The sequence below is a fragment of the Protopterus annectens genome, chromosome 12.part0 (assembly GCF_019279795.1).
Source record: "Protopterus annectens isolate FY-2018-M chromosome 12.part0, PAN1.0, whole genome shotgun sequence".
Lineage (NCBI taxonomy): Eukaryota > Metazoa > Chordata > Ceratodontiformes > Protopteridae > Protopterus > Protopterus annectens.
The window spans coordinates 1,565,967,990-1,566,112,168 of NC_056746.1; positions in this window are offsets into that span (position 1 = coordinate 1,565,967,990).

Sequence of the window (144,179 nt, forward strand, 5' to 3'; positions counted from 1 at the left end):
ACCTGTAACCCCCCTGTGTGGCACTTAATTCTCACAATGACTATGAGAATATGCAATAAGCTGTGCGACCAGACCAACCGCACTACCCCTGATCATCTGTGTCACCCTCAACCTGTCCTATATCATAGGTCTTCGTGGTATGGGCATGCATAGGCATTATCACACATAGGTGTTTTCGGCACTATAGTGCAATCTCGGAGTTGGTATATTTACGTAGGTGGGTGTGGGGGCACAGTCCCCACTTTATGCAATGTTTTAAAGTTTTTTTTTTATTTTTTTGAAACAGCAATTTTTTTTCCCTTGGAAAAAAAAATCGTTGTTCTGAAGTTTTGACATTGTAAGCTTTCGCTTACATGGGGTTGATTAATCATCATTTGCTTTTTTAAGCGTTCAATGGTGTAATATATATATATATATATATATATATATATATATATATATATATATATATATATATATACACACACACCCACCTAACCTCCCACTACCACACCAGAAATATTCCCTTCATGCATTGTATATACTTACAATCCTGTGAATCCATAGTTACACCACTGAACACTCTTAAAAACTAAACTTTCCTCCCAACTTTGCCCCCCTATTTTACTACTTATTTCCCTGGCCACCTCAACTCTTTCCTCCTCATTTCCTTCTCCCTACTCTATCTAGCTTTACCACCTCTCCTTCCTCTCCGCCCACTATAACTGACACAACTGCCATTCTTTGTTATTCTCTGTCTCTTCACTTATCTGTCACTCTTCTCTACACTACACTTACTATTCTTCTTTTTGTTCCACCAGCTCGACCTCTGTCATTTTGTTGTTGTACATGCACAAAATGCATATGTTTAATGATTTCTACAAGGCATTAATATTGTTACTCACCTGTCTCTTTATCTTGCCCTTTTTAATGTTTTTAAACTTGCACTGTAACTTGGCAGTGTTATGATATATGAGTAATGTGTTTGTCAAGCTTTGTCAACATATTTAATGATTATCTACAAGGCATTGATGTTACTCACATGTCTTTTTATCTTGCTCTTTTTTATGTTTTTAAACTTGCAATGTAATTTGGTTTTGTTATGATATATGTATATAATTTTTTGGCATCATCTTTTTTATCATGTGTTTGTGGAGCTCTTCTCCTCTGATCTTCACTGAAAATGGGTGCCCAGCCCAGTATACTAACCCGGTTAACAAAGGAAAAATAAATAAATAAATAAGTGTGCGTGTGTGTGTGTGTGTGTGTGTGTGTGTGTGTGTGTGTGTGTGTATATATATATATATATATATAAAACACACACACACACACACCCACACACATATATATATATATATATATATATATATATATATATATATATATATATATATATATATATATATATTTTATATATATATATACTATATATATATATATATATATATATATATATATAAACACATTCTTGTGTAGAGGCACAATAATTTCCCAGCTGCTGGCTGAGAATCCTAAACAAAAAAGAAAAAAAAAATCAGGAGAAAAGAACCATGCACTGTAGACAAGCTCAGTAGCTCAGTTGAAAGTTCAGAGTAATCAAGCAATTATAACCTGTTTAGAAATCAAAACTTCTGTATTGAAAAACAAATAGATGCGTATTTAAAAAACTATACATCTTTATTAATTTTCCTCAAGTTTGCTGTCTTGCAACATGAATATATACTCCTTAAACATCACTATGTTCTTAAAAACAGCACCCTCTCTGAATTTGAACCCTCAAAGCAGAGTGTTAAATGAGCTTCATTAGAATGGTAAATGATTAGTCTGACTGCAGGAACAATCAAGTGGTTCACATTTTTTCCTCTCTGATGTACATGTAACACGGGTATGTCAGGGAAAAGAGAGTTACCAAAAAACTGGGATTACATTGATTGACTCTTAGCATACAAACATTCATAACATTTTTGTGAAGTGGTTATGACCACAATGTTGTGCCTCTGAGTAAAAATGTGTCTGCAATTCTAAGGCAAACCTCTTAATCTTCTAGTGCAAAACATCTGGCAAAGCCTAAAATAATGGAGGGGCAAAGGCTCAGAATTGGGTTTAGATTTTAAATGCTGCTCTTATTAACTTAGTAAGTTACTAGAATGACAGGTTTGTATTAGCATGTTTTTTTTAAAGGATATGAAGTCTGAAACTCAACTATATATAATTATTTAGTGAATTCATTCCTCAGTGATTTGCCAGAAACCATACATTTTATGAGGAACAGACCAAAAAGTATGAGGCAAAAATCTGGACATTCTGAAAAAATCTGGTCAGTTGACAGGTATGTATTACTCACTGAAACAGGTATTGCATTCATGTTAGAAGGGCATAAATAAGGAAATGGCGCTCACAAAATAAAGAGAAGAAAACATGTGCTGTGTTGCAAGTATTTGTTTAATACTGTGGGAGAACATATTAGTTTAACAGTTGCCAGTATACCATTATTCCACACAACTTTCAGAACTTGTAGTCAGAAACAAATGGACAGAGCATGCTGTTCATTGTGCTTAATCCTTCTTGTCTCCCAGAGTTTTACTTCTCATTTTGGTTGGTTATTTAATTTTCAGAACTTGGTGTTGTTGCACCTTTAATGTGAATTGATACAATGTCACATCTTGAGTACAGGTAATCTACTTTTTCTTCTTTCTAATATATGTATGAGTCTGTGGTAAATAGTGAAAGTAATCTCAAGTATGTGCAGTTAGCACCCTAGTTTGAGGGTTCAAATCCAGAGAGGGTGCTGTTTCTGTGAACGTGCTAATGTTTAAGGAGTATATATTCATATCATAAGCCATCAAAATTGAGGAAACATCATAAAAATGCATTTTAAATACTTGTTTCATAATCCTTCCTCTTTTCAATCCCTCTCTCTCTCTCTCTCTTCCTCATCACTTATGCACGGTTTTGCATTGTACAACACTGACAGTCAGTAGTGGGTTTCAGTTCACTTTATAAAGGAAAAGCTCACAACTTTAATTTGGAATGCCATCAGTAGTGCAATTGAAACTGGTGCCAATGTGCTACCATCAGTCTATGGATAGCACTGAGTAAAGACATTTCACCTACAACTATCTCTGTGTTAAAGCGTTTACATGAAGTGAGCTTAGAGAAGGAGGACACATAATTCAGGGTTTGAATCCCATGTACAGACCTTTATTTGACTGGTTTCAGAAGAAATATTGACGCACAATCTTATAAATGAAATGTGCAGGCTAAAGTCTGTGTGATATTTGATAAAACTCTTACCTGCAACCCATGTGAATTGTTGGTACAAATCTGTTGCTGTAAACCCACCTCTTCTCATTATTAATAACAATATATGCTATGGATATTGTAACATATGACACTTTGTAATGTAATAGCAAAAAAAGTAGTAAAATCAGTAATGTGGACATATGTGTCATATCTGCTGAAGGACTTATCCATATCTCACATTTTTTCATCATTGACATCAATACATTTTAAATATTTATGTGTTGAAAATGGCCTCCTGTAATTTTATGTATGCCCCTTTCTTACCAAGTGCCATTACATGAAATCCTGATTAAGTGCAATACAAATGCTACTTCTGATGTGGCAACCAAACATAAAACATAGGAATGTGTCATGTTAATGCTATAAGTGCTTTCTGTTACTTTTTAGATATATCATTTAATTGTGTGAGTTTGAAATATAATTTCTTTGTGTGTATATATATATATATATATATATATATATATATATATATATATATATTTTTTTCCTTTTCATTTGTATGCCACTCAGCAGCAAACAACCACAGTTCATGCTGAAGACAAAAAATGAAAAATGTATTGTGTCTTTCTTCTGTAGGACAAATGAGTGAGGCCCTGGTATGCAGCCATCAGTGCTCTTAACAGTACGGAGTGAAGAAAATGCATCTGTTAGCTATGTACCTCAGTGACACAAGGTGTAAGTGCAGTGCATTTAAAGAAACAGGATGGGTAACAAAGGGTTTAAATCCAATTTACAGAACATTTTTTTTCTGAGGAGGTTAGAATAAATATTGACACACATTTTGGTATATGAATGTGTTGCTGGAAACTCAACTCTTCTCAGCATTACTCACACCATGTTATATGCATGAGGTGAAATATGAAATTTTCTAAATTGTGATAACACAAAAGCAGTATTGTGACTTGTGGAAAATTGTATTAGATATGATGGATTACATCAGCTTATCTCCCAAGTAGTAATTTTGACAGATGGAAATTTCCTTTGAAATGATATCAGTATTAAGTGTATCTGCTATGCCAAAAATGATCTAATGCCATCTACTATCTGTCCCCTTTCCCATTACTTAGCATTACCTAATGTCATGATAGAAATAAAAGTTCTGATGTGACAAGGAGATGTGAAAAGGATGACTGTATCAGTATAATGCACTACGTGCTCTGGTCATTGCTAAGTATACTCTTTGATAGTTTTAATTTTCCTTTAATTTTTTTTCAAAGTATTTTTTTTTTTTATTATTTGTTTGCCTTTTGCATTAGTGAGCCACTTAGCACTGCACAGGCATGTTTCGTGGCTGAAGGCAAAAATGAAAAATTTAATTTGGGCTGCATTCTCTAGCACAAATAAGCTTGCTGCTGCTACACTGCTGTCAACACTGTATATAGTACTGAATGAAAAAAATGCAGGACAGGTAATACTGGGTTCAAATCCATTTAACAGATAATTTTACTGAGAGGGTCAGAATGGCATTTGTCACAAACATTTGATTAGGAATTTACCACTAAATAAAATGAGTATTATCAATATGCCTGCTATATAAGTCCAGTATAATGTGTGTAAAGTATGTTAAACATGGCAATGACAATAGTTAATTTAGAATGCACTTGCATAGGTATAATGTGCATAATAGTTTTATTATCATTCTTATGATTCGTCACATAACTATGTGTTTAGGACAGTATGTCATCAGCTGCAGCAGAAGCCCACTTTTTCCTGTTTTCTACATGGGGTTGGGGTATCATATTAACTGTTGCCAGTTCTCTTGATTCAATGCCACACTCCTGCCTTCTTCAACACTCATGCCTGACTGTTGCAGATCTTCATTCACACAGTCCATTGACCTCTTTGCTGGATATTCTCATTTCCTCTTACCTTCTTCCTGCCTGTCCCAAATCTTCTTCACTGTATTGTCTTTTTGTTTTCTGCACGTGTCCATAGCACAATAATCTGTTCTCTTTGATTTTTTTCTGCAATTGGTATTACTTTGGCTTCTGCTCTTATGTCCTCATTTCTTCATCTGTCCCACAATGTGCATCCTACCACCCTTCTCAGGCATTTCATTCCTGTTACCTCTAACTTTTTCATCTCATATGCCTTTACAGCCCAGATTTCTGTACCATACAGTAGTACTTGTCACACCACTGTCTTATACACCTATATTTTCAGCTTCTAAGGCATTCTTCTGTCATACACTACACCTGAGACTCTATCCCAGCTGGCTGCAGCCCCTCTGATTTTAGTTTTGACTTCTTCATTCAGATCAACCACCTTTCCCAGATACTTGATGCTATTTACCTGTTCCACTATTTTTCCTTCTGTGATACCCCAGCTCTGGGCTAGTAATCAGAGAGCCTCAGTCCTCACCAGCGACACCAGTGGGGGACATTCACTGAGAGGATAACAAGTATACACACAGTATCTCCAGATGCAGCTCTCTGCATCAAGTGCAATCAAGCACCATTTCCCTTAAGAGCATACGGGGAACACAGTCAGTCAGTCTGGGATGGTTTCTACCTCTTTCTTCAGATCCCCAGGAAGACTCCCTACTGTTACAGCTGTAGAGTTGAGATCTCAGCTGAGTGTCAAAGCCAAGACCTCCAGCACTCTCTCTGTCAAACCAGTGCTTTGTGTCTCTGCCCAAGAAGCTGACACATGCACAGTCTTTGAGGTTTGATTTACACACAGACACACACACACACACACACACACACACACACACACACACACACACACACACACACACACACACACACACCTGGGAAAGGCTGGCATGGGTTGACTAGCTATGCCCCCTTCTGCCCAGACTATAAGGTAGTTATGACTGCCACCAGACACTCCTGCCAGCTACCTTATGGCTCTTCCAAGGGTATCTAATATACTGAATGAAATTAATATTAATACAAATGGTAGTTTGACCAAGAGCAAGGCTATCAGGAGTGACCCACACAGTGTCACCAAATAACTATGCAAATAATCTCAAAACTTAAATATCTGTACAAAGATCAGCCACAATGAATGGTTTAAATATATTTAATAATAAATCGTAAAAGAACAAGAAAATACAAGTATATGTTCACAATGACATCAGAGTTTAAAATCACAGGAAATATTTAAAATAACATTGAAGGGCAGGCTCAGACGAATAAAGAAAAACAATATCTAAGCTAAGCTTCACTATATTCCTGACTCAACTTAAGAGAATTATACTGTTCCTTACTTAATAGAGCAAGGCAGATGATGTGGTGAAGGGTTCTTTTTGTTGTCATACCCAAGACAGGATACAGAATGGTCAGTCTCACTAATTCTCAAAATAATATATAAAATATTACTTCTGGAATAGCTTGCAGAATGACATAACTCCTGGTCATCTGACTTCTAGTTCTCATGCAAATCTGCATTGCTGGAAGCTGGCAGGATTTAGCACCTACCTGTAAAAATACACACACACAAAGCCTTTTGCTCAGATCTGTGGCAGGTGCTGGAAGTCAAAAAACAATTTAATATCTCCATGCTTCCAGAGTAGTAATTAGTTCACCCCAAAGACAGTACAGAAATCTTCCTAGTACAGCCTTTGTGTCTCTGGCTGCACTGAAACCTAGGAGATAGCATATTTATGGTCTAGCCCGTAAAGTGATTTAATTTCAGATATATTTTAAAGTTTGTTGGACTGAGGTTACCCTTCGAATTTCCTCTGTTAAAATGTATATAGTTAAACAGTTACAATAGTGCATGTACATTTATGTTCTCTCCAGTAGGGCACACTGTGGATACATTTCAAACACAAGCATTTTACAAATACCTTTTCAACACAAACATCTAACATATAGGAATAATTGTATAAGTTTAATTGCATAGTTTGCCTGTTTTGTCTGCTTAATTCTATTTTACTGTTTTACTTTGCCATGAGTCAAACAATTGTTTCATAAGTTCTGAGCCATATAATTGTATAATGTTCCAAGTTAGTTTTATGTTTTTCACTCTTATAAAATCTTGTTTAACTGATGTCTATCATCTTGTGTTTTGTTTGTGGAGCTTTTCTCCCCAGGACACCACTGAAAATGGGCTCATTTCAGCGCATGGTCAACATAAGCAAATGAATGAATGAATGATCATTCAATCAATCAATCAATCAATCAATAAATAAATAAATAATCTGTACAAATCAGTTTGATATACACATGACATACAGTTCTAATACATTTGCATCACAAGCATCTTGTATGAATCAGTTTGATATTCACAAATGACATATAATTATTTACAAAATTCCAGCTAGCTGTGTTGGCAGTACCTCCTATCATCACACCTTCTATCTCATTTCTCAGCTTCTTCTGATTCCCCAGTTTGCTGCCATTACCACTGTCTTATCTGTGCTTAGTTTCATCCTATGTGCCTTCAGTTTTGCATTCCTTTCTCCTATCCTTTGATGAAGTTCGTGCTCAATGTCTGCCTGTAATGCCACACCATCTGCATACAGCAACTTTGTTGATCTGTCCCCTTCAACCTGTTTGCTCATATAGTCTATCAACAGTATGAACAGCAGTGGGCATACAGTTGAACCGTGGTGCACACACACTCCCACTGGGAACCCCTCTGTGAGGCCAACCACTGTTCGTACTTGAGTCATTAGGTCCTCGTACATAACCTACACAAATTCTACAAATGTTTCTAGGACTTTGAACCACCACAATATTGCCCAAATCAGCTTTCTTTGGACTTCATAATATGCTTTCTCCAAGTCATGTGATGTATGTATGTAACATACTCCAACATATCTTACTCAAGTCATGAAACTCTGTGCATCTGCTATGTATTTACAACCTGAAATACTGCCTTTTACACAGAAATGCAGTACCATGACTGTGAAAGTCACACACATACAAGCATTGCTTAAGTACAGCTCCATTCATTTGAGAGGTAGTATATCCCCCCCAAAAAGTAACATTCTCCTGTGGTAAAGACAGTTAGTAAGCAATGGGTAAAGTCTTATCCTTTTTCTCGGGTTTAAGTCCAAGATGGTACAGTCCAATGTGCCACAATTCATTTTACTATCCACAGTGATTATAACAAACATCTTTAAAGCATTTCAGTGTTTAACACTGGAACATGAACAGGTGTAAATAGCTGGATCATTACATGTGGAAAAATCTCACTGACATTTTTCACACCTTCATTCACACCTCTCAAATGCCCAGATTTTTGCCTCATATTTTTGGTCTATTCTTCACAAAATTTGTGGTTTTCTGGTAAATCACTAGGATGATCAGAGGATGAAATCACTAAATAATGACATACATTTGAGTTTCAGACTTCAAATCATTCAGAAAATGTATGGTGATGCAAATCCTGTTACTGTAGCAACTTTCTAAGATTATAAGAGCAATATTTAAAATCTGTCCCTATTTTTGGGCCTTTGTCCCCCGGTTTTGTCATGCTTTGACCATATTTTTTCAACTGAGAGGTTGAAAGGTATGCCTTCATTGATTTTAGAATTAATTATTGTCAATGTGTCAGCCAAGCCATATTTGTTCTTTCAGTTGTGTAAATGCAGCTGATAAGGCTGTGTGTCTTTGTGTACTGGCTGTTACATGGGAAATCTGAATTGGGTGCCAATTCAGACATATAGCTCTAGATTGACTTCTGTAGACAAGGTCATCAAAAGTAAGGATGGTATTCCATTTAGAACACAAAGATGGGGTGTTGAGGAGTCCAGGATTTTTGTGGTCCTCCTTGTCTATTGTTACAGCCATAAGCTGCAGCAGGGAGTTTATACTGGATGTCATTGTAAGGTTGAGGCTTGGAATAGCTTGGCCAAGGCTGTACCCAGTGTAACTGACACTCCACATAGTGGGGAACAATTTTGTCACCATTATAGTGACATGAAGTGGAGCAAGCAGGGCCACCAAAGCTGATGGGAGGATGAATTTAAGACTGCAAACAGCTCTTATTTGTGGAAGTATAGTGACCCATTACCAGTCAATGATATAGTGTGGAATATCCAGTCAATGTAGAAGAGATAGCACGGAACCATGAGGCATATCAAGACAGAATTGCTCTTCTCAGGGAGGCATGTGATAAGTATGCATCAGGTATGAACTTAAATCAGATAACACTTTTCAGGGCTTAAATCTGTATCAGTTTGAGAAGGCATATCTAATCTTTTAATCAAGTATACATGCCTTCTCCGGTAGCTCTTGATATTTGCATTAGGCAATGAGTACATGAACTTAATTGTATGGGGGTTCAATTCCACAAATAGAAATTAGCTTTTATTGCTGGACAATATTTTATTTCTTTATTATTACTTATTTGTCTTCATTTACCAGGAAAATCTGACTGGGTAATAGTCATTTTCAGTGGACGCCTGGAGAGAAAAGCTTCATTTGCTAATATGACATTATACTAAGTTCCAGTCAAACACAGAGTAGTTACATTTCTATTTATATTTATATACAAACAGTAGGTATATTTATACATTTTAAGATTTTACACAGGTGGAAGTTACTAAAGAGAAAGCCCATGTGCAACTTAGTGGATTGTACATGCAGCAGTTATGCATAAAAATTGTTTTGTCATTTCAGTGAGAGGTTGAGAGTATTCTGTTTAAGGAGAGTATTTGTATAGTATTATATGGTAAGGATAAACTCTTTCCTGGTAATGATCATATGCAGGACCAGGATTGCTTAAGATGTTGTTTAAGCAGTGGCTTAAAGCTATTGAGTTTGTCAGGGAGCTTTATTTGTGTGGGGATACTATTCCACAGTTTAGCAATGCACTGGGAGTACAGCAAGTCTCCTGCAACATTATCTGACTTACTTGTAAGTAGTAAGAATTTGTTACTAGAACAGAAGTCCCTTGCTGGAGAGTAGGTCAATAATAAGTTTTGTAGTGCAGGGCATTTTTCTGGATGATGAATGAGTTTGTGTGCTGTAGTTAGTCGAGAGTATGTTAGCTAGTTGTGTAGTTCAAGCCAGTTTAATTGCCTTCAGATATGGCAATGGTGAGTCCTACAAGAGAGATTGGTGACAAATTCATTTTATTGCAGTACAAGGCACGTTTCTTTCTTTGAGTATTGTTTAAGTTTACTAGAATAGGAGCAGCATATAAGAAAGTTGGGAATAAGAAGATAGTGGCTAGTTTTTCTTGCAGTATCTGTAAAGAATCTGTTAATCTTATAAAGGTAGCCTAGTTTCTGGTGTGTAGATTTAATGGTATAAGCTGGTCATATTTGAGATTGGCATCTATTGTAATCCTTTATTGTGAGTTAGAGTTTCAATGACAACATTATTTGCTGACTTTATGGTAAAAGGTTGCTTTTGATTTTGGCAATGTTTTGAACTAAAAATAACATTAATTTAGTTTATCTGGGGTTGAATAGGTTTGATTCCTTGAGCTTATTTCCTGTTGTGGCCGCACATGTTAATGTTGAGTCATCTGCATACTGCACTAAACTAGCATGGCGAGTGGAGGTGGAGAGGTCATTAACAAATATATTAAATAGGAGAGGATCCAGGAAAAAGTCCTGAAGAACTCCTGTAGTAACTGGTTGAAAGGATGAGTAGGTTTGTTGGCATTTAATGACTTGTTGTTTTTCAGATAAGTAACTAAGAAACTACAACAAGGAGTACTGTGAAAGTCCTATTGAGGATAGTCAAGTAAGCAATTGCTGGTGCAAGACAGTATTCAATGCCTTTGACAAGTTTAATACCATGGTGGATACAAGCAGACCATTGTTTCTATGTTGGTTTATTACATCAGTAAAACGTAGTAGAGCAGTAATGGTGCTGTGCTGAGGCCTAAAGCCATGTTATGTTTCTGAGAACAGGTTATTTGAGGTTACAATAAGTATTGCATCAGCTGCTATGGATGCATTTCTCTAATATTTTGGAGAGGTGGAGAGAATCACTATCGGTGTGTAGTTATTAAACTCTGTAGATGTGCCACCTTTGTGCAGTGGTATGATTTAGGAATTTTTTCACAGTGATAGGATGTATCTTTCTGCTATGGATATATTAATGAGTTTGAACACAGGGAAGGCTATGACTTTTGTGGCCATTGTTAGATAGACTGTAATTGGTCTATAGCTATGGAAGTAGCTTTTAGTTTAAGGAGCAACTAAATGTGAGTTTGGGTTCTGTTTTTTGCTGAGATGTATTAGGTGACTGGTTTATTTTGGGGTTGGAAGTGATGGTTATATGAACAGTAGGACCTAGTTTGGGATGAATATGTCCACTAATTTTTTTGAATTGATATTTTACATTGGGAAGCCTTCACCATTATAGAAATCTGGCTGTCAAATTCTCAACTTATTCTAAATCCCCAAAAACCCAACTTATGCTTTTCTATCCCTCCAAAGCTACTGAATCTACTCCCCCTTTTAAAATATCATTTACAGACAGCACCCTCATCACCCCAGTGCCACAAACCAAACTACTAGGGACAATCATTGACCAAAATCTTAAATTCGATAAACATATAGCCCAGACCATAACTAGAGTTCATAAAAAAACTTGGCACCTTTTATCATTGTAAAAACTAATTGACCACAGACAGTAAAGCCATCATAGCTAGAACTCACCTACTCCATATTACTATATTCATCCTTGTACTAACCAACCTAAACAAAGGTGACTTATACAAATTAACCACTTGCTATAACAAAATAGGAAAATTCACTACCAACTCCTCCTATTGATCCCATCACTGTCAAGCCCTTCAGCAATTAGGTTGGCTAGGATTACCTAGCTTATTAAACTTTAACCAACTTATCATGGCTCATCAAATGGTCTACCACCCAAATAAAACACTAGTTCTAACAGGCTTACTCAACCCCTTCAACAACAACATCCAACAAAGATCCACAAACAAAGCGCTTGTAGAAATATCCAAAAGCAAAAATACATCAGGTGACTCCCTTTACTCAAGTGCAGTTACAAAAATATGGAACTCCATCTCGCTTGAAATCACAATGTAAGATAACAAATCTAACTTCAAAAATCAACTAAAGTCCTACCTAACCAATTCCTGGATATGCAACTGTCAAGACCCAGACTAGCTAACTTAATTAATACCTAGTCCTTTCTCATGGTAAAGTACTACAGTTGCACCAGGCATGACACTTTAATGTGTATCACTGTCTTACCTTAACCCCCTGTACCTTACTTTCTAGGTATTATTTTAATGTATTTTTTAATGACTATGTTGAATATAGTTCTATTGTACTTTTTGAATATGTTTGTATCATGATTATGTTGCTATCATTGTATTGAATCTCTTGAATATTTTTTCTGTATTGATGTACTAAGTGGGGATTTTCTCCACGGGCTCTGCTGAAAACAAATAATTTCTGCCCATTTGGACTTTCCCGGTAAAGAAATGTAAAATAAATTAATAAAATAAATAAAGAGTGTGGTGTGGTCACTTATATTGTGGTCTTGGTTTAGTATTTGATCATAAGTTTAGATATTTAGTTTTGAGATATTTATAGATAAATCAGATATGGTTTGTTTATAGATATAGGGTGTTATGGAGAAAGGCAGGCAGGATAAATGTTGATATTCTTTTTCAGGATTGGTTGAAGTCCTAAGTATTTGAAGGAGGTGGATTTGATAATTGATGATGAAAGCTAGTAGAGTGAGGAGGAATTGTAAAATAAACTGATTTGGAGCATCTTATTTAACTTGGGTTTTATATTTGTTGTAAATTAGGATGATAAAATGTTAGGAGGGTACTGGTTTGATTGTAGTGATGTAATTTGATAGTTATAGGGGACAAGGATTAAGACAGTTTCCATAGAGTCTTGGGTGGTAAACTAGAGTGGGTGTTACAATTGGGAGTAATTCTATCGGTTATTTTTCTTCTGGAGAGAACTGATGGCATTGGTTTGAGGAATATGTGGGTGGTGTTATGAAGGTAAAAATGTAGAGTCGAGCGTTAGTGAGGGCAAATGAAGTGGGTTGAAAACTTGGCAAAGAGACAGAGAAAAATAATCAGTGACAACTTAAACCACCACAAATCTGCTGAGAGAGATAAGTAAAAGGATCAATGTAGTTTAAAAGGCATCTCTGCTAGTAGATAAAAGTCTTGATTTAGTTGCTCTAGGACACAGTTTTTGTAAGATAGATAGTCCAGTATCACCTCGACCTGAGTAATGGCAATAAGAGAAAAAAAATGCACTTGACTGTTTTAATAACTGTGTAATGTAAGAATGTTTCTATGGACTTTGACATGCAAAGTCCAAATGCTACCCCAAGCCCCACAGATCAGCAAAAGAATGCTAAAAAGTAAGCCACAAAGCAGTATTGTAGCTCTGAAAAATTATTGGTTAAGAACTGAAACTGGTTACAAAAGAAGAGACATAAACTTAAGGAAGGGAGACAGTGGACTGCTAAAAACAATAAATTGAGCACAGTTAAAGGAGAAAGTACCAATGGAACTGCTGTGGTCTAGGAAAATGGAGCTATTAGAGTGCATAAAGTTCTTTGTTTTACGCTGCTATGATATTTATACTTTACATAAAAATATAGCCTGTAGACTGGTGTTCAAACTGCAAACATCACTGTTACATACATATTTATTTGCTTGCAGGCTCTCTTCTATAAAAAAAATAAAAACACACTAAAGAGAGAGTTGAATGCATTGAGTCAATGTTGACTATGCATAAGTACTCAGAGGTGAAAGTGGTTTAATAACTGTCTTGGACAAGGAGAAATAAGAAAGGAAAGGGGGAGACCAAGGGTGACTTCCTTGAAGGCATGCAGTTTCACTAAAGAAAGACAGGAGGATATATATAATGGGAGCTGCAAGCCTAGAAGAAGTAAAGAAAATATGAGAAATAGTTTTTGAGAAAAAACAGTATGAGTAAATGTCATTGTCTGTTAAGAAGTAGAGAGTAAAAACTGGCCAGCAGGATATCAGTGGAGGAGGATTTATAGACTATAAAGCTATTGCTTGCAATATCACAATATTACAATTATTTTTTTTCTAAAATTTTAACTGCAATACTGTATGCCATTAACAATGTAATGTTGGTAACTGCAGTTATTAACTTGGATAAAATATATCTGACATGACACAGTCAAATAAATGTTTTCATGCCTTATATAATAGTACACAGACTGACTTATTTTATGACACATTAATGCCTTTACATCATACCTGGCTGTGGTAAAGGTGAACATAATTATGTGTCATATTTGTTTATGTATTGAATCTTCAAACCCTGTTTTTTGGGGGTGGGATACATAGCTGCTGAAAGCAAACTGAACATTGGCACAGGGAGTTAGACCAGCCACTGGGATTCTGTTCACCATACCTCCACAGGTGGCTATGGTGGCACCATTACTGGCAGCACAGACACCTAGCACATCTGGGTCACAACTTGTCAGCATTACATCCACAACTCCTGTACTACCTGTATCAGGTAGCTCTGTCCTGGCTGCTGTTGCCCTGGTACCCTCTGGGAGGGCAGTACTACTGGAGGTGGTGATTATGTCACCCATTAGGAACTGACAGGGCTGATATAGGAGATAATAGAGAGAAGCCTTGGTGCCTTAATCTGCAGTGTTGAAAATGCCCTACATCATATAAAGAAACTGATGCCATATCCGGCACTGACTCAGGAAAACTGAGAAAGGAGACAGTAATGAAAGTTCTCAAGTTGAAGACTAGATTCTCGCTGTCATCAAGCTGGATATGGATATGCTTCTGATGTCCTCTGCCTATCCCCAGTCATGGTGTCCCTCAGTCTTTTGTGTCCATCAACATCCATGTGTGCCTTGTTTGTCCTACCCTACTGACCTACCTGATCCTCTCTCTCATTCCTAAAAACCTTCCCCAACATTCACATCTGTCAAAAAAAAGGGCACCTTTCTCAAAATAATTACACTCCATAGATAGCTCTCTGCTGCACCTCTGTGTAATCTTGACACACTTGATTTGGAAAAATTGGTTAAACAGCATTATTATGTTCAACTGCAGAAACAAAGTAGAGATAAGGCTCCAGGTCTCTTCAAACAAATTTATTGTAAGGTTACACAAGCGCTTTCACTATTTGGCTTCTTCAGGTGTATCAAATAACTCAATTATACCTGCATTTATACTAACCATCACATGGTCACCTGCTAAAATTCTTAAAGACATATAAACTTTAAAACATAATGCATATAAACAGAATGCTTTATACATATACTTTCTATATAAAAAACCTTAATAAGAACAGATAAAACTTTATAGAAACTTTATAAACATTTAAACTACCTACACAATGATCTGTTTTTTAAAAAAGTTCTTAAAGGTATATGATCATTCATTCAGACCATGTCCATTAGTCGCTCTTAGCTTCACTATCCAGTTAGTGTCCAAGCTTTCAGTTCTCACTTTAATATCCCCACCCCTTACACTTTCAAAGCATATATCTATCACTCTAAATGTAAAAATAAGTGTATACTAGTCTCCTTAACATGCTTAGCTAAAGCATTAAACATGCTCCCCTTTTTAATGTGATATATATGCTCTCTAATTCTATCCCGAAATAACCTATCTGTTTTCCCTACATAAAATTTGTTGCAGGTCTTACAAGTAGCAAGGTAAACTACATGAGGGGAATCACATTTAGCACTGGTTCTAAAAGTGTATACTACCCCTGTATTAGGATGTTGAAAAGTAATATTTGTATTAATAAACTTACAAAATTGACATTTAGTACATGGATTCATACCCAAGCTATTACTCTGTATACTGTAATCCCTGGGAATACATAATTGTCTTTTTAAAGATTTCTTATTCTTAAAAGTGAATTGTGGGAACGTCCCTATGAGTTTACCTAGTTGCTTATCCGAGGTTAAAATATTTCAGTGCTTATTTATAATATCTGTATAACATTTTAATCCTCTGCTCTGCAACATAAATGTGATGGAACAAGATAATATTGTGAATATAGACTATGTGGCACTGAAGAGTGAGCTGTTTTTATTGGAGAAGGACTTGATGAAATTAAAAAGGTCACAATATGAAAAATATCATTTGCAAATATGCATAGCAGAAAGTATTATACCTAGGGGTGTGAGGATCCTTAAAATGCCGGCTGAGATAGACTGTGATCCTTAATTATTATGTGCATGGCAGAAACTAAACATTCAAACAAGCCTAGGGTACTTGAAATTATTGTCAGAAGCTGCAGAACAAGAAGAACTAAAAATGACACCTATAATTAAGAACAAGTACCTAGACGTATGTAAAAAGTACGACTCAAGTATTTTAATGAAACCCATGAATGACATTTTAGATAATGTGTCGGTTTATGGGCGCAGACTGGCTCAAATTAAAATTAAGAAGTTGCAAAGAGAATGGACTTTTCTAGGGGTCATGTCTTTATGTGGCCGAGGGTTGCAAACAATGAAAGTCGCAATGTTAATAATTCTTATGTAGACATTGAATATGATAAATCCAACACTTCTAATACAGTTAATATCAATGTTCAACATCCTGATACAGGGGTAGTATACACTTTTAGAACCAGTGCTAAATGTGATTCCCCTCATGTAGTTTACCTTGCTACTTGTAAGACCTGCAACAAATTTTATGTAGGGAACACAGATAGGTTATTTCGGGATAGAATTAGAGAGCATATATATCACATTAAAAAGGGGAGCATGTTTAATGCTTTAGCTAAGCATGTCAAGGAGACTAGTATACAGCATACCTTTACATTTAGAGTGATAGATATATGCTTTGAAAGTGTAAGGGGTGGGGATATTAAAGTGAGAACTGAAAGCTTGGACACTAACTGGATAGTGAAGCTAAGAGCAACTAATGGACATGGTCTGAATGATCATATACCTTTAAGACCTTTTTTAAAAAACAGATCATTGTGTAGGTAGTTTAAATGTTTATAAAGTTTCTATAAAGTTTTATCAGTTCTTAAGTTTTTTTTATATAGAAAGTATATGTATAAAGCATTCTGTTTATATGCATTATGTTTTAAAGTTTATATGTCTTTAAGAATTTTAGCAGGTGACCATGTGATGGCTAGTTTAAATGCAGGTATAATTGAGTTATTTGATACTCTTGAAGAAGCCAAATGGTGAAAGCGCTTGTGTAACCTTACAATAAAATTGTTTGAAGAGACTTGGAGCCTTACCTCTACTTTGTTTCTGCAGTTGAACTGATTTTTCATTTTTTATTGAGGTACCTGATTACTGTTGGGACTGTTTTGTGTAAACATTATTATGTTGTTGTCATCAGTCCCTGGTGTGGTGACATTCCAAAGTGTTCTCCTGTGTCCTCCCCTTTGCTTGCCCCCCCCCATTTTCACCACTATCCTATCAAGCCCATCTTTCACACATTTAATCTGGTAAAAAAAAAAAATAGAAAGGCACGCAGCAAGCATGGCCAGAAATAGTCCATCAAAAAGCCTTCATATTGTCCTCAGCATTTGTGTGGAGTTTGCCATCGTGCACAAATGCTGAATGATGGTGAATGCCATTTCATTGCCATTGTCCACACTAGTCTGGTTATATTTGTGCAAATGTGCTTAAACCACCACATAATAGGAATACAGAGTAAAAGCACTACTTTGAAAGAGTTACTGTAACAGCTATCAGTCTGCTTGTCGTAATGAGACTAATTTCTATGTGGTGTGTTGAGATAGTTCACATATCTGTAGACTGAAATATTTGCATTGTTTCAAGGGTTCAATTCCATACTTATGTCAAAATATTATTTCATGTCTCATATGCCTCTTAATATTTATATTATATGTTTAACTACGAACTTCTCTATTTAGTTCAATTACAACATTTCCTGACCATAGCATGACTTGGAAAAATATAATGTAGCATTTGAACAGTGCAGCAATAAAGCCTTTGCAAACACATCCCATCCCCAAAGGGGAGACTTATTAAACCACCCTTATCCTGGTTATGTACACATTCCATCCCCAAAAGGGAGGCTTATTAAACCACCACTGTCCTCTTTATGTTAGTCTTGTGTTTACTCTCCTACCCCTCTTTGCTCCGTATATCAAACTCTTTATTCTACAGAGCATGACAGATAATAATGCCTACATCCTCACTTGCTTCAATAAGTTGTCATAGTCCCTTCAATTCCCTTCAGTTGTGTGATTTTTAACGTTATCAAGTAGGAGTTCCTTTGTGGTGTGCTAATATAATGCTCAGATCTATTGACTGATTTTTGTGAAGGTTCAAGGGTTCTAATCCAGACGTATGTCAAACTGTTATTTACTGTTACAGAAGCCTATTTTATGTGTAGCTGTTATGCTGAGCCACCATCATCCTATTTCTGTTATGACCTACTTGCTCCTTGTCGGCTCATCCCCCTCTCTGTGTCTCTCTACCCTCTTCTGTGCCATCAGTCTGTGTCCTTTGCATTTGCACAATGCCTGGTGCTGCTGAGTAGCACCTGTAACTTGTGGGAAATGGCAGGACACTGCTTCTGGCAAAATCTTTTTTTTTTTTGCCTTCAGTCCCATGCCTTTTACACTTTTGTACTTAACCTCGCTGCACTATGTACAGACAGGCTTAGAGTAGCATGAGAAGACAGTTACTATCTTCTCTTGAATTGGTTGTAGAGCTGAATGTGTATCATATAGGATTTTCCAATAGCAAATATTGTTATGAAGCGTGCTGCCCAAAAATTCCTGACTTCTTGACAAATGTGTAAATCTTGACACATAACACCATAAAATACATCATCTCTATTCTACATTGGATTATTTATTATTCTCCTGTCTATAATGTACATCTTATGTAATGTTAAAATTGTTATTACTGTGATGAAACCTGATGCCTACATTATCTCTTACCTCATTGTTTTGTGACTGTCCCTTCAAATCAGTAAAATTAAGGTTATGAAGTAACATTTCCTGTGTGATGTGTTAAGATCATTCACGTCTGTAAAATGCTTTTGGCATAGTGTCACATCCAGAAATATGTGAAAATATTGTACAATGTTTTATTTTTATTAGCACTGTGTATGTAAGGATTGTCTACATATCCTATTAACATACCATTATGCTATTATGTCTTAATAATGCTTCAACTTCGACTCATGCTTGCTCCCTATTGGAAAAACTTGATTGTACATAGCATGACAGATTGCTTATCAGGAAAAACACAACACTAACAGACCAGGGAGATTTATTTATTTATCTAGATTTATTTACTGGGATGGTCCACTGGGCCATAAAGAATCCATTTTCAGTGGAGGCCCGGGGAGAAAAGCTCCACATTAAAGACAGTACATATAACTATACAGTACATATAATTAGCAGTATACAGTATAAGTATGATATACTACATACAGTAGATTCAGTACAATTACATAACTTCAGATATAATGGAGCAACTTGGTAAAACATACTTTGGTAGCAGGAAGAGCATAGTGAAATATATGGGCAAGATAATAGGTTACACTATCTAGGATAAAGGTATATACAGTCAAATAATTGCTAACTGTGCTATAATAAGATAGGAAAATTAAGTACCCATGTGAGTAGCTTAGGTTCCAGTTACACAGCCAGAATAATTAAGCAGTAATAAGGTCTTGAGCTTAAGTATGAGAGAGCGGCTATAGCAGAAAGTCTTGGCAGGGTAGTTAAACCATGCATAGAGGTATATAGAGTAAAAACAGAGGAGCAGTTAGGGAAGGTAAAAGCAGTAGTAGAAGGTGGAATTAGATTATAGGAGGTGTAGATTTTGCACATGTGCAATGCCACAGAGCGGAAAGGTGTTGTTTCAGGGATCCATTAAAGAGAGTTGTGCTGCTGCTAGACCTAATTGATGGTAGGAGAGTGTTGCATAGTTTTGCAACAGTAAAGAAGTACAGCATCTAAGCAGCAGAAAGGTTTGTTTTTTCTACATTCAGAAGTCATTGATTGCTGGATCGGAGAGCTCTGTTTGGATGATAAAATGTGAGCAGAGAGGAAAGAGCAGGGCAGTTTGATGGCTAAAGATAAGTTTGTGTGCAGTGGTTCAATGGATATATGTAGGATAATGTGGGCATTCCAGCCAATGTATAGATGTAATGAAGAACAATGATGAGATGAGGATGTTGCATTGCTTACAGATTTGGCAATTTTATTATAGTATGAGTCGAGTTTGCATTTTAGAGAGGACTGGATATTAGTAAGCAGAGGGACACCATAAAGAAGAAATGATAAAAGAAAGGAAGAGGTAATGGATAGTTTTGCAGAGTGGTGGAGGAAGTGTTTGTGTCGACAGAGGAAGCCCTATTTTTGATGTGTTTTTTTTACATTGGTCTGAATGTGCAGGTCAAATGTCAGGTTTTCATCTATGATGATGCCTAGGAGTTTGGTATTTCATACAATATCAATGATTGTGTTATTTTGAGCATAAATAGTGAATTCATCTTTGTACAGGGAGTCTTTTTTTTGGGGGGGGCAAAAAAAAAAGTTTAGTATTCTTGGGGTTTAGGGCCAGGTGATTATTGGTCATCCATATTTCGGTTGAAGTGAGGGTGCTTTGGGTGAGTTGGTGTAGCTTGGATGAAGAGTTGGCAGCACTGATGATGGTTGAGTCACATGCGTATTGGATGACAGTACCATGAGTGAAAGTGGTGTGGAAGTTTTTGATAAAAATGCTAAACAGAAGGGGCCCTAGTATGGAACCTTGGGGAACACCTGTTGTTGTCTTAAGGAAAGAGAGAAAGAATGTTGCCACTTAGTTGACTGTTGCCTATTTGTGAGATCGTTTGAGAACCAGTCTAGGGTTTTAGATGAGATGCCTATGTTAGAGAGTTTAGTCAGAAGAAGAGAGTGAGATACCATATCACAGGGTTTAGAGAGGTCAAGAAAGAGAGACGAGACAATTTTTCAAACATCTCGGGCTCAGTTAACTTTGTCCTTGAAGGATATGAGAGCTGTAGTAGTACTGTGACCTGTCCTAAATCCATGCTGGGTGGGTGAAAGGATGTGGTTGTGAAGCAGATGGTGAATAAGTTGGGTGTGAATGCATTTTTCCAGAATTTTTGAGATGGGTGAGAGGATAGCAATAGGTTAAAAGTTGGAAATGTCTGTGTTGGAGCCTCCTTTATGAAGAGGAAGAATATATGCTTTTTTCAGAGAATTGGCATGGAGGACTCCTGAATAAATCTGTTGAGAAGTATGCTGATGGGATAGCTGCAAAGCTGGCTGAAATTTGTAGGAATTCAGGAGATAGACTGTCATGGGCATTTGTGCATGGTTTGAGTTTTAGTAGCAATGTTTTATAGTTGTGGTAGGTATAGGTCACTAGGAAAAGAGGGATTGCAGGTATTTAGTGTGGATTGGTTAGAATAAGCTGAGTTGGTTTGAGGAAAGGTGGTGGTTACATTGGCTATGGTATCAATGAAGTAGGAGTTAAAGATTGAGGCTATTTCAGTGGGTGTTTTATCTGGATCTGGACAAGGATTATTACTAGAGCCTGGGTTTAGTAAAGAATTGATAGAGCTCCAGAATTTATTAGGGTTTTGTTTATATTGATTTTGTAGACTAAGGTAGTGTTCTTTTTTATTTTTTATGACTAGCCACTTTACTTTATTGTTGAGTTGTTTATATTGTGTGAGGTCAGATGGATTTTTATTTTTTGGCTATAATTTCCAAGCTTTGTCCCTGGATGTCATGAGTTGCTTAGTGGGTCTTGTAAGCCAACTGGAATGATTAGTTTTTACTCTCTTTTGTCTAAGAGTAGCAAGATTGTTTATGATCTTGAATGTTGACTTAAAAACTCTACAGCCTCATCTAGGGGAAGGAATTTTAATACATTCCAGTTGATGCTTTGCAAATTTGGTTAAGAGTGGTAGGGCAGAAACTGGATATGTCTCTTTGTTTTAATTCATCCAACTCTTTTAGGCTTCTAATACCATGATGGGAATGGACCCCATTCCTAAGTCAAAGTATGAATAAAGTTCATGAAATTAGTATTGTTTCAATCTTTGATGTCAGCCAGAAGTGTTCTTCACAGAACCCGCAATGTCCCCAGTAATGACTCTTTCAGCAATTCATATAGAGTTACATGTATTGGTAACATATTGAAATATGATTGTAGATTCCTTTTGATAAGACCCACTGCTCCTACTACTATTGGAACTGTGTGGGTATCTTTCTTCCACATTGCACTAATTTCTGCCTGCAAATCCTGAAATTTTATGATTGTGTCTCTCTGTACACAAGACACTGTAGTCACTGGGTATAGTGATTTTCAATGATCAATGCTGCTTTTGTTTTCTTTTCATGGACCACTATATCTGGTTTTCTGACATCTATCTTTTGAACTGTTGGTAATAGGTGATCCTATGTGACACAGATTTCATTATTTTCTATGATGCTTTGTGGCTCATATTTCTAATGTTTTACAGCTACTTCAATATTATAATGTTCACACAATCCCCAGTGCAACAGTCTTCCCACATTATTATGCCTTTCAGTATACAGTCCTTCTGTCATTAGTATATCACAACTAGCAACAAGGTCTGCAAGTGTTTCCAGTTCTGTTTTACAAAACCTACATTTGCCTGTTTCTCCACATGTTCAATTGACTTTGTAAACCAGTGTGCATGTAGGCCACTATCTTGGGCCGCCAATGTCAACCTTTCATATTTTGGTTTGAATTTGCCTTTCCTTAACCATTCCTGTATTCATTCCTGATCAATGTGTGGTTCTTCCAGGAGTTTTCAATACTTGCAACTATATTTAAGCATTTTCCACATTTCTTGCCTTTTCATCTGATCCTTCAACTTATATTATTTCTGTTGTTGTTTTTTTTTTTTGGCACATTCAGTTGCTACCTGATTTTTATCTATTTCTGGTTTAATTTCCATTCCCGCTTGACACCAATATGTTTCTGCTAGACTAAGAAGGGAAGTCATCTTAGATTTATTCTCCTCATATTTCAAAACTTTCACTATGTTTGGGTCTTGTGAGGTCAGCATATATGTATGCAGTCGCACGACTGCAGATCTCTATAAGCAATCAATTTCAAGGAGGCCCATACCTCCTTCATAATGGGGAATATATAATCTTGGTATCTACTGATTTTTATAAATCATTTGATGAGCATGAAGCATCCTTCTTGTTTTCCTATCTAATCTATCCAACACCTTTTGGTGCCAGTCAATCACTCCAAAACTGTAAGTTAGGACAGGAAGAGCAAATTGGTTTACAGCTTGAATTTTGTTCCTAGATGCCAATGCTGTTTTCAGGACTAATTTAAGTCTTCTAAAATATTCCTTACTAAGATTTATTCACATTTGTTCATCTTTTATTGTTGATTCTTCATAATTTTCTAAATATTTATACACTCCCTCTTAAGTTCTTTTACTTCACATGCCTGTCCCAAACTGGTGTTTTCTTTGTGCTGCAGTTTTCCCAATTTAAATGTTACTTTTGCACATTTATCAGGACCAAATGACATTCTTATATCATCTGAAAAAGTTTTGACTACTTGCAGTTGTGTTTTCAGTTCCTCATCTGATGAGCTATACAGTTTCTAATCATCGACAAAGAGAAGATGACAAGTCTTTACACTTTGTTACTTTCTGGGAGCCAAATTATAACCATGGCCTAAGCTGTTAAGCAGACAGCTTAATGGGTTAAGAACAAGGAAAACGAGCAACAGCGACAGATAATCACCCTGGAATAAATCCCTATGGATTTTTATCCCTGGAATAATAATTTGTCCTTTATCATGGCTTAACTGCAACGTGGTTTGCCACATTTTCATGGTTGCTGTGATGTAGTTTGTCAGTGTATGGTGTATCTTATGCACTTTTAAGCAATCTTTTATCCATGAATGCGGGATACTATCAAATGCTTCTTTATAGTTAATCCATGCCATACTTAGAGTCTTCCTCTTTTTAAAGTTCTCCACTCTGACTTTATTTAACAACAAATGATCCTTTGTTCCATATGACTTTCTTTTATTGCCCTTTTGTTCTCTTGCCATAATTGAGTTCTCATCTAAATGAGTATAAACTCTGCTGGCATCAGTTCCAGTATATAGTTTTTATCTTGTCAGAAGGCAAGTTATTGATCTATACTTTTTAGGGTAGCTTGCAGTTTCACTCTTACATAGGAGCATTGTTTTTCCTTTTGTTAGCCACGTTGGTCCCTGTTTGGGGTGCGCATATAAACAGTTCTTACTCATGGCTAAATCTTCGTGCAAAGATGTTAAAACTTTTACCCAGAAGTTAGGTACTGTATTCTGGCCTGGGGTTTTCCAATTAAAAGCTTTTTTTTTAACTTTGATTCAACCTCTCTGGCTGTTAATCACATTTCGTATCCTATACACTTGAACTTCTTATTCTTTCTTTTACTTCTTCTGTCCATTTAGCAGCTTTATTATGTTTCACAGGATCTTCATAATTACTTCTCCAAAATGTATCTATTTCTTCTTTTTTTGGTGGTCTTTCAATTCCTTTTACCTTATTTCCCAATTCTCTATAAAACTGTTTTGGTTCTTCAATAAATTGCTTATTTTGTACTTTTCCTTTATATTTATCTGTGTATCTTCTAAGTTTTTCTGCTTGTGCTGAAAATTATAGTTTATTATTTGTGAAAGTAAATGACAAATCCTGATCCGTTATAATAGTGTACATTGCTTTTATCATGTCTATCTAAGTAAGTCTCTAGTTTGTTTATACAGGTTGCTATGAGAAGACTGAACCTAAAAAGACTTTGGTCGAACCTAAAAGACTGAAACGGCAAAATATCAAAGCGGCTTTTAAGTGAATAATTTCCCTGGGAAAGAATTTGCTTGGCTGCTTCGTTACTTTGCCATTTGTGGCACTGTAGTGCGGTCTCAGAGTTGGTATATTTAAGTAGGGGGGTGGGGGAGGGGCTCCCCCACTTAATGTAATGTTTAAAAGTGTTTTTTTTTTTTTTGGAACACCTTGGAAAAAAAATCGTTTTTCTGACAGTTCGACATTGTAAGCTTTTGCTTACATAGGGTCAATTAAGCACCGTTCACTTTTTTAAGCGTTCGGTGATCTAATATAGACCCGTTTATACTGATGTCTACTAAATTTTGGAATAATTTTATGTAGTATAAAGGCAGGTAAGTGGTCACTTATACTATTAGAGCATATTCCAGTGGATGCAATTTTATTTGGATTGTAGAACAAAATCCAGTCCAAGATTGAGACATTATCATTGTTTTTGTTATGTCTGATTATGTTGGTAATGAGTTTGGTAAAATTATATACGTTGATATTGGAGGCAGAATGGTGGAGGGATAACTCTAGCCAATTAATATTGAATCTCCCAGAATGATTGTCTCATTTTTTTATATTATTTGATGCCCAGGCAAGGATTTCCTCTAAAATAGGGATGTTATTGCCTGGAGGGATGTATATTACTACTGTACAAATGATTTTGCAATTATTCATTTTCAGAAAGGAAACTAATATTTCAGCTGTGGAAAAATGTGGGATAGACTTTGTATGTGGAACAATAGTGAAGGTAGTTGGGTATATCAGAAAGACACCTCCACCTTTTTTATGGGGTGTATCTGCTCTAAGACAACCAAAACCTGGGGGTAGGAATTTGGTGTCTTTAAGTAGTGTTTTAGCCATGTCTCGGTAGCGGCAATGATGTCAGGTTTGTTGTGGATATCCAGGCATGGAACTTGGGTATTTTATTTCTGATACTTTGAAGGTTAATGGTAATAAATTTATTGACTTATAGGAGTTAGAGGGGTTAAGAGAGGATGAGATGGGGCCTGGGTTGGGATGTATGTCACCACATTGGGATAGGTAAGAGTCTAGGTGTGGGAGAGTATTGGCTTCCTGTCTCCATTTTGATTTGAATAGATAATTTAGAGCAAAGAGATGTTCAAAAATGGCCCAGAAAAGTAAAACGTTGTTTGCTGTCTCAATCCCTGTCTCCATCTCTTTATCTGTTCCTCCTTCTGTGTCATTACTTTTTACTGTTGCATATGTATTATGCTGCTGGATGTAATGTACACTTTAAGGGGATTTTACAATTGTCATGAGTGCAGTAAAGACCAATACATCCATTTTCCCTTGCTTCGATCTGAGATTTGAACTTTGTGAAGTAGGAGTTCTCATGTGGTGTGGTTAGGTAATGATCAGTTATGTACATTTGTTTTTGAATACTGTAATGGTTCAAATCTAGAAGTATGTTAAAGTATTGTCGAATGTTTTGTATGACTCCTTTGTGTGTAACTGCTGGCTACACATTTTTTAACACACCACTATCCTGTTGCTGTATTAGTCCGCTTGATCCCTATTGGGAACACTATCTTGTACAGATCATGACTGAATAATTATGATGATAAACCAAAGAGTTAAACAGCATAAATATGTGCAGGAATTGACCATAAGCAAATCTCTTCTTACGTCTCTATCCCTGTATCCCAATCTCCTTTCCCAATTTAGTGTCCTTAGTTTTTGCACAAAGCTTGGCTTCATGCACCAGTGGTGAGTGATGGTAAATGTCATTTAATGTCTTATGGCAAAAGCTGAAGATTTCAAGTTGGTCTGGACTAGCATGGCTAACATTGCAAAAATATACTTACTGTTTACTTTCTGCAGTATACAAGTAGAGACTGATAGTACTGCTGGACACTCTAAATTGGCCAAAGGTACGAGTGTGTGTGCAAATGAGTACTAGGATATAGTACCACTGTGAGGCTAGCTACCAGTGGTGTAAACCTTGGTTTGAGATGTTTGTCACTACTGCAGTGACACCCTTGCTTATTTTTGAAATAATAATGCATTGTATAGCATGTCTTTATCCAAACATATATGAATCATGGTAATTTATTTGCTCCCACTGTAGAACTGTATGGGGACATGAGGACTTCCATAACATTTTTTTACTGTATTGCATGCTGCAAGATCATCAGAATCTGTGAGTGGGCCTGTGTTATGAGACTTTTTTGTGCTTGTGTTGTTTACTTGCTGTTATGGTAGACTTTGCTGTAATTCCTTGTGAGCATGCCCAGTATAATGATGTAGTAGATATATACAGTTTAACAAAGAGACCTTTAAGTAATGAATGTCATGATATTTCTGTTGTCATTTCTTGTTCTTTGTCAAGACTTAATTGAATTAGCCTCAGGGATATTGGCTTTGCCAATATATGCACAATGGAGTTAGCGAACTTCAGGTGGAAGATGACAACATTTTTCACAGGGCATTGTACATTTGCTGTATGCACAATTAAATCTACTACAGGTGAATTACTAATACACATTGATGCTTCACCTGGGTGTGATGTATGTTGATGTAATGTCATAAAGTTATTACTATTACTTTTAACAAGGTTCATTTCAGGACTAGATGTACATTGCAGTACACTGCATTCACATCTGTACTTCAGTACACTTAATCAAGTCAGCAGGCCAGGTGTGGTCCTTACACCAGGTACAACACACATCATGTCATCGATTATAGTAACAGAAATGCATCAGAGCCACAAATAAGTGCAGCCTGATATTTGCTACTTTTGCCCATTGACTGGTGTATCACTGGCATAATGCTGGCATGCACTTCTGTCTTACCCATGTCTTGTGTAGGCTACCTATCCATTTGTGATACATACAAAATAACAGCCTATGTAAATTTATATGCATCACAACATTCAGAAATGCAACTCTTTTGTCAGTGAACTTGCTACACTTGACTTGTACTTTGAGTTATGTACATGTCCACATATGCCACCGTAGCATGACTCATTTTGCATGTACACATGTCACACCTGCTATAGTGTGAGAAATGGTAATATGTATATCAGATCATTATTCTGTTTATATCCTGGTCAAGGTGACACATCTGTGCTATGTGCCAGGTCCTTTTTTATTTACTACACACATACACATCATGCATGTAGAGTTACTAACGTTCTAACATTCACAACATTCAAGCTGTTTAACAAAGGCCTTTTTCACCATTTAATAACATTATTGTTATGACTGCACAGGTGACCATTATTCTTCTCAATATGTCCACATTGTCACAGGCATGTACCCTGCCTAAAACCGTAACTATAGTTTCCTTCATACACATATGGCAATGACGACCTAACAATACTTTAATCTATATGTGTGTTCTAACATCAATCATGTGGATGTGATTTATTTTGCCACTGATATCTCCAATAGTACATATTCCAATAGCAGAGTACTTCAATACACCTGCCACACATGCTTAGGTAAGCATTCTCAGTACAGTCATGTGAGTAACACAAATATCACTGAGCATGCATAGTGGCAACTGAAAATTTATGTATAGTGACTGTTATTAATATAAAACACATGCTTGGCTCATACATGTTAAAAAGTAAAATGCTCCCTTTCAATGGTTGAAAGTGACAACAAATGGTAAAGACATGCCCCTTTTTGATATGTATGACACAACAGCTCTAGGGTTCATTTATTCTTGTTTATGCATGACAAAGTGGAGAATACAACAATACTGTCTGTTAACACAAATAATTACCTGTATATACATCTGATATCCAATAACTGCTGTATATGCAAATAGCCCATAATGAAAGTACTGTTCTGTTTGTTATCTCAACTCAGCATTCTATTAACATTTATATCACATTTTCTCTCCTTTTGTTACACTGTTGTTTGGGGTTCCTGTCACATTCTTTGTTAGCACATCCATTTTTATTTATGTACATGGGCCAATAAAGTTAACAGGATTATTTATTTATTAAAACATGTTAAAAATGCTCTTTTTGAAATACTCAGATTTTAAGTATCTGAGTTACATTTTCCCCATTTAGCCTACCCTGCATCTTATTTCTGCACTAATCTCATTTTATAAGTACAGTTTCCATGTTTAACTTCCTCTGTTTCTTAATTGTTTCAATAAACTTGTCCTTGCTTTGTATTAAATGTCTGCGTATGCTCACTTACTAGGTTTGCCTACAGAAAACAAATTTTGTTTACATTGTGTTCCATGTATTCTTTCATGAATGTTAACACTTGTGATAACCATGAAAAGATGTTAATAAGCATGTAATCTTCCTCAGCAGCATGTATATTCAATGAACATTGCACTAACATGAAGTAATCATAAAGGCTTAGTGCCGTGTACACACTTGCAAATAATTTCCAGGGATTATGTTTCAGAAACTTCTTGCTGAGATTCAGCATTATCAGTTGCATTAATTGCCCCATTGCAATCCTTTCACCCCTATCAAAAATCCTAGAAAGATGTATCCATCACCAACTGCTGTCCTATCTACTCTCCAACAACCTACTTTCCCAAACTCAACATGGGTTTTGACCTGGCCATAGCACCACCACTGCCCTCATTAACTTCACCAATACCATAAACACATACAGAAACCAAGGGCAACTTGTCTTTGCTACATTCCTAGATCTATCAAAGGAATTTGATACAGTTTCACACAATAAACTACTATCCTCCCTTTCCCTTCTGAACCTTGATAATGTTACATTACAATGGTTCCATAGCTACATAAGCAACCGGTCTCAATCTGTTAAATGGCACAACTCCCTAGCCTCCCCTCTCACAGTCAAATGTGGCTTACCTCGAGGTTCAATACTTGGTTCCCTTCTATTCAATGTCTTTATGAACCCACTCCACTTAGCAACTACAAAGTTCAACATTACCCAATACGCAGATGACACTTTTCTCATCTGCTCTGCACCCAATTTCTAGCTGCTTCAAACCCTAGCTCAAGAATCCTTCTCAGAAATAGAAAACTGGCTAAACAGTTCACGGCTAATATTGAACCCTAAAACAAACACAACTAATGCTATTTAATCCAACAAAGACCTTTAACCCCCACCTTCTCCATTATTTTAGCCAATAAAACCCACATAACTCCTGTTTCCAAGGCCAAACTACTAGGACATACAACTGACCACCAACTTAAATTCAATAAACACATATCCCTAATCATCTCCAAAGTCCACAAAAAACTAGGCAGCCTCTATTGTAGCAACAGATTCCTAACCCCTGATTCTAGAACTGCCATAGCCAGAACTCATCTCCTATCAACTCTGCTCTATACATCTCCAGTATTAATACATCTAAATAAAACTGACCTTAACAAGCTCTCTACATGTTACAACAAAATAGCTAGGTTTGCAACCAGTGCTAAATCACACTCTCGTCACTGCCAGTCCCTACATAAACTACACTGGTTAAAATGTCCTAACCTACTTCACTACCAACTCATTTTAGCCCATCAATTACTGTACCATCCTGACAAAAACCCTGACCTAACAGGACTACTAAACTTCCATAGTAATAAAAGGGAACTTTGATCTAGTGACAAAGCCCTAGTAGAAGTCGTGCCATTTAAAATAGCTCAGGGAAATCTCTATTCTCTTATGAAATTGCAAAAATATGGAACACACTACCCCCACACCTCAGACAACAAAACCACTCTGCCACATTCAAAAACTCCTCAAATCACAACTTTATGAAAACCAGTTATGTAACTGCAGTGACCCTCCCTTAACCCACTGCTACTACACTATTACTATCCATAGCCACCCCCTATTGAACATGTTTCCACAGCCTTATACTCTACCCTATGCAGATTTACCTCAAAGTAATTATCTATCATACTTTTTTTTTCCTCTTCTATGAAGCTGATTGTATATATACTGTACTTAGGCTAACCTACATATCTTGTAACAGTTTTCTTCTAAATAACATGTTAAACTTTTTTTAACTTTGGTTAATTTTTGCTAATTTTTGATAAACATTGTTAAACTTTCTTAACTAATTTTCACCGATTACTGTGTAACCTTGTGGAGTTTTTCTCCCTAGGACAATACTGAAAAAGGACACCTGGTGTCCAGTTGGACAATCCTGGTAAACAAATGTTAATAAATAAAATAAAATAAAATTAATGAGATTATTATCTTTTAAGCATAAGGCACACAACAGTATTATGTAAGCAAGCACAATATTTATGGAAACGGACTGAAGCATTTTATACCAGCAAGTAAACTGTGACTATAATCAAAGCTGGATTCCACACTAGGCAACCTAGACAGCTGCCCAGGGCACCATGCTGGCATAGGGGCCTGGCCACAACAATAAATGTAAAAAAAGTAATGTTTTCTTACTTTGTTTAGTGACCACAAACTGTCACTTTAAGAATTAAAATATATTTTTTTCTGTGACCACATACTGTAACTTTAAGAATAATAAAAAAAATAACGTTTCCTGCTTTGACCACATCCCATGTCCTGCTGCTTCCAGCTTTCAGTCAATAAAACAGAAGCAAGTGTGAGCAGAGGTAGTGACAGAATTCAAAGTAACAGGTGTTTGGAGTTACAAAGCATAATGAGAGCACAAATAAAAATAATGGCAGCTATTCACAGTTACAGCATAACATTTAGTAATAGCAGTAGCTTTTCAGAGTTATGTGCTCATGACCAGAAGAAAGTCTTTGGAGTGTTTGGTGTCAAAAAGCATGGTGGTTAGCAATGGCAGCTGTTCACAGGTCTCACAACCAGAACAAAGTCTGTGCAGCATTTGGCATCAGACACAGCACAGCAAAGTTATAGTACAGCATTTAGTTTTGTGTGTGTGTGTGTGTGTGTGTGTGTGTGTGTGTGTGTGTGTGTGTGTGTGTGTGTGAGAGAGATACAGGTGGTAAGAGGGTTAATCCAACTGGTACATACAATAAATGTTTTCAATTGCAAAACCTATGATTTAAAGATGACTGACAGAAAAGATATAAGGAGGTCAAACATGAGATGTAGTTGTCCTGCAAGCATATAACTCCAACCTCAACAAAAAATAAAATGGTATGTTATTTGCAGTAATGTTTCTTATTTGTGTATGACTTGTAAGATTTTGAACAAAAGCTACTACTACAGCATTTATATAGCCTGTAATTGTTTTGTTTTATTCATTGCACTAAAGATTGAATTAATTCATTAATAGGCCTATATTGTGTAATATACCTGGGGATTAAATAAACTCCATAAAGGCTTCGTGCAAAGCCTGCACAGAGTTTACATGTTTGCACGGTGAGCAGCAGCGCCTATTACATATTCATGCTACGCCACATTTAAATGTAAACAAATGCAGTTTTATGGCTAGCAACAGTGTTGCCGGCCAGGAAAACATGTATAGCAACACAGATAGCAGCAGACATGTAGAGCCATTTAACTATGGGCACAGTAGGTCTGTGGGATTACACAGAATGCCACAATGATTACCAGAGTTAATAATATAGCAATGTATATGGTCCAAACACATTGCAGGACAGTGTATACATTGCAGAGTATTGTGGAATCTCATTTCAGGCATTTTGTACAAATGTTATGTAAATGATCTGTAACAGTACATGGACTACCATTTAAAATAAATGTCAGAAGAAACGTGTTGTATTGAATAGGAACACACTGATGAATTGTAGAAATAAACACTGGGAAAGAGGACAAGTGAAACATCATAATGTTCAGCAGATGAGGGCATGTAAATGGAAGACAGTTGTAGCAGGAACACTAATCACATATCAACATGATACAGTACAGACTTCACAATGAAAATGTATATTATGTGACTGCCACATAAAGTGACATAACAATGGAAAACATGTCTTTGTGATATAAGCATCCTGACATGAACAATAGAGAGGACATCTATCAGGGATGTTATATAAAATTGAGGTTAGGTGCATATTGTGAAGGTGTGCAAACTGATTTGCCTGAATAAGACTGTAATGTCAGCAGAGGTCTCCACCAAGTGGGACACAGTTACAGGCTCATGGATAACAATAAACAATCATGGACAATATCAGAATAATACCATCAGCAATCCTATGCCTCTGACATAACATATGTGATTCTGAGTGATCATAGATGGTTCTGCACAAACACCCTTCACAAATATTATGACATGTCAGAAATCTATGAGGGTAATCAATCACATTGTCCTGACACTGTAACATCTGCTGGAGGTGTTAGGAGGGACACTGCTATACCTGCATCTGACATTATGATAAATCCAGGTTAGTCGACTGGTGTGCAAGGCATACACACACACACACACACACACACACACACACACATATATATATATATATATATATATATATATATATATATATATATATAGAGCACAATCCACACTGCCATGAACGTAGCCCATGCCATCAATGTTGTCAATGTTGTCAAACAACTATGCATGTAATGTGTGAATCAATGGAACAGGTATTACAGATGCATCTGGTATAACACCTTGATGGGGCATTCCACACCATCAGACAGTAATGTTTATGCAGTAAAAGGAATACCTAGATATGGTCAATAAAATGTGTGGGAGCTCACTGTGGCAAAGGTAGTACATTTATGTTACACATCACTGGAAGATGTGTAGGGAGGTACATAAAGAAGGGTGCATTTTACTCACTTATTGCTGTGATGAAGGCTGTGAACTATGGAGGTATTAAGGCCTTTGATGTGGATGCCCTGCACATGCTTAGGAGTTGTGTTACATACAAGGGAGTAATCATCACTGTGGGCACATGCTGGTAGATGTTCCACATACCATCTACCCAAGTACACAGGTCATATGCCACCTGGTCTGCTCAGAGGGGCATGATGTCTACATTATCACTGGGTTGTGTTTTTGTTTCCATAATGTAAGAAATCCCTCCATGTATTTGCTTCATCTCATGTGTTGTCATGGCAGTAGCAGCAATCTTTTGTGCATGTTAATAATGTCTGTATTATACTAACATCACAGATGGAGACACTGATTGCCCACAATCTGCAGTCCTCCAGACAGCTGACTGGACACAGGATGTGTATGCCATGTTTGATGTCTGTGACTTAAATAATAGACAGGAAAAGGCCTAGCAGACAGCATTGATGTGCAGACCTGATCACTGAACTCGAGATATATGTCATTTCACACATTTCAACATATTTAGATATCACATATGTGATCAAGTGGTCTACCCACTTGGTGTTATAGGTGATTATGGCCACTTATGAGAGTGTTGAGTTAATAACTCAGTGGGGACTTGTGTCAAATGCCTTGGGATAGTCAAGTTCCACAAGATGACAGTGGTGTCATCATGCATGCTCTTGATGACCTTCTCGAGGACATCTAACAGATGTAATAGACATGGATGTTGCATTAACAACTCACACATGTCTTTTGCACACATCTGGAATATTACCAGTATCCATTTAGAAAAAGTGATTTTATGTTGTTGTGCCTCACAGAAGAGGAGAGTCAGGATGTGTCTATACATGCATGAATCAGCTGCTGCCCCCTCAGTTCAGATGGATGCATGTTGTACACCCTTCTATAGGAACCTATTCCTTCTGCAGGATGTTTTGAAATATGGATCCAACTGTGTCAGGTAGGTGTATGTTCTGAGTCATGCTACAGGTGAACTGTGATGTTGTCACAGCCCATTGAGTCTGTGTGATTGGCCTGGATGAAGGTAAGACAGTGCATACTGCCTATCTTGATCTGGCCTAGGGTTTTGATGCACTTCCCCACTCAGGTATCTTTGAGAAACTCTCCCACCTGTGAATTAACCCTTACATCACTAGATTGTTAGCCAGTTGGCTCATCAACAGAACACATACTGTGAATGTTGATTAATCAACCTCTACCAGTAAAGCTGTCCTAGGTGGTGCACCACAAGGATCTGTGCTGAGCCCTTCATCATTTGGAATCTATTCGTCAGGAGTCCAGGCAAAAGTATATGGCCTTTGGCTTACCAGTTTTGCTGGGTGCAATTACTGACTCCAACAATGATGTTAACATATTACAGGAGGGGCTGACACAGACAAATGATTGTTGCCAAAGCCACATGTTCTACAAATAAATGCAAAAATATGTCATTATTTTGGCTTTTTGCAAAGTGGAATTTCCCATTAATTACAGCATTGACGATACCCCCTCCTCATACTCAAACCCAGTGGTGCGCAATCTGGGAAGACCGGTAGATAGCAATCTGAACTTTGACCACCAGGTTTCCTCAATGGTAAGGAAAGATTATGTCGAGCATGTCTACACACTCTAAACACCACCCTCACCCTCCCTTTTTCATCCCTTACCCCTTTCATCTCTTTTCCTCTCACCTTACTCTAGCCACCCACCTCCTGCCTTAATACCTCAGGACTCCTCCTCCTACCTACCTCCTGTCAGTAAGCTAATAATCTTTCCTGTCTCACTACAGGCTAACCAACTATCCATATTTGGACCCACATTATGCTAACTATATATCCTAACATCTCACAACATCTCTCAACACTAACTCCTTCTACCACCCTCCCCAAAAGCCTTGTAGCTTGTCCTATCACCTACTGCTACCCATCTAGAATGTGATAATCTTATAACATTATCTCTTGCCTTGAGTGTATGTTCACTTTCATAAGAATCTGATTAGCTTTATTTGTGATTAACTCTTGCTTGCCTTCATTATTTTAAATGCATCCGACAATCATTTCTCATTGTACTGCATATTTACTGAACTTTGTAATCATCTATTTTTTTGTACACTGGATCTTTTCTCCCTGGGCCTCCACTGAAAAAGAATCTGCCCAGTCGGACTATCCCGGTCAACAAATGTCAAATAAATAAATAAATAAAATTAAAACCTCATAAGTCAGACCATCGTATCCAAATCTGAAGATGTTATAACAGCACTGTACTTGACCCTCATCAAAATACTAATAGAGAACAATGCTCCCTTTTGCATGTACCTCACCAGACACCTGCAAAAGCTGGAGTGACCACAGGGGTTTCTCACCAAGAAAATACAAAGCCTACAAGCTATGCCATGACAAATGTGGATAGACTGAAAGCCCTGTTACTGTAATCTGTATCATATAGGATGAGGTGACTTGTGTCTGGCCTACAGACCAGTCTCTGACCCTGCCCTGATGAAAGTACTGCACATACACAAATTAGCTATAGCTGATAACATCAACAGAGTCTGGTGAGAGGAAGATGGTAATAGCAGTGCCCCACATGCTGGTGTAAAATGCAATAACTAATGTCAAGCTAGTACACAAACACACATACACCCCCAGCTGACTTCAGTGAGAACAAAACTCCTACTTATGTAAGTACACCAACTAGAGAACTCTATATTTAATACAAGTGGCACAGCATCAGTCTGACTTGGAGAGTGTCAGACAACACTTTATAGGTGATGACATCAGCAGTATCTGGTGAGGAATAGATGATAATAACAGTGTCCCACATGGTGAAAAATGCTCTCTCTAATGCAAAACAAGTACACAAACACACACACACACACACACACACACACACACACACACACACACACACACACACACACACACACACACACACACACACACACCCCAGTTGACTACAATGAGAACAGAACCCCTACCTAAGTACACAAGTCTGACTTTTACAAGGCTGCAGGGCAATTTCTAGTGTATGACATCAGCAATGGATGTAGGAGAGAAGATGTTGGGATGCCTGCATGAAATGGGTGTGTAAGCTTGTGCAACTGTCAAAATGTGGGCAATCCATGGGATTGGAGTGGTAACTGACACACACACACACACACACACACACACACACACACACACACACACACACACACACACACACACACACACACACACCCCAGTTGAGTACAATGAGAACAGAACCCCTACCTAAGTACACAAGTCTGACTTTTACAAGGCTGCAGGACAATTTCTAGTGGATGACATCAGCAATGGATGTAGGAGAGAAGATGTTGGGATGCCTGCATGAAATGGGTGTGTAAGCATGTGCAACTGTCAAAATGTGGGCAATCCATGGGATTGGAGTGGTAACTGACACACACACACACACACACACACACACACACACACACACACACACACACACACACACACACACACACACACACACACACACACACACATGCTCAACCAAGTAGATTGCAGTGAGAATAGAACCCCAACCTATCTGACTACACCAAACTCGAAAACTGAGTACTTTACACAAGTGCCATGGCACAAGTATGACTTTTACAAGGGTGCAGGGCAACTTATAGTGGATAACATCAGCAATGGATGTTGGACGGCCTGCATGAAATGGATAGCTAGCCATGTCCAACTGTAAAAATATTGGTACTCTATAGGATTGTAGTGGTGACTGTAGGATATACAATTATGCTCTTCTGACTAGATAGAAAGACACACACACACACACACACACACACACACACACACACACACACACACACACACACACACACACACACACACACAAAATTTGACTGCAATGAGAACAAAACCCATACCTAAGTACACTTGCTAGAGAACTCAGCATTTTATGCAAGCACCATGGCAAGAGTCTGACTTTTATAAGGCTGCGGAAGATCTTATAGTGGATGACATCATCAGTGTATGTTAGAGAGAAGATGTTGGGAGGTCTGCATAAAATTAATAGCTAGCCATGTCCAGCTGTTAAGATATTAAAGCTCTGCATGTTACCAGATTGATGTGTGCAAAATGTAGTATTTGGTGGTTGTGTTTTCAATGTGTGGGTATAATTTAAGAGACAGCTTTACAAACTATATGCAAACAAGTGTCCACATTACTACAAGTATTGGAAAATATAAATGTGTATTGTCATTATAAAGATGTGCATGGTATATAAAACAACATTTGTTATTCATTTTGTAGTGTAGCTTATATATTTGTGAACATGTACTGAGAGACCAAGTTTGCAGTGCATGGAGAGAAGGTAACAGATGGCTGCATTGTAAATATGTGTTATTTTCTTAGATATAACCTTCATTTTGTTGTTTTTTCCACATGTAGTTTCATGGCGAGAAGATTAAATGGAGAGTAAACAAAAGTAATACCTGCTATTGTTTTCCTTGCATAGCACACCACCAAGCAGTGGGTTTGCAAAATGGATGGCAAAGCGTGTATGTGAGATACAGATTTCTGCTGCTTCCTCTGTTTGCACTTAGTTATGTGATATGCAAACACAAGACTCATTGCTAACTTTATGAGAGTTGTTAGCATTCAGAGTATGAAACACACCTGCTGCTTAGCTGACTCTAGCAGCAGATGTAAATTTATTTTATTTATTTATTTTATTTTACATTTGTTGACCGGGCTAGTCTAACTGGATATATGTCCATTTTCAGTAGAGGCCTGGGGAGATAAGCTCCAAGACATGGTCCAATACAATAATACAAGTACAGACAAATAAAAAATAAGAAATAAAATCAAATATTCTATCAAAAATAGCAATTTTCGTAGTACAAAAAAACCCATCAACAATGGTAACATTTGTATTACAGCATAGAGGTTGTAACAGGATGTAGCACTGAAGTAAAAAGTCATAAACAGTGCAAACTGAAAGAACGGAGACAACAATGCAGGTTAAGTCAGAGGTAGATAAAAGGAAATAATCATAGTAAAAAGAAAAAAAAATCATCAGCAATTGTAACATGTGAATTACAGCATAAAGGTTAAGCAGGATCTAACACTGAGGTCCTGCACCATAAAATAATGCTATTTTTAAGTATGGAGACGTAATACAGGTTAAGTCAGAAGTAAAAAAAAGGAATTTAGATGTGTAGTATTGTAACAAAGGATTTGCTTAAGAAAAGGTATATAAAGAGGATAAAAATAATGAAAAAAGGTAGATCAGAAAAATATAATAAGACGGGAAAAGTAGTAGAGGATAGCAAGCACTGGATAGATAAGTCAAGTTTGTAGAGGTAGATGACTAGTCTGGTTTGGAGCAGGGGCATAGCCAGTATGTTTTGAGGAGAAGTTTAATTCTATTTTTAAAGAGAGATAGAGAGGCGAGTGAGGAGAGGTCATTAGGGAGAAGATTCCAGGATTTACCTACAGTATTAGAGAAGAGAGAATCCCCAGCTCTGTTATTAGGTTTTGAGGTGTGGACAAGAAGTTGAATTGTCACCTCATTTTGTGTCAAATGCATTGACACATTTCTTTTGGAGCCCAGCGGATATAGGGTTTGAATCCAGGTGTATGTAATAGTGTTAAATAAGTAGTAATAATGCAATGAAACAATTCTTTATACTATATTCACTGTGTGGTATTGTGTGTTACCTTAGCTCAGCATGTTTAAGTGGCAATGCATAATGGTAACAGCAGCAAGGATGAACTGTTCACCACTGCTTGGCATTGGTGTGTGTTGCCAAATTCTGTACAAGCATAGAGGCCAAAAAGTGAAGGGCTCCATTGCTTTTTTGGTTACTTATGTATGCTGTGTGTGATTCTATTTTTTACCAGATTATAGGTGTTAAAATGGGTAGATAGGAAAGTAGTGAAATGGGGGAATCAGAAAGAAGAACAAAGGGAAAGCAATATAGGAATGTGCAGGAGAGAGGTCTGAAAAAAAACATAGCTATCAATTTCTTCAACGGTGTAAAATGAAAATATGTACAAAATATTAGGTGAATTTATATTGTCATCTCCACAATGAGGAATGTTGTATAGCCAATTGGAGTAAATTAAGTGTGTCAAGAAGACATGCATGAAGTGAAGAGCTATGTATGGCTGTGGGACAGGTGGTTGATTTATTTTTTTTTTTACTTCAGTAAGAGAGGAATGCAGGGATGTTGATATTTCTGGGTCTGGTAAGTTGGTTAGGTGAGGAAGCAGATGCAAACAAACAGAACAAACAAGACAAGACACATTGACGGTGAGACACACAAGAGTTTGGAGGACACCATGATTATGGTGAGGGAGGAGATAACATAAGCCCATGCCAATCAAAAATGGGGATAGTGCGAGTCTAGTCCTCAACCACAGGGCTGACATCACTAACCCCTTACTCCACTGCACTGGATTGCTTGACGGCTCCTCCTCCTTTTCACCATAAGGAAGAGAAGCCTCTCCATCTGGCGTAGGTGTGCTCCAGTGGTGCTGTACAAGACCCTACACACCAACTCTGACATGTCCTGGTGGGTGCTAAAATCCCTCCTTTGCCAGTACTCCCAGAGGGTTCCACAGCACCAGCTGCTGGGGAAGTGCTGCCTGAGGCTGCAGGTAGTGCGGGGACAGCAAGGCAGGACTGCTAGTTTGGGTCCCAGATGTGCTGGTCATCAATGCCAGAGCCGGTATAGCAGATGCAGGCTGAGCCACTGGTGTTGCCCTACCTCCCAGTCTTTAAAGCATTTAGTGATTTCTTAGAGATAGATGACATGGAAATATTTTGATGACACATAAGAGAGAGAAAAAATAGATAAGGGTTGGGAAGAGATAAAAACATGTTAAAATTAGTACCATCATATGTGACATGCAATGCATTATCACAATAATAAAACTATTTTATCTGAAGTTTTACATTTAAGTATACTTTCTAACAACTAGAAACTATAATTACAGATTGCTCAAAGTAATCCTTGGAATGCCCAGATATTTCACATGCCACTTGTGTAGAATTTAATTTATCTGATATCATTTAAGGATTGCACTATTTTATACTTGTTACTCATGGAAGTTGATCCCACAACATCTAACTACAGTTTTACACTTGACACCAAAAGTTGGTTTGTGCTACAGACTGACTCATGCATACATGCTTTTACAGTTAGGATATGCAGGCTTACTTTGTTACTACTGTATAGAAAAAATATATATATATTTTTAATTTAAAAGCTACAATAATAATTCTTGTGCACTGTATACATACCACTTGCTTCCCTCAGTCTCTTTAGATGCTCATCATGGGCCTGCCTATTTGCACTGATTTCTGCATTAGATTTGAGAAGAAAAGAAGAGGAGAGAAGAGCATTATGCATACTAGCCTTTCCTATATTTAGCTTTCTATCTATTATAAATTCTCTTTATTAGCATACTTACACAACTGTGGGATGTTGCTAGTTCTGAATTCATCCAACCACTGGTTGAGTGTATTCCTCTTGTTTGTTTTTTGGTCATTAAAGTGGTGCCTACATTGTTCTCCAGTGCGTGGAATGTTAGTCATACTAGATACAGCCTTGGCCAGACTATTCCAAGCCTCAGACTTGAACTAGGAGCCAGTATAATCCCCCTGCAAAAGCTTTTGCCTGAGGTGCTTTACCAGGAGTACAGTAAAGATTCTGGACTGCTCAACACCCCACCTCTGTGGCCTAAATTGGGCACCTTCCCCTCTAACACCAGATATGTCTAATCAGAAAACACTGCAATAGCAAATAATGATTTCCCACTCAATGTGTGCACTGGTAGTGCACAAACCTAAACAACAATACCAACCAGAATTGAGCAATGTTAAGTGGAGGGCAACAATACCAAACAAAGAGGAAAGCAGCTTTGGAAATTGGAAGGTTAATCTGATACTTGACATTAGTTTGAGACATGTGTGCTGCTGTAACTGTTAGTTGATTTAGCTGTGTAGACATGTACTGGGGACATACATTTCATGACCTGACACATGTTTGGTTTGGCTTTACACACTGATAAAATTGATTTTTATACTGTGGGATTCAAACCTACGTATGAGACATGTGATGACCTGAGTTATTGCCAGCTATGCCAGGAGAAGTAGGATAGTGGATGGGTAACATATGCCATAATAGCTAGCTGAGTTTTGTAAATAATTATATGTCCTTTGTATAGCATACTGATCTCTACAGATGCTTGTGTTGAAAATGTATTTGTAAAGCTGTTTGTGTTAAAAATGTACCAACAATGGGTCCTACTGGACAGAAAAAATACACCTGTATGTTAGACTGTATTGTAACTGTTGAAATTAATATATTGTAACTGAGGATACTGGAAGAGAAGAGGTTCATCTCAGTCTAGCTAACTTTGAAAAATAGTCTAAAATTAAATTACCTATTTAGGCCATAAGGATTGTACCTTAGAGTTCTGATTGCAGCCAGAGACAAAATACTGTGAGTTCTAGACCTAGGAATCCTACTGTATTGTCCTTAGGGGTGAACTAATTGCTGCCTTGGAAGGGTGGAAGTTTTGAAATGGTTTTATAGCTTCCAGATGCTATAACACATCTCAGCAAAGCTCTGTATCTGTGTGTATGGTAACATATATGTGCTAAATTCTGGTTCTGTTTCTAGCAAAGGGGGTAGTGTGAGATGACCCGATATATGTGATGCCATTCTGTAATCCAACACTGAAATGATGTTTTAATACGAGATGAGACAGAAGTCTCAGAGCTGTCTGTTTCTGAAACCTGACAAAGAAGGATCACTCACCCACTTCATATTGCCTTGCTTTAGTAAGTAACCAGGGAGTAATAATTCTTTAGATCAGTCAGGAAAAAATAGTGAGATTAGTTAAGTATTGTTTTTTCTGTATTTGTGGGAATCTTTCCATTGGTGTTATTTTTAGTATTTCCTGTGACTGAAACTCTGGTGCTTGTTGTAAATAGATATTTAGTATTTTCATGTGCTTTTATTATTCATTATTAAATAAATATAAACTTTTCATTGTGGCTGGTCTTTTAGAGAATATGTTAACCTTTCAGAGTACTTATATTTATTTGGTGACACTGTCACTACTCATGAAAGCCCTACTGCATTGGTTAAACACTACTATTTGTATTAGTATTAATTTTACTCAGTATAATTGGGTACCCTAGTAAGAGCTTTAGATTAGCTGGCTGGTGGCAGTGAAACTACCTTATAGTCTAGGAAAAGGTAGTAGAGCTAGTAAATCTGTGCCAGTCTTTCCCAGGTGTGTGTGTTTGTGTGTGAAAATCAAATCTGAAAGAGTGTGTGTGTCATCTACTTGGAGCAGGGACACAGAATACTGGTTTCAAAGAGAGGGTGGTGGAGGACTTGGATTGAAACACTCAGCTGAGGACTCAACTCTACAGCTGTGCCAGTGGGGAGTATTACTGGGGGCCTGGTGAGGAAGAGGGAAACCCAACCTCCAGATTGAGTGTGTTTCCTGTGTGCTCTTAAGGAAAATTGTGCTTGGTACAGAGAGCTACATTTGGAAATACTGTGTGTATTTATTTTTGTTCCAAGTGAATATCCATCATCAGTGACAGTGGTGAGGATTCAAGCTCCTTATTTACTGGCCCAAATCAGGGAATGTCACAAGACAAAATAGTTTATCCTACAGTGGTGATTTTCCATCTTTGCCATAGAAGTGCTTCTCAAACACAATCATGGATTATTTATAAATACAGATGACAGACGGAGGTGTTAACCATGTATGTGTGTGATCTGACAAGGTCATTTTTGTTTATACATTCATTTGTGTATGTGTCTTATTGAAGTGTGAAGGCCATCCAAGTCTAGATAGCAGAATCATATATACAGAAACACAGCTGGCAGTATACCCTCAATCTTACATCTGAACCATCAAAACACAGTAAGGGTATCTAATCCCTCATACATATAATTTATATGAGCTGCACTATTTATAATTATGTATAAATTGTTATAAGTGATATTTAATCCAATATGACTTATAAACATGTCAGTAAAAATGTCTGTTTTTTTGTGTTAGAACCCAGGACCATGTGTATGGCAGTTCTACACTTACACCTGTTGCCACAGGAATATTGAAATGACACATGGATATTCTCTTGTTCATTACTAAAAACTGAACTGTGACAGTAAAAATGTACATCCTGTATTAGTACTCTGGGTCATCTGTATTGCAGGCCTACACTTACACCTGCTACCACAGGGATAGTTAATTAACAGTTGGCGATTTCCCTATTGATTATTAACTTTTGTGTGCTAACCACCATGCAACACCACTTTCTGTGTTTGTTCAGTGCCCAACACACTTGATACAATGTATCTGCTTTGAAATTGTTGACTGCTTCCTCTCTGCAGGTATTCTAGATCTGCAGGTACTGAGGAAGCTTGCTAACCACTGCACAATATCACTAAACAGTGCTATGCAATGGAAAGCAAAAAATGCAACAATGTATTCTTTTTGACATTTAGAATGTCTATGCCTTGTCTCCATCTTGTGTAGGCCTGTAGTTCTGGTCTGTGTACTGCTAAGCATCATGCAAACGAGATAATTGTTTATTAGGTGTCGTACTTAAAAGACAAAGGTGGAACTTGAACCCTGATGTATCGATAGTATATGCTGTGTGAATCAATGTGTTTAGCAGATGTGTTACACCTACAAGTGATTCATAGGTATAGTTGATGCATTGGTCATCCAAGTACTTTACATGACATTTATTGTGTTTCTCCATTTCCCCTGTTTGTGTTAAGCTGTACACAATGCAAATAGTGACCATAAAGAAAAACAAGAAAATTAGGAGAAAGGAAGAAAATAAATCTATTTAAACAACACTACAAAATGTATGTTGGTACATATCAAATACTTTTACACTGGTCTGGATTTCAACTCTCACTCCAATGAACCTTCAAAACACAGTAAGGGTGTCTTGTTCCTCTTTGCCACAGAAACAGCTTTGCAACAGAGAATGAAAATCATTGTGGATACAGGCAAATGCAACATCATCCACGGTATTAACAAAACATATAACACTTGTACACTTCTGAGTTGTTTGTACATGTATTAATTTCAGATGTTGTGCAATGAGTGATCACACAACTATTTATGACTATTGCATGCAGAGATGCAGCTCTGTCTTATCTCTCTGTGTATATTGCTCATTCTTCTCTTATCTGACCAGTAATCTGAGACATGCACTCTAAGTCATTTTGTATCATTGTCCTTAAAATGTGTGAGGATACTAAATGGCAGTAATACATAGTTAACCATGAAGAACCACACTCTGTCCAGGTCAAGAGTGTGTTCCAACTATTTATTAGTAAAACAACAAGTTAAGCACTTTCATCCCCTCAAGGACTTCATCAGAACCTTATACCTTATAAAATCAAGACTTATATACAACTCAAAACATACATCACCCAATCACATTACATCCTCATGTCAGTTCCTTAACCCATGAGTGTCCATCATATGTTACCATGAGCGGAAAACAAAGTCTCTGTCTGAAACAAAAAAACAATATGAAAGAAGCATAGAAAAACCTAATAAAAATATTATAATAGAGTATATGCATTTTAAATAGAATTTTAAACAGAATTTTTGTACAATAGGCACATGTTGAAATGTGGGTATATTTATGTATGCCTTGTTACAAATATTGTAGGAAGACTGTTTTTTATTAGGTTTTTTTTATGCTGTATATAAGTCATGTGATTTTTATATGGCATCTGGTTCTGATAAAGTCCTTGAGGGGACAAAAGTGCTTAACTTGTTGTTTTACTAATAAATAGTTGGAACACACTGTTGACCTGGACAGCGTGTGGTTCTTCATAGTTATTGGTACTTCACTGCAGGGACTGCACACAAAGGTAATAATATATAATTGTCAACAAATGTAGGGGCGGTTGGATTCTACTGAACAGAAACTGTGAAATGTGTGCTGATTACTTACATTTCAAACCTTGATAGAATCACGTCTAAACTTTGTAAGTCTAACCTGGCTGACACACCCACTGGAGGTAAGGTAGTCTAAATTGGTGTAGTGTTTTCCTTCAACCTACCAGTAATCATTCACAGTTGCAATCCACTAGCAACAAACACTGAGGGAGTGTTTGCATTATGTTTACATTTGATACACATAGACAAGAAATTGGGATTCAGCAATTCTAATGAGTTTACACCTCATTTTGATCTTCACTGTGCTTTAGAAAATGCTACTTTTATCTGTATATACTTAAAAGTTTACTGATGACATAGGCATTTTTGTCAGGGCATTTTACTTCCTCAGATGCACAGCTTTATTAACTTTTATCACAAGTGCTAATGTAACAACTGTTTCTCTTTATACTTTTTTATTATTTCAGTGAAATGTAAATATCATATATTGTCAATGACACAGGGGTGTTAGTCTTCTAGGATGGCCCATAGACCTCTAGGAGAGTGCTGGTCACAGGTAGAGGTGATTGGCAATTGCATAAAATTGAATGTGCTGTGGTAAATGTGCATGCATGTTTTGGGGACAATTTATTTGATAGCACTTGCGTTAGCAAAATGTGTCATGCACCTGTTGTTTTGGGGTTCCATTTTTGTGTTGGCATTGTTTGTACAGAGGTTTGCTTTGCTATTGTTAATCCCCTTGTTTTTATTTGGATCCAACATTGTTTAGTGTACAACTACATAAATCTTTTTTTATATTTGAATAACTTGACTGTGGGTAATATTGAAAAACTACACTTTAATGTGTTATATCTAAACAGGACTTTTTATTTATGTGATACTTATGTGTATTATCCTTCTTTTGTGTTTTATGCCACCTAGGACTATTTGCTAATTTCTGCAAACCCATCTTCAGTGACCCTGAGAATGAAGTAATTGTCCAAGCATTTATGCAACATGATACCTTTCTGCTTGACAGATGACATGAGGATATTTATGGGAGAATGAAAATTTGGCAGCAGATAGTGGCGGATGTAAAACCAGTAGGTGGCCAGAGCAGGATATATGATCAGCTGTATCATAGGACCATTGACATGATTTCACTGTCCTGGAGGATAGCAGCTGCAGTGACCTGTGGACAGATGGCTACTGGGGGGCATGCTACAGAGCACCCTGTGACACCAAATGAAGACTTCCAGTCCACTGTCAAGGATCCAGAGAGCTCAGTGGAAAGTGCACAATAGCATGTGATTGATGTTGGTGCTGCTGTTTCAGGGAGGAGAAATATGTCCAGGACAAACGTCCAGGTAAGCTTACCTACCACAATTGTTAAATATTTCTCGTATTGTAAAATATTGACAGTAGTACTTAAGTTTTGTTTAACATAAATCTTTTTTTTTGTGGGAGGATTGGTTGTAAATTGATACAGTTAACAACACTCTCTGGTTGATAACACATGGGTTAGGTGATGTGTCATCCAAGGATTTTTTTAAAAATATTGTTAATGGACATTTAAAGAGCCAAACGTTTTAGCACCCTGTGTTACTCTTAATTGTGATGTTGGTCTCCTTACTTTTTGTGTAATGTCTTGCAAGACTATCCAAGCTAGGAACTCTGGACTCATCTGCTCATGGTAAGCAAAACATTTTATGTCAGTACTGATGAGCAATTCATAAAAATATTTATTTTATCCATATGTATGATGTGGGTGTCAGGACTGTTGAGTTTATTGCTGCACTGTCTGTAATAGTAGCACCACTATTAGTTTGTTAGCATATATAGAACTATAGTAGTGTAGGTATTAATTTATTTCCTGATTTTGTTGTTTATTATCACAGGTGATCCTGACTGTGGAAGTATAGGACTCTTACCACCTGATGTCAGAGTATTGGCAGACTCTGTTGATGATTTTGGGCAAAGAAATGCAATTGGGAGGTGCAGAGGTTGAATCTGACACTGAAGTTGACACTCAGCCATCCCCTGTAATTCCATCAGACATAGCCAGTAAGCCTATGCCAACCCATTCCAGTGAGCCCTCAGATATTGAGCAGGTAGAGAGTGAGACACTCAATCAGGATAGTGTGCTTACTGCAGCTACAATTCCTGTTGACTCTGGCCATAGCCAAAGTGTGGGTGAGATGCCATGCCAGATGGTTGTTAGGAGCAATCAGAGGAAGTTTGCAGTTCATCGTCCACATGATCCAGGTGTGCCTTTCTGTGCCACTTGAGGTATGTTTTGGGTCATCATGGAGGTGCAGGTACATTTCAATAGGTCCTCTGAAGAAATGCTTAGGGTTGTAGATATGGCACAGGCTGACATGTGTGACTGCCTCCACCATGTTGTGGATTAAATGGATTGGATGAATGACACATTGAAATGGGCAGTGTCTGTGATGGAACATCTGCTGGGAGGGGATGGCATCCATGTGGGCATAGGTCAACCACATCATCTGATGTTAGTCGATGTGGCTGTGCCCAATCATGCTCCATTAGTGGCAGTACTTCCACTGCTCCATCAGTGGTTGAGGTGTCTACATCCAGATGTAGCAGGCCATGGAGTTGTGGTCCTATGATACTCTTGAGGAGAGCTCACCCTGCAAACATCAGTCACATTCAGGTAGCAGTACTGCATCTGACCATGGATGTGGACATGCCAGTGCAACTCCTGGCATAGCCAGTTCTCGTGATCGGGTATGAAAACAATGAACTGCTACCTCTAGCATGCACTGCTCACACATGTCTGACATATCAAGATGTAGAGCTAGCACAGAGCTTGGCTGTGTTCTTGCAGATACCCACAAACCAATTTCACCTGGTGGGCCCATACAGACAGATAAACAGCAGTTACATGGTTCAGCCACGAGGCTTAAAGTTCCTTCTGTCTCACTGGCCATTATCCAGATGTCTGCCTGTTTCTATTTCTTACTTGCACACACTCACCTTTTATGTCAGCAAAGCACACACTCACTTACCTTTTGTGTCAGCAAAAGCTTCCTAACCCCCCCTACACACACACACACACACACACACACACACACACACACACACACACACACACACACACACACACAAAACACCCTGTGCAAGTGATAATAACTGTGCCATATCCTTGTTTTCTGTCTTTTGTATTCAGGGATCCATAAGCTTTGTGTCTGATGCTTAGGGTGCATAACTAACTTAGTGCTTAGTATAGCTGTGTTTATGACACTGTTTATTAAATTTTACTGTTTTCATGCTGTTTTTGTAATGTGTACATGCCTCCCCACTCTTACAGCAACAAAGCTGGACCAAGCCATAAATAAAAGCGACAAAGGCTGAACAACAGGGAGACTTTTTACATATTTTGGTCTTACAAAGTTAGCCAGTTAATAGATTCAAAACAGTTTTTCCATCAGTATTTTTAAGAATCTTCTGAGGGTTATAAAGTTTGAAACTGAAATGTGTGTCATTAATTTCTAGTTTCTCTCTTTAATGATTTGACACTACAAAAGTATGAGGCCAAACTGAGGGCATTTGCTGACCATCAGTACTTTTGAGAGTTATGAATGCATGAATCTCTGAAGCCTTTGGATTATGACTTGACAGAGGACACCTGTATTTACATAAGTCTGTGTTGTCACATGTTGACGTCATTGCTGTGCAAATCACCCACCTTTTACTTACTTACATTACCAAGTAACAGCATGCAAGGATATGCTGTTCATTTGTATTCTTACACAATTCTGTTTTAACTCTCCAGGTTCAACCCTTACCTTGTAAATCCAGCAGCTGCTGCAGTTTTAGCTCAAGGCAGAATCTGTCTGATGCTAGGAGTACACAGCCATTACATGGGTAAGTAAAGGTTGTGAGTATTGCCTGGCATTAAGATTACTGTATGTATGTGCATAGGATGAAGGTTTTAGCCCCTTAGGTGGTGAGTGAGTGCTATGCATTGACTCTTAGCCAGTGCAAGGGCATATTGAGCACTTCTATGTTTGCCTACACCCACAACAGTTGCTGGCTCCCCCTCTGACTCCTCAGCTGCATGTGGCTGTAGTGACCTTGCCAGTGATGGTGGAATGTGTGCCCCTCTGTCTTGTTGATTCTGCTGAAGTTGTTTTCTTAGGATGATGTTGTGAAGCAAGGCACAGATGGTGAAGATTTTAGTACATATGTGTGGATTGTACTGCAGGTCTCCCCTAGCTGTATCTAGGCACTGGAGCCATGACTTCAGCAGCGCTGTTTGAAGTTTGTGGTTTGAGCATGTGCCTCATTACGGCATTCTTCAGTGGGTGAGTGTGCATGCATTTCTGATGGGCATCATTAGCCATGGTTCCAGTGCATAGCCTCCATTACCAGGTAAATGACCCTGTGGGATATCACCCCTAGTAAAAATCTGACACAGTTGGGAGTTGTGCCAGATATGTGAGTCATGGTAACTGTCTGGGTTGCCAGCACACACATTCAAGATAATTCCCTTAGCAAAAAACATGACTTGGCAGTTAATATAATGGAATCCCTTTCTATTTATGTAGACCCTTGCCTGTTCCCCATGTGGTGGTACAGGGTAGGACTCCTGCATACTTATGGCCCTATCCTCAGGAGTATGAGGAAAATGCATGTGGTCACTGACATGCTGGAGCATAGAATTCAGGAATTGATGGAGGATCCTGGATGCTGATGCCTGTGATGGCCACATCATGCCCCCTGTTTGTTTTTGAAAGGTTCCTCTAGCTAAAATTCTGAGTACTATACATACCTTTGTCTCCAATCATATTGGTTCCCCTCAGTTTGCTCTGGGTCTGAGTTGTGGCTGACATAGGTTGCAGAGTTCCTGTAGAATGTCTCTATCCACCCTGTAGTGCTCCACAATTTCCACCTCATGCAGATTGTGATAAGTTAAACAGGGTCTGAAAACGCTTCTCCTTTTTGGCTGTGGTTTATTAGCAGTAGCAGCATAGACTTCAGCCTGCTGCACACACACGTATGAATTAAAACAACAGCAGCCTCTAACATTCTTTCCATGTAGCCTAGTTTCTGTGGCTGTATTCCAATAGGTTATGGATTTCACAGGGAAAACCAGCACTTAGTCTACATGGTTGCTTTATAGCTTGTTGAATAGCTCTTCCATCTTGGATTGGTTGATTACCATACAGTTCAGCTGCTTATGCTGTAATTAGCATGCCACAGTGTTTACCATTGTTTGCATGGGTCTACACACTTTATAGAGCTGCTTACTGAATGCAAAACAGGGCACTACCATATGCACGTTGTGCCGCAAAGTGCACACGGTCTTAGCAGACCATGTAGGGTTTATCGAATCTGCAGCACAGTCTAAACTTTATTTTAGTAATATATTTTTGCAGTACCTTCTTTAGAGCTTCCAGAAAATGCAAAGGATTTTAAATTTGTCAGGTCATAGTCTGCATAATTTAGAGCTATCTGATCTTCAGCATTCTTTAATTTGTCAGTTGTTGCATATTATTGTGGTACAGTCTTCTCCACAAAATTGGAATGTAAAGGATTTTTGCTTTTATTTATTTATTTATTTATTTAGGAATGTCTTTTAGTCTGGCAGTTGTCACAGAGGACTAAACCTCTGCCTTGTTAATGAGCTGCTTCCTGTGGCAAGAGTGTTTTTTTCATTTTCATTTATCTCCAGTAGTCATTTAACTAGATAATGCTTTGGAGCAACTGGGAATTTATGCTAGTCTCATTACTCATCTCCAGTACTGCATGCCTAGTTACTATGAACCTGTTGTGATTATCTGCCAGACATTTCCTATTGCATAGCTCAGGAAGTGCTATGGAAGTATCACAGTAGTCAATTTTTTCTTCAAGCACAGCAGGCACTGTATTTGTAGATAAAGCACTTAAATGCAAAGTTGTTTGCCAGCAGCAAACACTGCATTTGTAATAGCTCTCTTTAATGTGGAATTATTCACATGATTTTTACTTCTGCATAGACTGTATATATTGACTTAGCATATGTTATCATGCGGTGAATATTTCTTAAGCTCATAAATATTTTTCTATTTAAAATGTGCTACATGTGGCTGGATATTGTGGTATGGTGGTAGAGAGTTTTATACAATTTCATGTAGGTCATCCAAATACCAATAAAGTACATTTTATTTATTTCTTCATAACAATAAGGCATGTACACAGTCAACAAAGTGGTTATCGCGGCTGGTGGAATGGAGTTCTCTTTGTGAATGAAAGAAATGTATGCTCTTATCCTCTGGTCATTTTCAAACACTCAATAATATGGCTTTGCAGGATTGTGTGTGTGTGTGTGTGTGTGTGTGTGTGTGTGTGTGTGTGTGTGTGTGTGTGTGTGTGTGTGTGTGTGTGTGTGTGTGTGTGTGTGCATGTGTGTGTGCATGTGTGCGTGTGTGCGTGTATGCGTGTGTGTGTGTTTGTGAATTTAGGTGGAATACTTTGGCTACTGTGTGCTTGTGTGAAATATGTAACTTTGGTCATTATTATTATTTTTTTTTTTACACAGACATCTGAGAAGAATGTAATTAATGCAGCTGTAATTGCTGGGTCTGGGGGATGTTTGTGGATATAAATGTGCACATAATCCACCATTGTCCAGATGCATTTTCAATGAATGTGAGTTTCATGGGAAGATTAAGTTTGCCATTGTTCATGCATATCTATTTTCAATATGAAATATTTTGTATTGGTTTTCTTTAGCAAAAGTGCTTGTGCTATAAAATCTGAAATAAAGATTTTAAATCTGTAAGCATTGTAAAAGTAAAGGAGAAATTATTATGCACACACTGACAGGTTTCAACAATATTTATGATCATTGATGGGAGACAGCCAAGTAATTGGACAACAGAATTGTTGTGGGAGGACTCTTCCATTACCCTGCCTAAGGACCCATTTGACCATGATATGGCTCTGACTGTAATACAGTTATCATTGTTTGCAAAAATATTCTCACAGCCTTCAGTTGTCACTTACGTATGAGGCAAACCACATAAGCTATTACACAGCCACTGACCATGTTCACTGCCATCATGTCTACTGTGCTTTTTCCTGTTTCTCTACTTCTCTTATCTGTCAGCTTTTTGGTTTGAAAAGTTGCCTGTACAAACAAAGTGGTCTTTTTGCCAACACTGTATACAATATAGTGCTACACAGTGTACAACATATAAAACCATGCAAGAATGAATGGAACTGAGAGAAGGAGGAAGACTGATGGTTAACAGACTTCAAACCAGAAGTCTGCTGATAAGGCAGAGGTGCAATTAGGATTTAACAACTTTGTAAGTCTCAGAATTCTCAAAGAACCAGGACAGCAAAATGCCCTTAGGGCTAGTATTAAGACAAGCATATGATGTGCACCATTTTTAGACTAAATTTTCTACATACGTGATAGCAGTGTGTAAGAGAGCCTGTTATTGAGGCCAGAATCAGAAAATAAGGTAGCATTAATGTTTCTTCCTAACGTATTTTTATTACAGCCAGTGTTGGGTTTGCATAAGCATATTCTCATATCCAGAGCTGTAATATAAGTTTAACCTTTAACCTTCCTATTCTTCACCTCCATCTTTTTGTATGAATCAGTTACAGCCAAACAAGAAAGAGCTGTCAGGCAGATGCATAGTACCTCCTCACACTGACTACGATGCTCTGGGATCATCAAAAGATGCTGACCTCCAGCAGAACTTGTTGATGTCCTGCTGCTGTACTCAAAGGTGAGCTTAAAATGGTCATTCTCAGACAGCAGTTAACTTACAGAGAACTCTACAATACTTTACCAGTGTATCAACTGTATCCAGAGCTAAGCTAAGATAAGAACATTCTCTTGATTACTGCAGTTGTTCTTGTTTTATACAGTGATATCCACTGTTTTGAACATCTTTTAAAGCATGTATTTAATTTTGTGGCAAAGATAGTAATTTCTCTGTTTGTTGGCTTTTCTAGTCTGTGTGCCATCAAATCTCTTTACAGAAGGGAGAATTAGCCAGGGGCTTAGCTATTTGGTAGTTGGTTGTTGTTCAATCTGCACTTGAGAGCTGCTTTTGCTGTGCTTTTGCAAATAGAGATTCCAGGGTCAGACATATTGTGGCAGAAGGTGTTTACCTGGTTCCAGGATCAGACATTTTATGGTAGAAGATATTTTTCTGGGCTCTGTGAGTTGTAAATCACTGGGGGAAGCTCAAAATGTGGTTGTTTATTGGCTAGAGGGCACAGGAGTCAGTTTACAAACTTTTTTCTCTACTATAAATCAGGCAAATTACAGAGAATAAGAAATTAACTGCACTTGTACTCGCTTTATACATTGATCACTACTTTTTTGAGCATTTGTAAAACATTCATTTAATTTTGTGTCAAAAATAGTAATTTCTCTGATTGTTAGCTCTTCTAGTCTGTTTGCCTTCACATCTCATTGGGGCAGGGTGAATCCACCATGGACTTAGTTGTTTACTAGTTCTTTATTATTTAATCTGCACTTGAGAGCTTCTTTTGATGTGCTTTTACATTTAAAGATTCTAGGGTCAGGGGGTTTACCTGGGCTGTCTGAGCTGGGAAGCACTGGATGAAGCGCAAAGTGTCGTTATTTATTTTCTGAGAACACAGGGGTCAGTTTTTATTTTTTTTCTCTAAATGAAGCTTTTCACTTGGTTGTGGGGGTTAAATGTGCCCTGCATAGCTGCAAAAGCCTAGACAGTAAAATTGACCTGGAAAGTTAGGATTAAATCTGAAACCTGTTAAACAATGTGGTATTGTGCAGAAATAAGCCTAGGGCAACTTGCTTGTGCATAAAATAGCACTGTCATATCCTAGCATTATATAACATTCTGCCCTTGACCCTAGAAACTGCCACAGGAGAGCCCTGTTAAAACTCAATCCTTAATCCTAAACAGCCAACCCTATTACAGGATGAACACCAAAAGGTCCGGTCCATAGAAACTGCACACTAAATACCTCCCAATATTAAAAAACTGCGGGCAAGGTACCAAACGTCTGGAGACAAAAAATAATGGAAAAAATGGAATTAAATATTTATTCAATAACATAGTTGAGCACTTTTGTGTAAATACCAACTAGAACTGAAAGTAGAGTCTAAAATAAATTTCCTTTCCTAGCAGTATAACACCAGGTTCAGATAAATGGGAGCACAACAAGCTGCCATAGCAACTCCATTAGATTATTATCCAGGACTAGCTCCATAAATTCCTGAGTTAATAACACTTCTTGACTAGGCAGAAATTTACAGTCTAAAATCACTTCCCCAAACCAGTCCAGACCCACAGAATGTGGGATCCTGTAAAAAAAAGATCAATGATACCAAGGGTGACAAAAATCAAGTCTTCATGGTAGAAACTTTGGTAAATTTTTCTAAGAAAATCCCAAGAATCCTATAAAATGTAATTAATACTAGCCAAAAAAGGCTTTAGCTTGTTGTCTACATACATACTTAGTGGGTGTGTCTTGAAACCCTTGGAAGCAACAAATAGACTGAGTGGGGGATCCTCTGTAGATTTATGAACTTTGGGATCTACAGGAATTTGCGGATCCTCCACTGTCAAAAACTCAAACAATTGCTCACTGAGTACCCACTGCAATAAATGATCTCGCAATAGAAAAATACATTTTTTGTTTTTGTTAATTTCATTTCTAGTTACTATCACATATTTTTCTTCATCACTCAAAATTCTCTGCATGCATGCATCATAATCAGTGATGTCCATAATTACAACACCCCTACCCATGTCTGGTTTCATAACTCTAAAGATTGATTTTTAGAAAACATATGTAACAAAGATTTTTCTTCTTCATTAAGATTGCAAAAACATGTTTATTATGTTTATTGAGCTTCCTCGAGACCTTCTGGACCAACTCCATAAAATCCTGTAGCCCAGCATGAAGGAGGGGGGGGGGTAAACATCCTCTTTTTTTAATGAAATGTATGGCAACTGTACTTGATAACTTTAAATAAACAACCCACATTTAATTTCCTCAAAAATCCTAATAATTGAAATAGAATTTATTGGGAAATTATGTTTAGAAAGGGGTTGCCCCAAGCTTTAGCAATTAAGGTGTCAGGTGAGATTATAAGCACATGTGATAAGAAATTCAAACCTATTTTAAGTGTGGGACCCCTCATTACTGAAATTAAGACCAATTCATTAGAATCATTGCAAAAGGCTTTTGTTTGCAGTTTTAATTGTAAAGCTAAGAACATTGAAAATATTATTATTAGACATTGAAGTGTGTTGGTGTTTTTCAGATATTAAATATTTATTCCAGTTAAACCTTGTTTTGTGCAGAAGATGAACAATACCATTTAAAGAAATTTTGAAAAAAATGACATTCTGCACAATATTGAGAGGGTTGGCACCTTTAAGTGTGGTTCTTACCACCTATATATATACATAAGCAATACAGAGAAAGTGTATTTAGTTGCTAGAGATTTTAATATAAATTTAACAGAACATTTTAATAGTAATAGTAGAGGAGTGATTTATTTAGCGTATTGTTTAAGTTGTCCAGGTTTCTATGTAGGGAAAACTGAATGCTTTCTAAAAAGTGGATTTGTGAACATGTGTATAATATTGAACACCCAGTGAATACAATACAAAGGTTTGCAAATTAAGCAACTTTAGATTCTTTGTTCTTGATCAAGTGTTATTTAGCCATACGGGTAGATCTTGGGAGACCAGGATAGAATATATGGAGAAACTTTGGCAGCTAAAACTGGATGCTGGGTGGACCTTGGTATGAATTATACTATTTCCATTTCTAGCATTTTAAAGATCCATGAAGCTAAGTTATAAAAGCTCCATCACCTTTTACTGTTCATCACACTACTTCTATACCTTCTCTACCTCGCTTATAATGACACTAACTTCCATAACTATCATATCCAACACCACCACTTCCCAACGCATACTGACACAACAGCTCAACTTCCATTTAAGCCTTATAGCATAATTAGCCCTCATCTATATCACTGCAGCAACATTCTTCTCTTCCACTTCAAACATTTCCACAACCACTCCACTCATCCATCCACATAGAGGTATTACCAACGCATGGCAAAACTTAGATACTTAGTACTGCACTCCTTAACACAAACTGAACTACAGGCAGATATCCATCCCAACCCTGGCCCTAACTGTAACTCTTCCAACAACTGTGACCTTCCTGACACCACCTCTTCTACTACTATACAAAATCTGGCTGGCCCAACTCCATGTATGTTACTTCCCATAACCTCCACCTCATATCTATTAATAACAAATTTCAACCTCAGAAGCTTTCTAAATAAAATGTCTGAATTCCATGCTACCTTGGCCACCTACTCTCTATACATAGCTGTCATAACTGAATCCTGGTTACAGCCCCACATGAAAGACTGAAATTACAACTAATGGTTACAACATCATAAGACAAGATAGACTAAACAAACGAGGTGGTGGTGTAGCTGTTATGTTCAAAGACTCTCACACAGTGGAAAAACTAAACTGTACTACCCCAGGCATCACCAGTGGAGAAATACTAAGCACATGCCAGAAACTTAACCCTCAAAAAGCCATTATTATTATTGCCGTATAACTTCCTCTCAGTAATAACCTTCCCAGCATTGAATCCCTCCTCTCTTGGTCTGCTTCCTCTTTCAGCCAGGAAACTATCATCCTAGGTGACTTTAACCTTGACTGGTCTCCTGCTACTCTACCTGTCCCACTAACTTCATAAACCTGCACAACTTCACCCAAACTACTAACATCCCCACCCTCACCGACAAACATTCTAAAAAACAGTCAATACTTGACTAGATACTAACCAACAAGCCTAAACTGGGGCACCAAGCTGGCTGCATACCTATCACACTAAGCGACTGTGCTCCCACATTCCTAGTTAGAAAAATAATTCAATCTGAAACATACATACCCTTCAAATACACCCAGAGCAAGAAAAAATGTTCACCTGATATATTCAATCTACTACTTCAACATTGTGACTGGTCCCCATTAAAACTCCTACAACTAGACCTTGCGGTAGAATACTTCCATAACAAATTCCTTGAAATCTTAAATAATCTTGCTCCCACCAGGAAAATTCGAACCAAAGCCAGACAATTACCATGGCTATCTAATGACACTAAGTTTCTAATCAAAGAAATGGACAAAGCCTGGTCATGTTACCATACCACCAAAAGTAAAAAATGATTTCACCATATTTCAGCAATTAAGAAATCAAGCTAAGAAAAAAATCTCCAGTGAAAAAAAACTTATTTTCAATCCACCTAACAAAATACCTGAACAACCCACAAAAGTTCTGGCAAAACATCAACTACCTCCTTAACCCTGGTAAAACTGCCACCCCTCTGCTTCCTTCACTTGTAATACCTCTGAGCCCATAGCATCGCAGTTCAACTCCCACTTTATTAACTATATTAACTATCACCACCCTCTTAGACAACAAACAATTCCACCCACTAAATGTACACCCCACCACCAAAAACACAAATTCTTTCTCCCTCAAACCCATTCAGACTATGTACATAAACAAAACTCCTAAATAAACTAAAACCCTGCTGTCTTGCCACAGACCAACTACCCAATGAATTCCTAAAGATAGCTGCTTCATCTATAGCCTACCCCATATCCATCCAAATCAATCGCTCTATCTCTGAACACTATGTCCCTCACCTCTGGAAAATTTCTTGCAGCATTCTCCTTCACAAGGGCAGCCCTCTAGAGAAATCTCAAATTATCGATCAATTGCCATCCTCTCTCTCCCATAGCTAAAAATCCTAGAAAAATGTATCCACCAACAGCTTCTAAATCACCTCATCACTAACAACTTCCTATCCCCCACACAGCACGTCTTCAGGCCCAAGCACAGTACTAACACTGCTCTAATAACCTTCACCAATACTATTCAACACCTCAGAAATGAAGGACAATTCATCTCTGCAATTTTTCTAGATATGTCAAAAGCCTTTGACACCGTATCGCACCAATTGCTACTCAACAAACTGCTAACTCTAAACCAACTTTTTGCCGATAAAGTCTTACACAACCCCAGCAACTGCCCTGCCCTCTCTAACCTGGTCTAACCCAACATTAACTGCAGATCCCTTAGATCCTTTGACAAATTGCTGCTAAGATTTACCCAATCACACAACTATCATGGTGACTCCCTCTATTCCAATAAAAAAACCAAGGTCTGGAATGTTCTACCTCAGCACATCCAAAAAAATACTAACATCTCTTTTTTCAAAAAAGCCTAAAAAATATTTCACCAGCAGATGGCTCTGCCCCTGTGCTTCACCTGGATAACTCCCTCCTAATGTCTTCTCAACTCTGTAATCTCCTTCACCTCAAACAACTACAGCTGTTTGCTAGTAGAGTTTTGATAAACCTATTTGTACAGCTGTAATTTGCGATATTATGTTCCTAGAACTATTTGTTTATGCATAGCATCTTTGATTATTGTACTATTGTATTGTGACTTAACTACTGTACTGTTGTATTGTGCTTTATTAACTACTGTGTTCTTAGTAATTGTTTTGCTTGGAATTGTTAATTTGTCTGGAGCTTTTATCCCCGGGTCTCCACTGAAAATGGGCTGCTGGTCCAGTTGGACACTACCCAATTAACAAATGTAAATAAATAAATAAATAAAAAAATATATATTCTCATTATTTAACTTAATATTATTTATTTGTTATACAATAGGTATCACATATTTTGAACATCTGGTACACTATGTTTTATAAATTATATACCTGTTATAATTTTTATTTATTCATTTATTTATTTTTGTAGTAGTTTGGACTAAGAAATTAGAGCAAACCATTGTTTTTGGGGTAATTTATTGATTTATTAAATAATTAATTATTTTCTGATTGAATTGATTAACTTACGTCATGAGTTAGGTGACTGTTTTTAAATATGGAGAAGACTGACTGTTTTAATTGTTCTGAGGAAGTCTTATATGTACAAGACAAAACCACTCAACCATGTTATTGAATAAATATTTAATTCTATTTTTTCCATTATTTATTTCTTTTTTTGGCTCCAAATCTTTGGTACCTTACCCACATTTTTTGGGGTTTTCTATTACAGCACCACATGACATGAATATGCAATTTCCAAATGCATTTGTGGTCAGCTGGGTAGATTTGGACATCCTAAGGCAATGCAGCAATTGTCTCATTCTCAGGCAACCATTTAATCATAAAATAAAATAAGCTGAGAGATGTAAATACTCAACTTCCTTGGAGACAAAATTGTTCATACAAGCTATGTTATTAGGAGTACTCACATTCCATCCCTCACACATACCATTCATGACACACAGAAATTGTCTTATGTTGTGGCACTTAAAAGAAATCTTCCCAAATCACAAAGATGTCCAAAGCTACCTGATGACAACACTGCTCCTCAGCAATCACTAAAGCACATACAAAAACAAAAACAAACCTCTCACATAAGCCTACACTTAATGGTCCCCCAAGTGCAAATCCCATAAGGCAAGCATGAACTTTACCTAGTACTGTTGTCATTGTGGGGCTTTATTGTGTGGCACACAGATACCGCACTCACCAGGTTGGACAAGAAGATAATTACAGTTACCTGCAAATCTGGAGCCAGGATCCACAATATCACACATACACTCATGTTACTGCACCCCAGGTACAAATATGATTCTGTCATAGTCAGTGTGTGTGTAAATGACATGAGACATACCTCACTGGACCATATGAAAAGATACCTAATGGATCTCTTGGAATATTTATTTATGATTTATTTAATTATATTTGTTCACCGGGTAGCGTCTGACTGGGCAAGTAGGCCATTTTCAGTGGAGACCCAGGGAGAAAAGCTCCATTAAGGTACAATTAGTTATGGAGCCAACAATTTATGAACATGAATATTAGCAAAAAATGCAGATTAATGAAATACAATGTAAGAGAAAAATAAAAGTTGTAGTCTTGTAAACCAGTATTAGCAAAAATGCAAGTAACAAAATACGTAAGAACATATAGTCAAAAAGCTAAACAGCATAATGTAAAAGAGAGATAAACATATTCTAACAGAAATATGCAAGCCAGAGTGAAAATATGGGCAGGAAATTTGAGTAAAAGCAGTAGCTGTTTAAAGGAGCTGAACAGAGGTATGTGAGAAGGGGTTGTGAGCTAATAGGAGAATGAAGCTAGCCAGGAGCCATACACAGGCAGAGCTTTATTTAAATGAGGACATTTTGGGATCATTTTGGATGTGCTTAGTAAATGTATTCCAGTACTTAGCTATTATATGGAAACAGAGGGAGTCGCCACGATAGTTGTGGTACTGGGTAACTCTTAGCATGAGCCTGTCGGAGGACCTAAGAGACCTGCAGTTAAAGTTAGGTTGGCTCAGGCTTGAGAGTGTAGGGCAGTTACTGGGGTTGTATATGATTATATGATTTTATGGGCAAAGGTCAGCTGGTTTAGTGTTAACAGGTTGGAAAGTTCCAGCCAGTTGAGCTGTTGAAGAGTGGAGCAATGGTGAGTTTTATGGGGATGATTGGTAGCGAACTTAGCTATTTTGTCATAGCGGGACTCTAGATTATTAAGGGCAGCCTTGCATAGGTTTGTGAAGATATTGGAACAATAGAGGAGGGTAGATAACAAGTGAAATATAGCTGTGGCTAGTCTGGCTTCATGTGTAAGGAATGGTTTGGCCCTATAGAGGGCTCCAAGGTTGGTGTGGACTTTTTTAATTGTTAGGGAGATGTGTATATCAAATTTTAGTCTGTCATCTATGGTAAATTCTAGGAGTTTGGGCTGATTTGTAGGGTCAAGTTTTGTAACATTAGAGGAGAGAATAGAGGGAGATGAGCTTGGATGATTTGTTTGTGAAAATCATTAACTTAGTCTTGTTTGGGTTTAGGATGAGTTGATGGCTGGAGAGGTAATTTTCAATGTCCTGGAAGGATTTTTGCATTTTCTGTTGAAGTTCTTGAGTGGAAGGGGCTGAGGAGATAAGAGAGTAATCATCTGCATATTGGAAGATAGTGGCAAGTTGGGTGGCAGAATTAAGGTTTTTGGTAAATATGACAAAGAGGATGGGACCAAGTATGGATTCTTGAAGTACCCCAGTGGATACTGGTAGTGGTGGAGAGATGATGTTCTCCCATTTTCTAGCCTGTTGTCGGTTGGACAAATAGCTGTAGAAACATGTTAGGGTTGATGATCTGAGATTATAATTTGCAAGTTTATTGAGCAGTAGTTGGTGGGATACAGTGTCAAAGCTTTTTACATATCCAGGAAAATTGCTGAGACTAGCTGTCCTTCATTTTTGAGGTAATGAATATCAGTAAAGGTTATTAATGCAGTGTTTATACTATGTTTAGGTCTGAAACCATGCTGAGAGCTGGATAGAAGATTGTTAGTGGTTAGGTGATTCATTAATTGTTGGTGTTTACATTTTTCTAAGATTTTGGCTATGGGAGAGAGGATGGCGATGGGTCAGTAATTTGAAATATCTCTAGAGTGGCCACCCTTGTGGAGGGGTATATTGTAAAAGATTTTCCAGAGGTGGGGCACATATTGTTCAGAAATAGAGCGGTTGATTAGGATGGATATGGGGAAAGCAATGGATGGAGCAGCTACTTTTAGAAATGTGTTGGGTAGCTGATCACCAGCAAAGCAGCAAGGTTTTAGTTTACTCGGGCATTTTTTTATGTTAGCAGTTTGAATAGGTTTAAAGGAGAAACAGCTTGTGTTGTCAGTGGCAGGGTATGGAATTGTGAGTGGTAGGTTTTGTTTGCTATCTAGGAGGGAGGTGATATAAGTGGGAGTTGAACTGTGACGCTAGGGATTCAGCGGTATTAGCTGTGGAGGGAGAAGGGGTGAAGGCTTTGCCAGGGTTTAGAAGGTGGTTGATATTTTGCCAGAACTTTTGTGGGTTGTGGAGGTGCTTTTATTGGTAGGTGAGAAAGTACATTTTTTTTGTCATTGATGACTTTTTTTCTCAGTTTGTTTTTATAATTGCTGATATAAGGTGCATCATGTTTATCTTTGGTAGTATGGTACAGTGTCTAAGCTCTATCCCCATGTTTAATTAGGAGTTTAATATCATTAGACAGCCATGGTAATTGTTTGGATTCATGGTGTATTTTCCTGGTAGGGGCAACCTTATTTAAGATGTCAAGGAAATTGCTGTTGAAGTATTCCACTGCAAGGTCTAGCTGTAGGATTTTTAATGGAGGCCAATCACAGTGTTTTTTTGCTACAGGTGTATTTAAAGGAAATGCAGGCCTGGGTTTGAATTCTTTTCCTGACTAAAAATGTAGGGGCATGGTTACTTAAAGTGACTGGTAGACAGCCAGCTTGGTACCCCAAGTTTGGCTTGCTGGTTAATATCCAGTCAAGTAATGACTGTCTTCTAGTATGCTTGTCAGTGTGAGTGGGACAGCTTATAGTTTGGATGGAACTGAATAGGTTAATAAAGTTTCTATGGCTGTTAGAGGAACAGGAGAGCCAGTCAAGGTTGAAGTCACCTAGGATGATTGTTTCCTGGCTAAAAGCGGAAGCAGACTAAGACAGGAAGGATTCTATGCTGGGAAGGTTGTTGCCTGGGGGCAGATAGGTGGCTAAGATAATAATGGATTTTTGAAGATTAATATGTAGGTGAGCAATTAGTATTTCATCACTGGGATGTCTGGGGAAGTAACAGTTAGTTTTTCTATTTTAAGAGTATTTTTAAGCATAATTGCCACAACTTCACAATGCTTATTTAGTCTGTCTTGTCTTATAATATTGCAACCATTACTTGTGATTTCAGAGTCTTTGATGTGGGGCTTTAAACAGGTTTCAGTTATGACAGCTATGTCTGGGGACTACATGGCCAAGGTGGAATGGAATTCAGTGATTTTATCTGCAAAGCTATTGAGATTGAAACTAGTTATTAGAAAATCTAAGTTAATGGTTTTTGGTAGCGAGCTATGTATAGGTGTTTGAGTATGATTTTTGTTAGCAGAAGTAATCTGGGGGCAATTTTTGCTTGGGATGGAAATCATGGTTGGGACCTGGGTTGGGATGGATATCAGATTGGAGTTTGATATGTATTAAAGAGTACATTACAAGGGTTTTAAGTTTGGCTATTAGTCGGTTATACCTGTAGTAGGACAGTCTAGAGTTGATGAAGAGTATATGCTTGAATGGGAGAAGAATAGTGTAGTGGTTGCAGTATAGATTAGAGCTGATATGACTATAAGGTTTAGTTTGATGTTGAGGAGAGGTGTCTGTGAGTGTTGGGAAGGGGAAGTGTTTAATGTTGTGAGTATGGAAGTCTGAGGCAATGAAGGTTAGTTAAAGAAAGCATAAAGCATTGTGTGGCTAGTGGGAGGTAATGAATGAAAAGTAGGGGAGGTAGCATAGAGTAATTAGGGGAGGGGTGCTGTGGTTAGGTCATGTTTATAAAGGTGTGAGGATAGTGCTGACTGGGAGAGAGTGCGTTTACGTCTAGTGTGGTGGCAGGGGAGTGGAACGATGTGTAATGATTGGGAGAAAGTCAGTATAAGGTTATTGTTATGGGAGGGGTGTGGAAAAAATGATGGAAGTTTCATGATTGGTGAAAGTTGTGTGGGGTGTGGTCAGGTTAGCTATAAGAGTATTATAAGAGGGCATGGGTAGGAATGGGGGTATGGTAGCGGGTTGAGCCAGGAACAGTCATACAGCCTGGAACAAAAAAAAAAAAAAAACATCAGCAACACAGGCTAGGGTGTACGCCTGGAGTTCAGGTAAGCCAACTGTGCAATTAAAATGATTGCAAAGACAATGTGTCAGGTAGTTTCTGGGAGGGGAATAGCTGGCCTCAGTATATGAAGCTAGAGAGGAAATATTGTACGTATAACACAAAAACGGAAGAGTTACAAAAATAAGTTGTAATAACATGGGTTTACAGAGAGAAATAAGAGGTGGTGGGGGATAGGAAAACAGAGATGTTCCAGTGGTGATATGGAGCTAGTGGAATAGAGCAGCAGTTATGTTTAGAAAGTTGATGATTATTAAGTAGCATGAGAACATACAGCAACCATTTAATTATTCCTAAACAATTGTGACTGCTGGGCTATGCAGGGTGCAGTGGATGCAAGTTTTGATTCTTGTCCCATGTGCAGGGTATGTCACAGACACCAGGGCTTTACAGTAGAACCTATTCAAAGGGAGAGAGAAGAGACATGAATAGGTGTTTAGAGGCACCAATTGAGTGAGAAGAACAGATTGATAGTTCCGAGTAGAGTGCCAGAAAAGAGAGGGACTGAAGGAAAAAGAGTGTACAGAGATATGAGAAAAAGGACTGCAACTAGGCAAGAGAGGGTATAGTGCCTCAGCGAGGAAGGGTGAGGGGGGAGGGAAGGTGGAGGATAATTCTGGATAAGTCTGGGTAGTTGAAGGAGGTAGTTAGAAAGCTCCCACTGTAATATTTAGAATAAGAAGTAAAGGGAGTAAAGGAGGGTCATACAAATCATGTACCTAAGTATGGTAAGCCCAAATAAACAGCATAAAAAATCAGTGAGGAAGTAGCAGGGATAGAACATAGAAGAGAAGTAGTAAAGGCAGAAGCAGACTGTTGTATTACAATTGGATATTACAGAGTAACAGTAGTGGCTGAAATGCATAAAACTTTACTTTACTTTAATCTCTATACAGAAAACAATCAGAATTATGTCCGATATAACAGACAACCAAATATTCCTAGGTTATAGCGACTTAACATTACCAGACAACTATATAACTTTGGGAAATATCAACTTAACAATCACAGTATTGTTTTCACAGGATATTCAGACTACTCTATTAGTGGGAAAAAATATAAAACTTGGGAATATCAGAGTTACACAGCTTCTTAATGTTAGATAACACTGCCTTAGCAGCCCTCAGACTAATTGGCAAAAAGGGCAATGTGTATCACAGATAGTTATGAGCCTTGCATTGAGCAGCATTCTCTCTTCACCAAGGATGCTGCCACAGTATAAACATAAAATGATTGATTTTAATAATTGGATTGCTTTCTGATGTCACTCCAGGGAGATCCAACATCTGTCAGCATGGGATAACATGGACGAAAGACAATGTTGCTTTGCCAAGGATGGGTTGCACCTGTTCCACCTACGCTTTTGGATATTGTCTAAAACTTTATCAACTCCCTTGGAACATATTTTAGGCTATGTCAAAAAGACAAAACTACCAATATAGTGAAAAAGTCTACTAGCAACCTTAAGATGTTACTGCTCAAGGGTCAGAGTCTAAACAAAAAACTCCACAGCCTTCAAGCCCTCCTCACCCTCGAGAATGTACACATATGTGCCATGACTGAGACTTGGTTTAAAGCCATAGAATGTACTCCAGAAGTGCAAGGCTACAGTGCCTTCCACACATTTAGACTACAAGAATACTATCTGTGGCCAAAGGAGGAGGCATTTTATTCTATGTTAGCAACAAACATACCTTCAGATTGGTTAAACAGGATGATACCATGGAGCTCATCCATATGCAAGTCACTATAGGTAAGGTCCCTCATCATATAATGGCAAGCTACAAGTCACCATCAATGCCCCTAAAGTAGGGGTCTGCAACCTGCGGCTCTGGAGCCGCATGTGGCTCTTCCACCCCTCGGCAGTGGCTCCCTGTAGCTTTGAAAAATAATGGCCACTCTACTGTACAACACACACACACACACACACACACACACACACACACACACACACACACACACACACACAGAGCGATTGATCGATGGACTTTATTTTGCTCTTATAAACTTATAAACTTGCTAGAATAACATGATTTCTGTTGCCATTCATTCCACACACACAGAGCAATCAAGCCATCCCCTGGCAACAGCAGCACCTCCTGAAAGGCTTCCATAACACTCAATGTCTTACCAGAAGAAATATGGACAGAGCCATAAATAAAGGGGAACAAAGGAACAAAAATAGGGATGGACTTTAAATATTGTTCTTATAAACTTAGAAACTTGCTAGAATAACATGGTTTCAGTTAACATGCATTTTCCACACACACACACACACACACACACACACACACACACACACACACACACACACACACACACACACACACACACAGTTACCTCTCAACTGTGCAGATTTTTGCAGAATGTCCTGACTTTTGCCTCATATTTTTGGTATCTTTCTCATAAAATTGCCTTTTTCTGACAAATTATTGAGGGCTGAAGTCAGAAAAAATACAAACATTTGAGTTTTAGACTTCATACCCTTCAGAGAATTCATGCTAATGCAAAATATGTTATTCTATCAACTTTCTAAGTTTAAAATAGCAATATTCAAAAAGTGTCCCTATTTTTGGGCCTTTGTGCCCCACTATTTATGGCTTTGTCCAGATTTCTTGTTCTAAGAGGTTGAGAGATATCACACACACACACACACACACACACACACACACACACACACACACACACACACACACACACACACACACACACACACACACACACACACACACACATATGCACGCACACACACACACACACACACACACACACACAGATCGAGCAATCCCAATAAAGGAACAAAAATAGGGACGGATTTTAAATATCGCTCTTATAAAGTTAGTTCTTTTATATTTAGGATAATAACTATATGCAAAACTTTATACGCTGTGTTATCTTCATTTTAGAGGTTAAATAGGTTTTGTGGCTCTCGATGAATTTTATTTGGTGAGAGAGGGGCCAAAATGGCTCTTTTGATAGTGAAGGTTGCAGACCCCTGCTCTAAAGTCTCAATATTCTTACCTAAACCTACTAGAGGTGTTAACCATCTAACCAAACACCCTTTTTATGGTTGACTTTAACTACCCCTAAATAGCCTAGGAAATGTACACTGCCTGAAACCGGCAGACAGAACACTTCCTGAACTTTATTAACACAAATACATTGGAACAGATAGTGCATGCTCCAGCCAGAGGATCAAACATACTGCAAGTGGTGCTAACATGTGATAGCATTGCACCCCAACCTCCCACCCCGTGTCACATTATAAGTAGTGAGGTCAGATTACAAAGATGTCTCATTTAAATTTAAAGTAAAAATCAACCCAGAATATCCAGCTAATCCAGTAAAAGTTAGGAATTATTCAAAGGCAAATCACATCTTATTAAGTGACAGTTTGGCACAATTCAAAGCTCCCCCAACCCCGAGTCTACAGCTACCCAAGCAGAATCATTCCCAGAGTCACTATACAAAAGTGAATGGCTGCATAGAGGCTGCTGTATCTACTAGAAGTATACCTAAAATAAACACTAAAAACAAATCCCACTGGTGGACTCCTATAATAAACGAAGAAACTAATGGGCAAACACAGGAAAAGCAACCCCCTTAAAGGCAAATGATCTGTTATACAACTAAATAAGAAACTAAGATGTCTGATTAAGTCTACCAAGTCCAGGTATGAGGTCAGGATAGCCTCACAGGCCAAAGAAATCAGAAGATCTTCTTCAGCTACATTGGGGAATCTTAAAGATAACGTACAACAGTGTGCTGAACTGGAGGTGACTGGTACCACCAACATGGATCAGTGTGACATAGCAAATCTACTGGCAGAAAAATTCAGCTCAAACTTCACCCCCTCACTCTCCACCAGCTCCACCAGGTAAAATCCTCTCCAACTTACTTCCCCTAGCTATCAGCGGGGACCACATGATTGCAGCATGTGCTAAAGCCAAGAACACCACTTCCATGGGTCCTGACAAAATCCTCAGTTGCTTCCTGAATAGTCTAAAACTTGACCTATCAGGACCACTTGAGATACTTATCAACTACAGCCTTGAAACAATCTACATACCAAGTGAATGGAGGACCACAACATTCATTCCCCTCCATAAGGGTGAATAAGTCATGGAACAAATTATCATGGAAAATATAAATAAGGACATTGGCAACCTACAAATGCTAGACCCATCACAATTTGGCTATGTTAATGGAAGGTCATGCCTAGTTAACCTGGTTGACTTCTTTGAGACGGTTACCAAGGCAATGGATGTGGGTAAAACAGTGCATGCAGCATATCTTGACCTAGCTGAGGTAATTGATACAATACCTAACTCAGGCATTGTTGACAAGCTCTCTGAAATAGGTGTAAACCCTTACATAACTTACTGGATTGTCAGTGGGCACACAGACAGGATCCAAGAAGTCAGGATCAGTGAGACCACCTCCATCAAGAGACAGGTCACCAGTGGAGTACCCCAGGGCTCCATGCTCAGCCCACTTCTGTTTGGCACCTACTTCTCAGAAGTCAAGGCTAACATTAAAGGGCTCTGGCTCACCAAGTTCGCAGGTGACTGTAAACTGGGAGCTATTATAAATTCTCCCCAAGACATAATCATCTTAAAAGTGGGTTTAACACAGACAACTGATCGGTGCGAAAGTCGCAGCCTAAAACTCTGTGCCAAAAATTACATTATAATACCATTTGGGAAACTGTCAATGCAAGTTCATTACTCCATCAATAAAATGCCCCTAAGAGTCAACCCAGTAGTAAGGAATCTGGGAACATATGTAGACAGCTATCTGACCTTTGCCCAACATGTAGTTAAGATAATAAGAAAGTCATTCTATGTCACCCAACTTATAGGTAAGGGCATGGCATTCAAGTTCATGGAAGTAGTAGTGCCACTGTACTCAGCCCTTATCAGATCTATCATTGAATATAATGCCCCTTGTGGCTTGTATCTAACCAGACACTTGCAACAGCTGGAATGCCCACAAATGTTGAAAACCAGGAGAATTCATGACATGAATACCCTGTCCTATGTTGATTGCCTAAAGGCTCTGTCACTGTATTCAGTCTCCTACAGACTGCTGAGGGGGGATCTTTGCTTGGCTTGCTAGGCTTCCTCAGACCCAAACCTAATGGATCTGTTGCACAGGCACAAAAGAAAGAGCACCTAAACACAAGATTCAGGGATCTGAACTTCACTTGTGACATAAACAGAACGTGCTGGAGAGACAGATATGTATCCCAAAGGATTCCCACAATATGGAGTAGGCTCCCCATCTATGTAAAATGGAGTTCATCCCTGACTCTGTTCAAGAAATACCTTGACAATTGGATGAGAAATTGTAAATCTACCCTTGGTCTGGCCCCCTTGTCCCTTATGGACAGAAGCCATCAATAAGAAAAAGTATTATCCTAACTAACACCGCCCTACAAATCCTTAGCAACCTTCCTACTAACATACTCCACCCCCATATGACACTTGAGACCCAAATGGTCTGGAGTGCACAGCTTGACTTGTAAGGGCCCTAGTGATCATAAGCCTAGTAACAGTCTATGAACCTATGAAGAATTCTGACAACATTTTTACAGAAAAAGCATTGTACATATTGATTTCTAAGTAAAATTTCATTCCAAATTACATTTGTATAGATCAGATAAAATATATTTAAATTTATCAAATATGTAAAAGAAACAGATGATTCAGATGTCAAACATCTGGAAAAGAAAAACAGTTTAAAGAATAAGTTTATTGTGTATCATGCCTCAAATATTCTCTCTGATGCTCTCAAATAAACTTTAAAATATAAATACAGTGCATGATATGAACAACTAATTACTTAAGGTAGGTGGTAACAACAAAAAACATATCTACAATGCAGACTGTAATTTTTTTCCATAAATAAGTCAGATGTTAAAGAATGCAAAAGATTATGTGTATATATATATATGCATTTTCTGAATTATTCAATACCGTTAATAAGACTTCAAGAAATAATTGAAAAGTCTCATGCAGTGATGCTCTGTGTAATGAAATTAAGCACAGCATTCTTTTTTCTTTTCAGATCCAAAAGCACATATCTTTATTAAAAAACACATTTAGGTTTCTCTTTGAGCAAACAATATGATACTCATCATTCAACAAGCACGCATATATTGAACCTTGAGTGATTTCCTTCTAAACTTTTCATAATAGCGGCAACTAAAATTATAGATGAAAAAAGAAAAACACCCTAAAGGGATGAATTAATAAATTATAAGTGGAAATCGAGTGTGAAACTACTAATATGAAGAAAGTCAGAGTTGATCAGGAAGAAGGGCAGTTTCTAAAACTCTGCACTATATTCATACCCTTGGAACATACTTTTCAACTGTCCAGATTTTCACAGAATGTCCATATTTTTGCCTCATATTTTTGGTCTGTTTCTCATAAAATGTGTTGCTTTCCGACAAATCACTGAGGATTTATGTCACTAAATAATGACACCAATTTGAGTTTTAGACTTTATATCCTTCAGAAAATTCATGTTAACATAAAATCTATTATTTTAGCAACTTTCTGTGTTTATAAGAGCAATATTTAAAATCTGCTCCTAATTTTGGGCCTTTGGCCCCAATCAGTTTAGGTTTTGTCCCAATTTCTTGTGCTAAGGGGTTGAGAGGTATGTGGGCTTGGAGCTATGAAGATGAATTGACTGAAGTAATACTGCTTGTTTTTGGAAAGACATTTGTATGTATAACTATGATAATTACATAATTACATATTATGAATAGAAACATGATACAAGTCTATGTATGAGAATGTTCATCCATTAAAAAGATTATACTTTAGGGTGTAACATGTTTCATATGTTTTGTTTTCTTTAAAATCTGTTTTTTAGTGCTGCTGAAAATACTTCTGGTAATTTGAGGATAATTTTTGTTGTCTTGTCGCTATGAACATCCTTCATCTGTGTCCTTTTTGTTTGTTAATCTTGCCTGAAATAAAAAGTTATGATAATAGATGTTCTTCATATTGATCACTGCTGCAGTAGCCTTAGCTGTATGGTTTATAGCCTGCCAAGGATGTAACAGCCAACTAACTTCCAAAGCTTTAGGACACCTTCCATGCACCCAAACTGTCAAGTAGTTTGAGCTAAGCTGACTAAAAGACAATTTTGGAGGTGAAACCCTACTGAGCTTTATTGTCACCAAACAGTATGTTTCTCTAAGTCTTTTGAGGATTGAAGGTTGGCTTGTGCTTTCCTTAACTGGATGGATAAGTTCCTTTTGGGGAAAAAAAACAACTTTCATTTTCTTATTTTTTGCTGATGTTTTATTACTTTTATCTTCAGGAAAGTTATTATAAAGCTGGAAGTGTTATGTTTTAATGGATTGCCTCAAAACTGCAATGTACTTTTAAATGGAGCACTCATTTCTGTCAGATTAAAGGTAGCATCTAAATGCTAAACTATTTTCTGTTGGAGAAACTGTGTTTATTTTAATGTTGTGGGGCTACCATAGTGTTTGAAAGTGCTTTACACTGTGTTGTCTCTGTCAAAAAAATAGTAACTTTTGTGGACTGTTAGTTTTACTGGCATTGTTTCTTGTTTTCACCAGGATAGAGGCACCATTTTCAGCTTGACCATGAAACAGATTGTCACTCCCACAATTGGTTCTTCATCCAGCCACAAAAAGAAAATGTTAAGCAAACAGCTTTTACCACCACAGCAAGCTAGCAATCTGCCCCAGCCACAGGGCGTTACTTTGCTGTGGCCATTAGTTGTACCTCAGACCACTCATCTTTTACCCAAGTCCCCTCTGGTGCAGCACCTACAGCCACTATGGACCAGAGGTTATCCATGTCCTCTGCAGCTGTTGGGGTCCCTTCAGTGGGCAAGTGAGAACTACTCTTGTCAGTCCTGGAAAAGGGAACAGGAAAGGTTTCCCTGTTTTGTAGAATGCCGTGTCCATCCCTGAAGGAGAGCAAAAGCTGCCATTAGTAACATGGTTGGCACCACTTTCCTGACAAAAAGAAACAGAAAACCAAGCGTGTAACTACTCCTCCTCCTCAACTTTCTTTAGCTAGGGAGAGTTTGCTGGGAGTGGCTCAGGGTTTGATTTAGGCTATTGATCCTTCTTGCAGAGTAGCTTCTTGTAAAAAGAAAATGGATGCCTCCTTTACTGAATAGATTCAAAATTTTTAATCTAAACAGAAAGATGCAGGAACAGATTCAGGATTTTGTCCTCAGATTTCTGATTCAGACTCAGAGGACAGTCTTCTTTCTGATTCTCCCTTTGTGGGCTTCTCTTTCTCTGAGACTATGGCTAGAATGTCCCATTGCTTTCAGTGGGAGAACATTGAGGCTTCTCAGTCCCACAAAAATTACTGTGATTTGTGACAGAAGGATTTTCAGGACAAACACCTGTTCCTCCTGTCCTGTCTACTTTAGAGGATGTGTGCCTTACTGCCTGCAATGTTTCTGTTAGTCAGTCAGCTGTCCCTAGACAGGCAGATAGGATGTATAAAGTTCCTCAGTCTTTTTAATTTTTATACACTATTCCCAAACCTGACCCAGCAGCTATTGCTTTAGTTGAGGCCACTCTACTGCCAAACACTTAGCTAATTCCAATCCTACTCATTCTAATAAGGATGGGAAAATTATTGATAGTTCTGGGAAAAAGTGTACACGTCTGCAACTTTGATTTTCCAAATTTTAAATTGTCAGGCTCATAAGTTTATTCTGTAATATAATGAAAGTATGAGGAATGTTTTATCTACAGTTTCTTTTTGTGAAGGAAAATGTGATGTAAATATCTTATTGTCTTCTATTGCACAGGTCACTACTCATTGTTTGCAGTGTGTGTATGACTCTGTTAATACATCTTACAGGGTTATGATCACTGATACAGTTTAAGGAGGTTTGCTTGGCTGCATTTTCAGAACTTTCTAGATGATATTAAATCATCCCTTGTTTAGAGATTTAGTGTTTGGCCCCTCTGCTGCAGACGTGAAAGAAAAGTGTGATGAAAGGAGCAAGCAGATAAAGGAAATCTTTAATATTTTTCAGCCCTCCTTTTCCAAATTGTCCAAGGAATTTTCTTTCTCCTCATCCAGTCTCATTAAAAATCAGAATAAACAGTCTCAACAGAATTCAGGTAAACAGATGCTAAAGAATAAGTGTTCCAAAAAGAAGATTCAAACCTCCCAAAACCAAGGACACTCCAACATGTCTGAATGACTATTCAGAAGACCTTGTGATCCCTCCCACCCAAGCCCTCTTTCTCTTCCAGAAAGTCTGAGTCTCACTTTTTCTCTTTGGCAACAAATTGCTTCAGACAAATCGGTTCTGACAGTCATTTATCAGGGTTACATATGGCAGTGGGAGGAAATTCTTCATTTCCAGGGGGTCATTCCTCATCTTGCTGATCAGAATGTTTTTTTCCACCTATTTTTCATCACATGCTGCCCTAAGGAGTGACAGAACGAATTCCTCCTTCTTAGGTGGGAAAGGGGATTTTATTCAAGGTTGTTCCTAGTCCCAAAGAAAGAAAACACTTGGAGGCCAGTTCTGGATCTTTATTTCCTAAACCTGCTTGCAATAATGCCTAAATTTAAAATGATGTCACTACACAACCTGTTGCCTCTTCTTCCTCTTTCAAGTTTCTTCTTAACACTAGACTTAAAAGATGCTTATCATCACATTCCTATTCATCTAGACTTCAGATATTTCTTAAGCTTTTCTGTGTCTGGATTACATTAACAGTTCTCTGCCTTACCTTTAAACTATCTGCTGCATCAAGTGTGTGCAGTGTCTAGCTCCAGTTATAGCTCATTGCAGACTACGGTGTATCCACATTTTTCCATATAGATGACTTGCTTATCTTTGCAGTCTTTTTTCAAAATGTTAGTAATTTCTCTCTTGGATGTGAGATCTCTTGCACAAACTGGGACTCCAAGAGAACATTCAAAAGTCTTTCTTCACTTCCTCACACAGGATTGTGTTCATGGGATGTCAGCTAGACACCTCAGTTCAAGGAGCTTTTCTTCTACCGGTAAAATAGATCTTTATTTAGATCTATTTCTAACTTGTTTTCCACTCAGGCTTCAGTCACTGTGAGGGGAATACCTCAGGATTTTGGGTCTCATGGCATCTATAATTCTTATGATACCCCTGACAAAACTCCACATGAGAAAAATACAATGATATCTGAAATGTCTTTGGTCCCAACATTAACACCCTTTGTCTTTTAAGATCTCAGTACTGGAGGTTGTCAGAAGATAAGTTGCTTGGCTGAGACAATATATATCCTTAGTCAATGTCTCCCCTTCTCTCCCTGCTCCAAAGCAGTCAGTCACCACAGATGCGCCAGACTTTTCTTGGGGAGCAGCTTCAGAAGAGATAAAAATGCAGTGGGTGTGGTACACTAAGAACAGATGCAAGAACATAAATGTCAAGGAGATGCTTGCCCTGATCAAGGCACTGAGTTCTCTGAACCATCCTTGGTTTGGGACCTCTTTAAGTGGTTATAGACAATACCACGGTGATGTGGTATATCAACAAGCAAGGGGAATCCAGGTCATGCCCCCTTTGCAGAGTGGCCATGTTAGCTTGGATAAAGTTTCACAGCACGATTGCACTCTTCAGGCATCCTATATTTTGCCAGAACAAAACTGAGTGGCTAACAAACTGAGCAGGACCAGGGCAGACCCTCACAAATGGAAACTAGATCCGAGAGTCTTCCAAGATTTGATTCATCTATGGGGAATTCCTCAAGTAGACCTCTGTCTCTTCTCTGAACAATCTACTGTAAAGATTCTTTTCCAGTACTCCATGGAAGAAGGCCTGCAAGACAAATAACTTTTCTTTTCTTTGTACAGGAGTTTTCCTTTATCCCTTGATATCCAGGGTACTTTGAAGATTCAGAAAGAATCTCCCAAGATCATTGTGGTGACTCCCTTCTGGCGCAGGCAACCGTGGTTCTCCTTTCTTTTGAAAATGACCAGGGACAATTACTACAAACTTCCTCACAGAATGGATCTACTCACACAAGAACAGGGGTGTTTGATACACCCCATCATCAATCAGCTCACACATTACAGCCCAGTGCACCTCCAGGGGGTTTCTGCAGTTACATCTTACTGCACCTCTAGGAGTCAAATATTGCTTGTTCATATTTGCATTAATAATTCCACAACCATGCTATATATAAATTGTCAGAATATTTTATCTTTAAGCATGCATGATGGCAAATGCAATTATATTGATATTTGACCTCTGTCAATGATTATTTGTAAGAACTGTAAAGTGGTAACTTCATTTTTTTAAGGCTGAAGCCACACCCACTGGGAGTTAAAGGTACACACTCAAAAGAGCTATACTGGATGGAGTGAGTTAGTTGACTGCCTGGATGATAGGGTATTAATACCTTTTAGGCACCTGTTTACTAATGACGTGCAGCAGGTACTAATGGAGGCAAGAAAGCCTGCTACTAGAAAGTCATATATTAGCAAATGGAAAAGGTTTTCTCATTGGTGCTGTCAACATAACCAGCACCCATTCAGTGCTAGTTATTTTCTGGTTTTACTATATATGTGTGAGATACTATGCTATGACTTTTCTTATTCCTCTAGCAAGGTTTATTTATCAGCCACTTCAGTGTGTCTGTGCATGGATTCTCCTTGTTCAAGGCAGTTGCGTGACAAAATGTGCTTGAAAAAGGTTTTGCATAATGGGCCTCTAAGTAAACCAGTGGCCCCTCCTTGGGATCTTAATTTTGTGTTAGAGAAACTAACACTTGATCCATTTGAAACAGCTAATCTGGTTGACTTGAGGTTCTGAACATGGAAAACAGTTTTGCTGATTGCTCTCACCTCTGCAAGAAGGGTATCTGAGTAGGAAACAATGCTACCTCATTTTCCACAAGGACAGGGTTTCTTTGAGAATTAATCCTTTTTGTCTAAAATGGTGTCTGCGTTTACTTTAATTCAAACTATTCATCGCAATGTTTTCTTTCCTGAACCTAAAAATGAAGTAGAAAGGATGCTTTGTATTTTGGATGTCCACACACAACTCAGGTACTATCTTGTCAAAACTAAATTGTTCAGATCATCAGACCAGTTGTTCATTTTTTGTAAAGGTAAGAAGAGGGGAAATCCTGTGTTAAAACAAACTATTTCCAAATGGTGTCTAATGCTATTACTTTTTGTTATACTCACCATGATAAATCTATTCCAGGCAAGGTCAAGGCCCACTCTACAAGGATCTACAAGGACCTTGGCTTTCTCTATTTCTTTTTAAAAAGGGTTGGATTCTAAAATTGCTCTAGAAGCTGCTACTTGGTCTTCTGTACATATTTTTACAAAGCACTATAAGCTTGATTCCTTCTCTAGGTCTAGATCATGTTTTGCTAAGACCATTCTCCAGGGTTTCCTGGACCCTTCTCCTTCCACCTCCCAAATATAGTTAGCTATGATAATCTACACATATAGCTAAGGTTACTGCAGCAGAAATCATTCTGGAGAACAGTGCATAATAGCAGATGCTTGAATGATCACTGCTGCAGCAGCCACTCCCTCCCTCTATCCCCCTTGTTTTTAGTGTGTTTTTTTTTACCAGGGTGTGGACATTTATTTATTTTGTTAATCCAGTCCTTGTTCTTTCAGGGCTCAGCCTCCCTCTTTCTGCTGCCAGGAAAGCTCTAAAGGGCTTCACTTCCAAACTTGTATTTTAGTCATCTCCACTTGAGCTGCTTGGCAACTTGGGTTTGTTGAAGGTGCCTTGAAATATTGGAAGCGGGCCACCTGTTATATCCTTAGCAGGTTATAATCCATATAGCTAATTCTACGGCAGCAGTGATTATTCGAACATCTACTGTTATGGTAAGTTAAACTTACAAAGCTGTACTTTTTAACACAGTCATTTCTTGGGCCTAAAGTATTTAGGACTGGTCTGAATCTGTAGGTACTATGAGGCATCTTTTGATTATTATGTTCCTTTATTTAAGCTTCTGCAGTATTACAGGGGATCATTAATACACTTCAGCATTTAGAACCCATTTTAGTACACCAAGAATTTACTAGGGAACATTCATTCTGGAGGGTTTGAGTATTAGAGTGACTTAACAAAAACCTCCAGTTTACAAGCATCTGCAAGCTTAGTTGCCAGAGATCTTTCCTCTTTGCTAGGATATTTCAGGAGTAAATGCAAAATACATGAGATCCCAAGACCAAGTCCTGAGGAGCTTCACTGTAACATTTATCCTTTCTGATGAAGAATTATACTTTACCTATATGATCATTATATTCCTCTGTGTGCCTGTGTGATTTGAATTGCTCTGGTCCTTTGTGAAATGCTGTGCATTTTACTATAATTTTATTTTATTATAGGTTTTTGTCTTGGTTCAATGAACTCGCGCTAATCTGACACTTGAACCACTTGAGTTTGAGATAATTGTTGTAAGGCCTTTGTAAGTTTACAGCAAATGTAAATCAGCGTAATTCAATTAAATGGAAGTTCAGATTCTTCTTTTACACATTTATTTATTTATTGATTGATTGATTTATTGATTGATTTATTTGACATCTTTACACAGAAAGTCTGACTGGGGTCCTAGGATCCCAGTTTCAGCAGAGGCCTGGGGAGAAATGCTCCAAGGTAAATGATTACTATGAATATCTTGCAGCAGGTGTTAAGAATATTTAGAAATGCTGCATTGAAGTATTCATATGTGTCATTTAAGGGGAGTCTTTTAGGATGGACCAGTTAACTGCTTTCAGAGCTTCAGTGAAAGTCTCTTTGGAGAAATTGGAGAGATTACTGTTAGTTTTGAGCTTATGTTCCTTTGATAGTTGTGTAATACTCCTGTGGGTGTAAGCTGGCAGGTGGGCACTTAGTGTATCAAGGAGGGTACCTGAATAGGTAAAATTAGATGGGTTGGTAACTATAATTCATCTAGGATAGATTGTTGGGAGTTATTTTTGCCATATCTTGTTGCTGAATTAATAATTTAAGTGACTCCAAAGAGGTTCATGCTGTTGATTGCTGAATTTGTAGATAAGGACTGTAAGTCAGTGTTTACACCACCCAGGAGGATAATTTTATTTATGATTGCATCTGCTATCCAGGATAGTACGCTTTCAAATATTGGAATGTTCTGTCCTGGGGGGATATATAGCACAGCAATGCATATGCTCTTGGCTCTATTAAGTTTAAGGAATGAGATTAGGATTTCTGCTTTTCCAAAATTTGGGATTGATGCCTCTATAGGAAGTTACTGTGGGCATATTTGGGGAGATTATAGCTATTCCACCTGCTTTTTTATGTGTTCCATTGAGCTTAATAATATAACCAGGGGAAAGTATTTCAGCATTTTTTATTTCAGGCTTTAGCCAACTTGCTAGCAGATAGGTTCAGTGCAAACTTCACCCCCCTGTCCCTTCCCAAAGGCCCTTTTAAAATCCCTGATACTTGTCCTGCACCTCACATCTTGTACATCAAGGTCCTATCCAAGGTAAAGAACACAGCTTCCATGGGACCTGTTAGCATCCCAGGCTGTATTCTGCACTATCTCCAGCAAGGACTGGCTTCATCATTGAGCACCCTATTCAACCAAAGCCTAAGTACAGGCTTCATTCCAGCAGAGTGGAGAACTGCCATTGTCATCCCCTTGCACAAAGGTGATGCCACTACTGACCCTGGAAACTATTGCCCCATTAGCTTGACAAGTCTGATCTGTAAAGCAATGGACTGTATTAATATGGATCTGATAAACAAGGACATAGGCAATCCCCAAGCACTTGACCCCACCCAGTTCGGATTCATCAAGAGCAGATCTTGCTTGTTGAACCTGGTTGACTTCTTTGAGGCTGTCACCAAGACCCTGGATGAGGGAAAGTCAGTACATGCAACTTACCTTGACTTGGCCAAGGACCTTGATACAATCCCCCACTTGGGTATCATTAAAACCTAACACAACGTGGTGTAAATCCCTATCTCATCAGGTGGGTGGCCAACTGGCTCACTGACAGGACCCTCAAGGTCATAATAGGCACCTCCATCTCTTATAGCCAAGGTTAAATTGGCACCTCCATTTCTGATAGCAGATCCATCACTAGTGGAGTTCTCACGGATCTGTCCTCAGACCCCTGCTGTTTGGCATCTACTTCTCAGAGATCCAGGTGAAGACAAAAGGTCTGTGACTGACCAAGTTTGCGGACGAAAGTAAGTTGGGTGCTGTCATTGACTCCCCAAATGATGTTAACATACTACAAGAGGGTCTCACAGCAACTAATGACTGGTGCCAAAGTCATGGCCTCACGCTAAACGCAAAAAAAAATGCATTTTCATACCATTCGGCAGAAACATGGCCTCTACTGATTACCACATCAATGGAAACCCCCTAAACACACAATCTGTGGTGAGAGACCTGGGTACTCAGATTGATAAGAATCTCACAATTTACCATAATGTAGTGGCAGTGGTCAGAAAAGCCTTTTACTTGGTTCATCTCATAAGTAAAGGGATTGCATCCAGAAAAAAGGAGGCTATTACCTTTCTATACTCCTTCCTCGTTAGACCAATAATTGAGTATAATGCCCCATTTGATATGTACCTCTCCAAACATCTGCACCAACTGGAAAGGCCACAGAAATACCTCACAAAGAGAATCCATGGCCTCCAACACCTGTCTTATGTGGATAGGTTCAAATCACTATTACTCTACTCGGTATCTTATAGATTGCTCAGAGTTGATTTCAGTCTCACCTACAAGGCAATCTAGAACCCTGCCCTACTAGAGATGCTCCATATCCATAATTCTAACTCCTTGCACATTACCTGCTCGAAAGGCCTGAATATAATATGTGACATCAACAAAACCTGATGGAGAGACAGGTTTGTTTCCCAGAGGCTGCTCCATCTCTGGAATACACTTCCCATACACATCAAACAAAGTATCTTGCTGACCATTTTCAAGATCAGCCTTGATGAGTGGATGAGAAACCACAAATTTGTCCTAGGCATTCCACCTGTGTCCCTCATTGACAGGGGTGACAAGTGCTGACTGAGGTTTCTTTTTGGGGATAAACTCTTGGCTAGGCTTGTAAAGGCCCCAGGACCCTTAGCCTAGTAAACTCCTATGATCCAATGATCCAGGATTCAAAAAATATCCATGTCCAAAAGTTTCACTGGAAGAAATATGCCAGATATTTACAAGGTTACAGGGAGGAATTTTATGACAACTTCATTAATTATATGAAAAGAAAAAAGGAGAAAGAAAAGGACAGACAACACTAGGAGATGCACAAGAGAAGATAAGAGCATAAAGACTGGAAATGGAGAGTGCAGTAAGAGAAAGTTGTGTTTGCACAGAGGAGAGTGGTGTGGGGTAACAGAGATGAAGGCCATAATGTATGTATAAATGAAAAATGAAGTAGGATGGAGAGAATGTAGTTAGATTAGAGAGAAGCAAAGATTGTAGAAGAGATAGTTAAAGGTGCAAAAGGTAGTTGAAGAGGTAGATAAGGCGAAGAGGACAAAGTAATTCAGTAGAATTAAAGCATCAGCATATCCGTGCTTTGCTTAGGATTTTTTTCAATCCACATTTGAATGAGAGAAAGTTGGAATTTAGTCTAATAGGTACTTTTCCCATTAATGGGGCAACAAAAACAGGTTACTTTTCCATTAACGGGGCAATGTTTTTTTTTTTTGGCCATGGTTTTAATGTTGACTTCAATGTCAGAGTGCTATTCATTGTGTGAGATGTCAGTACTGCTTACCCTATGGTACAGTTCCCAAATACTCACCTTACAGGACATTTTCTGTACAGCACAGTAACGGCTTTTTATTTCGACGAATGCTAGAAATGCCATGAAACTGATGCTACTATGGGGCCGAGGCTCTCAAATTATTTTATGACTGCAAGTTTATATTTCATGTGTGGTTTACTTTAAAATAATTGGTTTTATGACTATATGTTTATATTTCAGATTCAGTTTCCTTTAATTGATTTTATTTTACAAACAAGGCACAAAAAAAGAGGGGTGAAATCAAGTTACGCACACACACATGAAGAGAAAGTCTAACTATTGTTAGAATCATGGCAATATGGACGGAAAGCATTCTGTGTCTCAATTTTATTTTAGCACAGTGTGCATGCCTCTCATCTGTCCTGATTTCTACTCAAAATTCAGCTCTGTCCCTCTTAATCCTACATAGAATGCATGCCTTTTGGTGAAAATGTGTTCTTTTACATGTAATAAATTACAACAGTTAGGAGTTAATAGACTCATTTAACTTCAGACAACTTACATGAATTCACATTTGTCTAATTCTGTCAATGTCCTCAGTTAGTATTACCTTTAAAAGTGCCCGGTATTATTTATGGGTTGGTTACTGACTGGTTGTTCTAGTAATGAATTTATCAGCTACAATGTGTTATGGGTCAATGTGGATGGCAGAAAGTTGGTTTACCAGCTAATATTATGAGAATTACCTGTGTTCAGAACTACAGACCTACAACGGGGGCATAATCAGTACTTCAGTGTGAAAAATGCCAAACTATTAGCGGTGAGTAAGCAGTACTCACATCTCACACAATGAATAGCACTCCCACAATGAAGAGAACATTAAAAGCATGCCCAAACAGCCTGTTGTCCCATTAATGGAAAAGTATCTTCGAATATTTGTTGGAAGATCATTCCAGGCTTTGGCAATGCAATCAGAGTAGAGGCATTTTCCAGCATTTTATTGGGCTTGTGAACAGATAGAACTTGTTTGTTTTTGGATCTTAGAGATGTAGTTGGAAGGTAGCTAAAAGAACTGAGGTTAGAGGATGGAAGAGAGTGGGTTTATGCATAATGTTGTGAGCTGTTAAGAGCTGTTTGAAGGTGAGATGCTGAGGTAACTCTAGCCATCACAAAGATTGTACAAAGGTGCAGTGGTGAGTGGAATAATGATAAAGTGTGGCAAATGTAGGTATTTTGTTGTAGCAGGTTTCAATTTTTGATAAAAGGGAGATCTGCAGATTGGCAGGGATATTTGGCCATAGAGCAGGGAGGGTAATAAGTATCTAAATTAGATTTTTGGGTGGGCCATGGCCACTGATCCATCCTGCACTTTTCCAAGGGCTTTAAGGGAAGATTTTACACCAATGTAGACTACATCTCAGAGAACCCAGACTACCTTGGATAATTATGTTGCTCAAAGTGGCTCTTCTAACAATGGCCATTCCAATACAAATGTAAGTGGAAGCTTTACAAATTATATGGAGATGTTGATGGGGGAGAGACATATGAAGCTTTGTAATCCTTTTTCTACTACTGGTTTTGGCACTCTTGGCTTACCTGTGGGCAGCCAGGATTTATGTGACACCCTGGAGAAGTTGATGCTGGCAGAAACTAAGGTATATTTAAACATTCTGGGTTTGCAGCATTATTTGGAATTAAAAATAATCCCTAGAGGTTTATGGGCATTTAAAAGTCCCACTACCCCCTTTGACTTAACTAATGATGCTGACAAAACTTTTTGTGACCGCTGGGTGGCAGCAGCGCACCGCTGTGCAAGTGAATGGGTCTCTATTCTCACTGAGAGAGACATGCTGAAGCAAGCAAAGTTAAAGGAAGATATAAAGCATACTTTTTCCAACTTGTCTCCCTTGCTTGTTCCCTCTCAGGTTGATTTGGTGTTACAGGACTTGACTGGCAAGCTTAGGGAACTAGAATCTCTCTTGACTGAGAGAAAGAGAAGTAAAATCAAGAGGGATTCTCGTGATTATGAGAATAAGTGTGATTTTCTTTGGAAAACTAATGAAAGAAGGGACAAGAAAATTTTTCGTTCAAATGGGGGTTTAAAATGTTCACACTCGGTAACTTTTGCTTCTTCTGATGGATTAAAAAGTGGGTGTGACAGTGATGAATCTACATATCCACCTCTTCCCAATGCCCAGTGTCCGGAAGCCATGCAAACTTTTCGTAGACAGGGAGATGACCAGAGTGGACAACAGAACAGAAAACAGAGTAAGAACTTTCAGGGACAGAATGTTCATACTAGATTGGACTATAGACCTCATTTTAAATGAGGTAGATGGAACTGAAAATTTACCAGTAAGTTTGACTAATGTGTCTTTTAAGTCTAACTGTTTACTGAATTTTTCAGGTTGCAATTTAAATGACAATGAGTGCCATATTGTACAGTTTGGTTTAAAGTTTCTACCTACAGTTATTCCTCACCTTCACATGTTAAAACAAGATGTTTTTCATGGTTAGGAAATTGCATTTAAAGTATTTTTTTAATAGGACATACAATGCAAGGAATATTGAAGTTTCTGACCATGCTGACTCAGAGAATTAAAGTTTTATTTCTTGTATGTCACATGACAATGATTTTCTTCTTCTTTCAGCTGCTCCCGTTAGGGGTCGCCACAGTGGATCATCTGTTTCCATTTCTTCCTGTCCTCTGCATCTTGCTCTGTCACACCAACCACCTGCATGTCCTCCCTCACCACATCCATAAACCTTATCTTAGGCCTTCCTCTTTTTCTGTTACCTGGCAACTTCATCTTTAGCATCTTTTTCCCAATATACTTTGCATCCCTCCTCAGTACATGTCCAAACCAATGTAATCTTGCCTCTCTGCCTTTGTCTCCAAGCCTTCCAACCCAGGCTGACCCTCTAATGTACTTATTCCTAATCCTGTCCACCCCTCATCACACCCACTGCAAATCTTAACATCTTTAACTCTGCCAAGTCCAGCTCTGACTCCTGCCTTTTTGTCAGTGCTACTGTCCCCAACCCATATAACATACGTGGTCTCACTACCCTCTTGTAGACCTTCCCTTTCATTCTTACTGGTACTCATCTGTCACAAATCACTCCTGACACTCTTCTCCACCCACTCCATCCTGCCTGTACTGTCTTCTTCACCTCTCTTCCACACTCACCATTACTCCTAAACTGTTTATCTCAAGTATTTAAACTCATCCACCTTTGCCACCTCTACTTCCTGCATCCTCAACATTTCTCTATCCTCCCTCTCATTCACACACATATATTCTGTCTTAGTCCTGCTGACCTTCATTCCTATTCTCTCTAGAGTATATATCCACCTCTCCAGGGTCTTCTCCACCTATTCCCTACTCTCACTACAGATCACAGTGTTATCTGCAAACATCATAGTCCACTGATCTCGTCTGCCAACCTGTTCATCACCATTGCAAATAAGAAAGGGCTCAGAGCTAATCCTTGATGTAATCCCACCTCCACCTTAAATGCATCTGTCACTCCCACAGCAGACCTCACCACTGCCACACTACCCTTGTACATATCCTGTACCACTCTTACTTACTTCTCTGACACTCCCGACTTACTCATACAATACCACAACTCCTCTCTAGGCACCCTGTCATATGCTTTCTCTAAATCAACAAAGACACAATGCAACTCCTTCTGACCTTCTCTGTACTTCTCCATCAACACTCTCAGAGCAAGCATCACATCTGTAGTGCTCTTTCGTGGCATAAAGCCATACTGCTGATCACTAATCATCACCTCCCTTCTTAACCTAGCTTCCACTACTCTTTCCCATAACTTCATGCTGTGACTGATTGATTTAATCCCTCTGTAGTTACTACAGCTCTGCACATCACCCTTATTCTTAAAAATTGGTACCAAAACACTTTTTCTCCATTCCTCAGGCATCCTCTCACTTTCCAAGATTTCATTAAACAATCTAGTTAAAAACTCCACTGCCATTTCACCTAAACACCTCCATAAGTCCACAGGTATGTCATCTGGACCAACAGCCTTTCCATTCTTCATCTTCTTCATAGCTATCCTTACTTCCTCCTTGCTAATCCACTGTACTTCATGATTCACTATCCTGTACATCATCCAACCTTCTCTCCTTTCATTCTCTTCATTCATCATCCCCTCTAAGTACTCTTTCCATCTGCTCAACACACTCTCCTTGCTTGTGAGTATGTTTCCCTCATTATCCTTTATTACCTTTACCTGCTGCACATCTTTACTAGCTTGGTCCCTCTGTCTAGTCAATCTGTACAGGTCCTTTTCTCCCTCCTTAGTGTTCAACCTTTGATACAACTCTTCATACGCCTTATTCTTAGCCTTTGCCACCTCTCTCTTTGCCATGCACCTCATCTCCTTATACTTCTGTCTACTTTCTTCATCTCTCTGACAGTCCCACTTCTTCTTCGCCAGCCTCTTTCTCTGTATACTCTCCAGAACTTCCTCATTCCACCACCAGGTCTCCTTGTCCTCATTCCTCTTTCCAGATGTCACAGCAAGCATCTTTCTAGCTATCTCTCTTACTAGCTCTGCTGTAGTCACGCAGCAATTCGGTAACTCTTCACTGCCACCCAGTGCCTGTCATAACTCTTCCCTGAACTCCACCTTGCAATTACCCTTTTTCAATTTCCACCATTTGATCCTTGGTGCTGTCCTCACACTCCTCCTCTTCTTGATCACCAGTATCATCCTACAAACCACCATCTTATGCTGCCTAACTACACTTTCCCCTGCCACCACTTTACAGTCTCCAATCTCTTTCAGACTGGCCCTTCTACATAAGATATAATCCACCTGTGTGCATCTTCCTCCACTCTTGTATGTCACCTTATGCTCCTCCCTCTTGATAAAATATGTATTCACCACAGCCATGTCCATCCTTTTCACAAAATCCACTACCATCTGACCTTCTGCATTCCTTTGCTTAACACCATACCTACCCATCACTTCCTCATCCCCTCTGTTCCCTTCACCAACATGCCCATTGAAATCTGCTCCAATCACTACTCTCTCACCCTTGGGTACAGCCACCACCACTTCATCCAACTCACTCCAAAATTTTGCTTTCTCATCCATTGCACACCCAACTTGTGGAGGATATGCACTAACAACATTCATCATTACACCATCAATTTCCAGCTTCATAAACATCACTCTATCTGACACTCTTTTCACCTCCAAAACACTCTTAGCATGCTGTTCCTTCAGGATAACCCCTACGCCATTTCTCCTCCCATCCACACCATGATAAAACAATTTGAACCCACCTCTGATATACCTAGCCATGCTCTCCTTCCATCTGGACTCTTGTACACACAATATATCAACCTTTCTTCTGTCCATCATATCAGCTAGCTCTCTCCCTTACCAGTCATACTGCCAACATTCAAAGTTCCGACCCTCACTATCACAGTCCTAGCCTTAACCTGCCTTCGGGCATGCCTTCCCCCGCTTCTTCTCCTTCAGCCAACAGTAGCCCAATTTCTGCCAGCATCCTGTTGGCCAACAGTACTAATGGCGGTCGTTGTTAACCCGGGCCTCGACCAATCCGGTATGTATATCTGTACTGTTGTCAACATGTATGATTTGGCAAAATATTATGCCGGATGCCCTTCCTGATGCAACCCTCCCCATTTATCTGGGCTTGGGAACGGCACAAAGAAATGCACTGGCTTGTGCATCTGCAGTGGATGGATTATGTCACATGACAATGATGAAAGTTTTATTTCTTGTATGTTAGATTTTGATGTTAATGCTTATTGTTTGATAGATACACATGCTATTTCCACTAAAAGTGCATTTATTCCCCGTCATATTAATGAGACGATAAAACAATTTTCTGCCATGCTTAACTATCATATAATACAACTGTCTGATAGTTTTGATAAACACAAATATGTTACATATAATTTGAGTAGGGCTGAATAGAAGTCACTGGTTGATTTAAGTCAAAGAAAAGATATTATAATTAAGCCCTCTGATAAAGGGAACAAAATAATTATTTTACATTATACACAGTATGTCAGCACATGTCATGAACATCTAAGGAATGAGGATGTTTACAGAAAGTGTCACATTGTTGACTATAATAATGCTATGACACAATATAAGGTGTTATTAGAGAAGGGGGTCAGACTAGGTTATTTGACTGAAGGGGATGTTGATAGAAAGTTTGATGTGGGTGGGTGTAAATTACCTGCCTTTTATTGTTTGCCTAAATTGCATAAAAGTTTTCAGAACCCCCCTGGTCATCCTATTGTTAGTGCCCATAGATATTTTTTGACCAATATAGGCTTACTTATACATGAATATTTAAAGTCTCATGTTATGAAGTTACAGTTTTATATAAAAGACTCTTTATTTTTTGGACAAAATACAGGACATTAAGTGGATTAGTGATATGTACTATATGGTTATGGATGTGAAAAGTTTATACACTAGTATTAGAAAGCCTTGAATTATTTTTTGGACAATTCTCCCCTGTCCTGTTACATAATAGAACTTGCACAATTTTGTTTATTAAATATTATTTTTTGTCTTTGATGGATGTGTATACCACCATTTGCAGGGTACTGCCATGGTGGCATCTTTTGCCCCCAAGTATGCAAATTTGTTCATGGCACTTTTTGAGCTTGAATATTTGTATAAGCATGCGTTTGTGAAAATAATGTTATTGCCTATTACAGATACATAGATGATTTAATTTTTGTTTGTAAAGGTGGTAGGCATAATGCTGTGAATTTTCGGTTGGATTTAGAACAAAATGCTTATGGTGTGAAATTTGATGACATACAGTGTGGTAGCATGGTTCATTTCCTTGATTTAGTTCTAGAGGGTGTTAATGGTGGGGGCATTAACACATCAGTATATAGGAAATTTGCAGATAATTTCCATTTTTTGCATGGGGCTAGTTTTCATCCCCAACTTTTTCTGGAAGCCCTACCCGATGGGGAGTTTCTTCGAATGCACAGAATTTGTAGTGATTGCGGGGATTTTGTAAGAGAGTGTAGGTACACTTTTTACATGTTTATTAATTGGGGGTTATAACTACAATGTAGTTAAGAAGTCTTTACAAAGAGTTGTAGCATTTAGACTGGGGTTAAATCAGTGTCAAAATGTCATGCATGGAGAAAGGAATAATATTGAATCTTGCAAACATCAGATATATTTTGTTTCAGTGTATAATAGTCTGAGCAATAGGATTAATAAAATACTACATAGCTGCTGGAAATTTTTACTTCAGGACATAGAATTGGAGAGAATAATGGCAAATAGTCCTTGTATTTCTTACAAAAAAGGAAAAAGTTTGAAAGATTTTTTGGTTTCTAGCTATTTCCCTATGCCTAATGAGACACTGCACATAATTCCTGCCATGAGGGGCGCTCACCCTTGTGGTGGTTGCTGTATATGTTTCTGTGTTGCAAATTTTAAGAAAATAGATGGTATTAAGTTTTCTCCTGGTGGTAGCTTTTCATGTAACAGTGAAGGGATAACATATGCTCTCAGCTGCCTGTAATTTATTTTATATAGCAAAAAGGAAATTTAAAGTAAGAATACAGGAACATATAAGAGATGTAAAGAATGGTAAATAGAAAGTAATGTTACAATGCATTTTAAAACAGTTCATAATGCTGATTATTCTTTGTTAAAAGCTACTATTTTAGAGCAAATTTTTATGAAAATTGGAGAAATATGTGATATTAAGGACAAACTTCTTTGTAAAGAATCTGTTTATATTTTACAGTTCAATACTATGGTACCTGTAGGCTTAAATTTAGAGATTAATTGGAAACAATTACTATGTAATTGAATAATTAATTGATGAATGGTGTTATATAAAGTCTGTGTAAAGCTGTGTGTATTGTATTACTCCTGGAAGGTTGTAAGCCGAGGTGCAAGAGTTTTTTTTTTTAATTAAACCTGTGTTTGTGCTGTGGCCAGTTGTGTATTTCTTCTTGCTGCTGTTCTTCAAGTTGTTTTATATAATATATATATATATATATATATATATATATATATATATATATATATATATAAATATATATATAGATATATATATATATATATATATATATATATATATATATATATATATATATATATATATATATATACATATATATATATATATATATATATATATATATATAGATATATATATATATATATATATATATATATATATATATATATAGGGTAATACGTATCTATTAGTAAGAGTGATTCTGGTAGATTGGTTAAGAAAAGGTGAGTGTCTGTAGAGTATGTCTAGTTTCTGTTTTTTTTTTTAATGTTTACTTTGGATATGAAGATCAAACTTTAGGTTTTCATTGATGATTATACCTAGTAACTTAGTGTATGAGAATGCTTCAATTAGAGTGTTATTTTGGGAAATAATTTAAAATTAGGTCTATTTCCTATTTGCACATTTTGGGAGAAAAATTAGGAGTTTTGTTTTATTGGGGTTAAGTAGGAACTAGGATTTGTTTAACCAGCGTTCAATAGATGAAGATGTTTCTTGGGTAATGAGTTGCAGGTCAGTTATATTATTTGATGATCAAATAATAGCTGAGTCATCAGCATATTGGATTAATTTGGATTTCATAAAGGATAAATGAAGATCATTTATAAAGATGTTGAACAGAAGTGGCCCAAGGATGCAGCCTCAGGGTACACCTGTGATGTTTGGTAGGAAGGGAGAAAGAGAGCCATGCCACTTAACTGACTGTTGTCTATCTGACAGGTAACTTTTGAACCATACAAGGGACGGTGATGTGAGACCAAGAGAGGAAAGTTTGCAGAATAGCTTAGTGTGAAAGACTATATCAAACACCTTAAAGAGGTCTAGAAACAGTGCAGAAGCAAGTTGACTGGAATCTTTAGCACAATTTATGGTGTCCATGAAGGATAAGAGAGTGGTTAAAGGGCTGTGATGTGGGCTGAAGCCATGCTGTGTTGGGGACAGTAGTGAGTTATGGGCAAGATAATTAATGAGTTGTATATGGACACATTTCTCAAGTGTTTTGGACAAAGGTGATAGGATAGCAATGCAGCGGTAGATGGATAGATCAGAGGAATTGTCTCCTTTGTGGAGCGGGATAATGTATGACTTTTTCCAGATGTATGGGACATATTATTCTGAAATTGATCTGTTGATATGAATACTTACTGGGTAAGCTATGATGCCTGCAGCAAGCTGAGGTATTCTGCAGGAAGGTTATCTGCAGAGGTTGAACTAGGTTTGAGCTTTAGTAGAAATTTCTTTATGAGGTCAGTAGAGACTGAGTGGAGTGAAAAGGTAAGAGAAGTAGCAGTGGGACAGGGAAAGAAGTCAGTATTTGTTATACTCCAAAAATAAAATATTTGAAGCAGGGGACTAATTTACATAAGGTACGGCATGGGTATTGGTTGACACAAGGTTGGAGATACAGTCAATGAAGTGACAATTAAAGAGTGTGACAGTTTCAGTAGGGGAGTTATCAGGGTGAAGGCTACAATTTTGTTTTGTGCCTGGTTTGAGAAGTGAGTTGATTGATGACCAAAATTTTGGGGGATTACGAGAGGTGTTAGATTGCTGGTTGGTATAGAATTTCATTTTGTCAGTGATGATGAGATTTTGACTTTATTTCTTAGTTTGTAATATAGTAATTTGTCAGGCTTTTTAGATTTTTGCCATTCATTCCATGCTTTGTTTCTTAGGGACATTAATTGTTTGGTGGCATATGATAGCCATAGGCTGTGATTGATTTTAATTATTTTTGTCTGAGTTGGAGATATGCTATTCAGAATGGTTAGGAATTCAGTATTAAAGTGATTTACAGCTTCATCAGGAAGAAGAGTTTCTAGTGTAGTCCAATTACTAGACTTTAATGTTTAGAATTATCTGTTTATTGAATTCTTTTAGGGTATGGATCATGTTGTATAATGTCTACTAGGACTATGTTTTGATATTCGAATGGTATATGATGGCAGGTGATCGCTAAGAGTGTTAGGAAGGGTACCTGCTTGTGTATACTTGCTTGGACTGGATACCAGAATCCAATCTGTGGTTCATCCTTGTAGGCTATTTTTTATCAAACCTTGTAGGAGATGTTACAAGTTGAGAGAAACTAAAAGGTTTAAGGAGGTAGCAGGAGAAGTAGATGTGAAAGCTAGCCAATTTATGTTAACATCACAGAAAATCATTGTTTCATAAGAGATATTTTTAGTAATCCATGATAGGATGTTTTCAGGTTGGGGGGAGATAGGGGATGCAAATGACAACTATATGCATATTATTTGAATTGTTTAGTTTTAGGGCAGTTATAAGTAGTTCAGCATTATCACATTTGGGGATGTGGCCAGAGTAATTTGTAACAATGAAGTGACTTTTGTAAAATAAGGCAGTTCCACCTCCTTTTTTTATGTAATCTGTCTAGTCTGATTAAATTATATCTTAGGGGGAGTATTTCAACATCTTTTTTATTAGGTTGAAGCCAAGTTTCTATGGCACCTAAGAGATCAGGAGTATTTAATGCTACCCAAGCATTAAAGTCTGAGATTATTTTTACAAATGATGTGAAATTTGAGGGTAAGGAATTTCAGATTTTTGCTGTGTGATGAGTTTATAGGGGTAGGGGGAGATCAGGGGTAGTGGTTGGGCCTGGATTGTGGTGAACATCATCAGAGAGGGAGATAAATGAAACCTATGTGGACAATTGTTTGAGTCTAAAAGAGGATTTTATTATGTAAAATTGTGACTTAATGATTTTGGAAATGTATTGTAAAGGTTTTATTTTTGGAGATGGTAATGTATAAGTATGAAGTAGACTTGGTAATATGTTTGAGACACTTTTTGTTTTATGAGGAACAGCTATGTATGATGTTATTTCCAAGTTGTATGAGCCAGTAACTCTAAACACCATACCACTGTGCCACTACCCTACTCACTACACATGTCCCAGCTCCAAGTAGAGTTTCTAAGAAGGCACTGCATCACAGGATAAACTAGAAGACCTCCTGGACTCTGGGCTCAAAGAGGATCCCTGTGAGAACCACTGCACAGCATCTGTGGTAAGATACTATATATTCTAGTGTAATTTTGTTGACACAGATGACTTGGCCAGGACTGCAGGTGAGTGTTTTTGTATCTGTAAATGTTATTATGGCCAAGACTGTTCTGCTATTAAGATGATCACAGGAATCAAATCTTGGATGCAATTTTTAGGCAATGCACCATTCAACCCACATATCAATGACCTCCTTAAGAAGAAGAAGGCCCTAATCTCTATGGATGGCTCCTGTGATTCCCTCCTGCCAGTTTCTCCTTTGCTTATTTTAATTTTTTCCAGCATTAAAAGAGGTCTCTGTGTCTTATGAAGACCCCTATGCATCACATGCTCTTGGCTACTCTAGTATAGATGAAGTTATCCATGTTGTCAAGTCCCTCGGTGGCTCTTCAGCTATACTGAATGTTGCCTATGACTGTACATAAGGGAATAAGGTCTTGAAGTTTGGTCCAGCTCTGTAAAATGTTACGAGGGATCTATGGGTCCTACACATGATTACATTCATGTATATGTTATAGATCTAAGGTCTTCCGTCAGAAAGGGTAAGTACAGCAGGTCAGTCCTTTTCAGTAGAGTTGTTAATACAAGCCCAGTTTCTACTGAAAAAAGTGATGATAGAAGTTGTTCTGCTGAAGGAGGACAGATGGAGACATTTTACTCCTTGTTTTTCATGGACCCAAATGGGAAAAATGAGACCTATCCTGTTATGGACCTCAGAAAATTCAACCATCACATCTGATGTAGTCTGTTCAGATGGATTGCTGCAGGGAATCATGCCCTTGCTTTTGAATTGGTTGGGAATGGTGTCACTGAATTTGATAGTGAGTATTTAGCACATCAGCATTGTGTTATTCACAATGGATACTGCTTCTGTTTCCCCTTAATAGGCATTACTTCCAGAACAATGTGTTTCCATTTGTGCTTTCCTTGGTACTGAGAGCATTTATCAGGGTATTAGCCAAAGAAACTCATGCCATGATGGAGAAGAGGTCACTTGTGTTCCAGCATGTCACTCATTGGCACCTGATAGCCCATCCCGGGATACTGTGGAGGTAACCCACTTATAGATGCTCCCATGGATGCAGTACCTTGTGGATATAAGAATTGGAAGGTCCCCTTCCAGACTTAATGCATCAAAAATACTTCATCATGATGGAGTAGGACATTCCTAAGTGTTGGTCATTCCTGTCCCTGAAAAAGGCATAGGTAATCACTGTCTTGACATTTGGGGTCAGGATGTAATCAGAAGGTTTAGGTAATGGCCTTGTTATACCCTCTGGATTTAACAGTGCCCACAGTATTCATGGTGTCACCTACATGCCTAAAGATGTGGGTATTGTAGTGAACTGTGCAGTGCTTCAGTGTTATTGTGAGCTTGTGAACCCGATGTTGGCATCAGACCACTTTCACTGGACTTTTGAATGGACAAGATTCTCTAATAGTCTACTGCCTAGTCTTCTAATTCTGCAGCTGAACCTGTCACAAGTCTTGACAAAAGGATGCTTTGCCTGGAATGGTGGGGGGCCAAAATTGTCTCACACCATCTGCAAGACGGTGACCTCAGCAAAAAAGAGAGCTCCCTATTGACTAGTGGGCAGAGACCAGAGTTTTTGGCCTTGGAGAAATGGTGAAATAAATGCATCTGTGGTATTTCATCATGAGGTCAGACAGCCATTACATCATATGGTACCATAATAAAGCAAGGGGGAATAAAGCTTTGATGATCAAAGAGCCATGGACATGGGCATCTTCCCTTCAGTGTTTCATACTCCCAGTGACATGAATGAGGTGGGCCTTTGTCTGAGTCCTGGAGCTCAAGATTCAGTGGCTGTGCATTGATGGGTCTTCTGAAAGTTGGCAGATCCAGAGATTGACATGTTTTCTATTCAGGAAAATGTTAACAACAGTACAAGAAATCTTCTGAGTCTTGGTTAAGTGTGTATGCTACAGTAAGGATACTAGCTGTTCCAGATGAGGATCTGCTTTTGATGTAGATCCCCTTATTGCACTGGTCTTGCTGACAAGATCTATACAATAACAAAGGCTACCAGTAAGTTATCTACATCTGCATAATGTGGTGCATTAAACTGTAGTGGAGCTTCAGTAGTGAGAAAAGTGTCTCTATTCTGGTTTGTGCTTCACTATTTTTATATTCTTCGTATCATTTACCTGATAAAAATTGCATTCTCTGTGTGGTCCATCCCCCACTAACATGTTAAGCTAAAGTTTCTGAAAGAGCTATTGGCATGATTTGATGGGAAGCCTCTCTAGCTACTCTGCTATTTCCAGCACAGAGCTAACCCCACCCAGGGTCTTTTACGCACGATTTGGAGAAGTATGGAATGGTATTTAGCTTTTCATCAAAAAGAATAGAGAATTATTTAAATTCTGTGTAAGTATTTAAGTTAAACTTACAGTCACCTGGGCGGTGATGTTACTTTGCACTTTTCAACTTTCTTTTTCCATGTTTTAGCCAAAAAAGTTATATGTTTGCATTTTTTCAGGTTGTTCTGGGACTTTAATCTTGTATTTTAATTTCCAGTTGTGGGAAGACTGTGTTTCTACATTACTCTACACTTCTTTTTCCAAATGTGGAATTACTTGTAAAAACTTACCATTGTATTTTAAAACCTGCTGGGACCTAGTCTTTAAGTTTAATTCAAAGTTGTGGCAGAACTGTGTACTACTAACAGACTTCAGCCTTAGTCATTTATTACTGCATTTTTTCCATGAACAGTGTTAATAGTAACTTTCTGCCTAGTCTTGTGCCTTAAACTGTAGTAGAAGTTCAATAGTGAGAGAATGTTCTCAGCTCCAGTTTGTGATTCAGTGCATTTACATTCTGCTTATTATTTACCTGCTTAAAGTTGCATTCTTTGTCTGCTCCATCCCCCAGTAATGCATTGAACTAATGTTTCTAAAAGATCTCCAATATTGGCTTAATTTGATTGGTTCCCTCTCTAACTAGCCTGCTTGCTCCTTAAAAATGTTTCCATCCCTACCACAATTTTGCTGTGGTGGTTTTATAAGGCTATGTCTCTGGCCTCTACCCTTTATAGGTTCATAGGTTCATAGGTTCATAGGTTCATACTAGGCTATCTGCCCGAGGGCATTTACAAGCCTAGCCCATAGTTTTGTGGCTTACGCCACCCCTTTAGTATGGGGAACTATACCCATTATTTTGCTGTGCCTCTGTTGAGCAGTGACACTGAGGTAATCCCTGGGGTATATCTGCGATCTCCCATCCATTGGTCAAGATTTCTCTTGAACAAGGCCAGCGAGGTGCTCTGCCTCACATATACCGGGATTTTATTCCACAGCATAGGAGTCTTTGGGTGATGAATCTATCCTCCAGCACGTCCTATTAATAGCCGTGTCGAGGTTTAAGTCTCCGCCCTTGTGGCTCTGGGATCTAGATTTTTGAGGAAGCATATTCATCAAATCTGGGTTTGACATGGCCTTGTATGTTAGGCAAAGGTCACCTCTGAGCACTGAATAGAGCTGGAGTTCTTTCAGTCGGGCAGCATAGGACAGATGTTTGAGACCCTTTATCCTTTTGGTGAGGAACTTTTGTGGCCTCTCCAGCTGCTGCAAGTGTCGGGTCAGATACATTCGAATGGGGCATTATACTCAATCATTGGTCTGATGAGTGATGAGTATGGAGACTATGACCTCCTTGATCTAGATGAGAATCCCTTCATGATAAGGTGGGCAATGTAGAAGGTCTTCCTAACTACTTTAGCTACATGGGTGTCGAATGACAGACTACTATCAACCTGGGTCCCCAGGTCCCTGATAACTTCTTCTGTGCTCAGTGGATTGCCACCTATTTGGTAGCTAGGGGTAACCTTGTTTTTCCCGAAGGGTATGACTATGCATTTTTGGCATTTAACTTTAGGCCATGGCTCTGGCACCAGTTATCCGTTTCTGTGAGACCCTTCTGAAGGATATCTGTGTCAGATGTGTTTTCTACTATAGCGCAGTTTGCAGTCATCTGCAAACTTTGTCAGCCATAACCCTCCTGTGTTTGCTTGTACTCGAAAAGTAGATGCCAAACAGGACTGAGCCCTGTGGCTTGAGACAGACATGGCGCCAGCAACTCTGACCCTGTGGGTTCTGTCACTCAGCCAGTTTGCAACCCATCTTGTGATGTATGGGTTAACATTTAAGCTGATGAGTTTTTCAATGATACCCGAGTGGGGTATTGTATCAAGGGCCTTCGCCAGATCGAGGTAGGCTGTATGGACTGCCTTTCCTCATCAATGGCTTTGGTGACTGTTTGAAAAAGTCAACAAAGTTTAGAAGGCATGATCTGCCTTTGACAAAGCCAAACTGGGATGGATCCAAAGTCTGCAAATTCCCTATGTCTTTATTTATGAGGTCCATTATGATCCTCTCCATGGCTTTGCAGATAAGGCTTGTCAAGCTAATGGGCGGTAATTTCCAGGGTCGGTGGAGGCACCGCCTTTGTGAAGTGGGACCACAGTTGCAGTGCGCCACTCTTTGGGTACGTATCCAGAGGTAAGACTATGATTAAACAGCTGTCCTAGCTGTGGGTTTAATTCCTCGTTGAGTTCGTGGAGCACACAGCGGGGACACCATCAGGTCCCATGGATGCTGTGTTTTTGCTTTGGAGAGAGCAGTTCTCACTTGAGCGTTGGAGATGTTTGGGGGCTGCAATCACTTGGTATAGATATCTCTCCTTTGGGGAGGGGAGAAGTTTGCACTGAACCTGTCAGCCAGTATGTTGGCAATGTCTGTAGGATCAGTAATCTTCACATCATTTTGAACTAGTTCTGAGCATATCTGGGAGTTTCCTCCCAGATTTCTAACTAAAGAAGGCCTTATGATTGTCTTTTGAGTCTTTAGCTATTTTTCTCAAAATTTGCTTTGGATGATTTTATGAGAGCTCTTAGTTTTTTACTTATAGTGATCAAGGGTGTCTTATATTTTAAGGATTTTGCTCTATCTTGTAGTAGCTTCCTCCTTTTGTTGTAGAGTTTGTTTATGGCTGGGGTCCACCAGACTGGATGCTTGCCTTTGGTACAAAGAGTCTTTGTTTTGCTTGGGATTGCCTTATCCATGCAGTCCTGCAGGTGCTGGTAGAAGGCATTTGTAAGTGATTCAGCGGCTTGAGTACTGTTTTCCGGGGCCTTAAAGGAGACCACACTAGTCTTTAGAAGTGTGAAGTCGGCTTTAGAAGTTCTTTACTGTGGTCTTTTTATTTCAGGTGGGGTGGGATGAGGACCTCCAGCGAGATTAGTTTGTGATCTGATCTCACCAGTGAGGGGTATACTTCGGTGTTGAACATTGTGCTCCCATGTTCGTGATGATGAGATCAAGTATGTTTTCTCCTCTTGTGGGGATGATGACTAGTTGTTCCATGGCATTTGAGTTTATGAATTCCAGGAACTTTTGGGCTAGGGTGTTTGGGCTTGAGTAGTGTTCCCAGTCTATATTAGGGTAATTGAAGTCACCTAGTATGATGGTGTTTGGTGATACATTTATCCCCTCTAGTGTTTTCAGGAAGGCCATGTGAGGTTCCTGAGTTTGTGAGGGTGGCCTGTAACATGCTACAATTTGCAGAGCAGTCTTGCCTATGGTTAATTGCACCTGGATGGTCTCCGATGCATCGTGCGCTGCCACCAGTCTTGAGGTGTGGGTGTCTTTGATGAATATGGATACCCCCCCCTCCTTTCTTGGTATTGTCTGGATTTTGGGGCGGGAACGCATGATAAGAGGTAAAACCTGATAGTGCTGGGGTGCTCTCAGGAGCCTTGAACCAGGTTTCTGTCACTGCACAGACATCGATGTTCTCCATACTGAGAAGGGCCTCCGTGCATTTTGAGATTTAGACTTCTGGCATTGAGCAGCATTACCCTTAGTTTTTTCTTTTTTGTTCTAGGGTGGTAGGTTTAGAATTTGAGCCTTGCCTAAAAAGGCACTATGGGGGTGGCAAGAGCCTTTGCCAATATCCGGAATCCCACAGGTGCAAGCAAGCAGCGTGGCTTGTCCAGCATGTCATCCCAGGCAGACAGACATTGGATCCCCTTTGAATGACACCAGAGTTTAAGCCAATTGTTAAAGCTGATCATCTTATCTCTGTATTGTGGCATCATTCTTGGTGAAGGTAGGATACTGCTCAAGGTCAGGGTCATACCTGCCTGGGCTACATAATCAGAGAGCTCCTCAATGTCTCTTTTCATGTAGTCCAAGGAGTGCGTCTCAGGTCGTTTACACCAGCGTGGACAATGACTGAGTCGTATTTGTACCTGCTGTTGAGAGACCTGAGTGCTTGCGTGTGGCGGATTCTAGCCCGACAGGCAGCTTACTGTGACCTTCTCCTTACTCAGTCTGGTGGCGGGACGTCAGTGTGTCTGACTATGGAGTCACCAATGACTAGTGTGTCTGGCATTGTGTTTGGCCTTAAGGGCAGTGACTGTTTGACACTCTGACTGTGAGGTCTATGTGTTGCAGGTGTTGTGTTCTGAGGTGGTGGTTGTTTGGGTGTCTGCTTTGGTGGCCTCTGCTGTTTTGGTAGATTTTTGATCAGAGCAGTATGTCTTTGTGTGTTTATGTGTATGATTTGAGGTTGTGATGGTACTATGTGAGACTGGGTCTATAGTGTGTGTGGTAACCTTCTCCTCCTGACTGGTCTTGCCAGTCCTATGTTGAAGAGCTCAGCCTCCAGTTTGGCCGTATAGTTGCATCTCTCGCATGTATTTGTGTTTTGTGGGAGGAGGAGAGGGTTGTCTGTGTACATGAGGCAATTGTAACATTGCCTCAATATTCCCAGGTTCACCAGCTGAGCAGGAGAGGACACTGGCAACTGATCCCTCGACATGCTAGAAGGACTAGACAAAAACTTTAAAAAGAGATTCCGGGGATGTGGGTGACCGAGAAATGGGGGTATGCCTTTTTGGGGTGCTATCTATAAGAGTGCCGTATCAAGGTAATAAGTACTGTAGGAGAAAGTGCTAGGTTTAACAGATAGAGAAAAGTCTACTTGGAGTCAAGTAGAGATGATCTTTTTAGGTATTAGAGAAAGTGCTAGTAACAGGGATGCTTAAAGGTAAGATTGAAAAGAATGCACTCTGCAGTGTGCACTAGAGAAGTTAGATATGAAAGTAGGTAACTTGAGTTTTACCTGTTTAAAAAGTTAAGGTTTAGTGGAGAGTTACTATTTTTAAAACAGCAAGATGGACTGAAAGGGGTGGTTTCTTTTGTATTTTGGTACTATGAAATACTGTAGGATGGCCAATAAATTTAAATAATTGAAGGGGTGGGATTTCAAAAGTGATGGTTTTGTGATTACTCACATAAGCCAGTGAAAGTAGAGAGAAATGAGATATATGGTCAGATTAACATAAGAGGCGGGCAACTAGAAAGACAGTGGTATTTAACAAGACAACTTAAATGGGTGGGAGGGAGTGAAAAATTCTGCCTGACTCAGAACAGAGAGAGCTGTGGTCTCTTTTGAAGTTTTAATATGCTGTATTATAGTAATCTGAATTCCAAATTCCCTCCTTTCCCTCTTTCATTGTTATTGTAGGTTGTATCAGCTATTTATGTACTATTCCCAGCCCCTGGTTTTCATAGATCCATGATACTGAGTGCCAAACCAGTTTCGCTCTTGAGTAAACCTCCTTTATTACACATTTTCTTCTGCTCATTTTCCTAGAGCTCAGCAAAGCTTGGAATCCTAACCTGCATTCCAGAAGTGTTTTATTTGCATTTAGTGCCAACTAGACAAAGTTAAGGACCTTTGATTGCTAAATCACCCTTGCTTAAGATATTTTGAGTGTTTTTTACTGTTTCCTGTTTTTATGTGTGCATTTCACCATATGTTTTGTAAAACAAAGTACTCTTCTTCTTTCTTTTACTTGTGAAAGACTGTCTTGAAACTGCCTTCAGCAAGAGATTTCCAGCTAGCTGTTTGATTGGTTTGTGGTAGCATTGCACTTGTGAATCTATTCTACTGTGTTTTTACATTAGGTAGAGTAGATTTATTCAACTTGTGGCAGGAGTAATTTGCATAATCTATCTGATTTGAAAACACACAAAAATATGTGGATTATATTCATTTTATAGGTGAGAGGGATCTTTAGTTAGTTTTTTTTTTCTGCTGTTATACATTTTTCAAATTTGCTTGGAATAGCAGTGCCTTGTACAGTAGCAAATATCTAGAAAGCAAATTATCCCTATATAACGGTCCATAAAATGCCACCCTGTAAAGTGATAATAAATAACTTGCGTGCTGACAATTTCACAGCAGCTAGTTGGGTGTTGAGTGGCAATACCTACAGAATTAGTAGAATTCAGTAGTGTGTAAACATTAAAGTTAGTAGAATTTAGTACTATTTAGCATAATCTGCCCCAATAAAGCTCCTTTATTAGTCTGCACCAACGAAACATACTTTATAGCCTTCCAAACCCTATACATCACCCACTTGTACCTCACCAGTCAAAGGACTGGACAGTATGGCTATGCAATTTTCTAACTTTTCTGTAGCCACCTTCATAGATATGGGCATCTTCATCCCTAAAGAAGCAGACACAGTATGTGAGAGGTGTAGTTACACAATGGCACTGGAGGCTAAACTGTCACATACAAGGATGTATCTCGTGGGCAAAATCATGCACACAACATTCATGTCACATAGCACACAGCACAGACATAGACTAACATATACTGAGGCACTTAAAAGTCAGTTTTCCTAAATAACAAAGATTGCCTAGACTATACTTTGTCAAAGCTATGTGTCAGCAAGCCCAAAGGCACACAGAAAAAAACACCACCTAACACTGCACATACTGCTTCTCTTAGCAGAGCCCCAAACACACACTAAGCCCCTGATACAAGCAAATCCACTTCCCAGGAATGATGTCATGGTGGACTCAATTGCAATATATACTGATGCCCCTCTAACCAGGCTGTTGAAGGATGAGATAACTATTAGTTGTTGTTCTGGAGCCAGGATCTGCCAAATCATGCACTCAAGTCATTATACCACGGGTGCCAGTATGATTCCATCATAGTTCACGTAGGTGGACTGTATGAAGAGAAACATTATGGAGCATTCAGACTGCATGTCTCTGGTTGTTGTGAACCTAGCATTGATCAGCATATTGCCATCACAGTGGATGATGCCAGAACATGAGCAAGAAATTTTTGGTTTCAACAGCTGTCTGCCTTTCTGGTATCATTCTAAGGGGATCCAATATTTGTCAGCTTGGGAGGATGTGGTTAACAGGCCACATAGTTATGGCAGTATGGTCTGCTCCTTTCCCTTCTATGTTTTCAAATTCTTGCTAAAACTTTATCCACCCTCATGATGCCTTTTTTAAGTAATGCCAAATTAACAAATCCACCGATATAGCAAAATCAACTCAACTGATCCAAAAGATGTTACTGCTTAATGCCAGAAGTATAAAAAGAAAAAAAAAAACTACACTCCCTCCAAGCCATCTTCACACTTGTGAATATAGTTTACACAGTTACCAAGACATAGTTTAAAGCGGTATAGAGTATCTTGACAGTGCAAGGTTTCAGTGCCTTCCACACTTTTAGACCAATAGCTGCACAGACAAGGGCTAAAGGAGAAAGTGTCTCAATATGCATCAATGTTGTGTCTTTCGGCTTTTCCCAGTTAGGGGTCACCACAGTGGAACTCTGGTCCGCTAATGATTGGTAGTTGATTTTTTTGCGTGCTGAGTTGCCGGCCCTAACGCAGAACCTTTAACGAATGTACGCCCATTCATGCATGTCTCCACAGAAGACGCTCTAGCTGAGAATCAAACAGGACAACGTGTTGCTGTGAGGCAACAATGCTACTGCAGCACCACCACCGCAGATTCAATAACAAGCATAATTCTAAGGTAGTCAAACAGGATGGCACACTGGAGTTTATACACATACAGATCACTATAGACAAAATCCTGTACCATATCTTAGCCAGTTATACGTTACCCTCCATGTCCCAAGAAGTTCACAATGCATGCATAGACCTACTGGGGACACTTACCATCCAACTTAACACCCTACTCATGGGAGACTTTATTTACCCCTCTGTAGACTGGTAATCCTACACAGCCTCAAATCTATAGACACAGAGGTTCCTGGACTTTATAAATAGTCACCCTGGACCAAATGCTGAACACGTCCACTGCAGGTTCCAACATACTGGACCTCATGATCAAAAATATGGGACAATGTTGTACTTTCCCCCATGTCTTGTCCACCCTGGTAAGGTCTGACCATAAAGCTTGAGCAGCAAAGAGCATATAAATTACTTCAACAGTACATACGAAACATACATTTCTGTTTCATATGTTCTGTTGAAGTAATTTATTTGCTATTTGCTGCTCAAACACTATGAACTGTTTTTAGTTTTTAGTGGTTATTTTTTTGTTTTTTACAGAGGTTCTCCTTTTTGAGTCAATGACCATAAAGCTGTCTTTTTTGAAATAAAAATCAACTCTGTGATCTCATTAAAACTACTAACAGTTAGGAACTATTCCAAGGCAAATAACTATTAAGTGATGGTATGCCAAAATCCAATGCCCCTCCAAACCCCAAGGAAGTTGCAGCCTGTGCTGAATTGTTCTCAGAAAGTCTGTACCACAATGTCAAAGGCTGCATAGAGGCTGCTGCACCTACCAGAAGTAAGCCCAGCACTAGTCCCAGAAACAAACCACCCTGGTGGCATCCCATGTTAAACAGGATAGACAACAAAAGGAACAAAATATGGCTTTTCCCGGTTAGGGGTCACCACAGCGGAACTCCGGTCCGCTAATGATTGGCAGTTGATTTTTTTCGTGCTGAGTTGCCGGCCCTAATGCACAACCTTCAATGAAGGTACGCCCATTCACGCATGTCTCCACAGAAGACGCTCTAGCTGAGAATCGAACGGGACAACGTGTTGCTGTGAAGCAACAATGCTACCGCAGCACCACCACCGTGGATTCAATAACAAGCATAATTCTAGGGTAGTTAAACAAGATGGCACACTGGAGTTTATCCATAAACAGATCACTATAGACAAAATCCTGTACCATATCTTAGCCAGTTATAGGTTACCTTCCATGTCCCAAGAAGTTCACAATGCATGCATAGACCTACTGGGGACACTTACCATCCAACTTAACACCCTACTCATGGGAGACTTTATTTACCCCTCTGTAGACTGGTAATCCTACACAGCCTCAAATCTATAGACACAGAGGTTCCTGGACTTTATAAATAGTCACCCTGGACCAAATACTGAGCACGTCCACTGCAGGTTCCAACATACTGGACCTCATGATCACAAATATGGGACAATGTTGTACTTTCCCCCATGTCTTGTCCACCATGGTAAGGTCTGACCATAATGCTTGAGCAGCAAAAAGCATATAAATTACTTCAACAGTACATATGAAACATACATTTCTGTTTCATATGTTCTGTTGAAGTAATTTATTTGCTATTTTCTGCTCAAACACTATGAACTGTTTTTAGTTTTTATTGGTTAATTTTTTGTTTTTTACGGAGGTTCTCCTTTTTGAGTCAATGACCATAAAGCTGTTTTTTTTTAAATAAAAATCAGCTCTGTGATCTCATTAAAACTACTAACAGTTAGGAACTATTCCATGGCAAATAACTATTAAGTGATGGTATGCCAAAATCCAATGCCGCTCTAAACCCCAAGGAAGGTGCAGCCAGTGCTGAATTGTTCTCAGAAAGTCTGTACCACAATGTCAAAGGCTGCATAGAGGCTGTTGGACCTACCAGAAGTAAGCCCAGCACTAGTCCCAGAAACAAACTGCCCTGGTGGCATCCCATGTTAAACAGGATAGACAACAAAAGGTACAAAATATGGCAAAAGTCAGGAAAGATAATTCCCATCAAGGTAAAAACTCTCTCATCAAACTAAGTCATGCAAAACCAATTTTGATCTTAAGATAGCCTCCCAGGTAAAGATAATCACAAGGCCTTCTTCAACTATGTCTGAAACCTCAAGAGCAAAGCACAGCAATGCACTGAAATGGTGGTTAATTTTGCCACATTCCCTAAGCGTGGTGAAATAGCAAACCTGCTGGCAGACAAAGTCAGTCAAACCTTATTGTCACCTCGCCCCAACCATCTCCCAAAATACACTAAAATACATAACACCTCCAAATATAACTAGGGGAGCATGTACTGGCTGTGGTCACTAAAGCCAAGAACATGGCCTCAATGGGTCCAGATAACATCACAGGACATCTCCTGAACAGTCTAAAAGATGACTTATCAGGACCTTTGGAGTCAGTATTTTACTGTAGTCTTAAAACAGGCTTTGTGCTAAATGAATTGAGGACTGCAATGGTCATCCCCCTTCACGTGGGAGGACCTACAATAGATCTTGCAAACTACAGACCCATTAGTCTCACTACTCTTATTTACAAAGCCATGGAAAGAATTATCTTGGAAATTATCAGCAAGGGCATAGGAAATCAACAGACACAGGATCCATCCCAGTTTCACTTTTTCAAAAGAAGATTATGCTTACTGAATCTGATGGACTTTTTGAAAAGGTCACTAATTCAATGGATGAGGGGAAAATGGTGCATACTGCCTACTTACATCTGGCTAAAGCATTTGATACAACACCTAATTTGGACTTTGTCAACAAACTTATGGAACTATGTATAAATCCTTTTACAACATGCTGGGTTGCTAACTAGCTGGCTCACTGATAGGACCCAGGAGGTTTGAGTCAGTTATGCCACCTCTACAAAGAGTCCCTGGGATCTGTGCTAGGCCTGCTTGTCTTTGGCATCTACTTCTTGGATGTCAAAGACAATGTCAAAGGCCTTTAGCTAATCAAGTTCACAGATGATTGGAAACTCAGAGCAGTCACTGAATCCCCCAAGATGAGAGCGTCCTTCAAGAAGGTTTAATACAGATAAACTCAGAAAAACTCTAGGTACTAAAGCCATGGCTTAAAATATAATAGCAAGAAATGTGCTATAGTACTTTCTGAAAAGTCAGCCACCCTGGATAACAATGTCATCAATAAAATGCCCCTAAAAATTGATTCATTGTTCAGGAATCTGGGAACTCATGTAGATAGTAACTTGCCTTTAACTCATTCCCTCCAGTACAACTCTTTTGAGTGTGTACCTTTAACTCCGAATGGGTGTGGCCTGAGCCTTTAAAAATGAAATTACCACCTTACTATTCTAACAAATACTCATTGACAGAGGTCAAATATCAATATAATTGTGTTTGCTATCATGTATGGTTCAAGACAAAATATTCTGATACCTTGTATGAAGCATGGTTTTGGAATTATTATTGCAAGTATGAACAAGTAATATCTGATGCCTAGAGGAGCAGTAGGGGGTAAGATGCACCTGGAGGAGTCACTCGGATGTAATGAGTTAACCAACATGTGTCCAAGGTAATAAGAAAACCTTTTTTTGTTACTCAACTTATAAGCAAGGCCAAGGCCATGGTATCTAGGTCCAGAGAGAGCATCATAACACTGTACTCAGCCCTCATCAGACACATAATAGAGTATAATGCCCTCTTTGGTATTTATCTGACCATACAGCTACAGAAACTGGAACATTCACAAAGGTTCCTTATGAAAAGAATACAGGGAGTAAACACAATGCCCAAAGCTTATTGCCACAAAGCTCTGTCTCTTTAGTTGGTATCATACAGACTTCTGAGCGATGATCTTTGCCTGGCATACAAGACATTCCCTGGACCCTGCTTTAATGAACCTTTTTAACATCCATAAAATAAATAGTATTAGAACTACTAAATTAAAAGACCTAAATTTTGCTTGTGACATAAATAGAAACATGTTGGAGAGAAATATATGTTTTTTTTCAGAGAATTCCCATTCTCTGGAACAGGCTATTAATCCTTGTGAAGCAGAGTTCCTCCCTGTCCCTATTAAAGTGCAACTTGGAGCAGTGAATGGGTAATTGGAAATTCACCCGTGGTTTGGCACCTATGTCTTTGATGGACAGTGTCAGTCAGTAAATCACCCCCTATATTAATCAAATTATTGGGTCACATTTAGGTTGCACTGCTAGGCTTATAAAGACCCGAGTTGTCATTCATGAACTACACTGGATTGTGGCCTGTGCCTCCTTTAATGTAATTAGAGCTCCACCCTCTGCTTTACAAAGTTAACACTTTACCCCATAAGCTATAATGCCTCCAAATGGAAACATTTCCTAATTTATACAAAGTGGTATTACATCCAACTCAAATCAGATAATAATAATAATAATAGTAATAATAATAACAGTAATACCCATTGTTAACTTGGTAGGCCCCCTGGACTAGTAGCCCATTTTCAGGGGTGATCTGGGAACAATGTCTAGTTAAGTGTCTTGCTCAAGGTGACACAGTAGAAAAATGTGGGGTGAGGTAATCAAACACTTTACCAGAAGGGACATGGGTAATATGGGTGTTTATGTTTTTCATGATTTTGACATCCAGTCCTCCTTGCCTGTTGACCGTCTACCCTCCAGGGGTGCAAGCAGGCCCATAATTATGAGCAAATAGTGATATGTCCATTAAACTCATAGCACACTCCTTGTTCTATTTTGTTTCAAAATTCAAAAGTTTAGTGTTGTTGTTTTGCCTGTATTTCCAAAAGATATAGAAATATTTCTTCAGTCATTTAATTTCAGTTGAGGAATGTTCCAGGGCACTTATCAAACATGTGCCTCAACTAGAAAGCCCTATGTATTGTATGTAACAAGTGTAAATACAGGGCATGACTTTTGCTAACTTGCTTGTTCCTATTGTATCTGTAAAATGAAAGCATAGCATATGAGATTATTCTGTTTTGTTCTAATGGAGGAAAGGACATGACTAATAGATTACATTTCTGGGATGTGTTTGTCAACATGTCAGGCTGTAGGTTGTCAATAATCAATAGCAGTCTATACTGTTACACAATCCAGAGTGAGACAATTTGTTCTATGTGGATATTTTGAGTCTAGAAATTTTAAATGACTGTCATCTGTATTTTTGGATGAAGAAATGGATCTTGAAGTGTGGTGAAAATATGAAGCACATATCATACTATGTAGCGAACAATATGCAGCTTCAGTGATTATCTGTACATAGCAGGAGCCTAGCTGGATCCAGCATTCTTACATACAGGCATACATACATACATACATGCATACATACAAATATTTCAGACATGGGCACTAATATCCTTCTAGCTTGCCAACATAACAAAACAGTTGTTCCCATAGTAAGTGTCCAGGCTGTTCTTAAAAATATCTAAACTAGTACTTGCTATAATGTAATTTGGTAGTCTATTCTATGCATCAGCTACTATCTCAGAAAACCAATTAGTACACTTCTTATTCCTATAGAATCTTCTGCATAGGTTGCCTGATGATTCTGTACTTTTTTTGATAACCCCGAACATTCCCAGAGGTAGTTGTCTCTAAATCCCCTATACACCTGAATTAGGTCTTCCCTCTTAAATATTTATATGAGACACTGTACAAGTTCAGATATTTTAGTCTTTCATAGTAACTTAAATTTTCACATCCATGGGTGCCTTTGGTATATTTCTGTTGTACTCTTTCCAGTTTACTCATACTTGTTTTCTTATAAGGTTTCCATATTGTTATTCCATACTCAAGTTTGGGTCTAATGTAACTAACAAACAATGACTTCATCATTTCTGATTTCCTAGACTTTATAAATCTTTTTATACAGCATATAGTTTTATAACTATTGTTAACCAATTGGTTAATATGATTAGAAAATCTCAAAGCTGGATTTACCTATATACCCAGGTCCTTAAACGAATCTACAGTTTCAATCACTGTGTGCTGCATTAAATTGTCACATTCCAGTTTATTTTTCCCAATCTCATATGCTTAGTTTTTTCATGTATTTAACAGCATATTATTCTCCTGTGCCCAAAAGGTCAATTTAGTCAAGTTCTTTTGCAGACATGCCCCATGTGGAACGTGTCCAATTTCAGAGCATCTGCATGTAAACTGTAGAGCACCTCAGATGAAAAAGATAGATCTGGGTTCAAGGTGGTTGCTGTTTTGTAAGCACTGCTAGCACCTAGCTCTCTGAAATACCTGGGATTTAAACAAACCCAGAAGATAAATCTAAGTCAAAATTGCAAAAATATCACTGACTATATACCTCAGATAATAGTCAGCAACTAAAAGAGGAAGAAAAAGTGACAGATTTCTCTCTGAAACAACAGGATTAACTACGATTTCTGAAAAACAGCTTAAGCCACGTGGTGCTAAAGCCCAACATCTGAACACAAAAACTGGAAATAACTTCAAACAGCAAAGATGTTGAAAGAGGAACATATTATGGAAACCAGCACAACTAAGACTAAATTCTCAGTACTAGCTTCACCTGAAAAGGATACAACTACCAAAAGACAGAAGACAGCTAAACTAACAGACAATTCAAAAACTGCAAATAAAAGTAAGACTGATCAGTCAGCAAATCTGGAAGACATAAAAACTGCATTGCTACCTATCCAGAAAGCAATAAAGGACTTATCCTTTCAATTTCAAACCTTTGGTTACTTATTTATCCAAATAACAATCAGAATGAAAAAATCAGAATCCAAAATAACTGAAAATTAGATAAAAATAGTCTTTAACTCAAATAACTGATTCTCATGAAAAAGAAATACAAAGCCTACAAGAAAAAATAACAGACCTCTAGGCAAGATCTCAAGGGAACAATATTATCATCAGAGGAATACCTGAATTTGTGACTCACAATAAACTAATACCAACAATCAGACAAATAATAAATTCCTTGCTAGATGAATCTGAAGAAATACATCAAATGACAATAGAAAGAGCCCATAGAGCTCTGAGGGTAATGCAATCAGCACCGAATCCAAGACCTGTTTATATTAAAATAATAAACTATCAAGATGTAAACAAAATCATCCTGGCAGCCAAGAAAAAAAGGCACACTTACCTGGAATAATAACAAAATCTTCTTTGCCCAAGATCTTCCCATACAGATAAGACAAGCAAGACAACACCTTTCTCCATACTGTAGATTTCTAAAAGAGAAAAAAAATCAAATTCCAGATCAAATTCCCAAATCTATTAATTGTCTATGTTAAAGAAGTCAAATACATGGTTGCTAACCTCAAAGAGGCAAAAGAGACATTCCTGGCCGTTTTCAAGCAGTTTCCACCATCAGAAAAGAAATAAAAGTAAAAAAAATAATAAATGACCCTCGAGTGAAGAAACGAGCCAATTCCCAAGCATTGCAGATGGGAATCCAACCCAGAGAACTTTTCTTGACCATCTAGGCCCTTAATTTCGTAAGTAAGCCACGAGAAACACAGGAAAAGGAAGTATAGCCTGTGTAGGAACCAAAAATCAACTGCCATTTCCAATGCGCATATTTTAGGAAGGAACAACCTCCAGGGACTTTGGCTTGTAAAATCATTCCCCCTATGATCTCGAGGGCTCCATTATGAAGACCAACCATCCTAAAAGGATTGTTAAAGGCTTCTGAAGAGGCTTTTGTCATAAAAACGGAAATCAACTTGCACCTCTCAAAGAAGTAAACAAAGCACCAAATATGTCCAGCAACCTGCAAGCAAGACCTTGAAGAATTAAGGTACTGTTACACTGAAACACTACACCCATCATTATATGACTGAATGAAGACCTCAGCCTTAAATAATAAATAAGTAACAAACTATTAGAAACCAGTCTAGTCTGCAGACATATACCAGAAAAAGGACTAATGACTTGCATAAATGCTGAAAAGTGTTAAAATCAGAAACTTGAAAAGGTAATCTAATAATCCTTAAAAACTGAAATGTAACCTATTATGCAAACTGTAGATGAGGATTTGTCTGACCAAACTGAGAAATATATATGCATGTATATATATATATATATATATATATATATATATATATATATATATATATATATATATATATATTCTTCTCTTTACCTACCCCGGAGTATAGGTGCCAACAACACATTTTATAACCCACATAATATGTGTGGAAGGCTATACAGGCACCAATGTCGATTAAATACTGAGTTTATAAAGGAAAGGAAAAGTAGCAGAACGAATGAAAAATGTAAATATGACAATCTTGACATCTGATTAATAATACTGTTACACTACCTGACATATGCTACTGAGAAATTGTTTATTAACATGCTGTTTAAAAATACATCATTAGAATGTTTATAGGTGCCAAGTATATATATTATAATCCTCACAGATAGATGCGGAAGACTATATAGGTACCATAGATGAACAAATATTTGAATAAATATAGGAAAGTATAAAAAGTAAGTGGAAGGGAAATGTAAATATGACAAGGTTGACAATTAAACATTAATACTATGTTACACAACTAGATATAAACTACTGAGGAAATGTTTATGAATATGATGTTTAAAGTTACATTATTAGAAAGGTTATAGGTGCCAAGATCTTATTTCACAACCCACATAGATATAGGTGGAAGACTGTACAGATACCAAAGGAGAACAAAAAATGGAATAAATAAAGGGGAGGAAAAAAAGTAAAATGGACAGTAAATGCAAATTTGACAATTTTGACATTAAAATAATATGATGTTACATAACTTGATATACACTATTGAGAACATACTTTTAATGGACTGCTTAAAATACACTATTAGGAAGAGCAAGGCACAAGATAAAAAACAAGACATGCTGTACTTTAAATGCAACACTGTAAATGTATAATAGTTTTGTTGAAAGGGACTAGGGACTTTATTAGCAGTGTTTTCCGGGGAATTAGTTTGTTCAGCTTAGTTCGTATTGTATATAGTAACACGGGGGGGGGGTTACTACGTGACAAATGTGAAGGTAAAGGAAAACACAACCAAACATTAGATGGAAGATGTGAAAATCTGGACACCTGAGAGGTATGATACACTTAGTCTCCAAATTAATATCACAACCATCTGCTAAACTGTACTGCTAAGAATGCTGAATGACCTTAATGCAATTTGGAATTGTCCAGGTAATCAAGCTCGAAGCTTTGTGTTACTAAACAGTCTAGAAATCACTGCACTAATGGAAAAATAATATGAAGTACTCTTGCCATTGTATATTATAAGTTCATGCATGCCAGAAAGGGCTAGAAGCAGTACTGTTATAGGAAGACACACTTGTCAATGTTGTCTGCCCTCCTTAGTCCTTGTTAATGCTAATCCTTTCCCCACTCATAACTCTAACCGCAAACAGTAACTTATGAAAAGCCCTTTTTCAGATATACTGGGTTTGAAGTTATTGTTAGGTTTAAAATTAAGTAATCCAAAAACAAATTATGTGGTTTCCTTTATTGATCTTTTAGATTTTATATATTTTGTTGTTCATGTTATCTTGTTTTCATATTGCTAGCACTAATTCAATGCGTTGTTATGCTTATGCATTTCACCGGACTGTTGTGCACAAATATACACACACACACACACACACACACACACACACACACACACACACACACACACACGTATACAAACACATAGACATGGAAGCAGTTCACTTGGCTGAATATTCATTTGCTCAAGTCAAGTGAACCATGTGAACATATATTGGTTTTACCAAATGTTCATTTTACAGTTGTGTAATTTGCATTTTGCTGAAAGAGGTAAGTTGGTAAGACCCTGAGAATTATTGACCCATATGCCTGTGAGGGTTTGCCAGTTAGGGTTAGAGTAAGGGAGAGTTAAAAGTTGATAGATTTATTTGTTTGTGTGCTTGTGTTTGTGGGTCAGGATTAGAATAAGGGATAGGTGGGGATAGGTAGGGGATATGTTTACTTATTTGCATGTATGTGTTTGAGTGTTTAGTCACTATGCCTGCTTTGTGTAGTGGTACTTTTGAAGAAAGGGTTTTACAGAAGGTCAAATGCAGAGTTAGTGAGAGATGAAGGGGCAAAGTCGCTAGGCCCATCCTTACTCATGTATGCTAAAGCTAACCATATGCCTGCCCCTGCCCATAACTCAAACCCCAATTCTATACCAGCTTACCTTAAGAAAACACTTTCCTTAACAGTATGACTATTCAGACAAATTTGGTCTGATAATTTTGTTGTTTTTTTTCCTGTGGTGTTTCACCAATCATAAAATTGGAGTATGTGCCTTTTTATGCAATCAGTTTTAAGTAGAATTTGGGTGGGTTTTGCTTTTTTTGGCAAGGTGAGATTTAGAGAATATCTTTGTGTGTGTGTGTGTGTGTGAGTGTGTGTGTGTCTGTGTGTGTGTGCGTGTGTGTCTGTGTTTTTGTTTGTGTGCGTGTGCAAGTGTGTGCATGCACGCGTGTGTGTGTGTTTGATATTATTTTTTTCAATAATTGATTTTTATTTTGTATGCCAGGATTTATGTACACACACACACACACGCACACACGCACGCACACACACACAATGAATAATCACCACTGAGGTTGACTGAAACACAAAACATTGAACAAACTCATCAGCAATTTCTATTAATCACCACTAAAATCACTGAAAAAAATAACCACAAATGTAAGCCAAGAGGCTGTATTTCTGATTACAACATAAAAACAAGAAACAACTTTTACTCCAGGGTTACACATCTCAGAGAAAACCTTCAACTGTTACATAATATGGTCACCTATACCTCTGGTGAAAAATGTCAGTGTTTCAACACATGATGAAATGTGTGCAGTGATATATTGCAAAGCATTTATATATATATATATATATATATATATATATATATATATATATATATATATATATATATATATAATGTGTGTGTGTGTGTGTGTGTGTGTGTGTGTGCATATATATATATATATATATATATATATATATATATATATAATTAGATTTGTGGATATAGTTATAGATACAAAATATATATACATATTTTATACCTTATGAGCAGTTATGACAGTATACAAGTTATTATAAACAACACAGATGGTGGGGCAACTAACAATAAAGTTCCCTGTGCCAAACTCTCTGGTTATAGATCTGTAGGCGGCTTCATCCACTGTACCCTGAAATGTAATACAACTAACTCCAAGGTTGTAGAGATTGGGAGAAAAAATGTACACTGAAAAATAGGCCTCATTGAAACAGGTTTTATCTCACAGTCAAATTGCACCAACAAAAAGCATTTATGTTCTGGGAGAATTCCTATGATTTCTAAGAGATATTCATAGACATTCAAGGTAATTTTTATTTCTGCACACAAAACACGACTTTTGCTACTTATTTAAAATAGATATCTCTGATGTCCCTGCATGGTGGACAGGGTATTTTCTTAATTCAAAATTAAAGCAACATCACTTTCAGTGACATTCACAGTTTTGAAGTTCACCAACCAGTTATACTACCAGATGTGACAGACTTTGTTTCAAACTCAGTCTACAGAATACAGTCTACTGTTACCAGTGGTGTTATTAGTTATCAGTCCTTGCTTGCAGCACAGCTATTTGTGTGCATAACACAACTTGATTGTTTTTAGTAGGTTAGAGGAACTATATAAATGAAGCAGGATTGAACTGCTGCAGGCCATGGGGATGTTAAGCATGAGTTTTGGATGCTGAAGTTTTTGTATACAGTTGTGTAGGAGGGATGAGATGGTATAGAGTCATATCTATCAAGAGTGTCAACATATTTAAGGACTTCTGTCAAAATGTTAGCCTGATTTCAGTAGTGGATGTTTTATTTTCTTTCTGTTTTTAGTTCATAAGGACTTGTTTGTGTTTGATGCACTTTATCAGCTTCAACATATAATTAATTTCTTTGTCAGATTCCTACTAAATGGCCATCTGACTTCATCAGCTAAGTCAGAAACTATGGCTAATATCAAATTGCTCTCTTGGTACTCCAGTGATATCCCAAATGCCCCTCAAAGGAAGTTTTTTGACAAATTCAGGAAAATATTGCAATTGCTATTTAGCAAAGACAGCTGAATTAGCTTGTTTCTTTACAACCATTCAGTAAATCCAACACCAGAGAAGGCAAAATAATTATTAAAAAAATGCATGTCAAAAGTCACTGAAGTGTACACCTATGTTCCCACTTCCAAAGGCTTCTAACCCTCACCTTAACTGAAGATTTCAGTTTAATAGGCAATATTGATCCCCTAGCATTGAGATTAGAAAAATAGAAATGATTTAGAACCAACTAGTGCATTTCCTTTTTAAATATGGCATTCTATCAGACTAGCAGCTTGTTTTTCAGCTTAAGTATAAACAGCTACTCACTCCCTCATAAATGAAATATAAACTAACATAGAAGAAGGCAAAAATATCAAAACCATTTTCCTAGACCTAAAAATAAGATTTGAGTTTGCCAATCATACCTCCTAATTTACAAACTTAAAGACTATATATTGTCTGATATAGGCCACCAACAGTTTTTGTTTAATATTTAAACAACAGATCTTTTATAATTACATAAAACTGTATTCAGATCAATGCTGCAAAATGCCACAAAGGAGTACCAGAAGCTGATGTCCTGGGCCCACTCCTGTTCTCATTTGTTTATTAATAACCTTGCTTGAAAACTATCACATCTAAAACTGTTTGCTTTACATGGATGTTGTAGTTCCTCCCATGATGATCCACAAAACAAACTACACTGCAAAGGCAGCTAAGCTGCATGCACAAGCAACAGCCCATTAGCAACACATCCAATGGAACAATAACATCAAAAGTAGACATACAGAACACTCTAGAAATGCTTTAATGAACCTCTGAAACCTCACTTTCAAATTAAACAAATTTCAATGCTATAAGCACATCTTCTTCCTCGTTACATTAAACAGGCTTGCTTTCCTCAAAATGACACATGAACTAACTGTGACTTAAACCTTTTACAAATTTTAAATATTTGTGAATTAATAAAACAAATATTAACACACAGGGGTGTTCTACAAACAATACTTAGATATAAAAAAGTTTAGATTCATACATAAGAAAAAATAAATTATTAATTCTATCCATTTGCTTCCAGTACTTCCAACATCCTACATCCCATTCATGCATCATTATTATTTTGCTTCCAGTTCTGCTTCTTTTCTTCTGGCTTACCCCACTGGCCTTACATATTTTTGAGTCTACCAGCCTCTCCTACAGCCCTTGGACTATCTCTGATCTAAGGCTGGGGCCAACATGAAACCTAAAGGTATACTATGGGGGTCATTCCATTGACTTCTTCCACCATTAAATTTTTAATTTATGTCATGCCCTTTAGATCCCCCCTCATTTACATATTTATATTCTAGGGTACTCCCCTCTGTGGACTATGACTACCCACACAGAATGCCCAGATGAATGCCTCACCCCCAGGATTGGCACATGCATACCTCCCTGCAGGCACATCAGAGAACTCAGCTGCTAAGCATACCTGGGTCATAGAGCCATAGTTAGGGCTTTAGCCCTCTATACCATGTTGCTGGCTTCCCACTTCATACATCTTAAACTCTTAACTATCTCAATCTTTACTATCTTTTCACCCTCTGGCTGAATTTATATTTAAATTACTTAATAAAATATTCATCTCTATCTTTCCTTTACTTACCTTTTTAATTTTATAAAGCTACCACTAGTAAATACATTTTACAGGAGATATACTGTGCATACATACCATGGTTATCATATACCTGCTAGATAATTACCCCACTATTAACTGGGAATGCTTTATGAAACCAAACATACATGCACAGAGATTCCTTAATTTTGTAAACACAAACTCCCTGGACCAGATAGTCAATACACCAACCAGGGTACAACCATACTGGAGCTGGTCCTCACTATAATGGGAGAATGCTGAACACCCCCTTCTGTAATGCATTACCTGGTAAGGTGAGAACACAGAATGGTCTCCTTGAAATAAAAATAAAACCTGGAATATTCAGGAACTATTCTAAGATTAACCTCCTGCTATTAAGTGATAACCTGGCAAAATTTCAAGCCCCCATAAACCATAAGAACACTACTGCCTATGCAGAACTGTTCACAGAATCTCTGTACAAGCATGTTATTAGCTGCATACATAAATAACTAAAAAAAAACAAGTCACTCTGGTGGAATCACAAAATCGATTGGCTGTATAACAGGAGGAAGAAAATGGCAAAAATTAGGAGTAGCAGGATTAAAGCACTCTCATCAAACTAAACTAACAACTCAGAGGACAAATAAAGTCTACCAAAGTCAAATTTGATGTAAGTTTGGCCTTTCAGGTGAAGGACAACCAGAAAACATTCTTTAGCTATGCCCGCAACCTCAAAGGCAATACACAATTGCGTGCAGAGCTCATTGTAAATGGAGCCACCTATACTGAGCCAGAAGATACAGCAAACCTCCTGGCTGATACATTCAGCTCCAACTTTACCCCTCCCTCTCCCTCAAACTTCCCTCAAGAAATATCATATATAACTCCGCCTACTATCACTAGGGAACAGGTCCTTAATGCTCTCTCTAAGATCAAGAACACTGCATCAATGGACCCGGACAATATCCCAGGATACCTTCTAAATAGCATTAAACATTACCTATTAAGGCTTCTGGAATTAATTTTTAACTGTAGCCTCCAAACAGGTTTTGTGCCTCATGAATGGAGAAAGGCAACAGTCATCCTTCTCCACAAAGGTGGGAAATCTACAGACCCTGGAAACTACAGATGCATAAGTCTCACTAGTCTTATATGTAAAGCCATGGAAAGAATTATCATGGAAATGATCAATAGAGATATAGTAATCCTCCAGACACTGGACCCAACCCAGTGTGGTTTCATCAAGGGAAGATCATGCCTACTCAACCTAGTGGATTTCTTTGAGTAGGTCACCAAAGCAATGGGTGAGAGCAAAATCATTTACTCTGTCTACCTTTACTTAGCTAAGGCAATTGACACAATACCTCACTTGGGCATTGTTGACAAACTCAAGAGGTTAGGTACAAACCTGTATGTCACCAGGTGGATAGCCAACGGGCTCACAGACAAGACCCAGGAAGTTACAAAGAGGACAGTCACAAGTAGAGTCCTTCAGGGATCAGTCCTTGGACTGCTCCTTTTTGAAATTTACTTCTCAGAAGTCAAGGCCAATGTCAGTGGTCTCAGGCTGACTAAATCTGCAGATGATTGCAAATTAGGAGAGGTCAATGAATCTCACACTGATACAAATGTTCTCCAGGAGGGGCTGACACAGACAAACAACTGGTGTCAGAGCCATGGACTAAAACTAAATGCCAAGAAATGCATAATAGTATAATTTGGGAAATTATCCATCCCTGGTAACTAATATACTGACAATACATCCCTTAGAGTTCACCAAGTAGTCAGGGACTTAGGGATGCACATAAATAGTAATCTAGCCTTTGCTCATCAAGTGTCTACAGTGGTGAGGAAATAATTCTAAGTTGCACAACTTATAAACAAAGGCATGGCATCTAAGTTCAAATAAATCATTGTTCCACTGTATTCAACATTCAATAGACCTATCATTGAGTACAGTGCCTCCTTTCTTAGGTACCTAACAAATGGAACATTCACAGAGGTTCCTCACTGAAAGAATACAGGGTGCAAGTAATATGTCCTATGCAGACTGCCCCAGGGCCCTACCCCTGTATTCTGTCTCCTAAAGGCTTTTGAAGGGAGATATATACCTGGCATACAAGGCATCACCAAACCCCACTCAGATGGACCTCCTGCATATCCACAAAACAAACAGTACTAGAATTACCCATTCTAAAGACTTAAACCTTGTCTGTGATATAAATAGTATATGCTGGAGAGATAGGTATGTATCCTGGAGACTACCCTATCTATGGAACAGACTTTCCATCCATGTGAAGCAGAGTTCCTCCCTAACCCAATTCAAGTGTAACTTGGACAATTGGATGGGAAACCAGAAATTCATCCCTGATTTGGCACCTAGTGGACTAGTGGACCTAGTGGACTGGTCTAGTGGACACCGGTAACCTATAAATGGATCATCTCCCAGGCCCATGCTTACACTTATCAAGGGAGCAGAACTTGTCATAGATTTGGGATGCATGGCTAGACTTAAAAAGACCCTTGCGGTCATTAGCCTAATAAACACCCATGAACTTATGATCCTATAATTACTACATATTTCTGTAGAGTATAGCATTAATTGTGATGTAAAAATGCTTAAAGCCAACAATCTGGATATATGAATGTTGTACCTCTTGATACATAAACAAACCAACTTTTATGTGGAAGTAATTGTATATTCATACCATTGATTGTTGTGAACTGTTAATGTATGACTGATTCTGTCATGTGATATGGTCCTGGCTGAAAAGAACCCTTGGAGTACTGCTTTTACCTGGCTAACAAATGTAAAAATAAACAAAGCATTAATAGATATACTTCAGCTCCCCTATCAATGTGACTAAAATAGAATAAAGTAAATATAAGACATTAGTTAATATAAATGAATGATCAAGCACTCTAGGAAAGTCCTGTAATGATAAATACTTGCAGTTTATGTTTAAAATGTAGATAACTTGTCATACCATCTTAAATCAAATTTAACATTTCACATGTTACACTCACACAGAGTCCATGAAATTACCTTGACAGTATGTTACACAACTTTTCAGATAAAAATCACTTCTCTAGTGAGTACAAAATACCTCATCTAAACCAGAAATTCTAAAAACGTTTGAGCATGTTGACTTCCAGCATGGTGATAAAATGAGAAGTGTGTCCTTCAAAGTCAGGCCTGTAAAATGGTGGTGAAAATTAGTTACAAGTTGATGTTTACCCTAAAGAAGGCATTGGTATAGTTTATAAACAGAGGCTTACTTAGCATATGTGATATAGAAAAAGAAGCAAGAAGGTACCCAAACAAGTAGAGTTAAAGTTTTTGTATCAAATGAATTGTAGTCTAAAACTGAAGACATAGCAATTATTTTGTGTCTGTTGTCAGATCATAGTGTTATAACTTGTAATTTTAACACAAAATCTAAATATCTGTTTATGTTAGAGAATTCCAGTATATATTACAAAGATTAAAGAATTTGAGGAATGATTTTAAAGGAATTAAATATGTTTATAAAGTTTAACTACAACGGTGAAGTTTCTGATGATTTTCTATAGGATTCTTTAAAGGCATATTTGTGTGGTAGAATTAAAACTTGATATTTATCAAAAAAATTAAATGGGATAAAGAGCTAATTATATTATAATCCAAATTTGATAAATTAAACCCAAAACCTAATGATAATGTTATAAACTCTGAGCTGAAAACACTGAATCAAAAATATTTCGAAATATTAAATCATAAAGTGTCAATCAATCTGGAAAAACTCAAATGCCAATCATATACTATTAATCCAAAAAAAAAAATAAGTAGACTAGCTATTAGAGTTAAAGATTAAATAGTATAAATCATATTAGTGAGCTTGCACATAAAGTTAATAATACCCATATAAAAGTAACTGATATAAAAGACATATTGGAATCTTTTCAAACTCACTATGAAATAAATAATATTAGCAATTCAGCTGTAGAAAACAATGATTTAACAGCTTTTTAAATGAAAACATAAAACATTAACAGAATTGCAAAATGCTATATTGTATTAATCAATTTCCTTCAAGAAATTGAAAAGACAAATTAAATATGTAAAAAATAACAAAGCTCCAGGTTTATTTGGCATAATTCTTGAATTCTGGGGGTTAGGAGGGTGGCCTAATGGTTAAGTTTTTGCCTTACAAACACAAGGTACAGGGTTTGAATCTCACAGGGGATAATTAGCTAGGCTTAAAATGACTCACAAGGGCAGTTAGTCTATTACTAATCTCTGAACCTATGAACCTAAATGTATAAATTAATTCTAGATAATATTCTAAAGATTCTATTAAATACACCTGAAGAGGTTAAAATGAATTAAATGTTTCTCTCTCCTGAAAATTAATGCTGGCATCTCTCATTTTGAACAGAAAAAGAGATTCAAAGATGTGTTCTTCTTATCATCCTTTTTCTGTTTTAAATGTTGATTACAAAATGTTTTTGTTTGTATTGGCAAAAAGATTAAACAATGTGATGTTTAACTTATTTGAAAACAATTAAACTGTTTTTAGTTAAAATGTGTATTTATTTTAAGTAGAAAAGTGCAAGATAACATCATCAGACTATAGCCTTTGATAGATATTGCCAATAAAAAAATAAGAAAGAAATTTCAATCATAAGCTTGTATATAGAAAAGTTTTGACTCTATTAACTGGTCATATTTATAGAAGATACTTTAGGAAAACAATTGTTCTTTAAAATTTATAGAGCTAATAATGAAGTTATATAATAAAATATCCTTCATTGAAATAGGTTCTTTTTTATCTGGTTCATTCAAAATTCTAAAGAGAATAAAGCAAGGATGCCTTTTATCTCTTACTGTTTGCATTGTCATTTCAGCCTTTTGCTACATTTATTAGATGTAATGCAAAGATAGAAGGTTTTCCTTAACAGTTATAGTTCAAAAAGCCAGTTGTTTGCAGATTATGTTTTATTAACAAGCAGTAACATTGATTCTTCATTAGAGAATATTCTTGGATAAATGAAGTACTTTAAAAAGATCTCTAGCTTAAATTTTAATCAAGATAAAACAAAAACTTTATTGATAAATAAAAATTAAAAAAAGTACAGAGAATTTAATTGGGACAATAAACAATGTAACTATTTGGGAATCATAACAACTAGCTGGAAATGTACCATATACCCATTATAAAACTTTAATTAACACAATAATAAAACTATCTGATAATTAGAGTAAAATATTTTTTACTGTGGAGGAAAGCCTTACAATGATAAAAATGATTATTCTACCAAAAATATTATTTCATGTACAGTCATTGATTATACTCCCACCTGAAAAACTTTTAAGCAGGTGAACTCAATTTTACTTAAATTTGTATGGTACTCTCAAAAACCAAGAATAGCCTTAGATTGATATATAAAAAGCTGGGAAGAAAATGAGATCGGATTCCCTAACATTGAATTATAGTATGCTAAATCAGCTCTTATTAATATAGTCAGTCTTAGGTTAAACAATTCGTATACTTCAAATTGGAAAACATTACATGGAACAATTTTAATATCAAGAATTGAGTATGAGTCATATGGAAAGTTTTCCACTGATATTAATAAAATATTTTGGGTTGTAAAAGATTTTTGCATTAATATTAGAAATTCTTTTATATTCATCCCCAGTGTTAATTATATATTAAATATGTTTAGGAAAGTTATCTGGTTAAACATTTATTTTTCTTGATTTTCCCTATAGCCTGTACCAGTGGTTGTTTGGAATCTTTTAATCTTAATAAAATGTTAGATCTTAATGAAAGTGATTTAAAAATTTGATACCATTTTTACATAGAAATAAAGTACACACAGCTGATTTTCTTTTAGCTAGATATAATATAAATAAAAACAATTGGCTAATTATACACATTTTAAGGAACTTATTTCCAATAAAATGCAAATGGTACTGAATATGAATACACAACCCTTGCCAAAAATATTATAATTCTTCTTTACTATTAATAGCGTGGAATAAAAAAAAGTCTTATTTATCAATAACTTATATGATTTTAAGAACTGGATTTTTAGTTTTTGATCCAGCTTATTGGGAGTATTCCACAACAATCAATAATTAAATGTTCTCTGAAGATAATAAAAATATCTAGGAAATCTGCAAATAACACCACCTTGTCACTTTACTGAAGATTTGTCATATAATAATATTTACATCAAAGTTTTTAACACCTCTTAGAATTGCTTTGATTTATAAGAAAGAAGAAATAAAGTATTGGAGATGTGATGAGACTTTTGATGCAAACTGGATATAGAGTATAGGGTGGTTGTACAATTCTGGGAAGAATTCAAAAACTTTGTTAAGGCATTATGGACAGATAATTGTAATATTATAAATTTTTTGATTTTATTCAATATGTCAATTCCAGATGTTATTCCAAAAATGCAAGTGACTTGCATGTAGTCAGTGCTGGAAAAGTCAACACAATGAATTGGAAAAGCAAAAATGTCCTCTATTTTAATGAAATAATTGGTTTAGCAAAAAATGTATGTATTAAGGAATTGTAAACTATATGTTATAGAACAAAGAATGCCACACATAAATGTCTATCTTGGCAAAAAATTAAAGACTTATTAGAAAAATATTAATGGCTTTGTTTGATATGAACCTCTGTTATGGATTCTGTAAATAGTTCATTTTATGGTTGTTGTTTTTTTTTTTCTTTTTGTTAACTGCTTGTTATACATTATACATTTTTATCAAAAAGATTAATTGATTTAAAATCCAATAAAAATTAAAAAAAAAAGAGAAAAGACAAAAAGCAAGAAATGTGATTAAAGACTACCAAAATATCAGAAGTGTTAGTCACATTGTCAGAGATGAAAAATAAGTATCTGTCCTTGATAAAAGTGAGGGAATGCATGAGTCCAGTGATGTAACAAAAATATCATTAGAGATGATCAGTGCCAAAATTCATATAGTCAGTAACAAACTGAGTGATTTCATAGACAAAGCATTCCAAAGATACTCTGAGGCTGATGAGATGTTGAATGATAATTTGGATGACATGTTGGCCTTGCAGCAGGAAAATAAGGCAGTAAAGGAGTAATTCTTTAGTTTGGAGACAAAGCTAGAAAAGGTCAGAGACAAGCGAACTTTGTAAAAGGATGGTTCAGAAAAAGAACGCCTATGTAATTTAAGCAAAAGAGAAAGAAAAGGAGAAATACTGCTTTAAATTTATGAAGAATGGCAGTAGGGAATTTCTGCAGGTAAACTAAATTAAAATTGAAAGAGCAGAGTTTTTATCCAAACCCTATGATAGCAACATGGCACTGCCAATATATATTGGCATTACTCCATATTTTCCCTTTAAAGAACCACATTTTTTTAAATTTGAAACAGTCATTACACAGAAATGTGTTCATATGTACACAATAGTCTCTGTTAGAAGACTAGAGATGATTTTGTTATAAACTTCACTAGCACCTGGGATAAAAAGCCTTCCATTAGATTAGCAACATTGTATCATTACCAACAGGTGGAAGATAATTACCATAATTTAAATAACTGAACCTTTAAGATAAACATGAAACAATACCATGTGGATACATTCTTCTGTACATATTTTCCATCTCACTTCCCAATAAGGCAATCAAAAATGTTTACTAAATAAACAAAATGTTCACTTTTCTAATAGTTTGCTCAGAAGTTCTGCTATTATTGGTTCTCTGATCATAATCAAGTTGATATATGTTTGAGAAAATAATTCATCCTGAGAACATATAACTACACAATTCTGATCAAAGAGACCTCCGTTATAATTCTTTACCATATATGTAGCTTTACCTGTATCGTGTGCTACCAGTTACAAAGACAGAATCAAAAGTTTTGAAAGCTGCTATTATTTAGTGCTGCCACACAATTCTTTTTACTACTTGCAGGTTTAGTAACTCCAATGCAGTACAATATGAAAGAAGAAAGTATGACAACATGAACTGTTTTGCAGGTCTACTGCTTTTAACAGCTTAAATACTGTAATACATTTTGCACTGCCACACACAAAAAGTGAAACAGCATGAAGCATATCAGTTTTTAAATCTGATTTTGTTTTTCCCTACTGTTCTATGGTGGTTACTTTTTATATGCTAGGGTGAGCCTGTAGAGAAACAGTGCTGTTGTCTTTCTCTCAATGTCAGAGCATAATCATATTTCCTCACAAAATATAATACAGTACTGACTATGTCATTTGTTGATAACTTTCTGCTTTATATTTATTTATTTATAAATCACCTTCTGTTGCTGCATTAATAAAACATACTATATTTTTCTGCAAGCTGTCCCTGTACAGAGTAAGTATACAATATTCTCTTCCTACCAATCTCTCAATAACAATTCTCATTGAGAGTTAAAATGCCTGCTATTACTTAGTTAAAATATTTAGGGATTATGTGCTATCTAGATCCTCAGATGTCTTTGAATGTATTTCTCCAATACTTTAAAGAAAATTAATGTTGGCCTTTTCAGGTGGGATGGACTACTAATACATTGCATTTACAACTTAAAAAAAAACAAAAAAAATAAGATGATAAAATACCACCAAGACCACCGATCCAAGAAGTAAGCGAATTTAATGAAACACTTAGCGGCTCAGCTTACACAGCCTTCCAAGAGTAAAAACACTATAAAATACTGTTTGCTTATATACAGCATATTGTACAAAACAATTATTCAATTAAGCATACAATTCAAATCACATACTTCCAATTACATTTTTTGTTGAGTCCCTGAGGCTCCAAAGTACCATACTTTACAATCAGCAGGATTTCTTTTTTTAAGAGTTTGTTTTTTAAAGATATACATTCACCTATGCCAACTTGCAATTTTTCCAAGACACAACCCTTAAGAGAATCAGGGTTAGAGTTGTGTGCTATCAAATAATGACTCCCAAGGGGACTCTCTCATTTTTTTTATTTTTTTATGTCCCTAATATGTTCCTGCAACCAGACCCTAAAACTCCCATAAGTTTCCCCTATGTAAAACTTCTTACATCCACATCTCAGCACATACATCAACCCCTCCATGTTACAACTGTATTCATGCCTAGCTGCAAACTTGATGCCATTAATATAGGGAAAAGAGCTTACTACATATTGACAGATGGAACAGCCATCACATGGAACAGTGCCTTTATTTATGCTTAAGCTCTGACTGACATTAACATCTGGTAAACAAAATTGGTTATGTACCAGAATGTCAGACACATTCCTAGCTCTTTTATATGTAATACTCACAAAATCTGGAAGTATAGAGTTCAAAATTTTATCCATTAGGAGCATAGACCACAACCTGCATGCTTTTTTAACTATTTCCTCATTCATAACATTATAAGTTGTCACTAAGAAAACTTTCTTCTGCTCTCCATTGTTCACAGCTGTATTGGTAGATTTATTTCCACCAATACAAACATTTTATTTTCCACTAGCACGGACATAATGAGAATCTCCCTGAGAGTTAATAGAATACCTCATGACCATAATTTTTTGTTTAGCTTCCCTGATCAGCTGGACATCATAGCCTCTTCTAATAAACATTTTTTCTGCTTCAGCTATCTCTAAATCAAAGCTCATATCAAGGCTACATAGCCTATGAATTGATAAGAATTCATTGTAGGGCAGTACCTTGACCAAATGTTTGGGGTAACAACTATTCCCATATAAAAAAAAACATTCCTATGTTCAAATTTCCTATGGAGACTAATAGTAAATCCATCTAGGCTTATTTCCAAAAAATTTACTTGTGAGCCAAGCTGTATACCATCAAAGCTTAAGCCCATAGTATTAGCTTGTAAGTCATTAACAAACCCAAGGGCCTCTGTCTGGCTTCCTTGACATAAAAAAATAAGATCATCAACAAATCTAAAATATAAAATAACTTTTGATCTAAAAAAATCATGTCTATAAATAAAGTCATCTTCAAGTTTAGCCATGACTAAATTGGCACACATGGGGGCAAAAGTCGCCCCCATGGCAGTGCCCTGCAACTGCTGAAAAATGTCTCCTTTGAACATAAAAAATATATTTTTTAAACAGAACATAACTAAATCTATCAGAAAATGAGACATAGGAGAGTCCCCCAAAAAATGGAACAAGGCCTGAATCCCTATTTCATGCTTAATATTAGTATATAGACTTTTGACATCCAAACATAGCCAAAACATGTCTATATTCCAAACTTTACCATTTATTTTGTTCAAAAAGTCCTGGCTGTCCCTGATATAGGAGGCTGTACTTATAACATATTTCTTAATATGTTCATGTAATAACACACTTATATTCTTTAAAACAGACACTATAGGTCGGTCACTAAGGTTAAACCTTTGTGCGTTTTAGGTAAGCAGTAAAAAACTGCCATGGAGCAGTTTTCTACTCCAAACTTCTTTTCCACATCCTTAGAGGTGAAATACCCCAGCCTTAGACCTTTGTCTAACAAAAGTCGGTACTGGTTAATAGCTTCAAAGTAATCAGAAACATCACATTTTCTATAAATTTCCACATTATTCAGATGTTTATGACACATCTCTAAGTATTGTGTGAAGTGCATGATTACTATCTGGTTGCCCTTGTCAGATGGTTTAACCACCTATCTTCTATCATTACCAAATTCCAATAGGGTTAGCTATTGCTGCTTAGTTAAATTAAAACATATGTTAGACTTATTCTCTATGCAGAACCAGTACATTTTTCCAACCTCAAAATTAAGTGTAGCAAAAAATCCTTGCAATGTATTATTTAGAAAAGGTGGAATAAAAGAGCTTTTAACAGAGAAAGCATAAGTATTCAGTTGGCAATAGGCATTAAAATTATTCTCAAACAAATCTTCCTGAGATGACAGGCATGAATAAAAAGAAAACTCATCACTACTTTCTTAACAGTCATTAAACACAACCCCTCCCTCTTGTTTAAACTAATGCATTCCCTAAACTGTTTTATGAACAAAATAATTTCCAATGTCTGCACGACCTAGCTTAAGAAACCGGTGTTATACTATAATTCTTCACCTGGAAGTAGAAAGAACAGAATTAGACTACCTAAGCTAAGGAAACCTAAACTGAGTGTGTGTGTGTGTGTGTGTGTGTGTGTGTGTGTGTGTGTGTGTGTGTGTGTGTGTGTGTGTGGGTTAATACTACCTACCTTTTCAGATAAGTACTGCGGTGGTGGTGCTGCAGTAGCGTTGTCACCTCACAGGTAGACTTTGCCCGTTCGATTCTCAGTTAGAGTGTCTTCTGTGTGGCAACATGCGTGAACGGGCATTCCTTTGTTGAAGGTTGTGCGTTAGGCCCAGCAAGCCAGCATGTACAGCTCTACTGCCAATCATTAGCGGACTGGAGTTCTGCTGTGGCGACCCCTAACCAGGAAAAGCCGAAAGACACAACCAACCTTTTCAGATAAGTCAGCCTGTCGAGCTTCTCAGGTTACCCAACCATTTCAGAGTAGATCCAGAATGGGCTTCTCATCAATGGGCCAATGTCCTATTCTCATCATAAACTGAGTGTGGTGTTAACAAACAAGATTGCACCTTTTGGAGCTACATATACCTTTATTATGTAAACCCATATTAATCACACTGCTGAGACAACTGTAACCCATAATAATGTCAGGAAATAGATAATGTGTTGTTGAAAGGGAATTAATCATGTACCCACTTATCACTAATAACACTAATTTCAACCTGGTTCAGATGTACTAGATTCTTTCTTGGTATACATATTTAGACAACCGAGTGATCGATGAATGCTCTATAGGAAGTACCCAATATATACTGCAAAATTTTGTACCCTATCAGTGATGCTTTGCAAATAACCTCAAGTATATCACTAATGTTAATCATTTTCCAGAGAAGCTGCACGGCCATAACAAACTAAATATTATCATATCCTTTGTCAGATCAGATTGGAAGCCTCATTTAATATCAAGACTTTAGTATGATCTATTATTTCATGCCTTCTTTATATACTGGAATGAAGAAGTCCTTCTACACTCATGACTTCAGCTAAATAATATAAATTTGGTCTGAATGTTTCCCACAGCTTTCAGTGCTGCAAAATAATGCTACAGAGCTTAGTCACATCCAATAGGAATGCAGGGCCATATCATGCATCTGTGACATATATTTACATGGCCAACAGCTGGATTCTTTTAAGGGTATGCTACAATGGCCCCTTGTTTATATTAAACATCATTACACATTTTAGAAGTAGAAAATGACAAAAGCTCTTTTATTTGCTCTTCGGGTTAAATGTTATATTATTTACAATTAACAAAATCAGGCTAATGTTGGTTATACAGAATGGTCAAGGAATACTTTCTGTGCAGGCTAGAGAATGTCTTCTCTATCAAGGACTGATTTCAGAATATAGGCAAAGACAAAGGGACAGAGGATTCCTAAGTGAAAGACCAGCACTGGTAGAGCTTTTAGTTGAATATAGAACAGAAGCTGCTGTTAGAAAAGGATAATTAGTAGGGCCATGGGTGCCGGAACCATAGAGCGAGGGGGAAGGGGCGCTCCCCCCACTTTTGCAGCCAACTTACTTTAAGTTACACAAACTCCAGTGACTCCAATCGTGGCCTTCCCACCATCATGTGCTTGATGATTGTCGTTGATTTGCCCTAAGTGCATCATGCATGACTGTCTCTTAGTAAATCACTTAACTAGACAGCAGTCCATGATTGTCTGTGATCAGTGCTCCTCCCCAGTTGGTAGTTAACAAACACAAATAATAAATAAAAAAAAAAAAAAAACATGAGGGAGAAACTGTTGTGCTCTGCTTCTGCCTCTGCCAGCCTGCTGGCTTCCTTGACTGACTCCACTTGTGTTGTGGGGGCTGGGGTTATGTTCAACTTCAAATTTCAGGACTTGGAGACTGGGAGTGGGAAACTTACATTTAACAAACTCCAGTGACTCACTCCAAGATCACCTTCCCATCATCATATACATTGTGTTTGCTTGATGATTTTCCTAGTCTTCATAGGTGCTGGAAGCTGTTGAAGACTGGGGCGGGGGGGGGGGTGGAGGGCAAGAGGGGCAACTTAGTGATTTAAAAACGGCAAAGTTTTTAAAGGTATTTGCTACCATTACAGGCATATTAGCATGATGCAAGCTATGTTTCATTAAGGATAATTGCACATAAATCTCTTACATAATTAGAAATGAAGCCAACCTGTGTTGATATGAGTTGGTATGTGTTAACGAAGCAATGGCGGTACTGTTAAATTAAGCATGCCATTCTGAAGTATATTACTCTTTTCTGTACAACTTATCAGTGGACAGGAATTAGCTGACAAAAGTATTTGATGCAGTACTTGACCTGCACAGACAGAACTGCAATAGCTTTGTAAGCAGGGATGCAGTGGATCTATTTCTGGCCATAGTACTTACAACATACCATACACTTTATATTGTGCAGCTGTAAATATGCAGGCTGTAGTACTGCTAAAGCTTGTGTGTTTCCTACTTCATAATAAAGGTTACACTGGGCTGCCAGGACTGTGGTCAGAAACAGACAAACATAAAGTCCCATCTTATATTCTACTTGGCATGCAGTAACATTGACCCCTTCAGTCGGGTTTGTCCATGTATGCACAAGCAACAAAAATGAAACATTTCCCCTAACAACCCTCTCAGAAGTCTGTCCATGTATGCATAAGCACTAGCAAATGACATCAAAATGAATGATTTTCCCCAAGGTTCCCTTAATTGCTTTTCCATGTATGTACAAACACAAAAATAAAGCATTTTCTCCAATGACATCTTCATTACTTTGTCTATGTAAGCACAAGTAATAAAATGAAACATTTTCTCCAGTGACCCCTTCACTCAGGTTTGTCCATGTGAGCACAAGCACCACAATGAAACATTTTCTCCAGTGACCCCTTCACTCAGGTTTGTCCATGTGAGCACAAGCATCAGAAATGAAACATTTCCCCTAACAACCCTCACAAAAGTCTGTCCATGTAAGGACTGGTAAGTGACACTTTTGTATGCACAAGCACAAAAATAAAGCATTTTCCCCAGTGACATCATCAGTAGTGTGTTTGTATGCATAATAAGCATCAAATAACATCAAAATTAATCATTCCCCCCAAGGATCCCTTGTGTACTTTCTCCATGTATGCACAAGCACAAAATTTAAACATTTTCCCCAATGACCCCTTCAGTATTTTTCTTTGTATGCACACGCACTGAAATGATAGAGTTTCCTTTCCTCAACGACCTCTTCACACTGGCTGCCTTAGACGCAAAACCCTCACCCAGTGCCTTTCCCACCAGTTACCAAAGTCCAAACAAAAAAAAAAAACAGAAGATAAAAATTGATAAATAAAATACTGGGTGCAACTGCCTGCAATAAGGCAAAGACATTACATTAATATACTTAGTTAACATACCACAACCAGGGCACTGACAGCAATGGACTTGGACTTCAATTCACAAACTCTTGACTACAAACAACAAAGTTCAGTTCACTTACTTTAATCTTGACTTATTTAGGAGGGAAGGAGGTCTGGATTATACACCAGTAGAAAAAGCACGGACACCCAGTAACGGCTTTTAACTGGCATTTTTTGTTTACACCTGTGACCTGCCACTGTACCTGGCCTGACCAGACTGAACTATTAAGTTAGTCAGGCAGGGGGGAGGCAGACCAATGCACCTATTTACTCTTTCCTTCACTGTACTGTGATGTGCAGTCACATCTCGATTTATATAACTTTCCCATGATTTTCTCCAATTTCTGTACTAGCTAGCTCCATAACTTTGTCACTATGAGAATGCTATTTTTTCCACGATTTTTTTTCTTACTTAATTACTTGTGTTTGTTAACTGGAGAGGAGGTGCTGAGATGGAGCAGCTGAGCAGAGCAATGATCACCGTGGACTTTCTGTTTCAGCTTGGGTCGGGATTGCTGTCTGGTTAGTGATTTACTTGCCTTTGTTCGTTGTTCTTGCTTGATGATTTTCCTAGTCCTATTTGCCTAAGTGCATGACTCTTAATTTACTTAATAATAGTAATAGTAATATTTTAATAAGACTTACTAATTTATATAAATTTTTTTCTGTGTGTATTTAAAAGCATTATTCATTATTCATTCATTATTTATTATAATTTGTGGTCATTATTTATTTATATATTATTATTCATAGTATGTATTCATTTTACTGTTTATATGTTTGGAACACCTTGAGGACGTCATGGATTTTGAGAGGTTAATTCTTCTTGTGATGTTATCTGTGATTTCTCCCAACAAGAATGTGTTGCATATTATTTAAATGTTGGTTTTATTTTAATTATTTGTCTAATGAAGTTTACATTTGTTAAAAGAAAGCGCTCACGTATACGTATTTTGTTATTTTTATAATAAATCAAAAAGATTCTATACTTGTCGTATTTCTGTGTTTCCTGGTTTTGTGAGGCCTTTGACCTGCTGGTTTGTTTATCTTCATTTGTTGGATTCATTGGTTTTCATTACAAATAAGACAACTTGTCAAATCCTTCAAGGGGTCCTTTCAGAGAAACTTAGCGAGTACAGCCAAGGATAACCATAGAGCCTTTTACAGCTATGTATGCAACCTAAAGGGTAGGACCCAAGCATATGCAGAACTAATGGTCAATGGTGTCACCCACACTGACCTCACAGAGATAGCAAATGTGTAAGCAGATATGTTTGGTGAAAATGTCGCTCCCTTATCCCCTCCTAACTTTACCATAAACCTTCTCCCAAACTTCTCCCCACCCTACATATCTGAAGAGCAGGTCCTCAAAGCCTTGTCCAAGGCAAAAAACACAGCTTCTATGGGACCAAATGGTATCCCAGGCTGTATTCTAAATAGTCTAAAACATGAACTAGCATCACCACTAAGTACCTTTTTTAATCATAGCCTAACCATAGGCTTTGTTCTTGCAGAATAGAGAAATGCAACAGTTATTTCCTCCACAAAGGTAGCCTAGCAACAGACCTGAGGAATTACAGACCCAGATGCATGACCAGCCTGATCTGTAAGGCAATGTAATATATCATTAGGGACCTCATAAATAGAGACATAGGTGGCCTCCATACCCTGGATCCTACCCAATTCAGCTTCATGAAGGGCAGATCATGCTTGTTAAATCTGGTGGATTTCTTTGAAAAGGTGACCAAGGCCTCCAACGAGGGCAAATCTGTGCACACAGTATACCTCAACCTGACAAAGGCTTTTAACACAATCCCATCCACATTCAGGCATTACTGATGAACTTAGAAAACTGAATGTAAACCCCTGTGTAGTAATATGGTTTGCCAACTGGCTCACAAACCGGACACATACTATCAAAGTGGGTGACTCCATATCAACCAGCAGACCTATTAACAGTGAGGTGCCACAACGCTCAGTGCTGGGCCCCCAACTGTTTGTTATATACTTCTCAAAAAGTTCAGGTCAAAACTAAGGGGTTGTGGCTGAACAAGTTTGCAGATAACTTCAAACCAGGTGCAATCATTGAATCCCCAGATTATGTCAGTATACTCCAGGAGGGTCTCATGCAGACCAGCAACTGCTGCATTAGTCATGGACTCAAACTGAATGCAAAGAAATGCATCATCATTCCCTTCAGTACAATGTTTCCTCACACTATCTAATCAACAATACCCTAAGCACCCATGAATTGATAAGGGACCTGTGATCACAAGTTGATGTGACCTTAACTTTGACCACCATGTGTCTACTGTAATAAGGAAAACTTTCTGTGTAGCACACTTGATTAGTAAAGGCATCACCTCAAAAGCAAAAAAAGTTATAACCCCCCTGTGCGCGGCACTTATCCAGCCCATAATTGAGTATAATGCCCCATTTGGCATGTAGCATACTAAGCACCTGCAGCAATTAGAGAGACCTCAGAGGTTTCTAATAAAGAAGATCAAGGGGCTCCGGCATGTGCCTTACACAGACAGACTAACGTCCTTATCACTATACTCCATATCATAAAACCTTCTTAGTGGAGACTTATGCCTGGCCTATAGAGCAATCCAAGACCCAATCCTAATGAACTTGATGCATATCCATAAATCAAACGGGACGAAGGCTACCTGTTGCAGGGACGCAAATATGTCCTGCAGCTTAAATAGGACATGCTAGATGGACAAATGCATCTCCCAGTGACTGCCACATCTTTGTAACAAGTTACCAATTCATCTGAAACAAAGTACTTCTATGACACTGTTCAAAAGGAATCTAGATGAGTGGATGGGCTACCATAAATTCTTACTGGGAATAGAGCCCACCACCCTCCTGGACATAGGCAGTCATCACTAAATGCAGTCTTGGGTACTGACTAGCATTTCTATGGTATTACATTGGGTTGAAATGGCTAGGCTTAAAATGACCTCCGGGTCGATAGCCTAGTAATCTCCTATGATCCTATGATCCTATGCCAATGACTGTACAGAAGAGTGCATGTGATGTATAATGTTTGTAACTGAAAATATGTCAATATGGTTTGTTTTCATTTATATAAATGTATGATTGCCTATGTCATCAGTGATAATTCAATAAAGGTGATTAAAAAGGAGTGCTTTCTCATTAATGAACTCATAATTTCAAATGTCTGGCTGAAATAAGGAAAAGATAAAGGACTTAATATATAAGCAAAGGAAGATAGATAAAGGAAAAAAGTAAGAGGTGACACATCTGCAATATAAAAGTGTTAAATTAGAGGAAGGAAGAATAGAAAGCATGAAAACTAAAAAGGGAGAAATAATTGTGGGTCAGGAAGACATTTCATTAGTAATGGATAGAAATGTGGAGAGAGTGTATGAAGGGAAAAGGGAGGAACCAGGATGAGATGGCAGAGGAAAAAGTAACAGAAGAGGAAAATAAAGCACCGGAGAAGGAGATACCAGCAGCAGAGTTAGAAAAGACATTGAATTTGGTTAAAGAATGTGGCTCTCTAGGCATGGATGCTTTGGTGTACAATTTTATAAGAAATTAATGAAAGAGGACAAGCTTTTGTTTGTGAATGTATTAAATGCACAAAGAAGGAATTCAACAGACATTACATAGTTTAGATCTATACCAATCTCCAAAATACTTTGAAAAATGTATTCACAAACAATTGCTAAACTATCTCTTGCAGGAAGAACTCCTATCCCTCACAGAACATGGCTTCTGTCTTTCCCATAATACTTACGCTGCACTTCTAAACTATATAGATATTGTCAATAAAGCTAGACATAATGGCAAACTAGTCTCCTTATTTCTAGACTTGTCTACAGCCTTTAATACAGTTTGTCACAGCAAATTATTTACTTCTTAGCCACCTTTCTATGGTTTAAAAGCTATCTGTCCAACAGATATCATTAAGTAAAATGGCACTCCACCCTCTCTCAATACCTCCCAGTCACCACCGGTGTACCAAAAGGCTGTATCCTTGGTCCCCTCCTCTTTAGCATTCTCACCAACACCCTCTAAACATCCAAACAGTCCTCCCTAATACAGTATGTGGATAATTCCTGTCCAGTAAATAATACGTAACTCTTGCCAAATGAAGAAATGAATGACCTGTAGAAGGTCTGACACGTCTCAATGTTTTACTGCTGAAGACCCCATTTTGACAAAAACTTCTCAAAACATGAGTGATGGAGTTCATTCTGAATAGCATTTTTTGGTAAACAAATTTGCTGATTTATCTGTGTTTGGGGGTGATAAGTGGGATTGGCAGCTTTGAAAAGAGAATTAGGGAATACTGACTAAACACAGAAAAGGAGAAATTTGAAGAAGGAGACCAAGAAAAATGTCACAAAAGTTTTAACAGTAAATGTAAATAGCTGGACATGAATGAAACACAGGTAATATATCACAGAATGGAAGGAAAAATCTAAAATGTATTTGCTGCAAGGTGTAAAATGTATCTGAACAAGATTGTATCAATGTCTTTGTGGAGGATCCTGGGTTTTGATCACTAACTCTGGACTGAAGTTTGTGTGTCGCAGTCATTTCTATAAGTAATACAGTTAAAATATAGAAATAGTAAGTGAATGATCCTGGATGATGAATGGCTATACAATGAGTTTGAAGGGGAGTGCACAAAATGTATGATTGTGTGAAAAAGAAAAGAGAAGAGAAGATATGGTTTAAAACTGCTTTTCTTTTTATTGTGCTAGGGACTTTAATAGTAGCTTATTAGATATTAAGAAAAGGCAAAGTAATGCAGTATATGATGATCTGTGTTGTGACTCAGAATGTCCAAACTGGCAGTATATCGAAGTTCACGTCATTGATCCATCTTTTAACTGAAATGCCAGTATTTCTTGAAGTCAGGCAATCACCCTTTCCCAATGTGGCAATGTCTTGTAGTTGGTATATAAATATATAATATGTAGGGGGTTGTGGGGCATTCCAGGGGGGATTGCCCCTTGCAAAAAAGCTGTTTTTATTTTACCAGCATTTTGATGGAAAGCCGATCCAATAGGATATGCTTCGATATACTGCCATTCAATATTTTGGTCATTCAGCATTTCAGCTATACCCATATAGGGATATGTGCTGTTCTGAATAATTATTATATTTCACTGTCTTTGACCCTGCTGTAAGTTGATCATCAGGATTCCCCTAGTCAATTGGCCCATCCATTCCTTGTTATGAGAGTAAGGATTGACTGGGACAAACATAATTGAGACAGCCAGTGGGCTGGTTTGAAACTTTTGCTCCTTTTCAATCCCATCTCCCACAAGTGCACTGCAAAGATTTGGTAAAGATTGTGCAATATGCTGACTCTTGAGGACATGCCCTAACTTTTGCAAGGGGAATTCCTTTCAAGCAACTCCACCTCTCCCTTTAAACAAAATAGGTAGTTTGCCTGATTTCCACTAGGGAAACTGAATTACACAGTATACCAGTGAGGGCACACAACCCTCAACACTTCCAAGAAGAGCTGAGTGAGCCATGTTCTTTCTCTCCTCCCTCAAAGTAGCTATTTCTTCTTCTGCCAAGGCTACTAACTAGATTCTCTTAGCAAAGGTCACAGTCATGGCTCCAGCCATCTGTGCCATAGTTCTAGGCTAACTGTTCAAGGCACATATCTTTAGTTAGGAGTAGTTAGCCACAATAATAGATTTTATTTTACTAATGACAATTATTGAAGATGGGAGACAGATTTTTAAAATATGCTTTCTGCAATAAGACTTTGAATATAACTGATATGTTTAAGCAAGGGAAATAGACATTTTTAAATTCTGGTCAGATAAATTCCAGCAGGATGAAATCAATTTATATTTGGGTAGTATATGGAAAGATAATATTAATATGAGGTGAACAAGTACATTGTGACTAGAATGTTGGTAGTGGTTAAAGAAACAACTAGTAAAGGTATAGCAACTACTCAACTCATGAAACAAAGAGACTTAGTAAAAACCTACCTCATTGACATAGCCAGATAACATATAACCTCTACTTTCTCACTGCCATCTCTCCTCTATGCTTCCCCAATCTTCACTAACCTTCAAGTCTCATGATTGTCCAAACTTGAGCAATGTTTTAATAAAATAGCTAAATTTGCAGTAAACTATAACAACAGAACACACCACTACATAGACTCCTGAAAAGTAAACTGGTTAGAACTAACACATTATCTGCCTTTCTCAGTTGACTACAGTACACAGACTTCTCTACAAGTCAGAAAAATACACAGCTCTTAAAAACTAAATACAACACTACTACTCCATGGGAATTTTACATTCTAGACAAAAATCAGTAATTAGTATAACCAAATCATCTAATACTGCAGGTGCATGTTCAAATAGTGTAGGTAAACTATGGAATCACATCCTACTACCACTGAAATCCATTCAGAATGCAAATGAATTTCAAACACAACTAAAACGTCCCCTATCAAATCAATGGATCTGCTCCGGTACATCTCCAAGATAAATGCCACTATTATCTTCAGCTTGTCATATTGTCAAACTACTTCTCTTCATTCAGAATCCTATGCCCACAACCAGTCTTCACCAATACCTGAATAATTTTATTAGCAACTCCCAGCCATATACATAATTTTACGGCACTGCTCTCTTTCTTTCTGAAAGATTTTGATGGGATCATTTGGCACCATAAATCAGCAGTTATTTAATTATAAATAAGTTTTGGAGAGGCAATGTGGATGTGTCTCACAGGGTGACATTCTTGGGACTGTATCTTTAATATTGCTCTATAATTTCTCTCCACACTGCCATGAGCATTCCCAGGAACCATTTCTACCCCATCTCACCCAACACCTTGATCCATGAGCATTCCCAGGAACCATTTCTACCCCATCTCACCCAAAACCTTGATCCATGAGCATTCCCAGGAACCATTTATACCCCATCTCACCCAACAGCTTGATCCATGAGCATTCCCAGGAACCATTTCTACCCCATCTCACCCAACACCTTGATCCATGAGCATTCCCAGGAACCATTTCTACCCCATCTCACCCAACACCTTGATCCATGAGCATTCCCAGGAACCATTTCTACCCCATCTCACCCAACACCTTGATCATGTCTGCCATGACTACATCTGTGCTTGCTACTTTCCCTGACTTCATTTTCCTTAGCGCTGTTCTTACTCTTTCTATGCTGGGCTCCTCCTCTTCTTTCATCATAGTCTGTGTCTGGGGTAATGCAGCTTCCGTGGGGTTTTCTTCATTCAGAAGCTGCTGAAAGTACTCCTTCCATCAACCTCTGATCGCCTGTTAATCCATGAGCAGGTTGGCATCCCTAAAGAAGGGTATCTACTGTGTTTATCTTTCTGTTATTGCCTTGCAATCTGATAGAGTTTTTTGTGCCATCTACTGAGCCACTTTCCCTAAACTAGTAGAGTGCTTCTGATGTCTTGTTCTTTGCTACTGTAACTCCTCTTAGTCTCTTTGTTCAGAAACCAGTATTCCTTCCTAGCCTGATCAATCTTTTCTATCTCCCACTTTTTTCTGCACTCCTCCTTTCATTTGATGACTTCCTGGATTCTGCATCCCACCACCAGCTTCCCTTATGTACCTTCTTTCCATACCTGGCTTGGCCACATACCTGTTTTGTAGTCCTCACACATGCTGGTTTGAGGCACTCTCATTCTTCTTTAGCTCCACCTATGTCCTCTTTTTCCTGAGGTGCTAGAGCCCTGAGTAATTCATTGAGCTATTGTGCTTTCTCGTCAATCAAATTCCAGGTCTTCAGTTTATTCTCTGTTGACCTAAGAGGCCTGACTGTGGCAACCACTGATTTATACTACTGGCTAACTTTTTCACTGAGGGTGACTTTGCAATCACTGATTCTACCCCACTAGTGTTTCCTTACTAAGAGAAAGTCTACCTCAGTTGCATGTTGGCCACTCTTGTATGTAATCTTGTGACTGTCTGTCTTGCTGAACAATGTGTTTGCCACTATCAAGCCACCTGTCAGACAAAAGTCTAGAATGATCTGCCTTATTTACTCCTTTTTTAATTTCTCCAAGTCTTTTGGGTTTCTAATACCATGACGGGAGTGGACCCCATTCCTAAGTCAAAGTAAGATTAAAGTTCATGAAATTAGTATTGTTTCACACTTTGATGTCAGCCAAAAGTGCTTTTCACAGCACCCGCAGTGTGCCCAGTAATGACTCCTTCTGTGATTAGTACAGGGTTACATGAATTAGCAACATATCTAAATACGATTATAAATTCTTTTTAATAAGACCCGTTGCTCCTATTACTATTGGAACTGTCTGGGTATCTTTCTTCCACATGGCTCATTTCTGCCTGCAGATCAAGGTATTTTATGACTTTGTGTCTGTATGCAAGACACTGTAGTCGCTGGGTGTGGTGATTTCAATGATCAATGCTACTTTTGTCTTCTTTTCCTGGTCCACTATATCTAGTTTTCTAGCATCAATCTTTTGAACTGTTGGTAATGGGGTGATCCCATGTGATATAAACTTCCTCATTTTCCATGATCCAGTTTTCCAGCCACTTCAATACCATAATGTTTGCACAATCCCAGTGCAACAGTCTCACCACATTATTATGCCTTTCAGTATACAGTCCCTCTGCCATTAGTGAGTCGCAACCAGCAATGAGGTGTGTGACTGTTTCCAATTTGGTTTTACAAGACCTACATTTGTCTGTTTCTCCCACATGTTCAATGGACTTTGTAAAGCAGTGTGTATGTAGCCCACTATCTTGGGTTGTCAATATTAACCTTTCATTTCTTGGCTTGAATTCACCTCTCCTTAACCATTCCTGCATTCATTCTTGATCAGCACGAGGCTCTTCCAGAAGTTTTCTATACTCGCAATTATATTTATGTTTTTCCACATTTCTTGCCTTCTCATCTGGTCCTTCACCTTATATTCTTTCTTTTGATTTTTGGCATATTCAGTTGCTGCCTGTTTTTTATCCGCTTTTGGTTTGATATCCATTCCTGCTTGACGTTGATATGCTTCCGCTAAATTAAGCAGCAACGTCATCTTAGATTTATTCTCTATTCTCCTCATGTTTCAAAACTTTCACTACATTTGGATCTTGTGAGGTCAGTAGATATGTGTGGAGTTTCACGATTGCAGATCTATACATGTAATCAATTTCAAGGAGGCCCATCCCTCCTTTGGAATGGGGAATATATAATCATGCTATACATTGATTTTTATAAATCATTTGGTGAGCATGGAGCATCCTTCTTGTTTTAATATCTAATCTATCCAACACTTTTTGGAGCCAGTCAATCACTCCAAAACTGTATGTTAGGACAGGAAGAGCAAATTGATTCATAGCTTGGATCTTGTTCCTAGATGTCAATGCTGTTTTTAGAATTAATTTAAGTCTTCTAAAGTATTCCTTACTGTGTTTTATTTGCAATTTGTTCATGTTTTATTGCTGATCCTTCATCAATTCCCACATATGTATACACTCCCTCTTGCTGAAGTTCTTTTATATCACATTCTTGTCCCCAACTGATGTTTTCCTGGTGCTGCAGTTTTCCTTTTTTAAAGGTTGCTTTTGCACATTTGCCAAGACCAAATTACATTCTAATATCATCTGAAAAAGTTTTGACAACCTGCAGCTGTGCTTTCAGTTCCTCATCTGATGAGCTATACAGTTTTAAATCATCGACAAAGAGAAGATGAGACATCATTAGACATTGTTGTTTTCTAGGAACCAAGCTGCAGCCATGGCCTAAGCTGTTAAGTAAACAACTTAATGGATTAATGGCAAGGCAGAATAGCAATGGTGACAGAGAGTCACCCTGGAATATCCCCCTTTAAATTTTTATCCCTGGGATAATAATCTGTCCTTTATCATGGCTTAATTGCAAAGTGGTCTGCCATTGTTTCATGGCTACTGTAATGTAATCAATCGGTATAGGATGTATCTTACACATTTTCAAGCACTCTTTTAATCATGAATGTGGGATACTATCAAATGTAGTCAATCCATGCCATACTTAGATTCTTCCCCTTTTTACAGTTCTACAATATTACAATGTTTAACAACAAATGATCCTTTGTCCCATGTGACTTTTTTTTATTGCCTTTTTGTTCTACTCCCATAATTGAGTTTTCTTCTAAATGACTATAAACTCTGTCTGCGTTAATTCCTGTGTATAGTTTATACGTCATTGGAAGACAAGTTATTGGTCTATAATTTTTAGGGTAGCTTGCAGATTCACTCTTAAGTAAGAGCATTGTTTTTCCTGTTGTTAACCAGTACAGTGTCTGTTCAGGGTGCACATATAAATAGTTCTTACTCATGGCTACATTTTCATGCTAAGAAGTTAATACTTTAAGCCAAAAGTTAGGTAATGCATCTGGGCCTGGGGTTTTCCAATTAGAGGCTTTTCTTAACTTTGTTTCAATCTGGCTGGCTGTTACTTCATCCCATTTCATATCCTGTAGCTTTAACCCTCTTATTCTTTCTTTTACTTCTTCTGTCCATTTAGCATCTTTGTTAGGTTCCACAGGATCTTCATGGATACTTTTCCAAAATCTATCTATTTGTTCTTTTTTGGTGGTCTTTCAATTCCTTTTACCTTATTTCCCAATTCTCTATAAAAAAATTTTGGATCATCATTAAATTGTTTATTTTGTACTTTTCCTTTATATTTATCTTTGTATCTTCTAAGTCGTTCAGCCTGGGCTGAAATTTTTAGTTTATCTGTGACAGTGCATGACAGATCCTGGTCTGTTCTGATACTGCGCATTGCTTTTATCACATCTATCTTTCTTAGTATTTTTGTTGATCTGTTCCCTCTTCTATAATTTTCTAACAGTGACAATTCTTGTCTTAGCTGTTTTATAGTTTTCTCTATTCGATATTTCCATGATGGTATTCACTTTTGCCCCTTCCTTTCCCTCGCTACCTTGTGTTCTTGTGGTAGAACTTTATCAGTTATTAATTTAGCAGCACAGTAATATATTCTGTTTACTTCTGTTATATCACATGGATCTCTATGGACAGTCCTAATTACTGTGTTCATTTGTTTTATCAGACTTCTGACTTTTGAGGTTTTATTAACCTTCTGCAGTCTATTTCTTTCACTGATCTCGATATATCTGTCTATGTCGATTAAATCAAGCAATTCTTCTCTTAACTCATTTTCTTCCAAATTGAGGGCACATCCCTTATTTTCCATTTCCTGTGGGCGTTCTATAGAAAATTCTGTAGCATCTTCTTGTGGCACAGTCTCTTCAACTTCATCCTGTTGCATCCGTTGTTCTATCATATTGGAACTCATTGGCCTATCACTCCTCAACATTGACTGCATCAGAGTTTCTACAGTTTTTTGTTCCTTGCTTTGCTGTCTAGCTTCAAATGAATGTTTATACAGTTTCCCATGGAAGGCTCCAATATATCTTGATATGGCACCTGACCAATTGCTTCCTGTTCCACTGGTTTCCCTTTAATTTGGATATCCATTACTCTATCCTGTTGTGGTGCTTTCTGCATTAAGTTTTCTACACTAAATCCTTCTCTTTGCAGCTGCTCCATAACCTCAGTTTCTATTTCTTTGACTTCTCTACTACTAATCTCTATTTCTACTTTTCTTCTTAGTCTTCTTATTTTTTGATTGTAAGATTTTCCATATCCGGATTCCTTTGCCTGCATTTCTCTTCAAATATCTTTGGTGCTGCTCTTTTTATATTGTTTAGTTTTGCTTTCTTCTTTGGATAAATATTACACCATATTAACTCTGTTTTCCTTTCCCATGTCCATATTTCTTCTTCACATGTCTCCTGATCGTCTTGCTTTTCCTTATTCTGGGGACTCACTCCATCATGCTGTGATGTAGTCTGTATAAGACGGTCTACATTAAATCCTTCACTTCAAGTCATATTGTCAAACTACTTCTCTTCATTCGCCCACAACCAGTCTTCACCGATACCTGAATAATTTTATTAGTATCTCCCAGTCATATACATCGTTTTGCGGCACTGCTATCAGCAGAACATTGCATGTTGACCAATGCAGTCCTCATCCTCTACTCAAGTCACCCATTACTGACACCAATTCATGTTGCTCTGATTCATTTAATACATTGTGCAACTGCTGTCTGGATGCATGCTTTCCTTCACTACCAGGACTCTGCTATGTGTCATAGCCTGAGATTATAAGTAGTGCCCTTTCCTCACACTATAGTCAGTTTGCCATGAGTCTGTCACTAATTTTGATGACATGCATTAGTGTCTTCTGAAGCTCATCTTTCACCACAATTTTCACAGCATTTCTAATTTGTCCTCCTTCTGTGTAGTAGACTCTGGACCCTAAGCTAACTGATTTTGCTGCACTGCCCTTCCATCTTCTCTCCTGGATACATAGGATGTCCAGCCACCTCCCTACCATCCACAATCTGCATCCTGTCAGTGAATTTACAATGAGTGCAACAATTCTTAGTTCATATTTGGCAGGTTTATTGGCCTTTTGTCCACCTTTCGCTCAACAGAGATAACCTAGGTAAGCCGAGCTGGCCAACTGAACACTGGATGTCCAGAACCTTATTTACTTCTGGCTACTAGGCTCTGTGGTAGGCACACACTGGCCAATAGGGGCACATACATCCTCTGCCATTGTTAGCATGACTCCTTGGCAATTGTCAGTGTAGGCTGGGTCCTCAATCCACTTATCATCAACAAATACTCATGCTCATTTGGCAACATTAATCAACGTGAACAAATCACACGGAGCCAATTTTTACACCGAGTACCTAGCCCTGATGCACTGCATAGACTGTGATCCATGTTCTGCTATTTTGAGGATACTGCACACCACAGTTGATGCTCAAAGCAGTTGGTCTATACAACTCTTCCCATTATAGGGCACCTTCTAGAATCTGTGCTGCTATGCACAGCTTCATTTTCGGGTGTGTTTGAGGCGGAAACACTCAGCATGTTTTTGGGAGGTAGGAGGAACCCCAGAGAGAACATGTAAACTCGATACAGGCATTGGCTGGAGGAAAGGACTGAACCTTTTACCTTGTGCATGGGAGGTGAAGACCTTAATCCTAGCTTTATGGAGAAAAATATATATCCCAGATGGCTAGGGAATAAGCATACTAGTATCAGTGTACAGGAAAAAATGGGACATCCACAACTATTTGCAGAACAGAGGACTCAAACTCCTGTCATACAGCATGAAAGTTCTATACAGGATGATTGATAAATGAATATACAGAGTAGAAGAAAATAAGATGGGAGGTAAGCAGGTTGGATTCAGATCAAGATGCAACACAACCGACCCGATGTTTGCAGTGAGACAAATCGCTAAGATGAAGCTAGAGAGGAGGAAAGAGTTCAACGGGCCATTACTGGACTTGGAGAATGGACATGACAAGGTCTAAAGAAAACTGATTTGGGCAGTCTCGCAAGGGTTTGCAGTCCTGGAAACACTGGCAGAATAACTGCAGGCTGTGTGCAAGGACCCAATGACTCAAGTATGAACAGCATTCAGTCTCACAGATGGATTCCAAGCAGGTGTGGGTGTGCATCAGGGTTCAGCTTTGAGCTCACTGCTGTTCATAGTGGTGATGAACTACATTAGCAAACAGGTCAGAGAGGACAGATCATCAAAGTTGCTGTATGCAGATGATATGGCATTGCAGGCAGACTTTGAGCAAGAACTTCCCAACTGATCGGTGAATGTAAGGCACAAATGAAGGCATATGAGATGAAATTTAATACAGGTAAGACAGCTTTATTGGTGGCAAATGGGGAAAATGAGAAGAAAGGAAAATATTGAAACAGATTAACAGCTTCAAGTATCTGGCAGATGTGGTTGAGGAGAAGGGAAGTCTGAATCAGGAGGTGAAAGTTAGAATTAGAGAGGCTCCAGCCAACTGACACAGAGTAATAGGGGTAGT